The sequence below is a fragment of the Cervus elaphus genome, chromosome X (assembly GCF_910594005.1).
Source record: "Cervus elaphus chromosome X, mCerEla1.1, whole genome shotgun sequence".
In the NCBI taxonomy this organism is placed as follows: Eukaryota; Metazoa; Chordata; class Mammalia; order Artiodactyla; family Cervidae; genus Cervus; species Cervus elaphus.
Window position 1 is genome coordinate 152,355,573 of NC_057848.1, and position 144,179 is coordinate 152,499,751.

General features: G+C 41.9%; 1 protein-coding gene and 1 pseudogene across 1 annotated transcript; one reads left to right on the top strand and one right to left on the bottom strand.

Annotated features, from left to right (window-relative positions):
* Positions 1-27,967: 27,967 nt before the first annotated feature.
* PTCHD1 (patched domain containing 1) lies at positions 27,968-84,367 on the bottom strand. Its single transcript, XM_043896306.1, has 4 exons — positions 84,326-84,367; positions 83,555-83,906; positions 46,343-47,003; positions 27,968-34,874 (listed from the first exon to the last, which is right to left on the bottom strand). Exons 2-4 carry the CDS (start codon positions 83,903-83,905, stop codon positions 33,220-33,222), a joined length of 2,667 nt encoding a protein of 888 aa, XP_043752241.1. The 5' UTR covers position 83,906; positions 84,326-84,367; the 3' UTR covers positions 27,968-33,219.
* Positions 84,368-88,128: 3,761 nt separating this feature from the next.
* LOC122690924 lies at positions 88,129-88,305 on the top strand (annotated as a pseudogene).
* Positions 88,306-144,179: the final 55,874 nt, after the last annotated feature.

The window sequence follows — 144,179 nt, forward strand, 5'->3', positions numbered from 1 at the left end:
TGGGTGGCTCAGGTTCCCAAGGTATCTTGGAGCTGGTGTTGGCCTGCTGCTAGGTTTGGCTTAGGCCCAGTGAATCCTGGGGCTGGTGCTCATCCATTGGCAGGTGGTTCCTTGTCCTGGGACCTCTGTCTGCAGGATCCTGGGTGTTCCAGAACTTTGGCTGACTGGTGGGCAAGGTTTGTTTCTAATACTGCTCATTGTGGGGTCTATGATATCCCACAGCTAATTTTGGTCCACTAGTGAGTGGGGTTACAACCCAGGATGATTGGTTGAGTGTACTAAGGTGTCCCAGAGCTGGTTTAGACATGCTAGTGGGTGGAGCCAGGTCTCTGGGGGTTCCAGGGCTAGTGAGTGGACTGGGTACAAATATGGCAGGCTGTGGGGTGCAGTAGTTTTGGAGCTGGTATCCGCCCACTGGTGGGTGAGGCTGGGTTCTGGCACTAGTATTGGCCTAATGATAGGCAGAATCAGGTCCTGGGATCTCTGGCTGCAGGGTCTAGGTATTCTGGATATCCTATGTGTCCATCATTCCAATGGTGGTCACAGCCTGGGCCTAGGGAGTCCTCAGTCTAGTACCAGGCTCTGGTGGGTGGAACCAGGTCTTGAAGTCTCTGGTTATAGGGCCATCTGCCTCCTGGAGTCGATGTTGGTCTGCTTTTCAATGAGGCCAGGTCCTGGGGGGCAAACTAGGGGCTCAGAGAGTTCTAAGGCAGCTGGCCTTCTGGTGGGTAGGGTAGTGCCTCTGCTTGGCTAGGTGCTTGGCATGAGGCATCCTGGTATAGCTGCCAACAGGCGGGTGGGTGTGGCTGTGTCTGGTGTTAATAAGCTAGAGCAGGATTCCAAGATGGATTCTAGCACCAGTGTTCTCCCCAAAATGGCTGCTGCCAGTGTCTGTATCCCCAAGGTGAGCTCCAGTTGCCTCCTGTCTATAAAGATCAGTAGGTAGGTCTGACCCAGAGTCCTTTCAAATTACTGCTTCTGCTCTAGGACATGGAACACGTAAGAATTTTTTGTGTGCCCTTGAAGAATGAAGTCTCTATTTCCCAAGTGTCCTGGGAGCATGTCTTCCCAGCACAGGTGCCCTATGCTGGGAAGCCTCATGTTGGGATTGGACCACTCATTCCTTAGAGAGAAACTCTGTGATTGTAATTATTCTCCCTTTTGTGGATTGCCCACCTGGGATTATGGGTCTTGACCACACCACATTTCTGCCCCTCCTACCCATTTCCTTGTGGTTCCTTCTTTGTATCTTTTGCTGTAGAAGACCTTTTCTGCTAGACTTCAGGTCTTTCTCATCAATAGTTGCTCTTCAGATAGTTTAGTTTTGGTGTGCCTGTGGGAGGAGGTAAGCCCAGGGTTTTCCTACTCTGCCATCTTGGGCACAACCTATGAAATTTACTACAAAATTGATTCTACATATAAGTGATAACAAACAGTATTTACTCTTTCCTGCCTGGCCTATTTCACTTAGCATAATGTCCTCCATGTGCATCCATGTTGTGACAAATCCATGTTGTGACAATGCCAGAATTTTCTTCTTTTGTATGGCTGAATAATATTCCATTGTATCATTATATGCCACATTTTATTTCTCCATTCATCTATTGAAGGACATTTTATGTTGTTTCTCTATCTTGGCTATTGTGAATAATGCTGCAATGAACATGGAGTGCAGCTATCTCTTTGAGGTACTGATTTCATTTTCTTTGTATATATACTCAGGAGTGAGATTGCTGAGTCATATAATAGTTCTATTTTTAATTTTTTGAAGACTCTCTATACTGTTTTCCATAATCACTGTGCCTATTTACATCCCCACAACAGGGTATAATGGTTCTCCTTTCTCCACATTTTTGCCAACATTGGTTGTCTTTTGTCTTTTTGGTAATAATATTTCATTGTGGTTTTGACCTGCATTTCCCAGATGATTAGTGATGTGCATACATTTTCATGTACCTATTAGCCTATTTGTATGTTTTCTTTGAAAAAATATCTATTTGGGTCCTCCACTCACTTAAAAATTGGATTATTTGCTGTTTTGCTATTGAGTATGTATGATTTCTTTATGTATTTTGAGTATTAGACTTTTATTAGGTATATGGTTTGCAAATATGTTCTTCCATTTGATAGGTTGCTTTTCAGTTTATAGATCTTTTCCTTTTCTGTGTAGTTCTTTAGTTTGATGTACTCACACTTGTTTACTTTAGTTTTTGTTGCCTGTGCTTTTGATGTCTTATCCAAGAAATCATTTTCAAGACCAACGTCAGGAAGCTTTTTTCCTTATGGTTTCTAGGAGTTTTATGGTCTTATGTTTTATTTTATTTATTTATTTATTTTTTGGTCTTATGTTTTAGACTGCTAAATTTTGGGGTAATTTGATATACAGTCACAGATAGCCAAAACAGTGGATTGAAATAGCATGTTCCAGACTTAGAAAGGGTGAAACTCATTTTAAAGTGAAATTTGTTAACTCTTTTAACATTAAAAATATCTTAATCTGTTAATAGAAAAATACTTGATCTCCAAAGTTACTATAATTTCACATTTGCTTTAAAATGAATATGTGTTTTATTAACCAAACAATACCTACATATGTCTGAAAAATATCTTTATCCATGAGACATGTGAACGTGTTTAGATTTGTAAAGCTTCATACCTATTCCTCAGAACCCCAAAGTTCTCTGGCCCATTAGTCTTAGAGACCAAACTAATTCTTCATGTCTTTATAGATGTAAAAAAATTGGATATGATTTAGGAGCTAGTGGGCCAGCCCTCTGAAGCCCTTTGATAATTTATTTTTGAAAAATTTTTCTCTGTAGGTCTGAGTTCATATATTGACTGCAAAAAGATTGGTATCTAGGCAATGGGTAAAAATGTATATATATACATTTTTATATATGTATATACATATATATATATGAAAAGTGCAACTGAAAGCTGCTCAATTGTGTCAGACTCCTTGTGACCCTATGGATTATACAGTCCATGGAATTCTCCAAGCCAGAATACTGGAGTGGGGAGCCTTTCCCTTCTCCAGGGGGTCTTCCCAACCCAGGGATTGAACCCAGGTCTCCCACATTGCAGGCAGATTCTTTACCACCAGAAACCAGAAAGAAAGTGAAGTCACTCAGTCGTGTCTGACTCTTTGTGACCCCATGGACTGTTGCCTGCCAGGCTTCTCTGTCCATGGGATTGTCCAGGCAAGAATACTGGAGTGGGTTGCCATTTCCTTCTCCAGAGGATCTTCCCGACCCAGGGCTCGAACCTGGGTCTCCCACATTGCAAGCAGACTCTTTACCATCTGAGCAACCAGGGAAAACTCATATATACATATATATTTATATCTCACACATATATTTCATGATGTTCAGAAATGAGTGGTGGTGGTGGTTTAGTCGATTCTTAAAATGCTATGGACTATAGCCCGCCAGGCTCCTCTGTTCATGGGATTCTCCAGACAAGAATATGGAGTGAGTTGCCATTTCCTTCTCCAGGGACTCCCCCCCCCCACCCCCCGCCAGGGATCAGACCTGGCTCTCCTGCATTGCAGGTAGGTTCTTTACTGACTGAGCTACAAAATGAGTACTGTGATTGCTTTCTTCTTTATTATTTCCAGGAATTATTTTGTGAATACTCTAGTTGACCATGTAGCATCACTTGACCTTTGACACTTATTTTGATCAAATTCTGCTTTAAAATGTCTCATACTGGAGAATGGGAAGCCTATCTAGAAAGTCAGTTAACGAAAATATTAGGTTTTTCACTTAGAGTATCTGATTTTAAGCTAGTTTAGTGTTGCAATTGCATCTAGTATCAATGTAATTTCTTTTACATTACTTGGTATTATGTGTCTGGTATATTTTGAGCAGTTTGAAAAGCAATTGAGTAGCCTTTCTAAGTGTTCTTTCTACTGAGCATTACCTGGTGCAAATGGATTATGTAATAAGACCATTTACTTTGTAGAATTCAGTGTGTGATATGTAGGTTTACTAAATTTACTCCTGGCTCCCATAACCCAAAGGATATAAGCTTAAAACTAGAAAAAAAGCAATATCTGAGACTAAATCTACAAATGTTGAATCTCTACCTACACAATGAGTGTAGCTAGACATATGAACCTCTCTGAAAATAGAATGAGATTAGCTCATAAAATAGTATTGGGACATATGACTGTCCATTAGGGAGAAAAAGTTAGTTTTACCTCATACCATTAACAATAGTAAGGTCCAAAAGGATCCCATATTTAAATATGAAAAATAACAACATATAATTATTAGAGGAAAAATTAAGAAATTATTTAAGATTTTTGGAGAGGGTGAAGGATTTTCTTTGTTTGTCCCCAAGGTTTTATCATATTAAAGAAAAATTGAATCACTTTGACCATATAGTAGTAATCACAGTAATAGTAGTAGTAGTAATAAAATCATTGACATGACAACACTAAAACAAATTTTAAAAACCCATAACAAAGATGTCACAGGGTTAAGAACATATTATATAAAGATATTTTAGAAATTAATGAAACAGATAAACCCTTAAATAGCAAAGTGGACAGAAGATTTAAATACTCAATTTTGAAAAGAAGAAATTCATATAAAGACTGATAAACAAGAGAATATGCTTAATTTCACAATAATTAGAGATGAATTAAAATGACAATTTGGTGGTATTTTGTTCAGCTACCATACTGTCAAAATGGGAAAATTTTGACCATAGTCAGACTGGATGAAAGTCTGAGGAAACAGGCAGTCTCCCGCACTGTGTAGGCAATCTAAATTGACTAGCCTTTCTGGAAGGCAAGCTTGTATTAAAATATATTTTCCATTTTTGACTCAAGAGTTATCTTCTAGGTAATTAGTCTAAAGAGGTGATCATGTAAGTATCCCAAAGGTGTTTTATTTCAGTGTTGTATAGAATAGCAAGATTGGCATGAACCCCAATGTCCATCCTTACAATAGAAGAATAGGTATTTATTTTAAGCAAATAAACCAGGCTATACTTACAGGCATTGATATGGGAGTAATACTGCAGTCTACTTTGTACTTTTTAGAAAGGCTCCAGAATAGTGTGTATGGAATAAGCATATTTAGTTTACATGCAGATAAAAGTTAGGAAGAGGCAATAGATGGTGTTTTGCTTTCATTGTTTTTCATTTTTGTGTTGTATAATTTTTTTTACAATGAATTCATATCACTTTGAACTATGAAAACACACTGAAGCTTTTCATTTTGAGTAAAACTGAAAATTAAGAGTAACTTTTCCATAAAGTATCCACATTTTATATAGTCATCTTAGATCTCTTGGGCTTTGTTTTAATCACTGTAAATAACTTAGGTAGACCAGAAATCCTTGGCCTGAATAGTCTTCACTGAAATAAAAATGGAGAAGGACCAAAAATTGTCTGAGTTTAGCCCTTTTGAAGGACACTTGGCTTTGTCCAGATTGGATTGAAGTATTGTACACACACCTTGATAGTGGCACTTTTTCAGAAGAGGTGTAGCTGAATTCTTTCTTCCCTGCTCCCTCCCACTCCCCCATTTTTCCACTTCTTTTTTTGTATACTGTTAAACAGTAGCATTCTAACAAGAACAGATACTTGAGACCTTCCTCTTAAGGACCGTTGGACAACATCTTGTTTTGCATATTCAGAGAATCAAAATGAATAAATAATCCACTCCAACTTCAGTTGAAGGCAGCTATAATGACTGCAAGCCTCACCTAAAATATTGGTGAGCTGAGGCATTTAGCGGGTTAGCCTTGACTGCAGGGAATATCTGTGAATAGCTTCTGCTAGAGAAAGGAGGTCACCAAAAGCTTGGCCTTGCCAGGTCTTTCCATCTCCCTTCACTTCTCCTCTCAGTAAATAATCAAAATGCTGCTTTTTGCTTGGAGGTGTAAGGTCTATGCAGTGGTTCTAAATCAGGGATGCATGTCAGAACTTTGGGAAGATTTTTAGAAATAAAGATGCCTAGGAAATGCCTCTAAGAGATTTGGCTGGATTGCTGGAGTCTATTTCATTTTAAAAATGTTCCTTAGCTGATTCTTATGGTCAGCCAGCACCGACAAACATGGGAAACCATAGCTTATGGCATAAATCTGCAAAGCTTTGAAGACATGGAGGCTCATTAGGCCCTTAAAGATGTCTTTCAGGACTCACTTCTTTATAAATGTGCTTTTGGTCTTCTCTTCAATTAGCAGTGAGCTCTCCCTTCTCTGAATGCTTATAATAATTCTTGTGTGTACTACATGACTCAAATGGTACCCTAATCCAGCATTACATCAATAATTCATGCATTTAACAGACTTATTTAGCACCTACTCCCAGGCTCTATTATAGGGCTTATTTTGTATTTACTGTTCCTGATTATGTGTCGTATCCATCCCTGTAGGTACTGTGCTCATTTCAAAGCATTGTAATAAAGAATGTATGTGTCTGTCTGGCTATCCCATGATTACTGAGTTCTCAGATTGTGTTTTATTTATCGAACCCTGGTCTCCTGAATTGCATGCGGATTGTTTACTGATTGAGCTACCAGGGAAGCCCTAACCACTAGTGTTTAGCACCTCCCCTGGCATTCAGTGGGTGCTTAATAAATGTTAACTTATGTTAATATCCTTGAGGAAGAGGGGAGAACAGATGGTGTGTTTTAGGATTGACAGGCCAGTGATGACTGTTGAGCATGTTTAGTACATAGCAGGCATGGAAGAGGTACAGGAGCAGAGTTTGAACAGGCAGGTAGGACAAGACCATGAAAAGTCTTACATGCTCTGTTATGAAGTTTTGATTTATATACAGTGGTGCATATTATGATCTGAATGTTTGTCGTGCAAAATTCATACATTGAAAATGTCATGCCCAAGGTGGTGGCAATAGGAGGTGAAGCCTATGGGAGGCAAGTAGGAGGCAAGAAAGATTAGTTTCTTTATAAAAGAGACCTCATAGAAATGCCTTGCCCATTTTCATCACTTGAGGAAACAGTGAGAAGTCAGCAATCTGCAACCTGAACAGGGCCTTCAGCAGAACCCAACGTTCTGGCACTCTGCTTTCAGACTCCCAGATCCCAGGACCATGAGAAAGGAATTTCTATTGTTTATAAGCCACTCAGTCTCTGATATTCTGTTATAGCAGGTTAAACAGACCAAGACAGGAAGTCATTCAAGGTTTTATGCACAGAAGAGGCATGGTGAGAGTACAGCTGGGAGGAGGTTGGGAGGAAAGCCAAGAGTCAACCACGGTTGGGGTCAGTTCGGGTTTACTGCAGTAATCTAGATGAGGTATGATACAGGCCTGAACACAGGCTGGGTGGAGGGCTGAAGGAAGAGAAGATAAAATAATTCATGAGGCGTTTCCAGTGGTTTGCTGGAAGTAGCTTGTACTAGTTTGTGGTAGCTGATTCTGTACCTCTCTTCTCAATTTCATGATCCGTGACTTCACATTAATAGCTTAAAATTGACCATGGTGGGAGTATTTACACTATAGTAACTGGCAAACACTGCAAATCAGGGCTTTCCCCTGGAAAGCCATTTTACCAAGACATCACTGCATTTACCTTGGTTTAACGGACATTTCACCTAGAAAGCCTTACCTTATTGCTGTGCCTGGATAAGGTACATTATCTGTGTGCTCTCATGGCATCCTACTCCATCTATGTTAGAATACTCAACACCCTGTATTTTATTTATTTTAAAATTATTTTTTTATTTATTTGGCTGTGTTGTCTTGGTTGCAGCATTCAGGATCTTCGTTGCATCATGTGAGATCTTTCATTGCAGTGCATGGACTCTATAGTTGTGGCGCAGGCTCAGTAGTTGTGGCACATAGACTTAGTTGTTCCACAGTATGTGGGATCTTAGTTCCTGGACCAGGGATTGAACCTGCGTCTCCTGCATTGCAAGGCGGATTCTTAACCACTGGACCATCAGGGAAGTCCCAACACTGTACTTTCGTAACCTATTTATTTGCATATCACACCGGGCTGTAAGCTTTGTGATGGCAGCAATGTGTCTGCCACATTCACAACTGTACCCCTTTCTTATCATATAAATAAATGTTCAAAGATAATACTGTGTGAATAGGTAATGTTTTATCCCAGTAGTTAGTGTGGCAGATATGTTTCTATAGTAATTCTAGAACTGATGTATATACACGATTCATACTTATCCTTTTTTAGGATAAGTAGAATGAGTCAAAATTACAATGTAATCATATAAAAAAAGCTGTATATCTCCTCAGCTCTTGAAAGAGAATAGAAAGACTAGATCGTTTCTCTGATCATAATACAAAAGAAATATATTAAAAGAGAAATTATTTTTCATTTAGTTTTAATTTTGTCCTCCTTGCAGATATGAAGACTATAGTTTTCTTTGCATTTCTAAGTGTAGCATGGGAAGAAAGAGACTTTTGAAGATCTAGGTCAGCATTTTATAATATCTAGGAAATACCCTTCCAGTATTTTGAGTTGGAGAAGAAACAAAAGGTACTAAACTGAGACTTTCTTTTGCTTTTTCATATTGACATTACTCCTGTCAAAAGAAATAACTTCCTGTCAAAGTAGATATGTATACTTAAATGTATATATAAAACATACATGAAGAACAATTATTAAAATAGCATTTGTGAAAAATTTATAACATACATAGCTGTGTTTGTCATCTACTGTTGGCCCATCTACAAATGGCCCTAAAACTTAATGGCTTAAAATAGTGCATGTTGTGGGACTCAGTTTCTGTGGGTCAGATATCTGGCAGTAGCTTAACTGTGTGCTTCTGATTTAGGGTTCCTCTTGAGGTTCAAGTCAATATGTTGATCCCAGGCTACAGTCATCTGAAGCCTTGAAAGGAGCTGAGTAGAGGATGAACTTCCAAGGCAGCTGAGTGGAGGATGAATTTCCAAGGCAGCTCACTTGCGTGCATGGTGGGTTAGTACTGGTTCTGTCAAGAGACTTCTCTATTGGGCTGCTTGAGTAACCTCATGACATGACAGCTGACTTCTTCCAGAAAGAGTGATGTGAAAGAATGAGCAAAGAGGAAGCCACAGTGCCTTTTACTGACATAGTCTACACCTTTTGCTACCATATTCTTTTCCTTGGAAGCAAGTTACTTAATACAGCCTGCACTCTAGAGAGAGGAGGTAGTTAGGCTCTACTCTTTGAATGGAAAAGTATGAAAGAATTTGTGGATATATTTTAAAACCATCTTGATGGCAAAAATGCTTATATTGTAATTCTGAGTGAAAAAAGTAAAATTCATAACTACTTATGTAATATGATCAAAATTGAGTTAGAAAATGCCATAAAAAGTTAAAGAGAAGATGATTATTAATAGACCAGTAATCACATAAGAGGTGTTTGAAAAGAGAATAGAAAACTTATGACTAAGAAGGCAAAGTAATTGAAACACAGTACTTTAAATATAAAGGGTTCTTACAAAAAAGTAAAGAAAAATTTTAAATGGCTTAAGATAGCAATCAGGGCAGGGGGAATGGACAGGATGCCAAGATGAAGGCAAGGTGTGAAGACAGCAGTAGACTATGGTAAGGAGATCCTGGAACAAAGGTAAATTTTGCCCCAGTCGAAAATCTGTAAGTGCTTTTCTTCAGGGCATAGGCTTGTTTTAGAACAAGCCAAATGAGGTACTCAGGAGAAAACAAAGTGAGTTAATTAGTATGGGGCAAGAACTTGAGTGTGAGTGAGGCTGGAGGTAGGGCCTAATTCTGGTGTTAATGGTTTGTCATTGAACAAGCTATGTCCCCTGGTAGTTGACCTGCCGTTCCTGTCCCATCTTTATTCCATGTGTATGCATTACATAATGTCTGCATACTTTCTTCTGCCATATTGCGTATTGATTTTCTCTTCCAACCACTTGGAACTATGGTATTCAAGTCTCTGACTTCCAAAAGCTAGACATTCTAGGTGAGGGGTTGTAAATATTGCAGGTGAAGGGAAAAGATCATTGCCCCATGGGGACTCCAGTGAGATTAGAGACTGCATTCCTGAGGTATGTATTGGGACCTGATGGCAGACAATGGAGTAAAATGACTGAGAGAAATGAGAAATCAGTGCACATCAACAGTCAAAGCACAGGGCCCAAAGATAGATAGTGACACTTAGTGCTCTTTCTGGCAAATTGCTTTACAGCTTTTGAACATGATTCTGCTTTTTTTGAATCATGGCACAGAGCATAGCATATTCTTAACATATGCAGACTCAGCTAAGTGGCCTCTTAGGAAAAGAAAGAAAGAAAGAGTCTCTAGAAAGACAAGTTGAATGGTGTCTTTCCCAATTGTGAATCACACTTGCGTCTGCCTTTGACCCTTGCCCCAACCCACCATGTCCTTCAGTTATCTCAATCTGGCCGAAAACTTCCCCTTTCAGAAGGTCTTCTAAGATTAACTCCCTCTCTCTTCCATCACTGTCAAGCTTAGAGTCTAAAGTCTCACCTTTGTAGTTGATGGTGTATTATTGATAACTGGTTGTTTTTAATCATTTCCAAGTTGTGCCTTTTCTGTTGTCCAGTGTAGTAATATAGTAGTGGTTGAGACCCTGGGCCTAGATCCTAAGTCTGACTTCTACCGCTGGTTATTTGAATGACTTTGGGCAAGTTACTTAACTTCTCCACATCTCAGCTTTCTCATGTGTAAAATGCAAATACTATTAGTGCATATCTAATAGGGTTGTTGTGAGTATTAGCAAATGCTTAGAAAGCTATTAAATATTAGTGATTCACAGTAACAGAAGCTGCATCAGAAAGACTAGTATGTGTAGAGGAAAAGGCGTGATTTTGTTGAAACCCAGATCTGCAATTTGGTAGCATAATGACCTTGGGCATGTTACTTAAACATTCTGAACCTTCATTTCCTTGTAGTAAATGGGGAAAATAATCAATATACCAGCCTCTGGGCTGATCTGCTTATGGAATGAATGCAGGGCTGGTACTTAGAGATGCTAACAAATGTTTGTTTACTGCCTCGCTAACAACAACAAAAGCAAAAACATGACTGTTGCTTATTTTAATGAAGCTAAAATCTTATTTCCTCATCACCTCCTTACCCCTGCTAATCAGGTAATTTAGTGGAGCTTTGGTAAAGGAAAAAATTAATCAACCTGTGTATACAGCATCTCAGAGAGTGAACACACAGCTGCTTGAATTTTTTACTCTGCACCCGGCCGGATTCACATTGTGTGTATTATTGTCTAGATTTGTTTACTTCTTCCTAGGGAACATTCACATTTCCAGGCAATATTCTTGTGGCCACAGAATTTCCTGCCCTAAATGAAAGAATATGAATTTGTGAATTGGAGGCAGTAAAGTAGATAGTCAAACTTGACCTGACCAAATGGTCAGCTGTTCCTCTGGTATTAACCTAAATGGCTGATTCTGGAACCTGATTTTAGTTTTTCCCATTGTTTCCACATCCTGTGTTCATTGTCTCTAGAGGCATTCCTAATAGCTCTCGTGACAGTGACAGTGAGAGCAAATATTGCAGTTGCTTTTTTTGGTCCTTATTATACCTCATGGAAAAGGTAAGGGTTTTGGGGCTTGGTCTTAACACATAATATAGACTTCAGTTTTGTGAAGACTCCTTTAGAATATGTGATCCATGGGCTGGCAGCAACAGCATCAACTGGGAGTTACTAGATACACAAATTCTTGTCTGCACCCAAACCTACTGAAGAATCTCTGGGGATTAGGCATGCTCATCTGTGTTTTGACAAACCCTCAAGGTGATGTTTTTGCCAAAGTTTGAGAAGGCCAGTAATCCAGAATCTTGCCAAATTTGGGTGATCTGTAAGAAATGCTTTTAAAAAAGAGGCAAATTCTATTTTTAGCCATGAAAACCTAAAGAATGTTGGCCTAGTTTAAACTTGTATTGTTTAGTTCTTGAAACTCTGAATCACTGATTCTTCACTTTAGATTTTATTTCTGTCCTGGAGCTTTCAGTGACCTTGAAGATTGTTACGGAATTCTCAAAAAAGTAAGCCTCAAAACAAAATTAATTTTATTATAGTTAAATAATCCACCCTGGGGAAGAATATGGAGCTATTGGAAACTAAACAAACAAAAGGATGGCATAACTTTGTAAGTTTTAGAACCATCATCCTCAAAATTAGCCAGGAATATTTTATGGCTATATCACTAATTGTACAGGTAAACATGGCTTGCGCTGTTGTTACTGTAAACCCATGCTCAGTTGTAATCTGCAGAATTACAGTATTAATGTAAAAACATTTCCTCACAAACCAGACATGATAAATGTCTGAGTGGGACCACGTAAACACACAGCATGCTGGACTCCCCGGTGCAGATGTTTTTGAATTAGCTTGCACTCCTTCGGTGCAGTACATAAAGTCAGGCAGCCTGCTGTCATGCAGCCAAAATAAAAACAACCCATCAGCTGCCAAGCACACCTCTGTTGCCGAGGTGAGTGATTCAAGCAAACGTTGGCATTTAATGAAGCCCGTTGTTTCCTATAAATTAACTGAGTGCTATTAAATTTTGCTGATAGAAAATAACTGTTCTGACCATAAGCCCCGCCATTTATCAAGTTTGAAAGAAACAAGGATCTGGAGTGACACAGAGAAGAGAACATGGAGAAAAATCCCCCTAAAGGAAGGAATCTTTTATGGCCTTGTAACATGTCAGCTTCCATATAGAGAGATACTGTTGGTGAGCCTTGTCACTGCCCTAGGATATGGGTCATTTGAGTAGTTTTTCCAGTGCTAGGGCATAGAGTTACAGGCAGAAATTGTGGCTTGGACATTTACTACAGCTGGTTCAACTCCTTTCAGAGGGAAGTATGACATGGTACACATGATGGGCACTGGAGAAATGTCAGTCAGGAGCAGAAACCACTGGAGGGGCTGGCTTCCCTTAGTTGTGTCTGACTCTTTGCAACCCCATGGACTGTAGCCTGCCAGGCTCCTCTGCCCATGGGATTTCCCAGCAAGAATACTGGAGTGGGTTGCCATTTCCTTTTCCAGGGGATTTTCCTTGACCCAGGGATTGAACCTGGGTCTCTTGCATTGCAGGCAGATTGTTTACTGTCTGGCAAAGGGAAGAGAAGCCCCTTCTTGCCAGTGACATATTCCTATGACTGGTTTTATAGCTTCTTGCTCCTCAGTAACTTCATCTCTTGATGAAATGGGACACCTGTAGGTCCTCCAGTTTCTGCTTAAAAAGTAAGTGCAAGGATTAAAATATTGAAAGTGTGGCCATGACTGATGAAAGAGCAAAAGGGTGGTGCCCCCTCTATTGTTCTCCTCACTTCTGGAAGGTGTGTGGATAGCAGGGTGTGAAGAGCAGATGGTGCCATAGATGAAAGCAGTGGGTTCCCAGACAAGCAGTGCACTTTGGGAATTACTCTTCAAGGGTGCCTGCCTCCATCCTTTGCTATGATATAGAACTCTCCTATGTTCTTTTTTTAAAAACAATTTTATTTATTTATTTTTGATTGCATTGGGTCTTTGTTGCTGCATGTGGGCTTTCTCTAGTTGCAGTGAGCAGGAACTACTCTTCATTGGTGCGCAGGCTTCTCATTTTGGTGGCTTCTCTTGTTGAGCACAGATTCTAGAGCAGGGGCTCAGTAGTTGTGGTGCATGGGCTCAGTTGCCCCACGGCTTGTGGAATCTTCCCAGACTGGGGATCAAACCTGTGTCTCCTGCATTACCAGGTGAACTCTTAACCACCACCACCAGGAAAGCCCTAGAACTCTCCTACATGCTCTAGTTCTTTGACAACCATTCTACCAGGCAGCTCCTTTCTATGTGCTAATGGTCCCCAAATCACTGGTGTGTAGACCTGCCTGGTGTGCTAGATGTGACAGTCATAGGCTTGTAGTAGTCAGAGCCCCTACTGACACTGCCTGGCCTGGGACCCGCTGTTGGCTGAAATCATCTAGCTTAAAAAAGTGGCTCATTTTGTTCAACAGGAAAGGAATATTTTTGAACTCAGGCCTGCACATGCCATGCCCTCACCTATTTCTTATCTTTCAAAACACAAAACACCTCATCTGGGCTCCCTTGATGCTTAGGGTGTGAGAAGAACAATGAGGAAGGGTGGAGCATGGGTGGCGGCTTCTCCTTGTAGGGAAAGAGTGCTCCTCTGTGGGCTTCCTTCTTCATCCTGGTAACCTCAAGTGTATTTCTGCATAGCCGTTCCTCACCTGTGAGAGTTTTGGTTTCATTCTCCTAGTTGCTTTGGGGGAAACTGATCCTATCATTGGCACTAGGGGTGAGATCTGTCCCTTAGGCCTGTGTGTCTCAGAATAATCCCATTCCTTGGTCATAGATACTGGTTCATAGGTGGAATTGTGACACAGTATTAAGTATCCCTGGGTAGGAAGCTTTCAGGCCCTTTAGAGCTAGATTGACTCTCTCCCTATGTTGAAGGGGATGTAGCCCTGGGAGTCTCTAGAGTTATCTTGAGACCAGAAAGGGGAAACAGCCTGAGGATACAGATGGAGGAAAGAACCTAGGACTTCAATTTCACTGTTGAACTGTTGAACCAGACATGCCCTGAAATCTGCATGCTCTGACACTGGGCTTTCAAATTACACAAGCCCTTTATTGTTTAGAGTTGGCTTTTGGGTTACTGACAACCTAATTCATCCTAATAATATAGTGAGTGGAAATGGGATTTGAGGGTTATGGTTAAATTAAGACAAATCTCCACCATGCTTCCAAATAAGCAGAGGAGATGTCTTGGGAGTGGAAGAATTCAAGGTGAGGGCAGTGGATGGTAGAGGCCATTGCAGACATGGGTGCGGCTCTTAGATGCTGTTATTGATGTGCACATCCTCTTTTTCTGTCTAGGTGTAGGTTCCCCTGTAGGCTGCATTTCTCCCATGGCTGCCTATTATTGAGCAAATACTCAATGACTATCATTTACAATGAAATGAAACCAATGCTGTGCTACTGAGAAAGCATGTACACCTCCTCTATTCACTTCTTAGTTTATTTAGTAGTGTCACAAAGAGGTCATATTTCCACAGTCCACCAGATTGAGTCATTTGGGCTTTTTAGTGAAGAATAGTTCTTTGGGATTAAGGGTGATGACCCTTTATAGGATACTGAAAACAGATAGTGCCACAGAGCAGAGGAAGGGCAGGCAGCACAAATTAAGCCTTCATTCTTGCTGTAGTTGCCTCCAAAATGTTTTGTCACTCTTTTGCCCTCTTTAATTCTTTTCTGAGCTGTATTGACCCCTACATCTTTCAGTGTCACTTATACTATATACTCATTATTCCTGAATGTGTGTGTATCAGGGAACTTCCATTTTTTGTAAAACCAGTCAAGAACAAACAAAACACTCTTCACTCCTGTAAGATGCTGACAGTACATACTTGCTGCCAGTAAGATGACTGAAATGTGTTTCTGTTGGATGAGGGAGGTTCCATGTTACCTTTCACATCCTCTTTTCCTCACCATGAGTACCATCACAGCTCATCCCCACCACAACATAGGGCCAGCAGCTGATCCGAGTAGACTGACCTTTAAACATTATTTAGTATCTGTTTTTGAAACAAATGATATCATAGGCCTCCAAATTAATGCTGCAATGAATGTAATCTGTTTTATGGAACCACCATATTAGAGGCAAGCAACAATTTTAAGACTTCTAACAAATGAAGTATCCAAAAAATCACATTTGGTTTGAACTTTTCATAAATTTACTTCTATATAAGATAAACAATTTACAAAATATAAGAGAAAGCTTTTACACAAAATTTAGATAAAATTGTTAAAAATATTCAGTTGTTATAACATTTATTTTGATGTTATTTTCATAAATACACACAATTGTTTAAAAAATGATGGCAGGCATGAAAACTAACATTATTGCAATTAAATGAGCTTAAATTTGGAGTTTTCCAGCAATGGCAAAAGTTTACAAATATTCTTTTCCTTGAGATAAGAAAATTTTTTTGATTTCAGAGAATTATCTCTCACTTTTCATCATCTGAAGCAACTTATTATATTAGTAGTGAATTAGAAGCTACTATGGGCATGAGAAATATTTAAATAGCACTTAATTTCCCACAAGTCTCATAGATTCTGAGTATCCTCTGTGGTTTTTCTTTTTTTTTTGGATGGGTAATTTGAGGAAAATTTAGGGGACTTGTGGAGGAGATTGGAAGATTTGACGGGTGAGTGGATGCAAGGAGTTTAAGAGGAATTATTAATAGTAGCAGAAAATTATGATTTGTGTGCAGCAGCTAATAATCAAGTTCATTCCTTACAGAGGACCACTTTGCCAGAGATGATATTTTTCACATGAATCAATTAAGATATAAAGTTTGTAGTCAGATCAGCAAAGTGTTTTTTTTTTTTTTTTTTAAATCTTCCTGTCGGTTGGGGGAAATGACCTTACTCCATAGAACTTAACTTTTATAGTGATATATGTTGTAATTCCATTTAACCAAGGTGTTCTATGAAATAGGAGGCTCCCTAGTTCATTAAAACAACAATGATGTGTGCTCAGTTGAGTCTGACTCTTTGTGACCCCTTGGACTGTAGTCCACCATGCCTCTCTGTCCATTGGATTTCCCAGGCAAAAACACTGGAGTGGGTTGCCATTTTCTATTCCAGAGGATCTTCCCATCCCCAGGGATTGAACCAGTGTCTCCTGTGGCTCCTGCCTTTGTAGCTGGATTCTTTACCACTAGCACCACCTGGGAAGCCCTAGTTTATTAAGGAATTTAGTTGGCAATCATTAGTCAAAAGACTGGTGGGTAGAACAGTTTAAACCCAAGAGGATCTTAATTGAAAATTAATAAAAAACCTTCTGGAATGATAAATTAATCATTAGGGTTTCAGTAGAAAAAAATCCATTTAGATACTTTTCTATTAATGTGTAGTTGACTTACAATATTTTATTAGTTCCAATGAACAACATAGTATTTAATGTTTTTATAGATTATATTCCCTATAAGGTTACTATAAAATATTAACTATATTCCCTGTGCTGTGTATTACATCTTTGTAACTTATTTATTTTATACCTAGTAGTTTATGCCTCTCAATCCCCTTCACCTAAAAAATATTAGGTATCTTTTAATAATATTATGTATTTTCCACAAAGGTATTCTTCTACCAATTGATGAGTTCTAGGGTAGCTAGAAATGAGAGCTCCAAACAGTCAAACACATGATGAGAAAAAATACTGTAAAAATACTATGTTAAGAAAATAACAAAGTTCATTTAAATACAGATTAGGCACTCTTCTCTTCCCAACCCCCGTCTTATCTCCTTTTGCCCATTCAGATACTCCAGTCCTGGGGTGATTCCTAAGTGAAGGCTTTCTGACTTGAATCCTATCATGTAATTTGAGTTTAGTTCAGTTTTGAGATGAAGCTAAGGGTTTAGAAACATTACCTAAGATGCTGGGAAATGTTAAGCTGACACATTCTTGCTACCTGAAACCAAGAATGAGTACTAGGGGAAAATATATCAGGCAGTATTTCTCATTGTTCAAAGGCTAGTTGTTCTTATCTGATTATTTCTTTGACTAATAAGAACTATCTGGCTGCTGGGGACAGAAGGGCGGGGAAGATGTAGTAGAAAATGAAATGTTTTATAGGTCACAGTTTTTCCAAAGGCAAATCTGCCAGGTAATAGTAAAGAAACACTTCTCTTTGAATACATCTTGAGGAAATGTTGGAACTGAATTGAAAAGTCCTTGTGATTGACATTGCTATTTTCTGCTACTCAGCTTCAGATGAGAGTAGAAAATTATACAGAGGAGTTAAAAATCATACCCTTGGTCAAAATCAAGGGGCAGCTACCCTGTAGACAAGCCCTAAACAAATAAAGAATTGTGAACTGGATGGTTCCTTCCTTTCCAGGCCTTCCTTGAGATGCCTTCTGAATGCTAGAAATTGCAAAGCAGCAGTGTACAAATAATTGGAACTTTGTACTCTTTTATCATATAATACTCCAATAGACATAATTTAAAAGTTCTTTGTCATAAAACATGGGAACAGAAGAATTCAACTCCAGTCTGCCACCTTGCATGGTAGAGGTATAGGGAGAATTTACAGAGGTGCAAAGAAATCTGAAGAGTCTGTGAGAGGTGTCTTAGTAACTTGAAACTTCTATAAGACCGGGGACAGACAGAGGAAGGGGAATGTTTTACTTTGAAATAGATCTTTCATTGTAGGGAGAGACAACCAAGACTGTGGAACACAGTTCAGCATGAGTCCGGAGCAGAACTGCCATGGCTCTCAGGGAGTCTATAAAAATGTAGAACTTAATAGTTAAAGAAACATAGCTTTTTGGTGATATAAATTACTTGAGAGGCAATAATTATTTTAAAGTGTGAAAGCTATGGTCAATGCCAGTTAGTGGCATGTGGCTGTTCAAGCCATTGCTTGAAAAGTGGTCTTTTTTCTTTTTACCATTTAAAAAATTGAATTATAGTTAATTTACCATATTGTATTAGCTTCAGGTGTACAGCAAAGTGATTCAGTTATGCACACACACATATATATATATATATTTAGATTCTTTTCTGTTATAGGTTATTATACTGAATATTGTTCCCTGTGCTATACAGTAGGCCCTTGTTGTTTGTCTGTTTTATATATAGTGTTGTGTATCTATTAATCCCAAACATCTAATTTGTCTACCCCACACCCCTGCTATTCCCTTTGTTAGCCATAAGTTTTTTTTTGTCAGTCTGTGAGTCTTTTGTAAATAAGTTCACTCATGTCATTTTTTTTAAGATTTCACTTCTAAGGGATATCACATGATACGTGTCTTTGTCTGGCTTACTTCACTTAATATGGTAATATCTAGGTCCATCTATGTTGCTGCAAGTGGCATTATTTCATTCTTTTTTATGGCTCTGTGTGTGTGTGTGTGTGTGTGTGTGTATACACCTACCATATCTTCTTCATCCATTTATCTGTCAGTGAGCATTTAGGTTACTCCCATGTCTTGGCCATTGTAAATAGTGCTGCTATGAACATTGGGGTGCATGTATGCCTGGGAGTAGGATTGCTAGATCATATGGTAACTCTATTCTTAGTTTTTTAAGGAATCTCATACTGTTCTCCATAGTGGTTGCACCAGTTTACATTCCTACCAATAATGTAGGAGGGTTCCCTTTTCTCTACATCCTCTCCAGCATTTATTATTATTTTGATGTTGGCCATTCTGAATGGTATGAGGTGATACCCTCATTGTGGTTTTGCCTTGCATTTCTCTGATAATTACCACTATTGAGCATCTTTTCATGTGCCTGCTGGCCATTTGTATATCTTCTTTGGAGAAGTATCTATTAGGTATTCTACCCATTTGTTGATTGGGTTGTTTGTTTTTTTATATTAAGCTATATGAGCTGTTTGTATATTTTGGAAATTAATCCCTTGTTGGCACCATCGTTTCCAAATATTTTCTCCCAGTCTGTAGGTTGTCTTTTCATTTTGTTTATGGGTTCCTTTGCTGTGCAAAAGCATTTAAGTTGACAGTGACTGGTGATGGGGAGAGACAGGAGTCCTTGACCTCTATGTGAGGTAGAAGCTAGACGTTATGTGAACTGAACATGCCTCTCTGTTGAATTGCATGTGCAACATTTTGTTCATGGTTTGGGGCAGACAAAATCTGCATCAACTACAATATCCAGAAGAGGGCTGTGCACAAGGCTGTGGCAATAAGAGTTCATTAACTTAAGTACTCATGCCAGTCCCAGGTTCTTCTGCCTTTGGATATGAGTATAGATTGCTTTTCTTATAAATACATGGTGTAAGTGTTAGGGAAGAAGCTATGGGAATAGATGTGGAATGAAATAGATACAGTATATCAATAGATGCCCATGTGCAAATTGGAGTAAAGGACTGCCACAGTCTGACCCAGAGGCACTTCTGCCAGCATCTTAATTCCAGCCACAAAGGGTTTCAAAGGTTCTAAGGAAGATAACAATGAGGGGGAATCAGACAGTACCCCTCTCTGGGGTACCCCTCAGAGAAGAGTCTCCCCTGAGTAACCCCACGGCCCAAATCAGTAGTGTCATCTACCCACAATGGTACTGGGGTAGTTACAGGCATAACCTCTGACATTAGGATCTGGATCCACTATAGTGGTTAGCCCTTCAAATCTTAAACAGTGGCTCGATGTTGGGTGGAAAGCAGTAAGCAGTGGTGTCCTGGGGTGGGCTCATGCCAGCTTGTGAGACAATTACTGACTTTTTAAGAATTTTTGAGCTAGTTACTAAACTGTGACTAGCTTGAAAGTGACTATGCCTGCTCCACCGTCATCAACATACATTTCCCCAGAAAGCCAGTTGTTAAAGTTTGTCAGCATGCCCCTGGATATGAGGAGGCATCTTGTGTATACAAAGATAAAGGTAGATTTGGAGCTCTTCTTGGCCCTAACACTGAAGACCTGGTTTCTCTGAAGTCATCCAGTTTCTTAACTTTATACCTACCTCAGGATGACCCAGCTCCCATGGCACCTGCTGGGCCATGATCTTTATCTGCATTGACCATCGCTATGGCCTTTGTTCTTCCATATCCTTCACCAGTTTTTAGTTTGCTGTTGATGGTGTAACTGCTGGAGACCATAACTAGGTCTCATTTTGCCTAGAATCCTGCCTTATGGCTATAAAGCCCTAATACCCATGATGTCTCAGAGAATTAGACAAGATTCTGTTCATTATCTGTGTACATCTTGAAGAATATTCCTCCTCATAGCAGATGTTGCTGTTGCTCTGTTCATACCCTGTGACATGCACTAGTTTAGTATATGCCAATAGCATCTGCAGAACACCTGCAGTCCAGTGTTTGATGGCAGTTGTCAGTTAAATACTTCAACTTCCTCATTCCTCAAGTGTAACAAGTCTGGTACATTTCCCACAACCATATCCCAGAAGTCTCCAGGGGGATTGATCCCTGTTGCCTATAGTGGTGAGTGGTTCGTCTGCATATCCCCTATCACCTTCCTTCCCTGCATCACTTTCCCTCTTGCCCCCCTACGCTGTTGCTCCTGGTATCACCTCCTAAAGAAATGACTTGGACCCACATCCTTGTCTCTGTGACTGATTCTGGGGAGGAGCCAATCTAAGACACTCATCCCCCTCATTTTTATGCCACCAACAGAATGGAAGGAACTTTTGCCCCATATTCTGAAAAGTTACTGAGTTATCATACCTGAATAAGAAGATTCTTGGATGGCACATCACATATTAATAATGGTTCAGCTTGACATATCCTTATTTTAAATACTGTGTGAGGACCAAACCTTTTTGCAGTGTTGCTTGTTGTTTTCCCTTTGCTATCATCAAAATAAAGGAAAAGGCGCACACACATCCTTGGTTTTAGTCCTGTGCTTTATTTTTAATTCTGTATAAATAAATACAAAATGACAAAAAGATATACATTTACTGAACATTGCATTGATCGTGTGGCATTACACAGTGTGTCACAATATTTCAGCTTATAATTGTGTCCTTTAGCTGTTGATGCATAATTCTATAACTTTTAGGATACGATTCATCCAGAAGCTTTAGTGGAACCCCTGAGTGCTTACACTTGCAAAAGTTTGTTGGGGGAGTATTCGAGCCACACTGGCTCAAGTCTAGGGCTATTTCTGGAACATCTAAAACAGTAAAAGAGTTAGGAATGGGGAGAATTTTCTTTTTGCATTCATGAGAGGCATGCAGGGGTACAAATCTCAGACTACAACACTACAGTTATTTCAAGTTTAAGCATTGGATTCAGTATGTATATTTATAAAAATTATTCAAGAGTACTGATTCACTCTAAAATTCGCATCTTAACCATGGGAGGTCAATTGGCAAGGCCTGTTAGCAACATTCAGCACTACTTCCAGGGTTTCTTCTTCTGGTCATTTTTCTACAATACAAGGTCAACTGAAGTGAAAGAATAAGTGGGCCCATTTGCCAACAACTTCACATTTCTTAATTTTTAGAAATGCAGATAATATTACAGTCTGGGGTCTTTCATTTGATGACCTCCAGTTCATGGGACTCAACATTCTTACCGATTCCACACTTGTATCCTGTTCAAGCTGTTGTGATAAATAATTTATTACACATTCTTTTAGGGCTCCCTCTCATTGGATGCTCTTGATTTTGGTGACTGAAGTGCTATGACTCAAGGGAATTTTTGTTTTTATATTCTTGTGAATCAGTGATGCTCTCTGCAGAAATGAAGATTTTCATGTAGATGATGAAATGTCATCTCTACATAATAGCCTGGGGAAGATAACAGTGGTTCCCAAGCCGGGGGAGGGGCTGGCATCTTGAGTCTTGCCTTGGTGACAAGAAATTATAGTTTTCCACTTCCTTACTCCTGAGTATTTTTTTTATCCTACAAAAATGACTTTTCCATTTTAAAATCATTGCCCACTCTCCTCAGGTTTTGATTACAGATGGTCAGCACCCTCAGCCCTGTTTCAGACTACTCATTCAAGCATAAAGCACAAAGGAGAATATGGTGAGTGAGGTTGAAAGCAACAATCTCATGTTTAAGTGAAATTCTTTAAAAATAAAACCCATTTTATCTTTTCCTATGGAGAAAAAGACAGAGATGGAAAGTAAAATATCTCCCCGTATCAGACAATTGTCCATGTATAGAAGGCACCCGGTTTGCCTAATGACATCGTTGCAGGAGTGTGGAGAGCGCCAGTATTCATTCTTCTCCCAACCTTTCTGTAGATTTCAGCAGTGCCCTTTTATAGGCAGCAGCTTGAGTGTTGGCCTGTCTTCAAGGGAGATTTGGACTAAGATAGAATCGTTTACTAAATATCTCCATAAGCCTGGAATGTGCACATATTATTTGCATTAGGATGGAAACTTAACTTAGTATATGTTGAAATATTAAAATGAGCTCATTCATTTTCTCTTTTCTCTTGGTCCTTACTTTCTGGGCTATTTTAGGGAAATGTCGATACTTGAGAGTAAAAGCAAAGTGGGCAGAAATCCAAGGGATTAAATTTAGTTCTTATGTATGTCTTCCTAGCACAAAATATTTCCAAGTTACTTAACTAAATTAATTGAACATGCAGTTGTGAAATGGAATTCTTCAAGGATTTGCTAGTGAAGACCTGATGTGATATGCTTAGTTTTCTGACCTCAAGATTTTTATCTGTGCAGGTTGGTTTCTAAAGAAGGAAGCCATTCTGGCCTTTCTTCCATTGGTTGGAAAGTTAACACAGATGAGAGACTGATAAGAGAGTGTCCACACAGAAATTAGCCTATGAATGTTTACTTACACACACACACACACACACACACATACACACACACATGATACCCACCAAACTCTAGGTAGCTTTTCCTGTGTGTGTGTGTGTGTGTATTTGTGTGTGTGTGAGAGAGAGAGAGAGAGAGGAAAGAAGGGAAAGAAAGGGTGAGGGGCAGTGAGAGAGAACTGATTTCAGTTTCCATGGAAATGGGCTAAATAAGGACTTTAACAGACAGGAGTATGAGTGCAACTTCTTCGCTATTCCCAGCTCAGAACTACTGAGAGAAAATTTGAAATCAACCAAATCCGTTACATTTTTTACAAGGTCAGTATTGTAATTTGGTACCTGTGATATATAATTTTGCATTCAAACTTTCTTTGTGACAGTGAAATCATGCATCCATTGTTAGCCCTGTGAAATATACTAAAAGCCCCCTCACCTCCTCCAACAATTGATTGGACATCACATGCATATATACTGCTTTGTCACTCCCCTCTCAAGCTCTTCTACTCCCTCTCCATACAGGTTATTGACCTATAACTAACACACAGAGCATTTCCTCCTCCACTCTAAATGCCTGTGGAAGATCAAGATTCTATGGAATAAAGAAGCCAAAATTATAGTTTTCTTTGGCCTCTATTGAGTTCTTTTATGCCCAGACATGTAGGTGCATAGGAATCTTCCTGCTACAATTTTATATATAACTGAAGCCAGCAAATGGGTTTTTCTTTTCTTTCTCCAGAGACAGAAATGTAACATGGTGACCATTAAAGCCAAAGAAGGCACCATATGCAAGGTTTTCTAAAAAGACACCTGCTGCTAAACAAAAAACCCAAACCTGTATCTGTGAGACATTAAGTCATAGAAACTTTTTTGATTGCTCATATGGAAAAAACAAAATAACAAAAAAGAATGAATACTAACTGATGTTAAAAAGCTCAGAAATATCCAAATTAAAAAAAGAAAAGAAAGGCAAAAAAAAAAAATAAATAAAACTGAAGACATTTCTCTGGTCCATTGCCATTTCACTCTTTGGGGTGTGTCTGTCAGAGGATTAGAAATCTGAGTGAACGCAAGAAGTTTGAAGTCTGGGAATCTGATCACAGGATTGAAAGCAGGATGCTTTATGGAAAGATGGGGTTTTAATATGAAAGGGCAGTCAACTCAGAACTCAAAGTATTTGGCATGAGGCATTTCCCAGGGCTAGTGTGCTAAGTGTTCCCAGGGCTGCTTCAGCCTATAAATTCCATGTGGAAGCCTGAAGTATTGCCCTCTGGTGAAAGCTGGTCAGATGGAGAGGAACTGTGGGGTTGCCAATCATCAGTGGGATGGTTTGCCCTGCTGATTTTGTTTTTGTGTAGGTGTGGGATGACGTCAATACATATTTTAGGTGTCAGAGAAACTCAAGTGGTACAGAATATAGGACATCATTTTTTTTCCTGAAGGAGCTAGTCATTTTTTATTCCCAATTTTCTTTAAACATCTTTGAAATGTCTTGGCTTTAGGTAAACAGTGTAGTTGATTAAATCTCAGTAGACAAGTGTTTTAACTCTTTGTGGGAAATTTTTCTGGACAAGTTTTCAATTCATTCCACCTGAGCAGGTGTTGCCCGTCATAGGTCAAAGTGGTGTGACTCACACCCTGTCAAGTGCAGGGTGCAACTGTGCTATTTTTCTCTGTAGGGTCTGATGCTTATCTGTCTCAGATCTGACCAATATAAACTAATTATGTGCTTGAGGATTGGAACATTCCTTTTTAGTTTAAAAAATCTTATTACCTCCTGAATCACCTACTTTCCTATTGTGAAGAAACTCAGCTAAAAGAGTGGGAAACAATATAACACTGGGGTCTCTTGGAGAAATAGACAAGACTTCTGAATGCTGCACTGAATGATTAATCTGACTGACAAGATGTCATCTTTTGATCAGTTGCCATGGATCCAACTTTAAAAGTCATTGTGATTTAGCCCAAAACTTTACAGAATAACATATGCAGTTTCAGGAACTTCTTTCATTAGTGATGACAATAAGAGAGGGACCATCTTCTGTTGTCTAAACTATTGTATGTCTAGGGTGAGGATCTTTTCCAGCATCACTAAATGTTTGATACAGATTCTTCCCTCTTGTCACACACTGAAATTGGACTGCTAAAGGAACATTTAGCTGTTATGACTATTTCATTGTTAATAATTGTTGGCAGGAGTTATCTTTTAAGTTAAAAAAGCAAAATGCATTGGCTATCTAGACACACTTTTTATAGCTTTGAAACATTTGTGCGTTTAGAGGAATGAGATAAATTTGGCCAAGGAATTATTAAACTGAAGCTGAAATCTTCCTTGTTTGGGCCTAGCATTCAACAACTCTGCTCAGAGCAGCTAAGCTGGAGTGTGAATATGTAGCCGTGGGTGGTTGAATTATGGAATCATAGACAATAGAAATAGAACCTGAGTGTGTTCTCATCAAGTTACTAAGGAGGAATTATAAGTCAAAAATTCAAAAGAAAATGTGGGGCCCTTTTACTTTATTTAAAAAGCATAGATTCAGGCTCCATATCTTTATGTTATAGAGGTTCCTGAACAGCTCCATTATTCTCAGCTCATAATTTTATTCACTGCACACAGATTTGATTCATTTCTCTTTCCTATTACCTTTTTTCCTGCCACACTCTGTCCAAATCTTAGGAACTGTGCTAGGGCTCCTCTCCCCAATTTCTGTTAATATCCACTCCTGTGTTTGTGTTTGTGGGGGCTGGGGGGCGGTCTAAACGTTTCTGGTCTTGGATAGTTTGTTACTTGTATGACTTTTCTCCCAACTGAGGTTTCTTATCACTAGGTTTTCCTGGGTGACACCTGCTTTCCTTGAGGTGGATGAAAGGCACTGACATTCCCATTAAACTAATACTGTAGATAAATGGAAAATGTCCACGCCTCCTTAAAACTAGGAGTTGCCAAAACAGATTGACCACCCCATATGTCCTTCTCCCTTTCTCTCCACTCCTTTTGTCTTTATCTGAATTGCAAAGGAGAAATTCTAGATAGATTTCCACAATTCCAGGCTTTGGGAGAGAGCTCTATGGTTCTGGGTTACTGCTGTTCTCACCTGTGACTTAGAAAACTTCCATCAAATGCAGTTTTCTGCTAAAAAGTTGTTAGTTAGCACTCTGTAAATTCCAAGAAAAATTCACTTCCTTGGGTTTCTTTTTTTTAAAGCTGTATTATCTGGCTGGTCTCAGACATGCTCATGCACAGTAGCTCAGTCGGTAAACCATTTGCCTGCAATGCAGGAGACCTGGGTTCGATTCCTTGGTCGGGAAGATCCCCTGGAGAAGGAAATGGCAACCCACTCCAGTATTCTTGCCTGGAAAATCCCATGGACACTGGAGCCTGGCAGGTTACAGTCTATGGGGTCGCAAGAGTCGGACACGACTGAGCGACTAAGCACATAAGCACAAGATAGCTGGAGCCGTTGTCTTGCCAGACCCCACAGAACCACAGGACTGGGCCTGCTAAGGCATTTTAATGTGCCTCAAATGTGTCAGGTATGTTGTGAAAGGCAGTGTGCATATGAAAGGCAAAGTGCATTCATGTATGTATCTATGCATTTATGTTTGTACATGTGTTATAGTTGTGAGTGTACATGCACTGTGTGTGTGTCTAGTGGCGCTAATGAGTCATTACCAATTTTGACCAGTCACCTGTGGTCCTGGGAGGCAGGAGGAATCTGCCTTGGTGATTCTAGAAGGGGGCAAGGGCAATTTTGGCAGAATGTTAATTTGGAGACTAAAGATATGAAAGTCTGAGCCAAACATGTTGAAGTTTCACCCTGGAAATTCAATACATTGTTTTGCCAAAGAGAATCCTATGGGTTTTCCCCAGGATGAACCTGGAATAGGTAATGGAAATGGGCTGAATCTTTGCCATTTTGTAGGAATTAAACAAAGCATTTTATAGAGCTCAGTGAGCAAAGTCTTCAGGCTTCAAATCACATGCTACAAAGTGGGGCTCATATTCTTCCCCCTCATGAGAAGACTTCCCTTGTCATGGCTGGACAGAGGACTCTGTAAATACCGGTGCCACCTCTCTGCTTCAGGGAGGGCCAAGCAGTGTTCCCCCAGCCTGGCCCTTTGGACAACCCAGCTGCATTCTGCTGTGCCTAAAATTGTTCCAGAAGAAGCACAACAAACAGTACAAGTAGAGCCATTTATTCTTCAGCTTGCTCCATCAACGGCCACTACATCTAACTTATGGTTGACAGTCAAGAGAACTGAGCTTCAATTTGCACATGCACCTGTCCTTAAGTGGAACCATATGTCCACAGCCATGATTTCCTGTTTGTTCACTGCAAATATCCCCAAGATGAATGAGACACATTCTCTCCCTATCTTGAATAGGGATCACTTGGGAGCAGCCCTTCAAGGCTGTGGCATGCTGCTGCCACAAGCGTAGACCTAGAAAGCTTGGAAATAGGTTGCTCAGCTCTTTCTTCTACCATGTCCACATGTATTCTTTCTGCCAATGAGAGCATGATGCAGAGGGGTCCTTTACCTGTCTTGCCCTGGAGTGTGTTTAACTGGTGCTGGAACATGAATTGGACAATGAAAATGTATGCAGATTAAATGAATGAATGGATGAGGAAAAAAGGAGTAGTGATAGGCACTTTGCTGGGCATGAAGAGACCAATACCTAGAAGCAGTTTTGGCTCCCTGGAGAAAAGATGGTTGAGAAATTCTTGATTGCCCATGAGCCAAAATGAGGACACCAGATGACACCCCCAATGAGGTCTTTATTAATTTAGGACAGTGGTTCTTCACTCTTTTTGGGTCGTAGACCTCTTTTGAAATCTGATGACAACTATGAACTCTCTTTAGGAAAATGCACATAGGGAACATATACACACATTTTTGCATATAATTTAATTTTAGGGAGTGCAGAGTCTACCCTCCCACCAACTCACCCATGGCCCCAGGTGAAGACCCCATGATATAGACATACAGAATTTGGCAGTAAAGTGGCAGAGTGGAGAAAGGAGTGAGGCTAGGAACTAGGAGACTGCAGTCACAGCCCCGTATCTGCTTCTAACTAGCTCTGTGCATGTCATTTCACTTCTCCAGGTTTCCATTTTCTTAAGTGAAAAACAGGAGAGTAAGGTTGATTCTCTCCAAAGGTTCATCTCATGTCAACATTTTGGAGGGAGGAGAGGCTGGTGCATCCCACAGCAACAGCATTCCATCCACCAAGGGCCCTTCATTGGTTGCCTCCTTGGTGCACATTGCTTTCTTTGTACTTTGAAAAGAAGCCTTCTTTCTCCAGATCGGCTCCTCCAAACCTTTGCTGTGCTAATTTTAATCTAACCTGAAGATCCACACACAGGCCAGAGATCTCTGCTCCCTCACTTCGTCTTGCTTGCATGGCGCCCTCACAGATATCAAAGAGGACTTCAAACACATCACCTGGGCGTCAGTGGGGCAGGTGAGAAACAGGCTGGGGAGGACATCCTGACACTGCCTCTTCAGGTGAATGGATTTTAGCTCATTCACTTTCCTCTTTGCTTTCTCCTGGACTGGCATGAAACAGAAATAAACAGTTGTAACCACCACAGGGAGGAACTCTGCAATGTGTTGGCTGAAGCAATTCTCAGTCCTTTGCCAGAGAATCCAGTAGTACTAATTTACTGTTTTCCTTCCGTGTGGAAAATGGGAACTTTGTCTTCAAATACCTGATGCTTTTTATGTAGCTGAGACTCAAAAGCAAATTACCGTAAAGGAGTGTCTTCAGACAAGCCAGGCACAGTAATGAAATATGTGCCCCCCCCTCCATCCCCGACTGCCTGTACCTCTTTCTTTCAAGGATTACCATCCAAATCCACCATCTAGAGCCTGTGCCCCTTTCCCACTCACCCCACTAAGTGATGATCTAGCCAAATTTTGAATGTCTTAAAATGACCAGGACAATTCATTGCATTTTTATATAGCCCTAATCCTGGACTCAAGCCTACAGAAATCTACTTCTCTGTAGCTTTACATCCTGAGCTCAAGTGCTACTGTGTGGGATGGACAAATTACAAATAATAATGTCTTGAGTTCCTTCTTTACACCAGGCCTTGCCACAAGTGCTTTCTGACCACCTTCTCATTTAATCCTTTCAGTAAATCCGCAACATCACTCAAATGTACATTCTCGAGGGCAGATTTTTTAACAGTCTCATTAGTTCACTGCTGTCCACAGTCTCCAGAACAGTACCTGGGTGATATTAGGCACTCAGTAAGTATTTGATGCATTGAAAGATAGTTACTGTATTATCGCCATTTTACAAATGAGAAAACAGATTCACAGAAATCAAACACTACTATAAGCTGCAGGGCTGCTTTAATAGGATCCGAAGGAATAAAAAGCCATTTGGAGGAGGATATCATTTGTGTCCAAGAGGCTCTGCCTCACACCACACCCCCCAGGGCGGCTGCCCAGTCCACCCGTTCTTGAGATAGACACAGCCACGCTTCATTGCTGGGGCTGGAGGAAAGTGATGTCATGGTCCCAGAATGCCACTTAGAACAGTTGGGTGGTGGTTAGTTAAAATAAAAGAGTTATCAAGGGCCTTGCTCAGAGCAGCATATTGCATAAGTAACTGTAGCCATGGAGGATGGCATCAGATGGGATTATCTCACTTCTGCCTGAAAATTGAGGGAGTAAAAACGGTAGGATAGGCAGGAGGAAAACAAGCTAACACAAACATCACAACCAAAGCAAAACAACCCCCCCAAATCTTAAAATCCCCAAACTCCCAAACCCAAAACAAAACTTATGAGCTGGAACAGTGGAGAAGGAATTTCATTGACATTTATCTTTTTTTCCCCTGTGGAACAGATAAACTCTTTTTAGCCTGAGGAGCCCTCATGCTGTTTGCTGGGCCATTGCTATAGGACTAACAATAACGCCCTATTTCAAGTATCATTTTCTTTCTTGCAAACCCCAAGTTTCTTGTGAATTTACATCTTCTGCTGTTTCACTCATTGAAAGAATATCACCCCTTACCCTGATTTTTCTTTTTTTCCTTATGAATGGCCAAGAAAGCCCAGTATCACAGTTTTTTTCTTTTAGTTGAGCAGTAGAAATATTTCTGATGGATGGAATATTTTCTTTGGTAAACAAACAATAAATAGCAACTCAAAACCAACCAAATCAGTTTCTTTGGTAAAGTGAACATTAATGTCTTGGTTGGAATTAATTGAAAAAGAAAACTTTTGCAAGTGTTTGCTAGGATCGTTCCCTCCCTCTTGATAGCAATTGTAAAAGTAAAACTTCATGAAGTAAGGACTTAAATTTGCAGGAGATGTGATTCTGAGCTATTTCTAAAATGTCTTATCCATGGTGGGGCTAAACCAATGTTATTGGAGCAATTATTAATAATCAATATTAATAAATAAATAATAATGATCTCACAATAAATAATAAGTAGTAAATCTTGGCATGCAGAGTCCCCCAGTAAAAATAATTCATTCTTTCCACAGTCAGAATTCCATAAGCTTTGATTTCAAGTGCTGAAAAGAGAAGTTGACAAGTTTTAAAATGCCCTTCATTTAAAAATACAATATCCCACAGTATACAGAGACCCAGTCAAGTTGGAAAACTATCTGTCATAAAATAAAGTTCCACAGTAAGTCATTCTGGTTGACTCAATTAATGCTTAAATTCTCAACAAAATCCACTTAATTGGTGTGTGTGTTGTATCAATTTTATGGAGTCACTGTAACCCAAGGTACTCCACGTGGCCAACACTAAACCAATGGCTGATTTAGAACATGTTTTTCAGAAAATGATTTAGCAACATATGATTTAGGAATAAAACCAATCCCCTCTTCAGCTGTGTTTTATCAGTAACTGCCTAGTTGCAGGCCCCTTGGAGAGAGAATTGATCGCAGATCTATTATGAGAACTTGCCCTTTTTCGAGGATTGCATTTGTCCTTAGATTAAAGCTCATTATCTTCTAGTTGAGTGCATAACACGTTGGTATGATCACTTAGTGTGTTTGCAGGAGAGATTGAACAAGTGTGTAATGCACTAGCTATGATCCCCTGCACATATATTTAGAACTGTGTGAACAACAGTACATGAAATAGAAAGCACAGGTTTGCACTTGGTGTAGTTACATCTGAATCATTTGGGCATTTTTGCTGTCTGGAAAGACAATGGTAAACCTAAATCCCAAACATTACCCAGACACTAAAAAAAAAAAAAAAGTCTGCCTTGTGGCCAATAAGTCCTATGTTTCTTCCTTGGAAATGTACTTTGAAGGGAGTAATAGCCCTCTTATGAGAAGATCTAAAATTGGCCTGCCCTGTCTTAGGCATGCTGAAATGATGGAAACCCTCCAGTGGTGTGACCCTGGGTGAGTCGCTTTATTCTCCTAGGTCTCAGTTTCCTCCTCTGCAGGGATGGGGAAGTTGCACAGTACGTCCGCTAAGGTCCAGAAAGGCAAGGTGCTTTGGGGAAATGCTTATCACTACAGATGTCTAAATAAGCTACATCTCTAAAAGGGAAAAATACTGTAGACATTTGCCTCAAGTGTGACCAGGTTTTAGCTTCATTTTTATAGACTGAAAGAAATGCAGGGATCTGGGGTGACATACACAGCCTCTTCAGATCAAACCATTTCTGTTTAGATCCTGTAGATACTGCAAGCCCACAGTATAAACATCTAGGCTTGATAATATACAGAAAGGCCGTGCACGGAAGGAGAGGGGGCACCAACGAAGGTGTAGGGGGGCCAGGAGGATTAAAGTGCAGCCGGGTGAGCAGGAAAGCTTGACTGTCATCATTGATAGACTTATATTGGTGATTACATCTTCCCATCAGTTCCATTTATGTCATTTTCAGCCCTTTGTGTCTTTGCCTGAAGTTCTCAGTTTCAGGACTTACAAAGTTTCAGGACTTTTCTTCTCTGTGTCTCTGAGCAGGCAGGTCTCCTGAGCAAAGGTGGACTGGCACTACAAGTGGCAAGCTGTGGCCGATAACTTTTCCTTCCTCAGCTATGCGTGGGCAGATGTTGTTTCTGGGCATCCATGCAAAAAATGCATGTAGGGCCAAACCACAAACAGCTGTACCAGCTGGCCATTTTTTTGTTGTTAAAATGGAAATACTATCTCTGGGTTCAGTTAGACACCTGCTTTTTCTCCATCATGCCAGGTATTTGGGTTTGGCTCTGTGGTTCTGGGTACTCAGAGCCTCCTGCCAAAAGCTGCAATTACTATTGCAGACCCATTTGGTGACAAGCGACAAAATATTCCAAAATAGACTTGCCTTAACTTTGCATTACTGAAGCTGTCACTGGTTTAAAGGTATATTAACCAAATCATACAAACATTAAAAGTGTATTGATGGTGGGTGCGTGGGGGGGGGTATGATAAATTAACTCTTGACAAGAAAACTGCCTCACCCGGGTAACTTTAGAGGTGACTCAGTTTCAGCCCATGGGTGATGGCCATTCCACTGCATGCCAGTTTCTGAGGTTCTGGCTGCTTTAGCTGGCCAGAACTTTCACAAGCATCTCCTTGGGGTGTTGGGGAGCTAGATGATATGGCGAAGACCTTAAACCATAGACCCTGCTTGGAGCTACTGCTTTGCAAAAGTTCTGGAAGCCTTGTTGTTTGAACAGTGCTCAAAGCTATTTCTGCCTTGGCAGCTGACCTTTCAATCATAAGGTTTTTGTCACCATACCAGCAACATCTGCAGTGTGAATAAAATAGGATTCTGCTTGCTAATAAGCTTTCTCTTATTTGAACTTAGTTTAAGAGACTACGAGTCTCCTAGGATGTGTGTGTGTGTGTGTAAATTTTCTCTGATGACAACCTTTTATTTTAAAGGTTGACAATTTCCCCATTTCCCCTAGTCCTTTACTGTTTTTGGCAATGCCTATTTCTTATCCTTAAAAACCAAAAAACAACTTTAAATGTGTTGCCATGAACATCATCCCTTTGCTCTTGATAAGACCTAGGGTGAAACTGTAACAAGCAGATGCCCTCACACTGTTGTAATTTGGTCAACCACTCGGGTGCTATCGATATCCACCATTTCGACACACTCAATTTCCTCCCGGTTTTCAGGATTTTTCTTCTCTTTCCTTTTTTTCTTAGAGGGTGGCAGGAAAGTCAGTATCACAGGTAAAATGGCAAAGCAGTGAAAGAAGGTGACCAACGCTATTAAAAACAAGCACCTGAACAGTGTACAGGTCAGATTTGAAGGCACAGCTGCAAGAGGAATCAGACCAACAAGATAGCAGAGGTAACTCTGTAAAATTGCTACCCCATGCACTTCCAGGGCATTTTTTACCCACTTCGTTCTTGTGAAATCCTTGCCCAGAACAAAGGTGGATAAGAGTGGAGCACAGTTGTCAATTGTATAGTTAATTCCATATATTAAGCATAGCACAGAAATGCAGTCCAGTTGCACTCTCCATAATGTCATGAAACCTATAACTCCAAACTCCACGGACACAACCGTTAGAGTGAGCCAGACGTTAATCAGAGAGTCTGCCACCAGGAATGCCGAGAAGAAGAGCAGGAACAAAGCACTGATGCAGGAGTTGTGCAGGGGGGCTCCCAGGGAGGAGGCGTATCGATCCATGTACACGAAGGACGGGTTGAAGACAATGAACTTCACCTTGGAGGTGACAGAAAGTCTCCTCAGGGTCTCCAGGAGATCATAGAGTTCTTCTCTGTTTGTTTCCATGGTCTTGGCCACCAAGAACATTCTGGAGGCCACTACGTCAACCTCATCATTATACTTTTTAGAGAAGATTATGTCCTCTTGAAAATGGGAAAATTGGGGGGCTTTCAGGAAGGAATTTCTCAACATGTCTGTGAAGTTTTTCTTAGGCAAGCCAGTGGACACATTGAGTTTCCGAAGGTAATTTAAGTAGCTCTCAAACCAGGATATTCGCACAAACCCCTTGGTGTATTCTAGCACGTCTTCTTGGACACTAGTGTTCCAGTATTCTATAGACTCGTATATGTAAAACCCAATCACCGGACTGTAGTTGCTAAAGTACTTTTGCTGGGCAGTAGTGTACTCAATGGTTTGCGTCGCCGTCGCTACGATGTTACTAAGGTCTGACCCTTCACTGACCTGCAGATAGCCCATTAAGGCAAAGGAAATATAAATAAGGTAAAAGAGAACTACAAAAGGCTTGACATAGGTGTTGGTTATCCAGTCACAGTAATAGCGTTTGAGGAAACATACCAATAGGTGACTCTCGTAAGTGTTCGCTTCCTCACCGTCCGCAGTGTCCTCGCTGAACCTGGCCGTCAGGAGAAACCTGTACCATGCCGGCTTCTCCTGCAATGCCTCAGGCTTTGGGACTTTCCTACAGAAGATACTATGCTGGTAATTGTTTTCTATGTAGCCAGTGAATACCAGGCTGGAACCATAAAACGAGAGTACATAGAGGTAGTTGAAGAAAATTGCGATACAGGAATTGCAGCAGAAAATCCTGGCTGCCTCAATGTTCGTGAAAGGGCTGGCCCCTATGCCGAAGGTGACCAGGTACATGGCAGTGGTGAGAGAAAAGGAGAGCATGGAGTCTGCATAGACTGCTGCAGTTCTCTCTTTAACATGTTGGTCTTCTCTAGTTTTCCTCCAGGAGGATAACATTTCAAAAGTCCCATATAATCCATGACCTGAGGGGGCAGAAAAAGACCAGATCAAAAGTTTAAAAGACTAAGGTTTCTAAAGAGGGGAACCGACTTGGTCCTGGGGAACAACTGGGTCAAAGGAAATGTAACCCATCCTAGCAGTGACAGGTCAATGTCAGTGATTTCTCCTGTGGAGAGAGAGACTTGTGTTTTGGTGAGTCTGACATGTTAAGGGAAGGAGGGCGGATAGAGGAGCTAAGATCTTCATGCTTCCTTCTGGCTGAAGAAAGCTGGGTGGACATTTGCCTAAGAGATCTGAGTAGACTTGCACCTGTGTCTCTTGGGGCTTATGCACACTGATGGTTTAGGGCTGTGGTTGCAGTTTGCAGAGTATTTGGTTGGTGGAACACTCCAGAGAGGATGCCTGGCCACTCAGCATTTGGCTTGTCATCCCCACAAGGCTGGAGGTTAGCACAGCGGAAGGCAGTGGGCAGAGGGGTCTGAGTTAGTGTCTCATCACCTCATTTAAGTTTGGCCAAGTGGAAGGCTTTAGGGAGAAAGAAGCACTATATTTAATCTGAGCCTTGACAAGAACTAAATCACAGCCTCTTTTTTTTCCTTCTTCTCCAAGAATCAATGCAGGATGCAATAAATCTGAGAAACAGAGGGGAACAAAATAAGTAGGGACAAGTTTGTGTGAACAGGAAGGATGGAAGAAGGAACGAGATTCACAGAACTCTTCCTGCAGTGGATATGAATTCAGGTTGAAGGTTTATGGCTTGTCTCTGGTCTTCAGGGACCTGTTGGCCCCATTTGGGTTGGATGAAGTCTCCAGCTAGTGGTGACTGCTGGCTTCTTTACACTACTTGGCAACGGCCTCTGAGGGCCAGGGCCGGATCAGTAACCTCTCTCCTGAACTACTTAATGCCCTTCCTCCTTGGTTAGTATTCCAGTAACCCTGCAACAGCAGACTTACAGTAAGTGCTCCTGTTTGACTTTGCTGCCTGCAACTAGATCTAGTTTAACTTCTCTCACCTCTCTTGGTGGGAGCCAGACATTTCCCAGAGGGGCTTCCCTGGGTTTCTAGGCCACTGTAACATTGAAAAGCGCCCCCCCCCCCCCAAAAGTGACCTGTTGTGGCTTTCTCTCACTCCTGTCTTGGCACTAGGATCTGCAGATCTCATTTTCTGCTTCTCTGCCTTGGCATATTCAATCCCATTATTGAGGATAATAAAATCTTTACCCTGTGGTACAATCGTCTTGTTTTTAAAAAGGAATTTAAAATCTCCAGCCAAGCGTAATGCTGAGTGAAGTGAGTCACTGTGCTCTTGTGTGTACAATAACTGAGCGCTCGTCTGCCCTCCTGCCCAGGCTGGTATTTATATACTTATTGTGAAGTCTTGGCCTCAAACCCGCACACCCATTTCACAGTCATGATACAGGCCTGTTTCCTCAGAGGAATTTGGCATTTATCTTAATTTACTGGGCATCATTTTACAGCCACTTTTAGAGGTCAGGTTAAGACTGTCAATTTGATAACTAGCACCATGACCCCTATTAAATTGAAGACACCTAAACTCCCTAGACCAGAAGTAAAAAGTACACTTGTTGACTGGCATCCTGTTGTTAATTATGTTTTAGATGGTTAACATCTAGTCTTAAGAGGGAAAACTATTTATTAAGTTTGTTTCCACTGGGTTCTCTGGAAGGATCAGCCAACCTTTGATTATCAACTGATCCCTTGATATGAAGGTAAAAAAATTCCTCCGAGGCACCTGCCCCCTGGAGAAACAGTACTGATCATTTCATCTGGGGCCAGGGAGAATAAGTTCTGATAGGCAAGACACACTTTAGAGTTTCACTGAAAAGGCAAATGGAATTGTATAAGTGTTTTCTTTCTAGAAAGAAAAAGAATTTTTAAAACAAGGCTTTGGTGCTGAGTCATTAAATGTGGTGAGAAAATAAAGATGCATAAAGCAGGACTAGAATTACTGGTATAGTAGGATTTAAATTAAATCTGTTTTGCAGCCCTTTTTACAGTGGGTGTGATGTTTTATAATGACATTATCTGACCCTGACTCTTGTTGGAAAGTACAATAAGAATTCCCTTCTTACCTTGGTATTGAATAATCTTAGAAGCTAACTGAAAAAGGATTTTAAATTAACAGAGCTATTAGGTAAAAAGAGTAAGAACTTTGAGGGTCCTGAATGAAAATAATCAAACTCAAGGAATGTGAAAGTAGGCTATTAGCGTGTCTTGAGTTCTGTTGCTGCATTTTTTTGAATACTGCTACAAAATTTTAATATTATAGCAAAAAAATTCAATACAATATTAAAAGAATATCACATCATATCAAAGATGTTTATATCAGGAAATCTAATCAGCTGACTTTATTTTTTTTAACTTTTTGTTTCATATTGGAGTATAACTGATTAACAGTGTTGTGATAGTTTCAGGTGAACGGCAAAGGGACTCAGTCACATAGCTGCTGCATTTTAAATACCTTGTCCTTCTGAGTTTGATCACTTTCATTGCACATGACACATTCTTGGTTCTGGGGGCAGTTCCAGAAGATTCAGATTTTACTCATAGGGGCTTTTGGAAACTCTGCTTCTCCTTGATTCCTCTCAGGGGTGTGCCTGCATGACTTAGGCCAGAAGAGGAGGCCCTGAGAAAGAATCTGTTTTACCTGATCATTCAGCCTGTGTTGCTAGTTGTTGTTGGCCCAATGCCGAGGCCCCCACCATTATTTCTGATAGGCCAGACTCTGGTTTCTCAAGCCCACCTTCCCACCAGCACATGCCTACACCCTCAACTCCAAATTCCAGTTGTGCATTGTCTTTAGAGAACTCTTTGAATTTCAGGGACAACTGCTAACACTTTATCTGGGCCTCCTCACTGAAGCTCAGTCAGTCAAGGGGGGAAGGCATACCAACATGGCTACCGCTGCCTCCCAGGGAAGAATAGTCTGGAGTGCCTAGCTAGCACCAGACCTGATTCACAGCTGGGCACTTATGTGGAAGAGGTTGGCCTGTTACCGTAATGGAAAGCTCAACTGTGGGGCTCCTGTTCTCTGGCCTGGACTCCAGGGAGACATGTTCCATAAGCTGTAGGACCTGAAGAATGCCCTGTTCCCCAAGAAGGCCTGCTCCGTCCGTCACCACAGCTGAATTCCCTTTGGTTTGACCTTCACGGGATTCTTTTAAATGCAACCCCCTGTGTAATAGTTGTCTACTGAAGCCACTACCTTTCACTCCGGGGAGTGGGACAATGAAGGGAGATGGGGAGGGAGGGCAGAGAACATCACAGGTAAGAGGATCTCACAGAGACTTAACTCCTTCACAGTGTTTCCTGCAGCCAGCCCTGGGCTTCATTTTTATATCCATGTCAGAAACTGGGCCAGTGAAAACCAAGGAAAGGCAGGGAGGAAAGATTTAAAGAGATTCGGTTCCTCTCCACTTTCTTCTCTCAGCAGCTGCCTCCCAGCACCCAGGGACCCTCCTCTCTTTTGGTCACAGTACTTAAAGCTGAAGAGTTGCCAGAGGGAACTGTTAAACCACACATACTGATGCTATCAAATTCTGAAGGTAAAGAAGATTTTAAAGCATTCAGTTAGTCTTTGAAAAGCACATTCAAGATGTTTCTGTTTTGGTTCAGGGCATGTCGGTATAGTTAAATGCATATGAACACATGCCTATCAGTGTGCGTCAAGACACAAACACACCAGTCCAAGTTCTAATTATTCATGAGTGACTGCTTTGTGGCAGCACGGGCTTTTAGCCAGGCCCTGGGATAAGGACAGTAGAGCTCTTCACCGGTGTTCAGACACAGTTTGTACTAGGAATGCAATTTAAATTTTATTAGCAGTAGACTTTGGGATTTTCATCTAGTAAAATCAAATACTAAAGGGTTTAGGCTAATCAGTTTTCTTCCTTTCCAAAGAATTTTCTATCTTTTTGTGCAGTTACCTTTCAGATTTTGGAGGCAATGAAAAGACAGCACAGATGATAAATAATACTAATGGTGGAAAATCCTCCAATCATTTAGAGTGAGTCTCAGGAATACTCACAAATTAAATCAAATCTCACTCTTACCCAGACTCTTTTCTGGGACCTGACTGAAGCCTTCAGGATTGTTTACAATCCACTGACCCAGGAATTGACAAAGAACAGTGTAGAGTTAATCTAACTTTACCCAGTAGATACACTTCTGGAAAGTTATTAATAAAGTTAATGATATTTTTAATGTATTTAATGGTTTTGCTATCAGAGGCAATCTGGGTGATTTGTATTTTTATTTTTTGTCAATGAATATCATAGTCAAATCAATCTACTTGGTACACTAGGATTTTGTAAGGCAGATTTTTCTTGAGGCCCAGAACCTCCTGCCTTCTCCAGCACACAGAGCCACAGCACAGAGGCTAATGCCTTTGGGCTCTCCTCGCATTTTAATCCTTTAATCCTAGCAGGATTTCCTCATCCTGAGTTCCTACAAGTAAGGAATAACTGAGAAGATGGGGAGGGGAAATGAGATGGCTTTGAGTTTCAATGTGAAAACATTTAATATCAGGAGATAATAAAGCCATTTATAGCATGCCTGGGAAGTGCCAGATTTCCTATATGAAAATAAAATTACTACATTCTTCTAGAAAATCCATAGAGTATAATGAATGCATGAGCAAAATCTGCTTAAAACATATTTTATTCTTAGACAAGCTCCACTAAGTAGCTCATGTTTATAAAAAGCTTTTCCTTCCATGACATCCACATAAATTCATGGTTTTGTTTTTTTTTTTTTTTTTTTGAGAAGAAATTTAAAGTGTGTATGTGTCTGGCTTGAGTAACATTTGTTTTTAGAGAGAAGTTCATTAATTGGGTTACATTTACACTTTTCCTGTTATAAACATTTACTTTCTGTGCTGAGTTGTTTGGTTTATCACAGCCTGTTTTGTCTCACAGTTAAGAGTGAGAGTAAAGGTGTACTTTGCTTAAGCTAAGACAGATGCTCACATCAGGGTGAATACATACATCTAAACTCTTTCTACTAGAGGCTTGTCACATTTTGGTAATTCTAATCACAGCATTGGGTTTTAATCTGAGAAATGATTTTCCTTCACTCAAGAGCTGCAAATAAGAGTCCAGGAAATGAATAGCTGTTTTGTGTTTAAAGATAAAGTATTTACATACTTTGTGTGTGTGTGCGCGTTCACACGCACACACTATATAAAATCAGTGTGCACAACTGCAGCTCATAATATATGCTGTGGTCATTGTGTGATATTTCTTCATACAGAAGACGTATGTAATATTTATATACGTGGCATATCTTGTTCAAATACATTTTATATATTTACATATAAAATATGTGAGTATATACTGTATAACATAGAAATGTACTGTATTTCTCTTCAAACATGCAAACAATATGTATACATAATATGTTATAAATATATAAAAAATATATATACAACATGAACTTATTACGTAATATATCACATTACATATAATATAGGTAATGTGATATATAATATATATTATACACCCAGATTATACACACACATACACATACATACACACACACAGATATATACACAAAATGACTAATAGGTTGATGTGCAGTTTATTTTACTGGTGAGGAAGAGAAATGTTAGTGTTGCTACACCAGTCACTGCAGAGGAGGGGCTAGAATCCCTCCCTTAGGTTCCATCTACATTTTGGTTCATGGCTGGTGAAGCAGTCTAGGTGAAATGCAGGGTTTCCTTGACAATGACTGTGAATCTGCTTGCATCGTGAGCTACTGCAAACCCATCTGGTCAACACTACCTGGTCCCAGCAATGACTTTCGGAAATGTTAATCCAAATGCAACAACCAACTAGGTGTCCCTCCTTCTGTTTTTTTTTTTTTTCTTTCTTTTTTTTTTTTTTACCAGCTCAGTGTCCTTGATTTCAGCTGCCATACCTTCATGGAATCGGCTACCCCCTATTCCCTAGACTAGCTGGCTAGACCATCCAGAGGATGCCCAGGAGACCTGGGTCAGAGATGGATACCTTTGCATTCCTCTGCCTAATTGTTCTCTGCCCCTAGTCCCATTCTTGCCATCCTTTGTGGTTAGGGATAGATAAATAAAACACGTCTGATCCATCCACTCAGACCTATTTCTCCCCATTCACCCTGTACTGTAGTATGACTGGTGGAAGATAAGAATAAAAAGATGAGAACTAGACACAAAACTCAATAACACAATATCCTTTTAAATTAGTCCCACAGTGATCATAGAGCATTACAAAAAGGATATTCAGGGAAAAAAACACTTTGAAAATAGTATGTGGAATTACTCTGTTATTTCAAATCAGATGTAAGCAACAATGGGAACAACAAAACACCTATAAATCAGTTTTTTTTTCTAGATACCATGGAACCTGTTAGTAATTTATACCTAAGCAGAGTATTTCCACAGCATTCTTAACATACTTTTACTCCATCATGTAGACTGTCATATTGTTGCAAGTAATGAACTTATACCATAATGTAGGAGGTTGAATCATAAGAAATTACTGCTTTTGGAGATCAAAAATAGCCAGATATTGGCACTAATTTCATAGGTGAAGAATGGTTGAATATTGACAATTTTGTATTTGCTTTGAACTTTATTATTATCTGGCTGATTTATTCCCCTACATTTCTCATGACTTCAGAAATATGCCAGAATAGTCATCAGGCAAGCACAACTTTTCAGGTTTGCTTAAATTTAGAGCCAAGATAATTAAGAGTTCCGTTTCTCGGAACTAAATTTCTTGCACTGGACCTTTTACCTCTTTGTAAGCCTGAGTTCCGTATACTGCATCACATTCCAGTTGGCAGCAAATAAAAACAGTTTCTCAGAGAACTGAACCTTATCTTCTAGTTTCTGCTAAATACAGATAATCTTAGGATGTATACTTGGAGGAAGCCAAACATCCTTGCTATTAGCCTCTTCCTAGCATTTAATCACATCCTTGCTTCTTTCCTATCCTTGAATTTGAATGGCCTGGCTGGATAATTTAGAAGGAAGAGGGAACCTTGGATCTGACATTAGACCTTCTCAAAATCCCAAACATTTTAAAGGGCTTGAAGAACATTTTTCTTGAAGAATATTTTTTATCTCATCTGATCTCTGAGGCTCTTGTATCTTAATAAATGCAAAGCCACCCTTATAAATTAATTACCACATATAAACTAATATTCAAAATACCTTTCACCACGACTTCAATTTTCCCCTTTTAGCTGTACAGAATGTACATGAAACACCAAACCTATCAGATGAAGAAGGAAGAAAACCTTCCTTCTGTTCCTTTCTGTATTCCCCAACATTCCATTCCTTTCCTGATTTGTGTCTGATCAGCAAAGCTGTGGAAATATTAAGCCTGTAAGGAGAGCTGGCATGTACAAAACCTGTGCCAATTTCTTTATTTTTTTTTTTTCAATTTCTTAAATCATACCCAACTGCCGGGCAATGTTGTAAATCTTCATCCTTTAAAGGAAATTCCATAATGGATTAACATGATGAGTGTCAAATGTTTACAAATGGCAGTTCAAGTACCTCAATGCCTGGTGTTAATATAGTTTGGAAAGAGAGGATATTACTTTACACACAAAGGGTGTGGATGAAATAAGCTCCTCTCCAAAGTATAATAACTAAAAAATGTCAATGAGCATTTATGATACTGTAGACCTTTAAGAACTTCAGCTCTAAATAAACTGATCTGACTCATGGACAGGGGTTTTGGCAGAAGTAGGGCTGTCTAATATGCCTGACACTGATTAAAAACATTCTAAATCCTGATGTATCTATGCTTACATCATTGCCAAAATGATTCATCTGTGTAGGATATATTCTTATTGCCAGCGATGTCACGTATCGTCTTGGCTACAAACACACAGTCACATCCCATTATGGTGAACTCTCAGAGTTTATCCAAATCCTTTCCTATTCTGGAATTTTGTCAGGTTAATACGGTTTGACACACGTGGTCTTAAAATTTTCCATTCTAAATCTGCTGCCATTTTGGCATTTGGCTGGGTCTGGCCTTAAGTGACCTGCATCACACTGAGAATGTTTAGTTTGTTGAATTTTAAATCTATAATTGTGTATCACATTATAGACCTATTGTCAGCCAAGGAAATTTCGTCTGGAAAGGACAAAGAGATTTTTTCTAAGATACCTTTCCTTCTAAAAGAAGCCATATATTTTTTAAAGTTTTATTTGACTGTATATTAATATCACAGAAAATCAAGAAGTTTTGCTTAAATCTGGTTAGTTTAAGCATAACCATTTGATGCTATAGACGGGCAAATTTAGAAACTGGACAAGTTTACTGAGTCACACTGCAAAACCCTTAGCACCACATTTCTTCTTGGTCATTTGAAACATTTATTGGCATTTTAGGACTGGTCATCAAAAAAACAGAATTAAACATTGGTCTTGAACACAACATTTATGAATGTGCTCTTGCTTAGATTTCATTTTACAATCAAATCTGAGAACGATGAGTTTATCTGAGAAATACAGAAGGGCAGCCATCCTAAAGCCAGGTGCTGCTGGCTTTACGAGTGTATTAAGCACCCATTACATGGTGCAAAGTATTTATTGCAAATAGGCCTCAGCTACTAAAACACGTCGCTTCCTTTCATGTTGTGACTAAGTAATTTGAGATCTCTTTGAGCTGAAAATGTACAGAAAGGTTGTCTACTGACTGTCAGCAGGGAAAACTGCCATCAAATCAATGCATGTGACATTCCTCACAAATTACAAACAGGGTTTTTTGGGCACTGCAGCTCTTGGTCTCTTTCGCTACAGATGATAGGTTTTTCTGAGTTGAATTCATGTAAAATTCACTGATACTATGTCTTGGTGGAGTTGTGGTACTACTCTTTCTGAATTTGTCTTTTAAAGATGCTCCCTGGCTAACAGCATCTTTCCATCTCTTCCATCCCTCCCCATACCAGTACTGTCTGGTGTATTCCTTTTCGCATTGAGTTTTGCTTACAATATTTAAAACTTCTTTAAAAAGTACAAAAATCAATTTTAAGAGATTTGAAATACTGTGATTTCTTTTACTTAATAAAATTCAAGACGTTTTGATTATTTCATTTTTACTTACAATGAAATTGATTTTTAGTGAAATTAATGGGAAGAAGTTTTGAATGTTACTGTTGTGTTTTGCTTAAAAATTATTTTTAAGAAGCTCTAAATTTTGTGGTTTTACTGAATGCAATTAGTTTTTAGGAAGTTTTAAATATTGTACCCTTCTTTGAGCTCACGACAACTACTTAAGAGTGTCAAAAACCAGGAATGATACTTCTTTTTCTAGCCCTAACATCTTTTTTCCTCACTTAAGAACCTATCTCCCTTCAGTTTCCTGTGAACCCTTATCCCTGTTTATCTTCCTCCCACAGAAACAATCACAGCAAAAAACACCGTATTTTTAAAATGAAAAGCTAAAAAAAAAAAAACACCCCAAGCATGTGACTAATCATGAGCAAAACATCTTAATTTAAATCTTGACTCAACCCTCCGTGGAAGCTCCTCACAGCCACTCCTTACTCAGGCTGCAAGGAACCGCCCTGTATTCCACCATCGACCCACATCATCTTGAGGTTATTTTAGAGAGGCTGGTTATGCTGCCATCTTAGCAGACTGAATTCAGGAGGAAGTATAGCAGCCTCCTCCTCTGCTGTGTTCGGCAGAGATGAGTAAACTGATCTGGTAAATTCACAGCTCTCTCAGTCTCTGCACAGTGCCCCACTTTTCCACAAAAGCTACTAGTATATGTTTATTGCTTGGGTCTCAGTTCCTGCAGAGCATGGAGTAAAAGTGAAAGTGAAAGTCTCTCAGTTATGTCCAACTCTTTGTGACCCCATGAACTGTAGCCTGCCAGGCTTTTCCATCCATGGAATTCTCCAGGCCAGAATATTGGAATGGGTAGCCATTCCCTTCTCGAGGGAATCTTCCCAACCCAGGGATCAAACCCAGGTTTCCCGCATTGCAGGTTGATTCTTTACTGGCTGAGCCACCAGGGAAGCCCAAGAATACTGCAGTGGGTAGCCTATCCCTTCTCCAGCAGATCTTCCCGACCCAGGGATTGAACCGAGGTCTCCTGCATTGCAGGCGAATTTTTTACCAGCTAAGCTACCAAAGCAGAGCATGGAGGGCAGCACATAATTCTGTGGCCCCACCAGCCCCTGTGTATTATCATTTAACCATCATGCAGCTAAGATGGCCTGAGTAAATTCCTTTTTTTCCTACTACCCCTAAACAGGGCATCAGGCATACTAATGAACTCAATCAGGGTTATTTCTCAGCCAGTGAGAAATGCCACTTCATTCTTCATGTCAGTAATCTGATTCCAAATGACATTTTAATTTTGCTAAAGGAACTGATGAGAAGTTGCCAAAGAAGAGGGAGAAGCTAAGTGTTTGGATCCTTGGCCCATGAGAAACTCGGTATCAGGCTTGCTGGACCTCTGCCATCATCAGTATCAGATGGACAGAGCAACTGACATATTATGAGCACTATGGCTTTACGTATACCAGAATCTCCATGAGGAAATTTCTGCAGCCCCCAAGAGACTACATAATAGGATTCATTTAAAAATATTCTCCTGAGTTCATAGCAAAGACAAGAAAAAGTTACCTTCCTATTTATGTCTCGCTTGTTGCCTTCAGAGTTCTTGTCCACTGAACATATCCTTCTGTGTGATGTTCGCATCCACCCTGCCCATCGGGTAGGGAAACCAAGGGCTGGTGGACACTGTTGGTGCCCCACTCGTGGCCCTCCCAGTCCTCATTCTTGAGCTCAAAGAAGCCTTCTTACTCCAAATACTGGTAACCTGAGAGATTTCTCCAGCTTCAGGAATGTGATCAGTCTTCCCCGGGAAGTGCTGGGGAATTAATGACCCAGGGGAGAACCCTCAATGAATCATATATAGGGTTTCTGGGTCCATACTGCAGCTTTCAGACTCCTCACTCCTCAAGGACACCTCTGAGGTCTCTCCAAGGTCCCCAGTGGGACTGAACCACAGATGTTCACAGTGGTAGCCTGCTGATTAACATACCCCAGATTGTCTTCCTTCCCCGTCTCATGTCCCTGTTTCCAGGTTGGGGTCTCCCGGGCTAACCTCCCCAATAAACTATTTGTATCCAGATCCTTGTCTCAGGGTCTGCTCCTGGGGAAGCCTGACCTAAAACACTGGTGCACAGAGATTAATATCTGCTGAATTTAAATTAATATCTACAGCTACTTCATGGAGGGCCAGGGCTGGAAGCCAGGGCTTTGGGTTTCCGGCACATCAACCGTAAAAGGTTGCTTCTTGAGACCCAGCACCACCTTACAGAATTGGTCCCAGGGCTTCTGGACTAAAGGAAGATGCTATAAATGAAACAAAGTTGTTAGACAACTGCTCCTGGCCTTTCAGGAACCCTGTCACCACCATAAGAAGGAGGAAATAGAAGGAAAAAAAAGGACAGTAATTACCTAGCATGATGAAAGGGACTCCCAGGAAGGTGGAATTGTATTTCCCACCAGTCAGATTGATGATCCCAGCCGCGGTGAGGGTGGCGAGGCTTATGGTCACCAGCCCGAGCAGGCCCAACCAGGGTTTGCTGCGGACGCAGTCCTGCATGGAGCAGCAGAGGATGGCCATGGTGACCACCAGGATCAGGCTGGTGACCAGGTAGCGTTCCGATACACGGCTGGTCTTCTGGAAGTCTTCCCTCAGCGAGGAGGATGTGTAAGGGTACATTTTGACTTTGCTGTTAGATTTCTGGAACAGTCGGACGGTGTCACAGAAGCTGGACTCCCACCTCTCTGCCACCATGTCGTTGAGACTGTTGATGGACTGCAGGTAGTAGGTGAGCTGGACGGCCTCTGCAGATTTCACGCGATCCTTGCTGTGCACAGTGACGCCTCCCAGCTGGTGCCCGTTATAAACTGCCCTCCCATCTTTTAAGTGAGTGATCGGGTACGTGATAGCAAAATTGGTCCGGTTGGTCGCCCGAGCATTCTTTAGCTCCTCTAGGACATGCACGATGTCGTCCACAATGCAAGTCTTATCGTTATTCAGGATACAGATGTGAGCAAATGTGTAATTAAATCCAGGCCTTGGAACCTGGATCCTGGTCACAGCAGCATGCAACTATGGGGAAAAAAATGAAAGTCAGTTTTGATGACCAAAAGTAAGACATTCCTAACTGACAGCTCTGTGGACCCAAAGGTCTCTATTTTTTTGTAGGGGAAGGGAAAGGGAGTCACTCATACCATCTCCAAGCTAAAGAGTTCAAATGGTATGTGAGGACCTTACATCAGAAGTGAGCAGTAAGGATGTAAGACATCCATCTGACTCGAGGGCCTCCTAGCGTGGTCCCTGGACCAGCAGCATCAGCACCACCTGGGGACTTGTCAGAAATTCAAATTCTCAGGCCCCATCTCAGACCTGGTAAGTCACACTCTCTGGGGGTGGGGCCTAGGAATGTGGGTTTTCACAAGCCCTCCAAGGGAGGCTGATACAGCTAAAGTTGGAGAAGCACCAGCATTATTTCTCCATGTTGTGTTCTTTATGTGTGATTCAGTGGGTCTGTAACTATCTGAGAATCTTAACAGGTCCACCATTCAGTCTCCTCCTTGAAAATGTAATGACAAAAGTGAACTAAAGCACAAGTCCAAGCACAGAGGTCCTGTGTAGGCCCATCCTTTGTGACTGATTTGGAGGGCAGTGAAGTGATTTCCCCATTCAGTGCAATCACTCTGAGGCATACAAGACAAGCAGTTCACCTTGAGGATCCTCATAGTCCTGCTTCTACAGGAAGGGGACTGTAGCTGCAGATCTTGGCTCGGGTACAGGGCAGTCGTGGTAAGGAAGTGCAGCAGGATTTATTCTGTGAAGCTTGTCCTAAGTCATACTTGCCATGCCCTGATTCTGTATGCCTGTGATCCAAGTGCCCGTGGGAATACCGACACTCATGTAACATCACCTACTACATACCAGGCACAGTTCCATGCCCTTCATACAGATTATGTCATTTAATCCTTACAAGAAACACTGAAGTAGGTACAAGTACCCGTCTCGTGTTACAAATGAGGAAACTGAGGCACAGAGAAGCCAAGTCACCTGCCCAAAGTCCCACAGAGCTGGGCTGTCCCAGGCAGTCTGGCTCCAGAACTTGTCCTCCTAGCTCCTCGCCAGACACCTCCAGGTTGGCAATGCCAGCAGCTGGATAAATCCTGATTTGGGGCTTTCACCACCCCACCCCCTAAGAAATTACAAGTGCTCCATCAAGTTCAGATATGTAGGAATATGTGTATTCTGTGGTCTAAGGTGAGAAAGTAAGGCCTTCTCCCTGTGAAATGAGGCCAGTTTCCAAAATGAGGCCAGTGGTGGCCATGTGAACTACGTGAGCACACCTAGGACCGTGCCCAGCTCGGAGCACTCTCCTGAGCAGAGCTGGCCATTGTTCCACACCTGGTGAGTGGAGAACACTCCCCACAGAAAGGGAATGAAAGCCTCACACCCAGAGTTGCCATACTGTTGCTGCACCATTGTGATTCATAACCTTCTGAGTGTCTCCATGATCCCGATAAATTTGCTCTGAAATCTGCTGTAGCTGGTTTATTTGCTTAGACATTTTGCTGTGTATGCCTGTGCCAGGGTGAATGGGATATTGATTATGTTTTTAGAAAATGTCTGAGGGGCATCAGCTGTCAAAGTCCTTTAGTTGGTGCAGAGCATGAGTTGTTAATCCTAATTCTCAGTGCCTCCTCCCTCACATCTCCTCATAGGCCACAACCCTGAGGTTCAGGAAACACTTCACTGTATTACATTTGGCTGAAATATTCTGAGTCCTTTCCTATACACACACACTCACACACACATGCCGAGTTGATGTCCCAGAGATACCTAGGAGACTGTTTTCACAAAACTCTAACCATATGCTAAATTTTTGTTTTGATGCTTTGGGACTAATGAGGAGCAGAATAACTTGAATGGTTTTAAACACTGAGAGTGTGTTTAGACACACCAAGAGTGTGTTCTAAGCTTGGTCCAGTGAGTTTTGATTAAAAGAACTCCTAAATAAAAAAGAAAATTCCCAAATATGAAAGATTACTGTGGAGGAGGGAAGAACCAAGAGGAATTCAGTGACAAGAGAGAGTTAAAAGAAAGACTTTGGGGGAAAGATTCAGAATAGGCTAGAAAAGGAGTGGTATTGAAAGCATGCATATGTGTAATATTTAGTGCATTGTTTGTTCCCATGAACGGTCTAATAAATCTCCCTTGGAGTGATTACTAAATATGTCAAGAGAAAAAGATTGCCAAATAAGATGGTGTTAAGCCACAGGGCTGAACCCAATTATAGCAAGGGGATATTTTCCATCCATTCTCTGAGGCGACCATGCCACGCTGGGTGGGGAGTTGTAAACCATTTAGTGATCTGGCAGCTCTGCAGATCTACTGCTGGGACCCCTGGGACCACAGACCAAAGAAAGCAGACACACTGTTAACCCCTGTACCACCAGCACATCGGAGGGAGGCTTGGAAAGCGAGAATCTCAGTGAAGTCAGAGAGGGGAGGTGTCTTAAGTCTAAGTACCAGAGCTGCTGTGGGATTCACCTGCTTGGAATTTCTGAAGGGCGGGTGGGTAGAACATGTGTCATTCTCGCTTCTCAGTGGCAGGGAGATGCTGGGTGACAAAGCAGCCAGAGAGGGGGTGTTGGCTGAAGCCACCCACCTGGCAGGGGGAGTCTGCGTGATTCTCCTGGGGGTAAGAGGGGAGTGGATAGTGAGAGGCTTGGGAAAGGAGAGTGGAGATTCCCTCCTGGAACTTCTGGAGTGTGTGTGGCTCTTCCGGGAGCCATGGGCAGACACACTGCACATGCTACTTGGACTTCTTCCTGTATAGTGTTTTAGAATGCCCAGATTTACTTTCCTAAAGGTGCCCCACTCAGGACAGCAGACATATTAGTAGATGATCTTAGTCCATTCATAGGGGAAAATGGAAACCAGAGATCACAGCTATGTGTTGTCATCGTTGGTCTATACTTACTTTAAATTTCTGTACTGGAAAAGAAAAGCAAGATGAAAATGATGACAAGTTAGTTTTCAGTGATTTCATCTTAGCCTTTAAATAAATTTTTGCTCTTAGGGGCAGGAGGGGGAAAGAAAGATAGGAAAACATCAAAGCGTAATAGTGAAATGGTTACCAACACACCTCAGTCTACAGAATGGACAGTCTCAATTGCTGCAAGCTTATTATTAGTTACAGACCCTTGGAAAAGAAAAGGAGAGGGAAACAACATGAAGTAATAGTCCTGACCCTTAATATAGTCTAGATCTGTCATGTGGCTCAACATAGAATCAATGTTTCTATAACTCTGTATAGATTTTTAGATTATTCACTCAACACATGTTCAGTAAGTACTCATCAAATCTACTGTGTTGTCAATAATAGGATAAATTCCCTGAATTTAGGGTGCTCACACTTACATATGGAAAATCACATAAAAGATCTGATGTCCAAAACAAAGGAATGATCCTAACAATAGATAATGCCGAGCATTCTAGCAAAGCATAATCCAGTGTCAGTCTTGATCACAATATGTTTATTGTATTTGCTGCCAAAGAGGCCAGTGTTTGTACATGTGTGTGCTCAGTTGCATCTGACTCTTGTGATCCTATGAACTGTATGTAGCCCACTGGGCTCCTCTGTCCATGGGATTTCCCAGGGAAGAATAGTGGAGTGGTTTGCCATTTTCTTCTTCAGGAGATCTTCCCGACCCAGGGATCAACCCATATATACTGCATTGGCAGGCGGATTCTTTAGCACTGAGCCACCTGGGAAGCCCCTCAAAGAGGCCAGACTGAATGTTAAATTGAGATTCATTCTAAGGCTCTGTTTAAATTGTTATATTCTTTGCTCTCATTACCCTTCAGGTTAAGAATGATGATAGTAATAGTAACTAGTCTGCTTAGTACTCTCTATACAGTTTTCAAATTTTATTCAATACAAGACTCTATGGAAATGGTTAAATCATTATTTCCATCTTATAACTGGAACAATTGAGGCCTAGAGAATCTAGACCAGGACAGCTTTAGACCTTTAGTGAGGATGAAGAGGACGTGGGGAAGAATGAAGAATTGTCTGCCCACTTGGTTCACATGACCAGCCTTGATGTGACTGAGCTGCAGGGCAGCTGCACCTGGGTTTATGGGGTCCATTGAGAGAGACCAGAAATAATCCAAAGAGCCAACTTTATGTTTAGGCAGTAATGGAACGTGGTGATGTGAACAAGTAATGAAGGATGGGTTTGAACTTACTGACTTTGCTTATTCTCCATCCAGCCTCTTCAGTTGCCAAAGAAAACTTTTAAAACAGACTTACCAAGCACAGAGACCGTGGGGCATAATGGAATTCAGTAATAAGTTTTGAGTTGAAATCTGGCTTTTGCTGCTGAGATAGGAATGTCAGAGACCCTAGGAATGTCACTCTACTTCATATCTCAGATTTTTCAGTAAAAAAAGGAGGTTGGTCCCACTAATCTCTGCGGACAGACCGTTTGGTTCTAACATGACATAATTCTAAGATGAGTGACATCCACAAAGTATACAATCAGATCCTCAGCAAGAGAAAGTTAACTCCATAAATATCAATTTGAGATTTATTACAGCTGCTTGAAGTATGCTTTTTCAACACACTGAAGTACTTTTTAGGTCAATGACAGATCTGATAGTAGATGAAACCCAGAAAGAAAACCACATGGTAGGGAAAAATAGGTTTACTGGAGAAAAAAAAAAAAGATTCCCTCCTTTGAGTGATTTCCCGTGCTGGGGAGGCACTGACTCTTATAATCCCCTTCTGCCAGAGCCTGGGACAAAGCCAGTGTGGGCTGCTGGGCACGACAGGCCAGAGTCTCATTTCCTCTCTGCCTCTCCTTGGCACAGGCAGATCTTCCTCAGAAGACAGCAGGGGCACCTTGTCGAGGAGAGTACAGAGGGATCCGGGAGGAAGTGTCTGCTCCTGAGTGGTAATTAACATAGGAAAAATACCTGTGGGTTCAGAAGAGCTCTTCTTCCAGCTTTTTTTGTATTTCTTTCATGTTGAAAAGGGGGGGACAGATAAAGGTGGAAGGCCATCCTGCCAGGCAGGGCAATTAACACCCTCAGCTGTCCCCCAGAAAGCTCAGCTGCACCGAGGTGGTGAGGAGGGTGCAGGTCCCCAGGGGTATCAGTCTGATGACACCATCTTTATGGGCTGCCTTCCTTTCCCTATCTCACCTTGCCGCTCCCTCCTTTTGCTACTCCCAAATAAGCTGCTCACAGGAAAACAGTTGAAAAGGGGAAATTGTTGGTTTGCTTGTCTAACCTAACCTACATTATTTGCCCCCAAATATTTCCTTCGAAGTGACAAGAGATCAAAATTGCTTCAGAATGCTTTCAAGGAATATCAGGATTTCACCCCCAAGTGAAGCGTTTTATTCACTGAACCCCTCCAGATTCCATGCCTTGATCAGGGTTGATATTCTGCCCCTGTTAAGGGGGTAGGAACAGACTGGCAAGGTGTTCTCCCCCAGGACACAAGAAAACACCTTGAAGTGGATGGGTCTGGTCGCTGCAGTTCATCAATTACGCTAGTTCCCTCTGTGTTCTGTTCTGTAGCTGCATGATCTCACTCTCACCCACTCTCTTTCCTCTTCTTTTAATAGAAATGCATTACATCAGAACATCAGTCGCAAGTTGGGGATTGTTACTGTGATTCATTTGTAGTGCAGCCAAAAGCAAGTTAGTCATCCCTTAATAAGTGAACAGAAATATCATTCTGCCTTTGAAACATAACATGTTCAGAGGATGCCGAATTTAAGCTGTGGATATAGCTAAACAAATGACTGTCTATCTACACGCTTCCTCTACCCATGCGTGCCCGCTGTTATGCTGACCTGCTCCAGTGACAGGAGACAAATGGTCACCTTTGTCAGTACTGCAGAGCCAGTGCAGGTCTGAGAGAGTGGAATGTTTCTGTTTTTCTCCTTGTTTTACCAGGGGGTAAACACTGTACTGTGGGTGCTGACACTTTTAAAAGCCCCACATTATAATTCCCTGAACAGGTTGTTTTGTCTTTGCAGCTCTGACTGGAAAGACACTGTAGCTCTGGATCTGAAGCAAATAAATCTGAGATTTTCAAAACAAAATATAGTCATGACGAAGGAAAAGACAACTGCAATATCTCATTGCAACTTTTGCCTGACTCCACGTTGCTCTGGATGAGAAAGAATGCGATGAACCACAGGTTCAATACTCTCTTTTTTCCCCATAGTCTGGGAGGAAATTTGATTTGTTCTTGACTATTAAAAAAAATTCCTTGATAGGAAGACTCCTAGAAATCTGTAAAGTTAAACTTTCTGATTAGAGTGGTTATTTTTGAATCCTGCTGTTCTCACTTGACTTTCATGGTCAAGCTTAAACTCTGCTTGAGCAAGTTTGTGGGTCAAGAGTTTTGCTAGGTAACTCTAAGAGAACAGGACGCTCTCAGAAATGGGAGAATGTTAAAGCTGATTGGCTAAGAGGCAAAGAGAAGTCCCAAGGAGCCAAATGCCTGGGGAACTGGCAACAACAGTTTTAGGATTTGGTCAGGAGATCACAAATAACTATGCAAGGGACAGGAAAACAAAAAGAACACCAACGATGTCTAGGTATGGACAACAACTGTGAACCTAAGTGGTAAAACCACTGGATTGGGAGTCAGAAGAATTCCATTTGGGTCCCGGTTCTGGGTCTTGTTGGCCACATGAGTTAGAGATAAATAAAAAACGAACTTTTGAAAATATATACCATGCCACCTCACTGCCCTCAATTCTCCAGTGATTCCTCATCATGCTGAGAGCAAAAATCCAAGTCCCGACTGTAGCCAGCAAGATGAGACATTGCCCTGGGTGATTTCTCTGGATTCGTATCTCATGATGCCCTAGTTATATGTATGGTCTTTGTCATGACTCTGCCTGGAACATCTTTCTTTCACTTCCCTCCTCAAATTTAATCATCTTCTCTGACCTCAAACTGAATTAAAAAAAACAGTGTCCCTGGCCATCACCATCTTGGCTTAAGTTTTTCATGACACCTGTTATGATATGGCATTCCATGATGCACCTCTTTGTTTCTTTTTTCTGCTGGCCCCACTAGAATCGGTGTTTTACCATGCTGGAGTGTTTATCTCTTTGGTCCACTTCTACCTCTCTATTACCTAGGATAGTTCCTGGAATGTATACCTAATATTTATATACTATACATGTGACTCACGTGACTATAATAATCTTGTGAGTGAGTAGATTTTAGTCTGTCTCACGGGCATGAGGAGGGTCCATGAGGTGATAGATCTGCATGCATTTGTAAACTCTGGAGGGCCGCACACATATAGTTACTCTTCAGCAGGGAAGCATGGAGTGGTGAGTGTCTTCTAGCTGTCCAGATACAACCCTAAAATCAATTCCCAGTTTTCCTGGAGCTTGTGATATTTCCTGTGATTTGACATCTTGTGCATTAGTGGGAAGGACATGAGGTCAGAAAACCACCAGTTCAAACCCTGTCTCTTGTTCTAGCTATGAGACCATAGCAAACACAGATAGCTGCCCTGTCTCCTTACCACTTCAGTGCACACCAGCCCTCTTTCCAGCCTGATGTGGAAATAACGAGGTATTAATATACTGTCCCAATCCCAAGAGGCCTGGATTGATGACTAAAAACAGGTTGTGTATAAATAGCCCAGCTTCCTTGTCCCCAAGGTGGGTTGACTCTGTGGCATATGTTCCTCATTGGCTCCTGGAGCTTCCCAGTGGGATTGGGCTCCAGTTGCCCACAGAGCCACCAGCTGGACAGTGTCCCCATAACTCACCTCTTCCCTTCCCTGTCTTACGTGACCATTCTCTGACCAGAGCTTCACAAAGTTGTCTTCCAAGATACTACTTGCATCAATTTCTTGACTCTGTGACAACTTTAGGGGTAACCCAAACTAAGACAGCTACTTCAGGCATTTAATTCAGTTTCATTATCTGTAAAGGGGGGATAAACCTGATCTCATAGGATCATTGTGAAGGTCAAATGTGATAACATATAAAAGGTGTCTGATCTAGCATTCAATATTGGGTTAAACCATATGAAGTTGCCACTTCTATAGGTAAAAGAGTGGGTCAGTGTTGGCAATTTTATGTGGCTCACCTAAGTAACCTTCAGTGAGGGTCTGTTCTTTCCCCGTTCTAGCCCGTCCTCCTTTCCAAAAGTCCTGTCAGAACAAGAGCTCCCTGTGGGGCGGGGCTAGAATATCAACTCATTTCCTTTTCTATGAGGAGAAGTAAGGTTTGCAGATACTGTGGCCATGAGTCCCTGCATGCAACTGCAATGCATGCTTTTAGCAGATTTATCTTAAGAGAAAAAAATGCCATATAACCCACACCCTTGAAATATTTGAAACTGCAGATAATTAATAACAACATTAAATCTACAAAATGATGAACAAGTGTCTCCATCAGATGAGATCTTTGACAATTGTTTTTCTCCTTCAAAGGATTCACTGTTTCTAAGGGGCACTGAGCAAGGAAGAAGTTCCACCTTATGACATGGTGATGGCACTCCTGAATGGTGGACCAGAGTGAGTATTTGATTTAGTTCATAAAAGAGTGTGCTACTTGATAGCAGTTTTTCTCCCTGAAATGTTTTTTTCTCTGTCTCCCAATCTGCTGACCTTACAAAGCTACTGACCTTAAAAGTCACAGAGGTGTTTCAGCTGCTGCCTTCCTTTTTGGGATCTGCAAAGAGGTCCTACAGAGCAAATGGTTGATGCCATGACAGTTTCTGTGATTCAGCTTGCCAGGGCGTTGACCTTTCTGGGAGATGTGAATGCTGGTGGCCTAGTGTGGGTGCAGCTGCCAGCCGTGTCTTAGTAGATGCGGGATCCTGAACACTAAGCTGTTAGTAGCTCTTTCTGTGCCTCAGCTTCCTCATCAGTAAAATGGGGTCAGTCATAGGACCCATCTCCTTATGGTTGCTAGAAGATAAGTGAGAAACTGAATATAAACTACTCAATATGGTCTCTGACCCACAAGTGGTACCTAGTAGAGGTTTGTTAGCAAAAATGAAAATGAACCAGCGAAAAACCCCTTTTCTATCCTCTGGTTTGACTTGTCCCCCTTAATATTTTTCTTTAACCCATAGAACTTCTTCAGTTCTTGAAAAGTTGGCCAAAACGTTCATTCAGTTACTGAATATATTGTTCAATGAAGTTCGTGGTGAGCACAAAAAATGTCTTTCATTTTTACTTAAAACCGAAGGAACTTTTTGGCCAACCCAATATAGTCAATGAAATGTACAGGTGACAGATATTTTGCTCACATCTGTCCTGAGAGACTAACGAGTAAACAGGGTTAATAGCATGCATCAGTACAAATGTCTGAACAGAAGAGCTGGATGGTACATGTTTATAAGTTAGCACTCCCTAATTCCAGATAAGCTCCCAGCCTAAAACCACTCCACCTTTTCCATGTTAGCTCCCAATTAGATTACCATGAGCATCCTACTAGGCTGGGAACTATGGCAGGTGGGCAAAAGAAGGAAACTAAAAGGTGTTAATTGCCTGCAAAGGGTTGGGCTTTGTGAGAGGTCACGGTTATATTGCATTTACAGGGGAGGAAACTGAGCCTCAAGGAACTTCTGTAACTTGCCCACAGTCACACGTTTAGTAAGGCTTCCCAGGTGGCTCAGTGGTAAAGAATCTGTCTGCCAATGCAGGAGACACAGGATCGGGAAGATCCTCTGATGAAGGGAATGGCAACCCACTCCAGTATTGTTGCCTGGAAAATGCCATAGACAGAGGACCCATGGATTGGCAGGCTACAATCCATGGAGTCGTGAAGAGTTGGACATGATTGAGCACACATGCACACATTTAGTAAGAGGATCAGCCCAGACTGAAATCCTGGGCTCAGAAGATTGTCCCCTCGTGGGAGTTCTTTTGACAGTGTCAAGACTTTACCCCTCTTCTCTCTGCTTTGACCATCTGAATATTGATAAACCTGTTTGGTGGTATTAGGCCTAAGCACAGTCAAGCCACGGGATGACATGGTTAGCAGCAGCTCTGAATTAAAAGTGGTGATGATGTAACAAAGTCAAGGGGTCAAACGTGACTGAACAGCAGGACCCCAACACGTACTGACCAGTGAGGCCCAGTGAATGCCAGGTATCTGTGACAGAGGCCTCAGAGGGAAGCCGCATTCTCGGTACCAGTTACAGGCACATTGCTCCGAGCTGGAGATGAGCACCACAGGTGTATGACGAAACAAGCGTCTCATCAGTCCAGATAGCATCCTTTGCATCCTGTATGTTTTCTGTGTCACCCCACCCCTACTCCCCTCCCCCCACACACAGGGAAAAAGAAAAAAATATATTACAGAACATATTTGTGGAAAGAGCTGGCAATTTGGGACTTTACTGCAAAACATCAGGTTGCAGCTGGGGGTTCCTACAGGATTTGGGTGTCATCCCTCCCCAAAGGCAGTTTAACATCAGAATATAAATGCTCTGTGAGGGCAGGGACTCTGTTTCGCTCCATCCCGTCTCCCTGGCACATAGAGGAAGCCCAGCAAAGCCATGCCACCTGAGCCTTCAATGTTTGTTCCTTCTTGCTGATTTATATTTTCTCTGGTGACATTGAATGATACTTCATTTGTACCCAAAGGCTACTGTGCTACATGCATATCATTTCCATCTTAAATAAACAGATGACATTGAATTTAATCCTGTCACTTACACACTGCAGACAAATGGCTGACCTCATTAGACAAATGGATATGGTTAGACTATAATCTACAAAATATAAACGCAGAGAAACAATTTAGGTAGGAGATTGGGTTCTGAAATAATTATGTGTTATGCTTAATTATAGAGTAGTTTGAAGTTTTTCTAGTGTTTTTGTTTGTTGGGTTTCTTTTTTTGGAGAGGGAAAAGTTTTTTTAAAACACAGAAAAGTTTAGAGACTAATATAAAAAACTTCCATGTACCTATATCCAGTGTCATGTCTGTTTGAAGATTCTGGCCCTGCTGTTAATACTGTCCATGGGTAGGGTGACCATATAACTTATCAAGCAAACTGGAACACTTTTGAGAGTGCAAGAGAGGAACACCTGGTGTTGCTTTCACAGGAACACCAGGCACAGAGTGGGATCATCGTAAGCGAAGCAGAATGTTCTCCCTACCTGTGCAGTCTCAGAGGATGTGAGCATTGATGTTACTTGATCCATTTATGCCTCACAGTGGCTGTAAAACGGCAGTCCTTTGTTTTTTTGTTTTGGCTGTGTTGGGTCTTTATTGTGGTGCATGAGCTTTTTGTCGAAGCATCTGGCTTCTCATTGCAGTGGCTTTTCTTGTTGCAGAGCACAGGCTCTAGAGTGCATGGGTTCAGTAGGTGTAGCATGCAGGTAGAGTTGCCCTGTGGCATGTGGGATTTTAGTTCCCTGACGAGGGATTGAACTCATTTTCCCTGCATTGGAAGGCAGATTCTTAACCACTGGACCACATGGGAAGTACTAAGATGGCAGTCCTTTGGTTTGCAGACCCATCACTGCTGATGGAACCTAGACTATTGCATGTGATGCTATCTTTTCATCAGACAGGCCTTTGGGAATATGGAGAAACTCCTTCTGTCTCTTAGCTACTTCCTACCACACCTCCCTTCCCAGCATTGCGACTTCCTTCCATCCATGTCAAGGCTCTGATGTTTTACAAGATTCAGCTCTCATGTAGCCCAGTTCTTTTCACTATTGCAGAGGCAGAGTGCATCCATAGCACCCTTAGAACATTCCATCCACCTGCCCTGAGCACACTGGCCTTGCTGGAATCCAGAGTACGTCCCCTTGGTTGTCTCAGTGACATGTGGCTTCATCCAGCCAGGAGCAGAGGTTGCTTTTATGTCCAAAGGTGTCACTCTGGGTTATTCTATCTTAATGTAATATGCCAACAGTGGCTCACAGACTTGGCTGATAAAGTTTCTAAAAGGCTCCCAGAGGTGAAGTCTGTGATGAGTCTCAGGCAGGTGGCAGGTGGGAGGCCAGAGAATTTTTGCTTTGTTGGGAGTTAGAGGTCATAGAGAGAAAGTCTTAGACATTTGATCACCAATTAGAGCAACGGGCCATCTACTCAACAGGTACTAAGTCTCTACACTATGCTGGACATTAATATAAGCCCTGGGGAAGTAAAGAATATTATGATGTAGTTTTACCCTCAATAAACTTAGATTCTAGTGGAGGGACTTTAGACAGATTCTCAGAATTGGTTAGCAGAATGAAGTGTTACAATTCTGTGATAGGAGTAGCCAAAGGATGTAACAGGGGTACAGGGAGTCTAACATGTTAGGGTGTGTGTGTGTCTTTGTGTGTAGCCATGGTGGGGGATGCAGTGAAATACAAATATGGAGAGGAGATGGGCCAGATGATGAAGGATCTTCCCATTCAACCATTTAATGCATATGTTTTAGTCACTGTTAGTAAATCTTACATCAAGTTATGTGAACAAGATAGTTATGTGAACAAGATTCATCCATGCCTGCCAATGCAGGAGACACAAGAGACATGGGTTCAATCCCTGGTTTGTGAAGATCCCTTTGAGAAAGATATGGCAACCTACTCCAGTATTCTTGCCTGGAGAATCCCCATGGACAGAGGAACCTGGTGAGCTACAGTCCATGGGGTTGAAGAGTCAGACATGACTGAATGACTAAATAACAACCACCACCTATATGAACCTTGCTGGCACCAGATAGATTTGGCTTTCCCCTCATAGAACATCCACCCTATGGGAGATACAGACAAGCAGTGAGGCAATAACAAAATCTGCATGGAGTTCTAGGATGTGGGAAATACTGGATCTTAAGGGAAGGGCACCTCTCCCAGGTGGCTCAGTGGTAAAGAACCTGCCATGATCTGCTGGATCACATGCCCTTTGAATCTCCTTCTCCTTTGTCTCACTACCCTGCATCCCTTCTGGTTGCACTGTAACTCCCAAATAAACTACCTTTACTTGATTACTTGATTTCCAATACTTTGAACACCTAATGTGAAGAGCTGACTCACTGGAAAAGACTCTGATTCTGGGAAAGATTGAAGGCAGGAGGAGAAGGGGATGACAGAGGATGAGATGGTTAGATAGCATCACCAACTCAATGGACATGAGATTGAGCAAACTCCGGGAGATAGTGAAGGACAGGGAAGCCTGGTGTGCTACAGTCCATGGGGTCGCAAAGAGCTGGACACGACTGAGTGACTGAACAAGAACAACAACAAAAACAACTTGACTTATTTTAAGGTCTGCTTCTGGGGGACCCCAAACCAAGATGTCTAATAATGCTCAAAGTGACTTCCCTGGTGGTCAAGTGGTTAAAATTCTACACTTCCAATGTAGGGGGCATGGGTTTGATCCCTGGTTGGGGGGAGGGAGTCCCAGATGCCACACTGCACTGCCAAAAACAAAACAAAATCCTTCAAGAAGACAGAACAATCCTAATAATGCTCAAAGCCTCTGGAATTAACGTCTTCTAATATCCTCAAAACACCGCACCATTCTAAAACCACCCATCCCCCCAGTTTCTTGTGTATTCAAGAATTGGTTATGTCAAAACTCAACCCTTAGGGAGTAAATGTATGATCTTTCGAACTTCTCTTCATATTGTCTTTTGATGGTGGAAACATTTCTTTGATGTTGCCAACTTGTGTGCAGTAGGTATGCAGCAAACATTTCTCAAGGGGCTCTGCTGTGTTCATAAATGTAAATGTCTGGATGCCGCCAACAGCACTTCTCCCTTGTCTGGGGCATAGTCCAGTCTTTTCATAAAGGTTGAGTCCAGGGTATATTGATGACAAGAATGCACCATAACTCCTCAAGAAAGGACGAGGCCTGCATCCTGCCAGGAATAGAGAGCTATGAGATGACATGCTCTCCCATCTTTCTTCTTGCTGATGATAAAGGAAGCAGGCATTTCTTTATTTGAAAAAAAAAAAAGACCACTCAGAGACACAGTTAACAGCCTCTTTGCATCCTTCTAGAACATCTTAGCAGGTAAGGTCTTGGACTTCAGTGTTCTCTGTTGACAGCAAGTGCTGGAATATTGCCCAAGTTGGATGAGAGTCCCTATCTTTACATTTCTGGATTTCTGCTCTCACGGAGGTAGGTGTGTGGGAGAGACAGCTGATGTGTTCACTGGATTCCTTCCCAGGCAGTGATGTGCCTGGGGAGGATGTGCTGGTGGAGGCAAATTCTTCATGCATCGGCAACACTGCCAGGACAGGTGTTGAAAGCCTCCATGATGGCGGCATGTTGGATGTCAGTAAAACTGAGCTGATTGGTCTGCCAAGATTCAGACAGCTTTCCTTCATGTTGCTCCTCACCACTGGGGAACACTCTGTACTGCTGGGATGGTGGTAACGTCTGCCTTAATTAACAGGGTCACTGAATAAAATGTGTATGTGTGTTCACTGTTCATTATTGAGGTGTAACCTGTATACAGGGATGGGCACAAATCATAAGTGTACAGCTCAATGGTTTTGTATGTGCCTACCTATATAAACATTGCTTGGATCAAGACACTGAACATCCATAGAACCCAGAAGGCCCCCTTGTGCCCCTTCTGGTCAGTACCTGCACAAACCCCTGGAGGAAAGTTATTCTGACTTCTATCAACATTGATTACCTTTGTTTATTCTTGAGTTTCCAATAAATGGAATCAGGCATTATGTACAGCTGACCCCTGAATAACATAGGTTTGAACTTCATGGATCCACATACATTCAGGTTTTTCTCAGGAAATATCAATACATTCTATAGTACTGCATGACCTGTGGTTGGCCGAATCTGTGGATGCAGAACCACGACTTTGGGAGGTCAAACTGTAAAGTTATATATGGATTTTCAATCATGCCGAGGGTTGGTGTCCCTAATCCCCGTGTTGTTCAAAGGTCAACTGTACTCTTTTGTGTCTGCCTTCTCTGACTCAGACCGTGGCCTAAGATTCATCCATATTGTGTTTATCTATAGCTTACAGTTTAATTTTTACTGCAGAGTATTTTATTGCATGAAACAATGCATTTGTTTCATTCTCTCATTAGTGGACCTTTAGGGTTGTTATCAATACAACTGTAATGGCCATTCTTGTAAAGTCCTTTTGTGGACATCTGCACTCATTTCTCTCAGGTACACACAATGGCGTGTTAGTAAATGTGCAAAAGTAAGTTCTCCAACAAAAATAGCTCTGACTTGTACTGCTAGTAAACAACCCCCACCATGGCCAATGTCAGGGGGATGTAGGAAGAGAAGTGCCCAGTTAGCTTTTAGGAGCCAGCCTCAGCATACCACTGGGTATAAAGACCCAGGAGTGGAAGTTCAGAATGGGAAAGTAGGCATATATTTAGTTGAAGTCTTCCAAAGTGACTATACAATTTTACATTCCCACCATCAATGTATACAGGTTCCAGTTGCCCTATATCCTCAGCAACACTTGGATTCCCAGTCTTTAAAAGTTGTATCATTCTGGTGGGTATGTGTAGTGGTATCTCACTTTGGTTTAAGGTGCATTTCCATGATGTCTGAAGCTGAGCACCTCTGCATATGCTCACTAGCCATGTGGCTATACTCTTTCCCAAAGTGTCCCTTCAAGCTGTTTGTCCCTTTGGTTATTGGGTTGCTGCGGCTTTATTGATTTGTAAGAGAATATCTAAGTTCAAGACAGGTGGGGCTGGCTGTAAAGAAAGCCAAAAAGAAATGCTCCAGGGGCAGCCTGGCATGCTAAAAAGAGCCTGACACTGGGGTCACACAGACATGTGTTCATACCCAGCCAAATTGGTGACCACCTGACACTGTTGAGCATATCTCCTTCTTGAGCCTCAGTTTCCACATCATCAAAATGGGCTTCCTATCTAGAGTGTTGTTGATTTCTGAATGAGACAATGAAGACAGAGTACCTGGCAGAGAGACATATCACAGGTTCTTAGTGTTGGAACCTCTAAGAGTACAACACATCTCAATCAGAATGTGAATCTGGCATCTTAACATGTGAGCTTCTATTCATGAGGCATGTGATGGTTTTAATGCCTAGAAATCCCATGTTCTTCCGGGCTGTCTAGCAGTGCTCCTGTCATAGAGCTACCACCTGTCTCCTGATGTAGGGTTTGCTTCTTTGTGAGAAGTAGCATTTCTCCTTTTGTGGAAGGCACAATGGCAAGGTTTACTAAACACAATATTCTACAGTGCTTTATTTGATGTGAGGCAGGAAGCATCTGCAGGGCACTTTTTAGAGCAATACTCTGTCTAGGGAGAGAAGTTGCTGCGGAGCAGGAATAATAAATAAGCAAGTGAGGCTGATTCGGAAAGGGCTGCAGAGTGAGCAAGCAGCCTGGTCGTGGTCCCCAGTCCTCCCTTCTCAGAGGAGTGATGGACTCAGCTCCTGCATCATCTCCTCCAGGAAGCCTGCCCTGGAAATGCAGACGAGGTCCTCTCTGGTCCCCCTGCATGTGGACACATCTGTCTTCTTTCTGCTCTTTGAGTTTTATTCTTTGTTGCAGCCCCATGCCCCACACAGTGCAGGCTCACAGTACTCAAGACAGAAATGTTCTGGACAAACCAACACACTGTGTCCAATCGCCTTGGCATCACTAGCATGCATTAAACAGCTTCCATTTGCATGGCCTGAAACCTAGTTAAATATTGAGAAGTGATCAAGCAGAAGAACTACCTAGTTCTCAAACAGTCAGGGGGAAAAAAGAAAACTAACAGAAAGGCATACACACAACAAGAGGAACAAGAACATGTGGGGAGAGATGATGACTGTTAGAATGAGTATAGGTACTTTTATGTCTAAAAGTAAAGATGCTGTGACAATTTAAACACAAAACAAAACAGCACTGTAATGCCTTTCCAGCCCGGCTCTCAAGGGAATACCCAGGCGGTTATTAATAAAGGCAGTTCTAGAAAGAATAAGATGTTGGAATTAGGAATAAAGAGATTTAAAATTCTCAGTCTATCATTTCTTCTCTCTTTTTTCAAGCTGAAGTGGCTGCATCAGAATCAATATAAAATAGACTTCAGATCTCAAACTAAGTTTGGGTTCATTTAAAAAATGCATAAACTTAGGCATTACTCTGTTACCTTGTAAATAACATAGCTAGTAGAAAGCTGAGACATAAACACAGTAGTAGCCCTGTAAATGCCACCTTAGTGTTTTCTATCTTACAGTAACCATTTAAATAACTATTATACTCCACAGTGTGTGTCTTATATGTTACGAGGTGCTTCTGCATTATTATTGAATAATAGTGAACTTTGGATAGTAGTGAGTTTTGTAACTTTTTAAGTTAAAAAAAGGGGCAGAAATATCTTAATGGGGAAAGTAGAAATGCTTAAAAAAAAAACCAGACTGTTTTGAGATGGAAACATATTCATGGTGTTTTGCACACAAGTTTATGAAGACAGAGAGCTCCCAGTAGGGAGCAAGGGACTCTCAGTGGGGAAACCCCAGATTGTTTATGTGAGGTGGGGACTGGTGGCTTTGGGGGGTCACCCTGAAAAAGACAAACCGTTAGCCATTGGCTGCTTCTGACTCAAAGCTCTGAGGGCATAGTGAGTGCACCTCGAAGCCCGTCCCTGGAATCCGGGGTTTATTAGCAGTGAGTGCTGACCACAGAGGCTTCAATGCACCTGCTGTCCTGTTGGCCCAGGAGATTGGGGCGGAGGAGGAGTGAGTGTTTGGGTGAATTCCAAAAAACAGCCGCACCAACCCCAAAGGAGAGACTCGTTCAGAAGAAAATGGGAGCAGTACCTGCAAAGATTTGGGAGAAAGGTGGGGAGGGGCATTCCAGAATATGTAGACAGGCCACCAGCAGTCAAGACAAGGCCTCTCACCTTGTTCTCAAAGCATTGAGCCTAGCTTCCTGAAGATTTGTTTGTATAAATCCTTCAGAATTGGGGGTTAACAGAATGTTGCTGTTGTCGTTGGTTTTTCTTTTTAACTGAAGTATAATTGATGTACAACACTATGTTAATTTCTGCTGTTGTCGTTTTTAAATAAGACGAAGTTCTGTTTGGATGGCAGAAACGACTGAACTAAGGTTTTATTTTCATTTAAAAGCATATGCTTAGATAAGCCATGGGAAGACAGCTAGGTTGCAAGGATAATGGCTTTACACATTTTAACTCAAAGAGTTTTACAAATTTTACTCAAAACAAACGGGAGAGGACGGACTACCTCCCTAATTTATCCTGGCTGTCTCTCTGCTGCCTCCTCCTCATCCTCTGTTGGTTCCAGCACGACTGGATTGAAAACCTGTGAGGTTTACCCTGCACTTCCCGCCTCCTCAGTCGGAGCCAGCTGCTCTCAGCCCTGCCCATCTGAACCACCTGTGGAGTCCACAAACTCACATGCCTGGGCTCCCCTCACACCTTTCCATCAGCACCCCTTGGCAAAGGCTCAGGTATCTCTATCTAAAAAAGCTTCCCAGGGGCGGGTACACGCAGCCAAGGTTGACAATCCTGGAACCATTCATCAAATCCTGTTGATCTTCCCTCCCCGTCTCTCCAGTCCATCCTCTGGTGCTCTATTTCCATTGCTCCTGATTTGGTTCTAGCCCTTATCATCTATCTGAATGACAGAAACAGGTTCCTAACTCATCTTTTTTGCTTTTAGTCAATCCTCCAAACTGCCACCAGATTTATTTTTCTAGAACACAAATCCCAACCTGTCATCCCTCCGCTTTAAATCCTCCAATGGCTCCGCTCCGAGTGAATGATGGAGCCTGTTTATTTCTTAGATGATGATGGAGAACAGCTGCTTCTTATCCTAGGCAGGCTTTCTCTTAGCTTAAAATGCTTTCTTTTTAACTTTTTATTTTAAAGTCATTTAAGACTCACAAGAAGTTGTAGCTACAGTTCAGAGTTCCTATGTACCCATCACTCAGCTTCCCCCTAATGAAAACATTTTACATAACCAGAGTACACGATAAAAAGCATGAAACAGATTTGGTACAAGCCTGTTAACTACAGATGTTTGGATTTCACCAGTTTTTACATACACTCTGTGTGTGTGTGTGTAATACTATGCCATTTTATCATGTGAGCTTAATTAAGACAGTGGCAAAAGAATCTCATTTTGTATGTAGCAGTGGTGCTCAAGTCTGGTTGCATGTTAGAAATTCCTAGGGGAATTTAAAAAGGACCCATGACTAGCCCTACTCTATACCATGCTTCAATCCAGCGTTTCTCAGAGTTTAATATGTACACAACTCAGCTGGGGTCTTATAACAACACAGATTCAGGTCTTGTAGGTTGGGTGGAGCCTTAGTGGCGTCGGCAGACCTAACAGAGTCCCAGATGCTGCTGCTGTTGCCATCAGTGTGTAGACCACGTTTCGAGTAGGCCACCCTGTTTTCAGACCAGTGGAATGAGAATCCCTGGGTGTGAGACCTAGGCATGGTATGTCTGAATTCCTCCAGGATTCTACTATGTAGTCAGTGCTGAAAACCACTGAGATACGTGATGGAATTCTAAGACTGTATCACCCTTGGAGATCACACCATCCCAATCTCTGTTTGAACCATTCAAGGTCATTTCAGTCTCCTCTGATGAGCCATTCAAATGCAAGACAACTCTTGGAGTTAAGAAATCCTTGCTTTTATACGATTCATATTCTTCTGAAATTTAAGTGTACTCAGTGTGAATTCTAACCTACCTGGTGGCTCAATCAGTAGAGAAGCTGCCTGCAATGCAGGAGATGCAGGTTTGATCCCTGGGTCAGGAAGATCCCCTGGAGAAGGGAATGGCTACCCACTCCAGTATTGTTGCTTGGGAAATCCCATGGACAGAGGAGCCTGGAAGGCTACAGTCCATGGGGTCACAGAGTCTGACACGACTAAGCAACTAACACCACCATCAGTGCGAGCTCTCTCAACTTGCCTACAACTTGCACTTTTAATTTCTTCTTTATATTGGCCTGCCCAAAAATTTCGTGTGAGTTTTTCCATGAGATGTTACAGAAAAACCTGAACAAACTTTTCTGCCAACCCAATACTTTTGCCCATCTCAAGAAAAAGGGAGGAAGAGATCGTCCCTTTACTTTCATACCCAAATTCCAGAGAGACTGCCTCCAGTTTACCACTTGGTCTCTTCATTCCCTTGTCAACTGGCCTCCAAGCCCATAGTTATTATGGCAGAGGCTCACTTTCTTCAGCACTTGACAAGACTTTCAGCTGCTGACCTTGAGTATCTTGTAGAGAAAAATCCCAAGCCATCAAACGGAAATTATCCACAACTGGCTGCCACTGTATCTCTAAAAATACCCAAACCCATCCGTTTCTCTCCTCCCGTCATGTGAAAATCAAGGCCATGACCCTCCCTCTAAGAGCAATTGCTTCCATTGGGTTCTGGCTTTCCTTTCCTTCTTCCTAGTATTGTTCATCCCTTCTTCTCTTGTGTCCTCAAGCTTTTCCTACTAGTTCTTTCCCATGAGCTCTGAAATGTGCTTATGTCTTTTCCCATATTAAAAAAGCCTCATTGACCCCACTCCCCTTCCAACTCTTGCCATAGCTCTCCTTTAAGAAGCTCTTTACACTTGCTGTCTCTTACTGCTCTTGAAAGAGTGATTCATGCTCGCTAACTTCATTTCCTCACCTCCCACTCGCTTCTCAAACCACTCCATTCTGGACTCTGTCCCAGCACTCAACCAAAGTCCACGATGACTTCAAAGCAGGTAAATCCAATGACAACTTTTCAGTCCTCATTTTCCTAAACTCTCAGCAGATATACACAGTTAAGTCAATCATGCAGAGTCTAAATAGTGTTTTCAACATACTTAAGGTGGTTAAGCATTTTGAAGTTTTCCTGTGAATCCAGTAGGCCCCATTAAAGGATGGGCTTGGTTTCCTCACTGCTATATCCTTGACTACGTACCTGGCAGACAAAGGGTGCTCAATATGTGTGGTTTGACCAAAACCCTCCCTCTCTCCTATGATGAATTCCATGGTACAACTTTATCCTCTCCTCCTACCTCTCAACCTGGCTTTCCAGTATCTACCTAACTGAAAATATACCTTGTAAATTTAATATTACTCAAGATTCTATCTCTAGCACTTCTGATCTTGTCACCTTCATAAACTCTTCTTGGGCAGTGAGTTCCATCTCAGTTTGGCTTGTCATCTTTATGCTGACCAATCCCCAGTTCACATCAATACTTCCCCTCTCTTCCAAACTCCAAATCTGAACTTCCAGCTGCCTTCTAAAGATTTGCAAATACATATTATGGCAATATTTCAACTGGCATATATCCAACAGCTGAATCTTTTCCTGCAAATTTTTTCTTCTGTTTCCTGTTATGGTTAACATCCTTCTCCTCTTTCTCCTTAGCCAGGTGTGAAACTTCTAAGCCGACATTATCCTTTCCCCTTTGTTTATACACCCTGATGCTGGGAAAGATTGAGGGCAGGAGGAGAAGGGGATGACAGAGGATGAGATGGTTGGATGGCATCATTAACTCAATGGACATGAGTTTGAGCAGACTCTAGGAGATAGTGCAGGACAGGGAAGCCTGGCATGCTACAGTCTATGGGGTTGCAAAGAGTTGGACACGACTTAGTGACTGAACAACAACAATAATACACAGATCCAGTGAATGTCAAATCCTATTGATTCCATCTCCCTATTTTGGGGATGGTATTTTCAGTCTATATTCAGAAGCACATTAGTTCCTTGGGATATTAATAAGGGTCACCCAAAAAGCAAAAAGTATCCACGATCAAAACAAATTTCAGAAATGCTGAACTGGGTAGAGTTAAATAGATTTCTTTACAAAGGAACTTTTAAAAGCTTTTGATATGCTAATGCGCATTCAATATGGCCATCTGATATAGGCTACTACATGCATTGTCTCCCAAAGTTATTTGGTCACAGAACCCAATTTTTTTTTTTTTGCAGTATCACAGAAAATTTTACTAAACACATTTTGGAAAATGGTGGTCTAATCTAGCCCCATTTTTCTCCTTCCGTAGCTATTCTACTCAAAGCCTTTTACTTACAAACTTACATTAAGTCTCATGGGTGGAGGAGCAGATTGCCCCCTCTCTAACATCTTGCCTCTCCAACTTAACCTCTATACTTCTGTAAGAACTATCTTTATAAAATTTGGGTCATGACTCTCCCCAGAGTATTAGACATACTGGTCCTTACTCCTGTCACAGTCATCCATATCCTTACTGATTTTCTGCCTGCTTGCTCTATCAGTTACTAACAGAGGAATGTTGAAGTCTCTAGCTATAACAGTGAGTTTGTCTGTTTCTCCTTTTAGTTCTTGCCTCATGTATTTTAATACTGTTTGTTAAGTGTATATATGTTTAGGATTGTTATGTCTTCTTGGAGAATTAATCTCTTTATCATTATGTAATGCCCCTCTTTATTCCTGACCATTTTCCTCGTTCTGAAGTCAGCTGTACCTGAAATTAATACAGCTACCCTAGCTTTCTTTTGATTAGTGTTAGCAAGATACATACAATTTTCTCTATCCCTTCATTTTTAACCTGAGTCTTTATATTTAAAGTAGGTTCCTTGTAGACGGCACTGAATTGGGTCTTGTTTTCTCTTGATCCACTCTGATAATCACTGCCTTTTAATTGGTATATTTATACCATTCATGTTTAAAATAATTATTGATATGGTTGGATTAGTATCTACCATAGTTGTAACTATTCTCTATTTGTTGCATTTATTCATTATTTTTTCCCCTTTACTTTTTTGCCTTGTTTGGTTTTAATATATGATTAAAATAGAATGATTCTTTTTTGGGCTGTATTGAGTGTACTGATGATAGCCAATCAAAGCCGTTCTTCATTTTTGTTACAGTTTTGATTTCTAGCATTTCCTTTTGACTCATCTGGAGAGTTTCCATCTCTCTGCTTACAGCATCTATCTGTTCTTGATGCTGTCTCCTTTTTCCATTAAAGTTCATGATATAGTAATCATAGTTAAATTTCTTGTCTGATAATGCTAACATCTGTATTATATCTGAGTATAGTTCTGATGCTTCCTTTGTCTCTTCAGACTATATTTTTTCTTTTTTGCATGCCTTGTAATTTTTTTCCCAAAGCTGGACATGTTGTATCTGTTAGTGGGAACTGAGGTAAATAGAGTTTTATAGTAAAGACTTATGTTAATCGAGGAGGTTGGATGTATTTAATGTTTCTTGTGGCTCTAGGTGCCAGGAGCTTCAAATTTCTCTATTGTTATTCTTTTTGTCTCTCCTCTTAACTCTGGCTTCCCTAAGGACTCCTCCTCAGAGAGAATCTGTGTCTTGCAGCTCTTCACCTGTAACTCACTGTTACTATACTGGAGCCCTGTTGCTGTGGTGATAAGGTGTTGGGAAGGGAAATGCTTTGTAATCTTTTGAAGAAATCTTGGTCTTTAAGTGGGCCTTGCCCTGGAGCTATGGCCTTCACAGATATTTCTCCAGTGGTATAGCTTTCTGCCCCTGCCTTCTACTCCTTTTCCTGGCTGCAGCATCCTAATCTATTTCCTTAAATTCCTGACACCTGTGAACTCCCCATCTCCAACTTATCTGAGACAGAAAAGCTACAGGGGCTTCTGTGGGAAGGAGAAACTTAGGATAAAGTTTTAGAATTGTGCTCTGGCAAAGTCCTCTTCCCTAGAGTGTAACCCTTTGTTATGGAGAAGACTGGGTGAATTTCAGGAGGATGACTTCTCTTCCACTTCTTGCCAGATCTTTTATTTCGGTATCTGGTGGGGTTTCTGGAGGGGAAGTTTAAGAAAGTGTAAGCTCACTTATCCCTCAGAGACTGCAACCCACTCTCCTGTTACTCCACCCTAAGGTTCATGCACTTTGTCAAAATTACCATTTAAGTGTTTGTATCAGAGACATCTGTTCCAGGTAAGCAGATTGTTTCTTTATCTCTATGGAAGTGACTGCCTCTGCGAATTTTGGGATGTCAGTTTGCCCCGTGACCTCAGTTCTCTGATGTGCTCAAAAAATCATTTATTTTCAGTTTGTCTAGAGTTTTCCTTTTGTAAGGATGGGGATGGCAACTTCCAAGCTCTTTACATGTTGAAACTGAAAGCTTCAGCTTCCTCTGCTACTAACTGAAATACTATTTCAAGGCCATCCAACACAAGCAGCCATGCCTTACTTGTCTGTTTCTCTATTTCATGGGGGCAGTGTGGGGTAGTTATTTTTTAATGATGCTTTAGAAGTCTGCTGGATTCCTCTGCTTGTTTGTTAGACTATGTGATGTATCAGTTTTTCATTGGTGAAAAGCAGCACTGTCGAGTAGAACTTTCCTGGTGATGAAAATATTACCTGTTCTATTACAGAAACATGGGGCTATTGAGCATTTGAAAAGTGGCTAGTGCAAGTGAGGAAATGAATTTCTCATTTTAGCTAATTTAAATTTAAATCAGCTCCACGTGGCTAGTGGCTTCTGAATCGGACAGTGTAGGTCTAAGGCTTTAGAAGTGTAGATGATGGATGACCAGATATGCTATTTTAAAATTCTCCTTGGGTAATTCAAAGTAAAAACACAGACTAATGTAATATTACATCATCTGGGAGCATGAGGCCATGTCAACAAAGCTTCTGGTTAGTAAAAGGCAGTCACTGATGGCACAGGCACTTTTTATAAAAGGAGATGGTGATGTGGAATGTGTCAGCTGAGTGACTAAGGTGGTTAGTCGTCTCCCCTGGGAATCCCCAGGAGCTTGTATTCTTGCCCCAGACAAACACATGTGCATTCAGTGCAGCTACTGGGAGATTTGTGTGGCTTTAGGCCTGCTGCACTTTACAGAGTTTGTTTACACACATTGTGTCTCCTTCTCTCTTTCAACACCTTGATGATGATATTGCCGATCTAGCTTTATGGGTGAGGAAATTAAGACCCCAGGGAGGATAAATGACTTTATCACGGACACTTTGATGGTTCGTAGTGTCAAACACAGAACTTCAGGGCTCTGAAACAATGCTAATTCCACTGTTCCAAAATCAGTACTCACTAACCTTCGCTCCAGCTCGACTTCACCTCTCTTTAACTGCACCTGACATCAGTCAGTAGTCGAAACTGAACAGTAGCTTCCAGGGCCCTCCCCATGGACCCTTCACCTCTAGCAACCAGAGAGCTGGGTCCATATTGTAAAGTAATTAGCCTCCAACTAATAAAAATAAATGAAAAAAAAATCTCTATTGTGAGAAAAAAAAAAGAAACACAACATGTAGCTCCTATTTGTACCTGCTATGCCTTTTGGTCTGATGTAAATTATGTTTCTGCAACAGCAAATGGCAGGTGGCCCTGTGTGGGAAGCTTCTGGAAGGAAGGAAGCTTTGGGAATCATACAGTGATGGTAGCAACACCATCCACACTGTATATGTGTGGAGTGGGGGCTCTCTCTCCCCCTCATCTCTGAGCATCTTTTCTTCTACTCAGCCCTTTTCTCCTAAACTCCAGCTCCTGGAGACAGACAGCAGGGGCAGGTCCCTCTGTTCATTACGCATGTGTTAAACTGCCAACTTCAAGATTCAGGCTTAAACAGTATCCTTTGCATAATAGCTATGACAACATCACCCAGAATTAACAGCTGAACAAATAACTCTTTCACCCTGCTGTATCTGTTGTCCAGGTTTCAATTGAGAGAGAAATGGCATTTTTAGGTTTAGTCCTGGCAGCTAATTACTAGGATGATTTATAGCAATGGTTCTCAAATTGTGGTCCTTGGACCAGCAGGTACAGCATCACCTTGGGAACCTGTTTGAAATGCACACTCTCAGGCCCCAACCCAGACCCAAAGAATTGGAAACTCTGGGGTGAGGTCTGAAATCTCTGTTAGGACAAGCCCTCCATGGGATATCCGCTCAAGGTGGGGAACCACTGCTTCAGAGTATGGAGGCAGTTAAATGGTACTAGTTATTCAGGATACACAAAGGCTCTTCAGGTCCACCAATTCACTGATCTATCTAGTCAGCATGGCTCTCAGACCAGCAGCAGCAGCAGTGCTGGGAGCGTGTTCAAAATGCAGAAGCTCAGGCCTATTGTCTCAGACCTATTGAATCAGAATATGAACATTAATAAAATTCCCAGGGAATCTGAAAGCATATTCAAATTTGAGAATAACTGCTCATTTTCCCTTAACCTGAGGTTAGTTTCATTTGAAGAGTTTAGGTGTAGAGAATCAGGAAGGCTGAGACATTTTCTTTGGTGGATTTGATTTTGATCCTAAATAAATGTAGATTTCTTTCCTAACCCTTTGAAAAGAAATTGTACAAAAGGGAAGATGGGGAAATGCACTGACGTAAATGGCTAAAACCCGTAGTCAGCAAAATTTTCCATTTCACAGGTCTTCACAATTATCACTTTGCCTGGTTCTTCTGGTCTCTGGCCATTCTATAACACACTCCTCCCTTTGAAGTGCTTGCAGATCTACTTATGTGAGCAAGATTTCCCAGGGAAGCCCTGTAGTCATGTAAATTAAGTGAGAGGGGAGAGTTACTGACTCATCTATGTTTCGGGAGAATCCCTTTCTAGCATGCGGCCTGTGAAAAACAGTGAAGAGAACCTTGACACAGGACCCCTCAGCCTCCTAGAGCTTTTAATTCCCAAGATACTTCCAGACAGGAAGTGAATGCTGCCTTTTTGTGCAAAGCCCTGGCAAGCATGAAGAAGAGGTTCTGAGCCCTGAGAAATCACCTCGATGAGCTGAGATGCAATCTGCCCATCTCCACTGACAGGCTGTGCCCACCGATGAACTTAGGAGCTGTATGCTCAGCATACGATGGATCCAATCATGTGTAATGACTCAGATGGAGTCATTAAAGACCAACAAATTGTCAATCTGAGTATTGAGAATGTAGATTGAGCACCCATTATCGCCTCTTGGATCAAAAGAAAAAAAATGCCTATGTGTATTTACTCAACAGGCAATAATAATGGCTCTGAAAGAGCTGGCATATATGCAGAAATAACAGCCATTTTCAAAGCAAATACGAACGATGGTAACACACTTACAGAAGGAAATGGTTACGCAGTGCCTTCACATACGTTATCGCGCTGCACCCTTCACCTTGAGTGGGTGTGCAGGATGCTGTGAACCTGCTTCTCGGGGAGGTTAGGCTACTTCTGCAAAGTCACAGTCCTTAGGAGAAATGGGATTTGAGCTTGGCTTTCCAGCTCCAGCGCTGTGTTCACAACAGCCAGATCTGAGCCCTGCTCCTCAATGTTGTGCTCCACTGACCCGCAGCATCATCAGAGAGCTTGTCAGAAATGCCGGACTGCAGCTCCTACCCCAGGCTGAATCAGAATCTGTATTTTCACGAGATGCCCAGGTGATGTGTGGGCATAAAGCATCTAAGAGCAGCCAGTCTTTACTCAATATGACCATTTGCCTACATGCTGTATCAAAACTAGAATAAAAACAGGAGACAACAATGCAGAACTCGAAAAGTTAAGGTACTGAGCATCTGAAGAAAGTTTTTTGAGCATTTATGCTTGTTGTTTAGTAGAGATGCATTTTTATTGAGACAGTTATAAGAAACTGACAAAGCCATGGTATTTAACAAATTTGTGGAGCCCATGGAAGAATGGGCAAAGGAATCTCACCTTGAATGCTGAGAAATGAACAGTTCTAGTGAGATGGTTGGATAGTATCACTGACTCAGTGGCTCTGATTTGAGCAAACTCTGGGAGATAGTGAAGGACAGGGAAGTCTGGTGTGCTACAGTCCGTGGTGTTGCAAAGAGTCAGACATGCCTTAGCAACTGAACAACAAGTGTGTCTGTTAAATTCACCAGAGATACACTGATTTTGTACCAGCATCATTTTTTAAGTTTATCTCTAAGAACAAGTCTTTCTGTTACCCTGGGCTCCCTCTTGAAAAATGAAAGGCTGAATGATATCACAACAGTGATCTCTTGAACTCTGATGCTAACAGCTATGAAAACTACTTGTCCTTGATTTTTTTTTTTTAAATGTGTTTCATGTTTACATTTGAGTATGGGTTTGGCCAGTGGTTTTTGAGACTTCACTTTATGCAAGTAAGGATGTGTGTAGTGGAGAGCTGACTTTGAGGGGGTTTGCTGGGAACTGCAGAGTGCTCTGCCCTCCCAGATGGGAATGGACCCCTGGAGACCAAGGTCAAGTTTACACCTTGCCAAACTACTTGAACCAAAAGAGGTGTTCAGGGTTTGGACTTGGTTTTTCTTTATATGAGTTTCTCCTCATATAAAGTAAGTGTCAGCAGATCCTGAGGCAGAATGGATGCTTTTTGCTTATCATCAAGTTTGAAACCAAAATTTATCAAGGATGAGAAATAAAGACAGATCTGAAAAAATCACATGGTCATGTTATCTGGCAAAATTATATTTGAGCAAAATAAATGAATAGGGAAGGCATAGCACATTCTATACCCTATGAGCCGTCAAGCAGCAACATTAAGCACCTGCTGCACACTCCATGTTATACTGGTTTCTAGGAGAGATTTGGGTGTATAAGACATGGTGCTACCCTTGAAGAGCTTTATGATGTTGCTTAAGAGAAAGTATCACATGACATTACAGCAAATTATATGAAACAAACTGAAAGTCACTCAGTCATGTCTGGCTCTTTGCAACCCCATGGACTATACAGTCCATGGAATTCTCCAGGCCAGAATACTAGAGTGGGTAGCCTTTCCCTTCTCCAGGGGATCTTCCCAACCCAGGGATCGAACCCAGGTCTCCCACATTGCAGGCAGATTCTTTACCAGCTGAGCCACAAAGGAAGCCCAAGAATACTAGAGTGGGTAGCCTGTCCCTTCTCCAGGGGATCTTCCCCACCCAGGAATTGAACCAGGGTCTCCTGCATTGCAGACAGATTCTTTACTAACTGAGTTATCAGGGAAGCAAATTATAAAATACTATCTAAGCATTAAAGAATGTGGATACAACTGAAAGACAGATGGATTTAAGGGAGGGAGGGAGGGAGCCCTGAATTTGGGAAGGCCTCATAAAATAGGAGGCATGTAAGTCTGACCTCATGATAAGGAGTGAATGCATTTCTATGGGAGAAAACAAGGCAGGTATGTGTGTGAAGAAGGGGGCTGTGGGAGGGGAAGAGGGGCTGGACACCGGCCACTCAAGTGTGGGGGCCTGCCTTATAAAACCACACATCCAGGTGGTGTCCAGGTCCAGCCTGGAATCCTCTTTATCACCATCCAGTGGCAAAACTGAAAATGGCAGTTACCTATCAAAATTCAGGAATAACTGAACAGCTATGCTGGATGATTCTTGCCTAGAAGTGAGGAACACCCCTTAGCCGTGCAGGCCCTACACCCCTAGCTGTCTGTCTCTAGATGGGTGGAGATGCTCTCGGAGTCCCACCCACATTCTCTCCTCTCACTCACCTCTACAGGTCAAGGCCACTCACTGGGAACGCCTGCAGCTCTCTGCCTGTGCCTTTCATAAAAGAGCAACCACAAAAACAATTCTGATTACAGGGACATGTGGCATCTGGGATTGCTAGAGACTATTTCATGTCCCAGATCAACTAATGGCAGCTGGAGACGCGGCAGGGGATGGGGGGCAGGTGAACAGCTGGGTCCTTTACCCACAGCTGAGATAAGTTAGACAGAAGTTATCCAGCATCTCCCAGAGTTCCCCAGTGAGGCTGGGCGCCAGGTGCTCACAGTGGATGCTTGTTTGAGAACACTCCCTTGACTGGCTTCCTGCTACTCTCTACTTCATGTCCTCGCTTCTTTGCCAGTGTTTTGGGATATCACATCCCAAGGCGGCACTCCAGGCCTCACCTTGACCGTATCTGAAGCCCACAAGGTAAACCTAAAGTAAAGACCTAACAAAGAGGATCTTTCAAAACACCCAAAACAATATTCTCAGGAGGACTTCTTAGAGAGCACGAAGATAAAAATAGCTTCCCTGCTCCCTCACTGCCTTTCTTTTGTTCAAAATGTGACTTCTGGAGTCGAAGGTATGACATATTATTCAGGGCTTCCCATATGAAATAACAACTGGTGTTGATTTCCTTTTTTTTTTTTTTTTTTGTCTTTTAAAGGTTAGAGATTACTCACCTCCCCTGCTGGTCATTAAATCAGTCTGGCAGGATTCCTCGGAAGTTCTGTGGCCTTCCGGGCATGTGGCGGCAGCACAGGCAGGGCTGCAGACAGGCCTGCTTGCTGTGATGTGCTAGCAAGCAGGTGACTTCAAAGGTCTGCTTCAAGCCTATCTCAGGTATCACTTGGGGCTCACACTGAGCCCCAAAGTCAGGTACCAGATGGCGTATACCACAGAGTCACAGCTGATTAGATCCCCGAGCTCGTGTGCCAGGGAAGCTGCAACCTCTCAGGCAGGAAGCAAATAACTTCTGTTAGCTTTCTTCTCCTTCTCTTAGTTATTATCACAGGAAGTTACCAGCTAAATGCTCAGCTGCTGTAGTAGGGTTGTAAGTCTGGTGAATCCTGAGAGTTTCAGTCTTTGTGTTCGTAAAAAAAAAAAAAAAAAAAAAAAGCTTCTTTCTCTAACTCTAATGTGGCATCTGTCAAGATACTCTGAGCCATTAAAAAGGTGGGCTTCCTCTCACACGACAGCTTTATATTTAAATTCCAGTTTAAATTAGCAGTTTACCCAAAGTTTGTCCCCAGTGCTTATCTACAACAGGAGAGTAAAAGATGGCAACCTCAAATCTAAATGAGACAAACAGCGTGGGCACTGGAGGATGCGATTCACACACATGACATGTGCTTAGAAGTCAGACAACCCTAGAACAATACTGAACTTGGACTTTTCGGATGCACATTCTATGAAATGCAAGGAGAATGAAACGAGATCTCACCTTCCCCTTACTTTGCTCCTGGTGCAGCAGACACATACACACGCCACTCTTTCAGGCCTGGCCTCAGTCTCCTCTAAGAATACCTGCCACTTGGGTCACTCATTGAAGGGACTTGGGCTACCCAAAGCATCGAAGTATCTGTCACCAGACAAAGCACCCTGAGATTCCAAGAGCACATTCCAGCGTCAGTGGAGGTGACCTTTAAGGTGCCTTCCAAACCCAAGGGTCTTCCATCTCTGTCCTCTGGATACAAGCCCTTCCTTTGTCACTTCATGTTCAGCAAAGCAAAGCAGCTAGGCCAGGCAATAAAGCGCTGCTTTCTGCCTCCTCGGCAGGTCACTGCTCACAGTGGGAGCTTACGTACCATCAGGAGAAGCCGGGCCTAGTGGGTGACGGCCAGGACTGGGGGCCAGGCCTGCCAGTAATAGACACTCTGACCAGTCTCAAGGCCAGCTTTACCATTCAGGCAGTTACACTGTACTCAGTTTCCTGGGTTCCTCTGGAGTGGGATTTGGACCATAAAGGACAGAGCTGTATGAGAGCAAGATAGCTGTCTCTTGGGGAATGTTACGCTGGCAAATCTGGTCTTTGCCTCACCACCCATATGAGCATGTCCTCAGAGGTTGTACTATTTGTCCCCAGTCAAACTTCTATAAAATTTTTGGATGTGAACTTCTCTTTGGCATTTTTTCATTTTACATAATCAATGCAGATGAAAAAATCCTGACAGAACAAAAGAAATATACAAATGAACCCTTTCAGGCAGGACTTGGGACCAAATGATTCTTTGCTGTGGGAAGTGGCAGGGGGCTATTCTACACTCAGAGGATGTTTAACAGCATCCATGACCTCCACCCACTAAACTCTGGGAGCAAGTCACCCCCAGATGTGAGCTAAAATGTCTCCAACCATTGTTAAATGTCCCCTGCAGGGCACAGTCCCCCCTGGTTCAGAACTACTGCCTTAGAGATGATTTAACAGCATTAACTTCTGAAATTGTTCCAGTCAGGGAGGTTTGGAATACAGTATAGAAGGTTTGGAATACAGTAGAGGAACTTCTTTATGTAAATATCATGAGTCAATATTTCAGGCTTTGAGAGGCATGGGCCATCTCCGTCTCATATTCTTCTTTGTTTTTGTTTTGTTACAATTTTTTAAAAATGTAAAAATGCTTTAGCTCAAAAAAAGGCTGGCATTTGCCGATCCTTAGACTGGAGAGAAAGAAATGATGGTGCTTCCTGTAATGATTGAAAGTGCTGAGACAGTATTTGGAAAAACTGGGATCTTGATTCAGCTACCAGGTCTTTGTGACACTGAGCTAGCAGTTGTGCTGCCCTTCGTGGAAAGCTTGAGTTAAAGAGCTCCAAGTTAAATTCTATTAATCTCATTTTGCAACTTTTTTTTTTCTCCTTAGTATATTTAAACATAAAAAGTTTACATAAAATAGACACTCAATAGTTGAACAAAATGAGATTTCCCAGTAAAAGAAAGAATGTCTGCAGAGTGAGTACGTGACCTCCCCTTGGTTTGGAGTCAAACAGCCTGTGAGGTTCTTCTGAAGAAGAGGACAAGATGTGAGGGAGATGCCCCTACCCAATCTCAAAACTGAGATGGGTTTTGATATGACTACAGAGGTGATCTTGGAAAAAGAGAAAGGAAGGATGGTATCTTGAAAGAAGAGAAGCCTTAGAAGCTGCCCGTCAAGTTGTAAACATAAAAATGTCACTTTGAAAATACCTTTCAGAGTAGTTCTGGTGGCATTTTCTTTGCCCATCACGTAAACATCTGAGCAGATGGGGGCAGATCCCTTAGACAGTTACTGAAGGTCCGCCATGTGCTGGGGACTGTGTTAGTGAGTCCTGGGGTGCAAGCCACCCCAACCTGGCCCGTGAACAGCACTCAAACAGGAAGTCGCTGTGTTCAATCGTCCAGAGATTTTTCCCCTAAAATATTCTCTCTTTGTATATTGCTAATGATAAATGTATTACTTTGGGCACGTGGACTTTCTATTAGTGGATTTCCATTGACACGGGGCAGCGTCAGTCAAGAGAATGTCCTTATGATTCTACTGTCGCTGTTAGATGGGGATGAGATTTCGATCGAATATATTTGGATACCAGAAACGTACATTTCAAATCACTCAAGGAGTTTATTATATGATAGTGAGAAGAGCAGTGGGCTGGGAGTCAAAACCCTGGGTCACAGTCCTGGTTCTGTCCTTTTTTTTTTTTTTCTTATAAGTAAGTCAGTTAATTTCTAAGGAGCAGTTTTCTCAACTGTAAAATGGAAGCACACCATTTTTCCTGCCTGCCTACCCTTCGGTGTTTGCTGTATTTAAATGTATTACAGGCTTATAACTAAGCTGTTATAAAGGTGATATCATTATTAGAAGGAGTAAGCTGAACTGGTTCTTTACACAAATGATCCTGGAAGAAATCAAGTACTGTCGTAGTCACAGCCAGATCAGTTATCAACTAGGACTTGCTCACACTTCACTTCAGGTGATCAGAAAGAAGCATGTCCATATAAGCCCGTGAGGCACTACTCTGAAATTTGCTGTGAAATGAACATTCTGGATTTTCTGTTAAGATATCATAATGAGCTAAATTTAATCTTCTAGCAAAAATGGAGACTTTTGAAGATCAACATATATTTAAAAGGGTTGAGAAATTAATGGCTGGCCTCTTACCAGCATCATCAGGCCCCACCTACTTTCACCCCAAATTATATCTTTGCTTTGTAGCCTTCAGATGAAACCACTGCTAGGGAGAAGCCCTCTTCTTGCAGTTCGTGGTCAGATTATACACTGCAGAGGTCAGTGTATGGCAGTCATGTCACTTGCATGAATTTGAGAAAGCTCCTCCAAGGCAGATGAGCTGAGTTTGCAAATGTGGATTATTTTCTTTTTCTGTGATGCTCCCAATTATATTGGGTTGGCCAAAAAGTTCACTTGGATTTTCCTGTAGCAGCATACTGAAAACCCAAATGAACTTTTGGGCCAACCTAATATTGTAAAAAACATCAAACTGGGTGTTCACTTTTTGTCATCATCCCTTCCTCAGTCTGTTTTAGATCAGAAAGTAGCTGGACTAATATTCCAAGCAGGCTCACCTTTCATTGCATAGGTACACCCCCAGAGCAAGATAGCTGTCTCTTGGGGAATGTTACGCTGGCAAATCTGGTCTTTGCCTCACCACCCATACGAGCATGTCCTCAGAGGCTGTACTATTTGTCCCCAGTCAAACTTCTATAAAATTTTTGGATGTGAAAAAAATTTTTGGAGGAATAAATGACACAACCCTGGGAGCTACTTCTTCAGTTTTGTCATGGGACCTAAGAAAGCCTCAAAGCCTGGTTCTGCGTTGTCCACATTACTTCCACAGTGATGTGATAAAACAGGCAGGGGACAACTGGTGTTGTGTACAATGTTAAGTGTCAGGTCTCCTTGATGCCAGCAACAAAGCATCAGAGTAACACCAGGAAGGGGAGAAAACAGTGCCTCTCACTCCTAACACCTTTTGTAAAGGACTAATCTTTCGGGTCTCTTATAGAAAAAGAGAGCGAGAAAGTCAGTGCTTGTTCCTACACTTTACATTACCATGACTACCAAGGGTCCATTTTTCTGGCCCCCGGCTCCACACCTACCACATAGAGAGGTTGGATATAAGAAGAAAACAATGGATGTATAAAATTGAAGGCAATTCCCTCAGTTGCCCGAGTCTGGGTTTTCATAAGCTCTGTGAATTCATTTTTACCAGACAGCCATCAGCTAGAAATGAGTTCTCACCACTATTCTACTTGGATTGATCTTCCCCAGAAACCTAGAGCATGAAGAAACACCCCATTTCTTAAAACAATTCACTCACAAGACCGCAGTCCTTTAAAGTTGCCCTTTAGGTATGAAGAAAAGCCAGCCTCCCTGTCTCTCCACTCCCAACTTTCCCTTCTAATATGGTTTTCTGTCCTGAACAGATCAAAATCAAATCCGAGAGAAACAATCCAGTTGAAAAGAGATCTGACATGCCTGTTGATGTCTCATTAACCTTGAGAGTGAACGTAACTGGTGACTGCCCATCACAGTTGCATGACGGATTGTTAGGGGAAGTAAAAAGCCAGTGGAACCATCACCTCAAAAAATAAAAACAAAGAGAAATATCATTTAAATAGATCATCTATCAAAAAATGGAGCAGTTTTCTAACTGTCAGGACTGGCTAAAGTATAGTTTCCTTAAGCCTATGGTGAAATTATTACATATTTTCTGGGAAAAGCATTTGTAGCAGTATTTATGTGTATGTCAAAATACATTAACTGAAGCATGAGGGGGGGGGGAACACTTTGATGTTGGGAGTGTAATCATCAGAAAAGCAAACAACTCAGGATTGATGTTACTAAGGTTCTGTGATGAGTATGTGTGATGATGTGTGTCGTTAAAAATATCACGAGCCACCCAATGTGGGAAGGTCCTAATTCCATTGAGTTTCTACTCAGATTCCCCTCATTACTAATTACTGATTGATGTCAACAAATAGATGGTGGAAAATTATAGAGGAAAAAGAGCTTGTCTCTAGGGGGTTACCTGCAGAGGGAAAGAGAAGGAAAGAGTTCCCTGGGCTCACTGGCTGACTCCCAGTGGGAGAGGTAGATTAGAAATCTACCCAGCCTCCAATCCTAGATCTGGACCCACACAAGACCGGCACCTTCCACCCTTCCACGCCAGGGCTCCAGCCGGGACTGGTTCCTGTGTGCCCTCCCCAGAGGAGGACCTTCAGTAAACAAGACCCAGAATCCCCACCAAGACTGGGATGGAACATTCTAACCAATCTTGACTTTTCTTTCTTAAGGTCTTCACTTTTCCATCTCTAGTCCTCACTCTTCGGCTTTTCTTGGGAACTTCCTGAAAGTTATCACCATTGACCTCACTTTTTACACCAAATTCTCACCTAGGGCTGAGGCACAACCTGTTTCTCCCAGTGTCACCCTTTAAGCAGCTGCTCGGTTTACTGTGCTCTTGTCATGGCCACGCAGCCTGGCTTCTGTCCTCACTCTCTTGCTCTGACCCTCACCCCCAAACGCACCCACATACAAATGGATCAGTGAACCCCCTCCTCCCCTTTCCCAGAGAACTTTTTGCATCTTGAAGGAGGAGAGCTACTGTGAAATATGAACCGACTGCAAATTACAAACATCATTTCCCACTCGGGAAGACAGAGATGGCCACCTCGCCCGGGGAAGAGGGGAAGAGGGCAGCCCCTGCTTTCCGGGAGCACACTTCTTCTTTACCATCCCGCTTCACATTCCTCGGCCCACTCACAGCCCCTCGGAGCAGCCTTTTCCAAAACACTCCACTCCCTGACTGGAGCAAGGAAGAAGAAACGAGGACAGGGGAGCAGGCTCTCTGAATCCGTCCCCCCGCCCCTCTCCCAGAGAGTATTTTGTTTTCAAGTAGCAGGACTTTCTAGAATGTCTTCTCTAGTTGGGCTCCTTCTGGCCCAGTTACCCCACAGCCTCCCCGCCCCCAAGACCACTGCATCCAAAACAAGCGCACCGATCACAGCACGGTGGCCGCCGCCGCCCCAACTGTTGCAGCGACTGCCGGGGTGGCGGCGACGGCGGCCAGGGCCGGGCCGGGCCCGGACACTACCCGTCCGGGAGGCTGGGAGGCTCCGGGCGGCCTTCGAGGGGCGCGCGGTGCAGCAGAGCCCCTGCGGCAGTCGCCTGGGATGGGAGAGGCGGCGCTCTCAGCCCGGACCCCTGCGCACAGCCAGCCCCACCGCGGCAGCGGCGCCGGCAGAGGCTGCCCGCGCCCGCCCCCCTCTCACCTTTAAGATCAGGTCGGTGTGATGCTGGTCCAGCATGTTGGCTTTCTGGAAGGAGGTGACGATGACCCGGCCGTAGCGCCCAGGGGTCTGCAGGTCCGAGTACAGCCGGTGCTTGGAGCGGTTGACCGGGAAGAGGCTGTTGACGAGGTTGCGCTCGATCTTGGCGAGGCTGTGCTGGGGCGCCAGCAGGTGCTCCACGCTCTCCTCGACCTGGTAGCGGCTGAAGCTGGCGCCGAGCAGGATGGAGATGAGCACCGGCGCCGAGGCGAAGAAGACAGGGTGACTGGCTATGAAGTGGCCGAGCCGGGAGAAAGACGTCCTCAAGCCCCTGTGTAGGACCTGCCGCAGCATCCTAGAGCAGAGCGGGCGCGGGAGGAGGGCGAGGCGCACGCTCGGCGCGGGCTCGGGCGGCGGCGGCGGCGGCGGCGGCGGTGGTGGCGCCCGCGGCGGCGGCGGCGGCGGCGGCGGCGGCGACGGAGGCGAGACCCGGTGCTCTCCCGGAGCCGCGGCACCACCATCGGGGAGTCCCGCGCCGCGCCTCGGGAGGGTCCCCTCGGGCCGGAGACACGCCCTCCTGCCCGCGGCCGCGCCCGCCCGGAGAGCCCCCCAGCTTGGCGGCCTCCGCGCCGCCCCCACCCCGCCCTACCCCGTGCGCCCTCCCCACCCCCCGCCGCCTCCCCGCCCGAGGGGCTCCGCGCGGCGGGGCAGCGTCCCGGCTCAGCGCGGGAGGGGCCCGGGGCGGCCCCCGCGGCGCGTCATGACCCCACTCACCCGACCCCCGAGGCCAACGACGGGGTGGCGCGGGGAGCGGCGGCGGCGCTATCGCGGGGAGACTCTGCGCGCCAGCCTAGGAACACGAGGACGGAGAATTCCAGGCTACACCCAGTCCCCTCCCCTCCCCTGGCCCGGCCCGCCGCGCGCGCCCTCCCCTCCCCTGTCCTCCTCGGGGAGACCCAGAGACGAATAAAGAAATGGCCCCGATTTTCCAAACAAAAAGTAAAGAGTTGTCCCGGGGGGCGTCGGGCGGACGGGCTCAGAGCCGAATCCCCCCCAGAGATGGAAAGGAAGAGGCTGAAGACTGCGTGCGCCCCGGCTCTCGCCAGGCTCAGGTGGTGGCGCGCACTGGCTGGTGCGGAGAGGGGGGTGGGGAGCGAAGACGCTCGAACGTGGAAATCACGCCTCCTCTCAAGTAAGAGCCATTTAAAATATCCCCAACACTGCAGCTTCCGCGGGACCAGAGTCCGCTTGTGCGTCTGGGACACGTCCACTCCGAAGGCGCCTGTAGAGAGTCTCCTCGTTCTCCATGAGGGTCTCTCCAGAGTGGGTTAGACAGTTCTGCGGTGCGCCCCTCAACCTCCCCACCGCGACCCCAGTAATAAAAGTGGCCGATAACGGTGCTCAGTCCGTGGAGCCGCCGGTCGCCAGGGCTCTGGTGCTGCCGGACTCCCGCCTCTCCGCACTGCCTCCTCCTCCTCTCTCTGTCGTCACTGGCGGGTCTGGGGGACCTGGCGGGGCTGGAGCGGGCGCCCCTGCGGGCGTAGAGTGTTTGTGAACAGCTGGTCAGGGAGTCGGTAGCGTTACTCCCCTTCTCTCCTCCACCCTGCCCTCTCCTCCTCAAACGCGGGAGTGTGGGAGTGGGGGACACCTTAGCTCAGACCTGGAGAGCTGTGGTCTCAGAGAGTGCCGAGCCGCAGGGGGCGCGGGGGAACCCGGCGGGGGGGCGGGCGCCGACAGCTCGGCAAAGTTGGGCGTGTGCTTGTGCGCGCCAGGCGTGAGCTAGCAGGCGGCCACGGTGGTTCCCCTCGCACACCCCCTCCAGAGAATTCCCCGAGAAGGCGGGCGCCGGCTTCGGGCCCGGGATAGACCTGCGGCGGCGGCGGGAACGGCCACGCACAGGTACAATTTAGCGCGGTTTGTTGCGCGCTCCAAGCCGCGGGATCCATCCATTGCCACGCAGACCGAGCGGAACCTCGGAGTCGGGGCCACTGAGGCGCTCTGTCCAGCTAGGGGGGTGGGGACCGGGGCGCGGAGAGGGGTCCCCGGGCTTCGCGCTCTGAGCGCTCGGTCTTCTCATCCCACGCCTCCAGTCTTTCCCGCTTGGCCTCTTGGTGCCAAGGGTCTAGCGAAAGGCGGCGGTGACAGGAGGCGCGGTCCCTGGAGTGTGGCCCGCACTCCTGAGCATGGACATGCATATTAATCAAAGCTGAAGGAAGGCGGGATAGGGAGAGGAGGACGAGGAAGAGGAAGAAGCCGGAGAGAGAGAGAGAGAGAGAAAGAGGAGAAAGAAGAGAGGGACAGGGGAACGGATGGGAGAACGCGACTGAGGGAGGTATTTCCCTAACGTTCCCATCGCAGATTCCCCAATGCCTAGCGGCCCTCCACTTCTCCAACTCAACTTGGGAACTTGCACGTTAGAAACAGGAAGTCGTGGGCCGGGAAATCCTCTTTTTTTTGGTTCCTCTTCTCCCTTCCCCCACTCCAGACCCTCCATCCTATATTCCCTCAGCAACACCTGCAGCGGCCGGGCTGCCTACCCCCGGGGCGCACCGGCTCAGCTCAGCCTGCGCTCCCGGGGTCCTCCTGCCTAGCCAGACTCCCGTCCACTTTCTCAGCTTAGCCTCACTCTTCCCCACATCGCTGTTTCCAAAGGCTCCCTCCGGTTCACCGCTCTCAATTTCCAAAGGTTCCCTCAGGCAGCTTCCAGCTGACATCGCCCCCCCCCCCCAACCCCGAACTGCCATTCCCGGGAGGGGCTAGAAATTCCCCTGCAACACTCCACTTGTGCCCTTCCCCCATCGTCTTAATTTCTGCCCGCGGAGACGCCGCGGCTCTGCAGTGCTTTGCTGATTCACGATGATCGCGGAGGGAAAAGCCTCATTGACTTGTGCCCCTGCAAGCGGCGACTCGAGCGCTAGCGGCTGCGAGGGCACACGTTTTGGGAAACCACCCACCACTGCGCAGCCGAGGTGCTAAATGGCAGGGAGGCTGCCTGTCGTGGCTCTCGGCCGGGGCAGACGGAAAGAAGGAAAGGGCCGGGGGAGTAGGGGGCGGGGGGTGCGATGGCAGCGGGAATGACTGCGAGCCCAGTTTTCTGCGGCCGAGCCAGCGGCAGCTGGTGGGTGGGCACCTCTCAGGAGGCCTAAAGTCGGTCTCTGCCCGGGGAGCAAACAAAGATGTTTCGTGTGCTCTGCTGCCAGCGCAGTGAGAGAAGGGAAAGCAGCCGACAGGTCTGATCGGGAGCCTTTAACATTTCCGCAAAGCTCTTTTCATTCTGAAGTCTTTGTCCCTCCCAATGGTTCCCGCCTAACCTCGGTTCACTGCCCTCCCTAGAATTTTCAGCCCTTTCACGTAAGCCCTCGCGCGGGCCGCAGTGCCTGGGCTGCCTCCTAGAGCGGGACAAACTCAGCAGAGCTCTGGCGAGTGGGAGTGTTGTTCTCCCACCAGGAAAGGGTCTTTCCTTGGAGACCAAGGTTTTTGGTTCTCCTCCTCCCAATTCAATTCCTAATTGTTCTTCTGTATATGAGGCATGTTGGGGGACTTCCACCCTCCCGGCTTTAATTCAGAGACACGGAATGGCCCCAGAGTGGGTCTTCCTGCCACTTTTTAATGCGGGAAATCCAGTTAATATGATCTAAATTGAGTTGGAGTAATTGAGTTGGAGTAAGAGAGAGAGAGAAAGCGCGTGTGCAGAGAGGGCGTTGCCTCCTCCCCATTTGATGTCTTCTCTTTTGATTCAGACATTCGGGGGAGCTTTGACAGCACCCAAGACTTGGGTTTGCATTAGGGCGGTGACTTTGGCTTGGGTACAGAGCTTCCATAAGTACATTCGTAAATTATTCCTTTTTCTGATTGAAAATGAATACATATTAATTGTAGATAATTTAGAAAATAAGGACAAGAAAGAGAAGAGAAAAAGGCACCTGTATCCCTGTACTCCCATCGTCTTTGAAAGGTAATCTCTTCTCATAATTTATTGTGCACATAGACAATTAACCTCTAGGTAGAGGTTAAGGCTGTTGGTCTATAGCCACTAAGTTGAATTCTTGCTCTATTGCTTATGTTTGGTAGTAACTTAACCTCTTTATGCCACACTTTTCACTTCTGGAAAATGGGAATATTGGTTGTACTTACTCCATAGAGTTGCTGTGAAGATTAAATAGGTCAAAGATGTAGGGCACTTAACTCTGTGCTGGAGTATCACAAACAGTAAATGATATTTGTTACATTCTAGTCTTTTCTGACTGAATATATGTCTGTGGGAAAAAGAAAATCAGTCCCTGCCATCCACAAGTTGGCCTGGTATAACCTGCTGGGACTTGGGGTTACTAGGACCTGTCCTGGTACTCACAGCTAAGCTTTGGTGTTCTGTGGAACAATATCCATTCCCCCAAACACTAATGGAAGATAAGGTCATTTTGTAACTGTGATGGATCTAGGCAAAATTAGAAACACTCCATAATCATGACTGAACATGGACAAAACAGGAACTTTATCCAAGCCACAAAAACTATCAAACATGTTTCTACCCTGGCTAATATGAGAGACTACTGTGGCATGTTGAAAAATACATTATAAGCTTTGCTCAGTGGCGGTATCGTAGCCAATGAGGTTTATCCGAGGCGCGATTATTGCTAATTGGAAAAAAAAAACACATTATAGCTTTAGCCTTGCTTTAGTCTTCTGTCCCTCCAGATAAAGATTCAGTAAGATACCCAGTGATAAAACTATGCAATTTTCCAAGAGCACTGAAACCAGAACAAGCCCCACAGCCTTAAACTTCATCTCAAATCTTTAACATGAGCTCAAATCCTCGAACAAGTCCTTTCTAACAACTACTTCTTGAGACGCCCTTCAGTTCTCCATGGTGCAAGTTCTCCATGGCTGCAAAGAAAAATAAAACCAACTTGTGCAATTACTGGCATGATCCTGGTGGTCTTTGGCAAGAGGGCTTTGGCAAGGCACATGCAATGTTTGTTGTTTGGTCACTCAGTCGTGTTTGACTCTTTGCAACCCCATGGACTGTAGCACGCCAGGCTTCCCTGTCCTTCATCATCTCCTGGAGCTTGCTCAAACTCATATCCATTGAGTCCGTGATGCCGTCCAACCATCTCATCCTCTGTCGTCCCCTTCTCCTCCTGTCTTCAATCTTTCCCAGCATCAGAGTCTTTTCTAATAAGTGGGCTCTTCACATCAGGTAGCCAGAGTATCGGAGCTTCAACTTCAGCATCAGTCCTTCCAATGAATATTCAGGATTTATTTCCTTTAGGATTGACTGGTTTGATCTCCTTGCAGTCCAAGTGACTTTCAAGAGTGTTCTTCCACATCACAGTTTGAAAGCATCAATTTTTTGGTGCTCAGCTTTCTTTGTCGTCCAACTCTCACATCCATACATGACTACTGGAAACACCATGTTGTTTAGTTGTGTCTGACTCTTTGTGACCCCATGGACTGTAGCCTGCCAGGCCTCTCTGTCCATGGGATTTCCCAGGCAAGAATACTGGAGTGGGTTGCCATTTCCTTCTTCAGGGAATCTTCTTGACCCAGGGATTGAACCCGAGTCTCCTGCTTTGCAGGTGGATTCTTTACCATGAACCACCTGGGAAGCTAAATTCCTTGGTCAAATAAGTGAAGAATTCCCGCTTGGAGGGCAAGGTGGGGAATTTCTGTCATCCATTACATTTGGAATCAGTCTGTTGGCTCACTATTGCTCAGAGATGCTAGAGGGATCGATCATGGTGTGGAGGGAATGTGGACCCAAAACAAAAGTTTTTTTGGTTTGAAAAGGTTAGAAACAAGTATGTCAAGCACTAGCTTTCAATAATCACACCACCATTTTCTGCCTGAGAAACAACAAAATATTTTCATGTTTTAATATATACCTTAAACCTAAACTGATCTCTGTCAACCATGAAGTCATTGTGCACAGCAGGGTCATGCAAAGGATATTTGGGTGGCTGCAGTTTAGGGTGGTTCTTAGCATACTGTGTTTATCATCACTTTATGCTATCCTAATCTCAATAACCCTGATAGATTTCTAAGTGGTGGGTGCTTCTGCCATCCTAAAAGATGCCATCCACGTAAGATTTCTGGAGAATGGGAACACATGCAGGGAAGGAAAAAGTGTAACTTTTTTTTTTCAGAATGGGGAAGGTCCCCTGGCAAACATCAGTTTGTGTGTGTGTGTGTGTGTGTGTGTGTGTGTGTGTGTATGCCTGTATAAAATATCTACTGGCACTCAGCCCTGTTTTGACCAAAAAACAATTTTATGTAAAGCAACACTGTATTCACAGAAAGTTTACACAAAGGGGAACTTCTAAAGAGAGTTTAAACTTGCAGTTGAAGAGAGAACATGTGTGTGGCATGTCCTAATAGGTTGCTTAAGATAAAGAGGTACACAGCTGTGTGTAAATGATCCCCTCTCAAAAGTGTGCTGATTGGATATCTGAGTCTTTCAGGATATCCTGCCAACTCAGTAGGCTCTCAGTATCATCATGGGTCTTTTAGAAAAATGACCAATCATGACGTAAGAAAAAAAGTCATGCAAAATTATTTTCTTGAATAAACATAGGAGTCATGGCTAAGGGAATAAATGATATTTCATGCACTGATTCAGGAAGAAAGAAGACACTATTTGGGTGTCTGGGCTCACTATGTCATTGGTAGCTTCCAGATCTTTGCTTCGCTTTTTTTCCTCCTAAAAAGCTGAAAGCATGGCCTTAACATTTTTCTCTATCTTTCAAAATTCTTCCGTCCTTCAGGGTTCTCTTAAAATCCTAGCTTGTATATCTGATAAGCTTTTTCTGACTGCCAAAACAACATTGATTAATTTAACTCAATGAACAATGTTATTTGAATTATTTCAGTGAGAAAGTTTCTACTGTGGTCAACAACTAGGAGAAACTGAGCAAGGGATTCCCTGCTGTCATGAAATTTTTAGTCTAATGGGTTGAATAAATATACTGAGTATTAAAAGAGGAACCAGAGTAAGGGAAATGTTTAGAGGAGAGGTCACAACCAAAAAGACGTAAATGATATCTGGTTGGTCTCCAGTCTTAGAATACTTTTAGCCTAGAGTTAACATCTTGCTGTTTTGAGCTTCTTTGTTATCTAGTGTTATAGATATTTACATGTTAATGAGATGTAAATATTATGTCAGTTTTTGATAGGCTTTTGATTGCTGGGCTAGGCTGATAGATGTCCCCTTCTCTCTTCCCTTGGAATGGTCCTAAAGTTTTGAGCTTGGTCAAAGAAGATGGCCACTTCTCATTCTGGGAATTCCTGAGTAATGCCACTTTGTTGAAATCTAAGTGCAACTCAGGTTTTTCTTTAAGTTAAACTAGCTTTCCTTCCACTGTATCTAAATGAGGAGAGTTTATGTACTTTATTCACTTCCAGCACCATGGACAGATCCATTCAAACCGAGTTATTCCTCCCTTTTCCAGCCTCCATCACTTCTATATTGGTTTTAAGGAAATTATAGAGCTAAAGAGTTTCTTTGAACTAACATAATCAGGGAGTTGATAACTTTTTTCTAAACCAGGTTAATTAAAATGGAAATAAATTTAAACAGACTGCTAAATTCAATATGATCATATTTAAAATTGTGCCTAATAATTTTATTCATTTGTGATATGTTTGTATCGGGGGCAACATTCAAAGGAAAACATTAGAACTAATTCTAAAATACAATCTTTTGAAGTTTAGGAGTGATTATTCTGAAAACTCACAGGAATGATAGAAAATGGGGAAAAGAACATTTTCATGTGTTTTATGTGCAAAGTTTAACCCTAGGCGCTTTCCCCTATCTTAGCCTAAGTAATTTGCAAAAATCGCTCTGTGAGCTATTAAGTATTGTCAAACCCATTTTAAAGAGAGGAAATTGAGGATTAAGGAGAATTAACTGTCTTGTGCAGTATTGTACTGTAATGGAAGTATAAATAGAACCCAGGCCTACCTGATGTAAAAATCCATGTTTTTCTGTTGAATCATTCTTTTAAGCAGAAAATCACTTAATTCCTTTTCTAAAATACCTTGACTTGATATCATACTGTCAGTCAGAAACATTGTAATCAGATAATATAATGTGCCTTGAATATTATAAATAATTTGATGCTATTTCTGTATTTGCCATTCATTTAATAGTGTTGTAAAGTGGCAATATCAGCAGCTGATCCATTAATCAGTTTTTCAGTGTTTGTATTCATTTCTGATGTTGATACTCCTTAGAGGAGTTCTGTGAACCAACAAAAATATTGTTATGGAACCCAAAGTGTTTGCTGATCTAATCCAACCCACTCTTTTTGCAGATGGCAAAACTTCTGCAGTCCTTGTCTGGATTCTACCAAGAAAAATCCCTCAAAATATTAAAATGGAAAACTGTCAAGTGGTTTCCAAAATACATAGCAGAAAAGCAACCAAATAGACTTTGATCTTATGCCTGTTGAAATTCTTCCATTTTTTAGTGGTTCACCACTAGTCATTAGACTGCAAAGGGAAAGATTCTTTAGTTCTCTTCCTTTGCTTTGCTGTATAAAGTGAACAGAGACCATTATAATCACCAGATGCATTGTCTTATGTATCGGCATAGGGGACATAAGAAAGCAGGGGGTTTCCTGATACAGTTCTTAGCTTCAGGGCAGTCTTTCTTTGATGTTTATATACTTAATCCCTTTAAAAATTGGACTCCAGAGCATAACCTAAGAACAAAGCACTTCATCCCTTCTGTTATTAGAGCTGTGTACTTCTTGCTTTGACTTTTAAAAATACAGAGCTACAAGGCATTCTGTTCCCCATGGCTGATCACTTCCTTCTAGTGAATGGCATGATGCTGGTGAATTAATTAATAGTAAAATCTGATTTACATATTCACAAATATTAGAATTGTAGAAAAGTTACATCAGGAGGCAGCTCCTAGGAGAGTGTAAATGAGAGAAGAAAAAAAAATCAAAGAATCCTTTTTCAGACAAAGCACACGACTTAGCATTTCTAGGGCTGCTTTGCTTCCACCTTCAGGCATCTTCTGAATATTGTAAAGGGGATTATTCTAGATGTGAAAAGCCTTTTCTACCATGAGTTGAAAGGTTTAGCCTCGGGTGAATGCCATTACCTCCTGTGGTCCACCTTCAGCAGAAACTGAAGTTGTTTGGCTACTGGCCTGGCCATCAGCAAATATGGTCTTCCATCTAGTTCTGTCTCATCACTGGATTTCAGATTTCTGTCCATAAAAATCAAAATAATAAAGATGATGATGATGTCTCTAGGGCAGGAAGATTTTTGGCTATAAAACCTGATAATGAATATGAAGTGCTTTGAAACAATCATACCACATTATTGAGCTTGATAAGTCCAAGGTATCTTGCTAAATGTGGAGAATGAAGACGTGTAAAGACCTTGCTTTTGAGGTGTCTACATTACAGTGGCCAGAGGCCAACTAGTGAAACAAGAAAATTGTGTAGTGTGGCAAGGATACTGGTGCTATGGGAGCAGTGAGGAGGTTCCTCTAACCCAATCTGAAAAGCAGAGATAGGATTCGGAAAGGCTGCAAGGAGTGTGTGTGGAGCTGCTACCTGGTGCTCCATTCTTACCCTCTTGGCATGCTCTAGAAGTTCACTCTAGGTAGTTCCTATATATGCTGATGGCTTCCTCTCTCTGGCTGAGATATTCTCTGACCACAGCAGGCACACTGGAAGTGCCAGAGAGCCAACACCTCTAGGAGTGAACCTCAATTAATGAGGGACAGGAAAAAAAATACCCCAATGTCTGGCTCTGTAGGACAACTCAGAGAGGTGTTTCACACAGGCTCTCAAAGACGCTGCAGTGAATTGACCCCCTCCCTTAGTTGCCCACAGTAAGAACACACCCTTTTCACAATTGTGAACACACCCTTTACTGACTTTTCTCTCTTCTCTATCTCCCTTTTCCACTCCCTCACTCTGTTTTCTGAAAATCCCATCCAAAATAAACCACCCACCCCCACATCTTGGTTTCAGGATCTGTCTTTGAGGGAACCCATCTGAAAACAGGAGATGACATCCAAATGGAATCTGAAAGGTTAGCAGTTAGTCAAGCCTAGTGAATTTTGTGGTATGTAAATTATACTTTAGTAAATCTGTTTGGAAAAAAAGAGGAATTGGCCAACCTACCATGGAGGGAAAGAATATTTCCTGAAGAGAGAATAACATTTGAAATGATAAGGGTGGCCATAGAGAGTTTAGCTTCTGCAGGCAGTGAATTGTCATTTTTTTGGTCTAAGAAAGTTTTTATATCTCCTTCACCTTGAAGCATAGTCTATTGTGGGAACTACAGATAGTTCAAGATGGATGGGCAGTAGTTTGCAACAGTAGAGAGGAGCTGGGTTAAAAAAGGACTTATAAGCCTAGATGAAGAGCTTTGTGTTGATTCTGAAGGTCTTTGGGAGTCATTTCAGGGCTTTAAACAGGAGAGTTTATGGCCAGGTTTATGCTTTATGAAGTTATACCAGTGGCCACGTGGAAGGTGGAAAAAGGGACAGCAAGATTGGAGGTCATGATAATAATTAGGACAAGAAGAGATTAATGCCTGAAGCAAGGTGGAGGTCAGTGGGATGGAGAGCAAGAGAAGGACTGATACCTTTTTAGGGAGATAGAATTGATAGGACTGATGTGATTGCAGAATGGAGCTAAGTCACTGCATCATGAGTTTTGAAGACAGTTTCATTCCAAAGGGCTAGTCTAAACTATATCCAACCTTAGAACTTTTAGTTTATTTTGCCAAATTCTATTGGAGAACAGAGCTTCTTGCCAGGGTAAAGGAAGAAGGGAAAAATGGACTGTGCTAAACTCTAAGCTACACCAAGTAGGGATTGAATGTAATGGTTTGGACATAAGAGTTGGACAAGGGAGGTCAGTAACCTGGAGGAGACAACAGTGTGGAGGCTAAAGTCAATTAGGTCAAATCCATAATATGGTGATTCATGTGGATTGAATTATATCCTAAGGCCAGTTTGCTTAAATGAGACAACTTCATTGTGGGGAGAAAGAAAAGGAGATAAAATAAGGAGGAGGTGCTGGGGATGGGGAGGAAAGTGAAATGTATGGCTTTCATGAGTGAAATTTCCCAGAAAACTCCCTCTTTGGTTCATCTAGTTCTCTTCTTCTTTGTAGTGCACCCCTGAGGATTTCCCCTCTGATAACCTTTTAGAACTCATCCCTGAAGATGACCAAAGACCATAACCTAAATATAAGGCCCCATTCCTTGATGGAAACTTATATTTTTGTTAGGAAACGCACATGCAGGCAACATGTGGGTACTTTAATTTATACAATTAGCAATCACATTGAAGAGAATAGACACCAACATTTTATAGTATTAGACCTTCATTCTTTCACTGATGTCTGTATGGGGGCACTGTAAATATTAGACCATTTTAATGAAATATTTTTAATTCTATTATGAGTTATGCTGCTGTCAACATTTGTGTACAAGTTTTTGTATGGATGTGTGTTCTTTCTTCTTTTGGTTACATATAGAAATGTAATAGCTGGGTCATGTAGTAACTCCATGCTTAACACTTTGAGGGACTACTGAACTGTTTTCCAAAGGGCTTGAACCATTTTACATTAGCACCAGCAGTGTTTTTTTTTGTTTCTTTGCTTGTTTGTTTTAATCATTATTTATGCTAGTTTTTTCTCTACTTATTATTAGATGGTGAGTGAGTGTGAGTGAAGTCGCTCAGTTGTGTCCGACTCTTTGTGACCCTATGGACTATAGCCTACCAGGATCCTCTGTCCATGGTATTTTCCAGGCAAGAGTACTGGAATGGGTTGCCATTTTCTTCTCCAGGGAATCTTCCCGACCCAGGGATCGAAACAAGGTCTCCCGCGCTGTAGGCAGACGCTTTACCATATGAGCCACAAGGGAAGACCATTGTTAGATAGTTTCATAAAACCTTTGCAGTTTCCTTCTGAATTTGTCTGTCTTTTAAATTATCCCTTTTTGGTGAAAGAGTTTTTTTTTTTAACATCTCAAAATGTTACGTGAGAATCCCCATGATATAAGAAAAATTCAAATAATGAGATTGTCTAGAAAATACACTAGATTGGACTACTGTATTACTTAGATACATGTGGAAGCTCATTGTTTGGGGATTTTGAATTTCAGATTGTGAGGGCCACGTCTTACCAGGGATGCCCAAACCTCCACAGAATCTCCAATCTGAGGGCATCCCTTTAAGTCATGGAACAGCAAAGATGGCAGTTGGGGCCATTGGGGCCACTATCTTTGCTCTCTCATTTTACAATCAGAAGGGAAAAGAAAAGAGGGGGAGAACAAAAGAAGATGAAAAACTCAGAGAGAGCTGTGGGAAGATTATAAAGACTTAATGTGCCAACTATCCTTTATAGCTCTGAAGGTAGCCAGAGGCGTTAGTGCCTGAGGTACCATAGTGGGTCTGGTTTGAACCTACTTGGAGACTTGTCAAGTTCACGTCTTAACCTTTCTCCAGGTGAAACTGCTTACCCCAATTTACTCCTTCCAGTTCTACCCTACATTTATCCATCCAGTCCCCATCAATCTTGCCCGTGGGTGGTGAGGAAAATTAAGGAGTGGGAAAAAGAGAATAATAAGAACATATGTGTTCATGACCCTTCCTCTACTTCTGCACCTCCCTGTTTATTATCATCCCAGTGGGCATTCTGTTTCATTTGCCTCACCTGAAGCGATAACACTTTGGTTTCCATAAAGCAGTTGTATTACCTAAGTCATGGTAATGAACTCCCCTATAGAACAATAAAGGTGAAATAAGGTGATGACAGAATCCCACAGGAAGGACTATTAACCCATGTTATTAAGTGATGCTTTCTTGGTGAAAATTCCCTCCACTGTAATATTTCATTATTAATAGTCCTTGGGAGTTTAAAGGAAAGAAATACCTTTTTATATCTCTGGCTTGGTCTCCAGGTACTCATAAAAGAATCTGGGCTATGCTTTATGATGCCAAAACCCACCAGTCAATCCAGTCAATATGGTAATAGAACAACAACCAACCACATTTACTTGGCATTATACAGACAAAACAGCTAGTTGTTTGAGTGAAATATTCACATGCAAATCAGTTATTTTGATATCATATGGGCACAGTCCAAGTCAATATTTAAATGGTAATTTAAAAATCATTAATTGGAACCATATTTGTTGATTATCTCATATATACAGAAATTTTTCTCGTTTAACAGATGGCTTTGCATCAGTCCCATCTTAAAAATTAGTAAACACAGATTTTTCTAACCATGGCAAGGAAGTAAATATATAAGGGACCAGAGGCAGAAGGCAACTTAAAGATAACTGAAAACTGTGTTGGTGTTAGTTCTTTAGTGGTGGTTAAGATAGTATGTGGCGGAGCTGACCCTTGGGAAGTCATCCATTGGAGCCTGCAGTGATGAATCTGTTGTGTTAAATTCCTGGGGTCACTGTAACAAAACACCCAAAACTGCATGGCTTAAACCCATGGTCCCCAACTGTTTTGGCAGCAGGGAGTGGTTTCATGAAAGACGATTTTTCCACAGACCAGGGAGAGGGACCATGGTTTCAGGATGATTCAAGCGCATTACATTGATTGTGCACATTATTTCTATTATTATTACATCAGCTCCATCTCAGCTCATCAGGCATTAGATCCCAGAGGTGGGGACCCCTGGTAACAGCAGAGATTTACTCTCTCAGAGTTCTGGAGGCTGCCAGTCTGAGGTCAAGGCATCTCGGGCAGGGTTTGGTTCCTTTTGAGAGCTGTGCGGCAGAATCTATTCCCTGCTCTTTTCCTTCTGATGGCGTGATGGTGACCTTTGGCACCTGCTGGCTGTGTGTGTCTCTAGATTCCACCCTTTTTATAAGGACAGCAGTTATGTTGAATTTGAGGCCTGTTCTACTCTGTATGCCTTTATCTTAACTAATGACATCTGCCGTGACCCTACTTCCAAATAAGGTACTGAGGGTTAGGCCTTTAATATATGGAGGGAGGTGGACTGGTCAGCCTATCACATGTGGTATAGATTACTGTTAGGGTATAGAGATTAATACCATCCCCACAGAGGCCCAGATGTCTCTATGAGCTCTTTGATAGGATGGTTCGGGGTGAAGATCAGGGCAAAGTAGAAATCTGCTGTCAACTAGACACTAAGGACATAAAATACTCATTTTGCATTTCATGCCCTCTTGATGCCTCCTCTCCACATATGAGAGAACTGGGACTAAAAGTTACTGTAATATTTGGAGTCCAAGAAAATCTTTGGTGACTCTCCCATGTTTTTTAGAAGTGCTTTAGGTCTCCCCTTGACTTGAAAATTATAACACGAGAAAATTCCTACTTTGTATATTTTATATATTTTCCAGTCCAACTTGAAGTTTTGTGTCAGATGACTCATGGATATTTTCTTTTTTTATTTTTGTAAAATTATCTCTCCCACAAGAGGTATTCCCCCTGTGAATTTTTCATATCTTTAACAAATATGCTTTCAGAGTCTTCCCTTCTACTTTATTTGACAACATGTGCCTTAGTTGCCTGTTTACCTGCCAATGTCCCCATTCCTCATGTAGCACCATGGCCATCGTCTACCCCATCCTCACCCTTGGGTGGCTTTCTGTTTGGATTTGGGAGAATCACTTGGCTACCATTTCCCATATGGAAGAAAGGAGTTGGAGGTCATCCTTTTAAATATCTTAAACGCCTAGGTTAGAACCATCAAGTGGAAAGCCCTTGATGTGAGTGTTGGATTATGCTTTGTAAGGTTATTTCTTTCCTGAGAACATCACTAGCAGTGCTCTGGTAGACTTTTTCTAAGCAATGTCACAGGATATTTGTGTCAATGTACAACTGGCCTTAGAGGGCAACTTGCTCTTGTTGTTGTTCAGTAGTCCAGTTGTGTCTGACTCTTTATGACCCCTGGACTACAGCACGCCAGGCTTCCCTGTCCCTCACCATTTCCCATAATTTGCTCTTACCTATGATAAACTCTTTTTTCTTGCTCTGCTTCTTTTGAGAACCTCTTCATTTGAGAACCTCTGGCTTGGTCTCCTGGTACTCATAAAAGAGTCTGGGCTATGCCTTATGATGCCAAAACCCACCTGTCAATCCAGTCAATATGGTAATAGAACAATAACCAACCACATTTACAGACAAAACAGCTCCTTTTAATTGGTGATTGTTTTTGTTGCAAAGTTTTTAGTAAGAAAATAATAGAGGCAATGTATACGTGATAGAGGACCATTTGGAGGGTTGAGTCAAGCCAATTTGATAGAAAAAAGTTGTCAGGCCAAGCTTTCATTAAACACCTCTTAGCTATACACCTCTTGTGTATATTTGTGTAGATACATGTTCATAATTACTTGTTTATATATGTGCATATACAAACGAAATCATGTTCCTTGGTTGTCAAGTAGAAGTTATTGAAGTAAAACATGGTTGTCTCTCTATACAAATTTGTGACCAAATATCTGTTATAAGTCCACCATGTGTATTACTAGGGGGATGGAAGGAGGCACAAATCCAGATTCAGTGAACTTGCTATCTTGGTGGGGAGATGAGATTCTTCATTTATTCAGCATCAATTTATTAAGCACCTAATATGTCCTATGTCCAACTGGAGAACTAATAAATGTTGTGAGTAAGATACCATCCCTATCTAAAGAAGATCATAGTGTACTGGAGGATGTAGAGAAGGTGACAGAAGGTGACAAAAGCCTGGTGAGGACTTTAGTAAAGGAATGCATAGGGCATTGCAAGAGTTGGTATTAGAGGTGACTCAGACTGAGAAGGTTAGGGAGGATTCCTGGATGTGGAAGATAGTTAAGACCAATGTGTAGCAGTGTTATAACTATTCAGCACAAAATGAGTGGTGCGAGTGTAAGTGGCATTCAAAGATGGGGAGGCTACTCATGCTGGGATGATGAGGAAGGACTTCATGAAGGAGTGGGGTTTAAGCGAAAGTTGATGTCAAGAACCACGTATGCCTCACCTGTCTGCAGCTATGCATAGGGCATTGGGTGATAAGACAAGCCCGAGATCTAGTTTAAGTAGGAGTTGGACATGGTTAACCAGAAGAGAAGGATTTGACCTTGAATCTGAACCCAGTTAGTGTTATCCAAGGGTTCTCATCTGTGGCTTAAGTATTTGGGTAGTCTCAGGGCTTTCCAGGGAGGAGTAGGCCTTACAGCAGATGAGTTGCAGAATTGAGCAGGGCTGTTACTTTGAGTTGGTGGGTAGATATTGGAAGGAGGAGGCTTTTCTGCCTTATGAGTTAGGAATGCTTTTGTTTACAAGTTACAAAACCCAACTAAAAGTGGCTTTCACACAAAAGGACTGATTTTGTCTGCATAATCCAATATCTGGAGGCAGCTGCTAGGCGTTGGTTCAGTGGTTTAAGAACATTAGCGATAGCATCTCTGCCCTTCTCCTGGCCTTCCCTTCGTATTTGTTGCCTTGTGATTGAAATGCGACTATCCCAATTCTGGATATGAGATATGCATTTTGGACAGAAAAAAGGGGCAAAGTTATGTCTGTTCCTTTAATAAAGAAAGTAATGTTTTCTCCAGAAGCACCCCAGTAAATTTCCTCTTATGTCTGGTCAGACCTGTAGCACATGACTATTCCTAAAATCAAGAGAGGTTGGGAAAGCGGTTAGGGTTTTAAGTCTGTCAGAAAATGGAGGATATAGGAAATATGTGTTGGGAAGACCAAGCAGGAACTAGGGTTTGTGTGTGTGTATGTGTGTGTGTGCAAGTGCATGCCTGCAGGCCTGTGCAGGGCTTTCTGTGCCCTGGCTGGGGTGCAAGATTAGGTGTAGTACCAGTAGTAGCCTCAAGGGGGAACCAAAGAGAAGGACACTTTGCTGGGCCCCACACTGCTCATTTCTTGACTCGTTGGGGTGGCTCCTCTCCACCATTGTTGCTTCTGTACTGCTCCCCTGAATCCAGATCCCCACCCTGCCCCTCAAATGCTGGCTTTCTTTTCTATTCTGTCATTGGCCCCCTTCTTTTCTCACTCTGCCCACACCTGGCGACAAGTCAGGAAGCTGACATTGGCAGGGCCTGACTCCTACCAGGCCTGGTAGCTGTGCCAACCATGAGCTCCCTCTGAGTAGGGTTCAGAGTTGCCAAGTCTCACATCCCAGCCAGATAGAAAGGAGGAAAATAACAGGGGCTTGAGTGCCCAATGGTCGATGCCAGGACAGTCAGTGTGAAGCCAGACTGCAGTCACCCTGGGATAAGAAATCTGTTCTCTGAAGACGTTTCTGAACTTCTGCATTTTCTACATGGTTCCTGCCCTTCCCTTTAGTGTCTTAGTAAACATTTCCAGAAACCCTACCCTTATCACCTCAAAACAAAAGGAAAAGAGGAGTTGCCCACATCACACCATTGAGATCCTGTCCATAATGTCCTGGGCCCCAAGTGGGAGAAGCCAACCTGTCTGAGCCTGCGATTCTAGTAGGGGAAGGGTGCTTAGTGAGGCAGATACCTTGGAGAGGGGAGCCAAGGATGAGGGCGACTACTTAGTGTGTGTCCGCTCACAAGGGTATCCGCTTACACAGTTGTTGCGATTGGGAAATCTGGATCTCTGGCGAAGTAGACATGTGATGATTGAAAACAAAGCAGCACTTTGGCCCACTGAGTGGTTTCTAAGCACAGTGTTTAATTTGTCCTGCACTTCAGAGGACATTAAAGGTGGACATGAATGTTTATGAAAAGGTGGCATGGCCTACAGAAACTAAGAAACACTGCTAGGGACAGTGACACAGGACAGAGTGGGGCGTATTGTGGAGGCAAGGAAGACAAACTTATCTACATTGCAGAGTTGCCTCAGGCAAAAACTTCTCTAAGGATCAGTGCAAGGATTTGGCTACTTTAATATAGGATCTAAGGTGGGAGCTAGGCTTTGGAAGACTGGTGAAGCTTGTAACCTTCCTCTCAGAAAATATTTTTGAATACGTGAAATATATAGGATAACAAAGGAAATCAATTATATTGAAATACTGCTATAAAAATACTAAAAATAACCCCAGATTTTTGCTAGAGTAATACATGTGCTTCTTTATTAATGTAGGAAATAACAAGATCTAGTGTTAGGTCTAATAACTGCTGTAATTTTGAAGTAGTGATGAACGTTCACAGTATTTCGAGCTCTTCTACAACCGAAATGTAACATGACAGTTAAGAGGTTGAAAACAAAAAGATCAAAATGTTCCCATTCAAATCATGGACCCCCTGAAATCTACCCATACACCTCATTGGGGCCCACAGGTTTAGAACTTCTGACCACAAAGAGGAGAAAAGCAGGTTGATGTTGCCATAAGGGAGAGTAAGCAGGAGCCCAGACACTCAAAATGGGGCCAGCTTTGTTACTGCTTCAGACACTATCCATCCTTTCGTGAACGGCCTGGAGTAGAAGCCACACTCCATTTTCTAGGTCTGTGTGGACTCTTAGATAATGCCAAGTCCAGGAAATGGTGTTGTTAATTCTTTATTGGCAGTGGACTTGGTTATCTTGCAGGAGATTAATGGATTTAGAGTCTGGTCCAAGCCCGTGAGGGTTTCTGGGGACGGTTTGCACCCAGCCTTCCGGCCATGACTGAATGTGCTGTGTGTTCACACAGTGTCAGCCAATGGAAAGTTTATTCGTCTCCTCCCTAAATGTGCTAAATGCAAACAAAAAGCCAACATCAGCCACAAAGGGAAGTAGGAGATAAAGATTGGCTGTGGGTTGTCCCTCTTTTTGGAACACAGCACCGGGAATCTAATTGCTGACACATGTTGAATCCTCAGTTGGAAGGTCGCCTCAAGACTCACGTTCACCATTATTCTCATTTTGCAAATAGAGAACGAGACTAGGCGATGAGTTCAAGGCTGATGAGCTCATCAAACAGAGTGTGATGAATGGAATTTCTGATCAGAAAGAATTGCAATCCTTCTGGCCCTGGACACAGTTAGTTACACTTTTGAAAGCATGGCCGCCAGTGAGCCAGTGGTTGTTGAACTCCTGGCCCGTGAGCAGCAAGGTGGGGATGGAGCACTCCTTTGCTCCGGTGGCCCAGACAAGGCTTCTCTGAAGAGCTAGACAAGGAGAAGCAGGCAGCCCTGCAGAGGTCTGGGTAACAGGCTCTCAGAGGGAAGAAATGGCATGTAGGGCTGCTGCAAGGGGCAGCAGTCCTTGCGGGACAGGTGGGAGGCTGGGGCGAGGGCCAGGGGGCCCTGCAGGAGGTGGACCCAGAAATGACATAGGCAGGCCCAAAGCTTGGAGGGCCCCCTGAGGAGTCAGGATTGTGGTCTGGTGGAAATAGGAAGGCCCTGGAGGGTTTGAAGGGAAGCCACCTGCTTGATCAGCACACTCTGCTTTCCTTTCTCTTTCTGACCATAGCTCACAGGGGCTCCTAGTCATGCCCACTGTGTCCAGGGTTGCAGCGGTGTGGAGAGTGAGAAATGGCTGGATTCCTGGAGCTCTTTTTAAAGTGTAGCCAGTAGGACTGAACTGATGAGTTAGTTGAGGGTGTGAGAGAAAGTGTGGCTTCAGGGATGACTCCTCAGTAGCCCAGGGAGAAGTTTCTGAGAGAGCGGAGACTGCAGAGAGGACTGCCAGGTCCAGGGGTAGCCCAATTTAAAAGTATTTTAATGAAGTCCATAGTGTCCTTTCTCCTGCCTGTTACCAATTTACATTACCCAAAACAGGGTAGGAGCCTTCTGTCTTCTTCAAACCTTCTCCCACTTTTCACTGTCTGTAGTCCTTTGGGAAAAAGAGTGACTTATGGGAAGTCTGTCTTTTGTCCTCTGCTTCTTCCCTCTGTGACCCTTCTCAATGCCACCCCTTCCTCAGACTCCTTTTTGGCTTCTCAAGGGTTGCAACCATCCACCTCTGTCTTGGAAAGCAGGTAGGGGTAGTAGACAGATGGTAGGGTGTGGAACATGAAGGGGCTAGAGCTTGAATCCTACAGCCCTCCCCCCATTTACGTGTTGTGTGACCTGTGCAACTTGCTTCTCTGAGTATCAGTTCTTTTTCATCTAGGAAATGGGATGAAAAGAGTTATCTCACTGAATTTGAAAAAAGTTTTTTTTTTTTTTTTTTTTTTTGACCACACCGTACAGCTTACAGGATTTTAGTTCCCTGACCTGGGATTTAACCCAGGTCCTGGTGGTGAAAGAGTGCAGTTCTAACCACTGGACTGTCAGGGAATTCCCTTAAATTTTTTTGTGTGTGAAAGTTTTTGATACTGAATAGCACAGTGTATGAAAAATGCCCATCTCAAAGCAGGCTTTCTGCAAACCCATCCTGACTTCAAGTTCAGTCTAACTCTCTTGTAACCCATTTGGGCTGGGAACAGACTGGCTGACTGTTCAGTAATAAACTAAGTCACATTGAAATGTTGGCCTGGTTCTTCAAGCTGGCCACACATAAAAGCAACTGGGGAGCTTTAAAACATACTCAGGCTCACATTCTACCTCCTAAGCATTTTGATTTGATTGATTGGAGGATGTGAAAGAATCATTATTTATAATGAGCAGCTAGGTTTGAGATCCCTAGTTAAATTGGTTGTTCAGTCATTAAGTCGTGTCTGACTCTTTGTGATCCCATGAACTGCAGCATGCCAGGCTTCCCTGTCCTTTACCAAATTCCCTTTCTGTTCCTCTCTCTCCCTCCCTCTCTCTCTCTCCCTCCACCCTGTCTCTCCCTCACCTTAGCTGCATTGACATTCTTTCTGTTCCTTGAGAGTCTCACCTTCTCTGCTGCCTCAGGACCTTGACAAATGCTATTTCCTCCAGCCTGCTCCCTTCACCCTGAAATTCTGATTTCTGATATTGTTAAAATACACTTTCTATAGGTGTCTGTCTGTTTTCCTGCTCACTGAGTATCTGTCTTCTGCTCTCTACTATAAACTCTACAAAGGTAGGGACATGTCTCTTTTGCTTGCCTTTGAATCTGCAGTGCCTTGCCAAGCACAAGAGTAGTTGTTGATGCAATGGTGAATGTGTCTTTCCCAGGGTTAGACTCAAGCAGGAATGGACTATGGGTGGAGTTAAATTTCAGTGCCAGCCTCTGAGAGGACTCTAAAGGACCATCAGCTTCAATCGTGAGTCCTTGCTGCTAAATCCAGTCGAGTTGTCACTCTCAGCCATCCTCATGGCCTCATTACACTTTTCTGTTATCTGGTCATGGTCAGGGTCATAAAGTGGCTTTAATAACGCTGAAACACACACCTAATGGGTTGGAATCTTACATTGTTCTTTCCAAGAGACTCCTCTGCTTATGTGTTAATTCCTGGCTGTAAATTGATCCATGGGCTGAGGAGCAGGAACCATTTGTCCACCAGTATTACCAGTGCCTTGGCTCAATTCTACTGGCCCAGGCCCTGATTTAGTCAAGGTGTTTCATTATCAAAGGCTTCACTATGATACTGAGAGTATTATACAGTATGATTTTGGTGTCTGTCCATACCTCCTATGGGGGAACGAGTATTGTATTTAGAAAAAAAGCTCTAAAGTCATTTTTATTCCTCCATTCCCAAATATGAGACCTTTGATTTTTCAAGTTTGTGGGGGAAGAAAGACCCATACATATCACTGAAAACATCTGCTGAGTGGTTTTAACATGGGGTCCCTCATAAGCAGACCTCAAGACAAGATATGGATACAAGTAGTTTATTTGGGAGCCATCCCAGAAAGCACTGATAGAAAAGGGGCAAAATGAGACAGGGAAGGGAAGGAAGTCAATAAAGAGACGAGCTTATAAGAGCCTTACTGTTGTAGGTGACTGACTGTCAGTTCTGCAAGATTGTGTGCAACATGCCTCAGAGTCATTCCACTAGAGAGACAAGGAAGCTGGGGTGTGAATCTGTCCACTCTCATCCTTCATTGGTTGACAGCCCCTGGGGGCGGTGTTAACTCCTGGACCTTCAGGCCTTCCCCACGCATGGACAGAGCCTGCTTCCTGGTTAGAGGGGCCTTTCAGGCAGCGGGCAGCAGGGGTTTGCCTTGAAAGCAAAGAATAATGGATGGCAAGAGGATGTGGGCAGGGTGCCAACCAGCTTCTGCCATATCTGCTATGCCACGTTGCTAGGAGTGGCAAAAAGAACGTAATGTTTTGTTGGAGGCTCATAGGTTCCAATAGATGATAATTCAGGCAGATATGAAGTAAAAGGGAAAGTCGCTCAGTCGTGTCCAACTCTTTGTGACCCCATGGACTATACAGTCTATGGAATTCTGCAGGCTAGAATACTGGAGTGGGTAGCCTTTCCCTTCTCCAGGGGATCTTCCCAACCCAGGGATTGAACCCAGGTCTCCTGTATTGCAAGTGGATTCTTTACCAGCTGAGCCACCAGGGAAGCCCAAGAATACTGGAGTGGGTAGCCTATCCCTTCTCCAGCGGATCTTTCTGACCTAGGAATCAAACTGGGGTCTCCTGCATTGTAGGCGGATTCTTTACCAACTGAGCTATCAGGGAAGGCAGATATAAGGGATATATCATATGCAGTAAATGTTCAGGGCATAGGCACATCTTCAACAACTACAAACAAGTAGATACATTAAGAAGCACTGTACTCTGAATGCAAACTGGTATATTTTGCCATTTAGATAAACTTGCAGGATTTGGGGGCAGGGAGCAAATTTAAGAAATACCAAAGACATTATGAAACAGTTGTCAGAAAAATGTGCATCCTTATCTTGACATATTTTACCTACAACTTCCCAGCAATGAATAGGGAAAAGATGAGTGGATTTAAACTGATAGACTTATCAAAAATATTTTTTATGCTGTTTGACACAAGTTTAAGAGCTGTTACACTGAATGTACACAAGGGTTTATGATACCAGCCCTACTTAAGAGGCGTATAATGAAGTGTTGAGAAGAATACTAGTAAATAATGGAGAAAATATTGATGTGTGAAGGAGCTGTGTGTCCTGTGTGGTGGAGGCTAGGTGGGGGTAAAGACCAAAATTTAAGATGAGCTAGCAGCTAGTCTAAGAGTTTGGTAAATATAGTAGAACTGTTGTGAAACACCCATATTATCCTGTTTCCTTCCAATGATTTCCTGTGTTTTTACCCCAATGAGAGGTAAACTGAAGCAGGGGCTGTTAACTCAAAAAATTATTTATCAGGGTAAGGCCTTATCCTGCCACACAAATGGCAGCTGACAGCATAAGAAAAAAATATTTACTTTGGCTGGCTTGTATTTTGCTTTGGGTTTGACTGAAAACCATTAGCAGTTATTCCCAACTCCCCCCACTGCTTCTAAATCACTCAGCCAAAGACTGGTTTCATTTTCTTGAGGTCATATTAGCTTTGGGCATGAGGGGCTCAGTGATGCTCAGAAAGGGAAGCTGAATGCTGCAGTCAACATCTGCCTGAACTTGGTTTTAAAGCAAGCACCTTGATTCATTGTGTTAATTTCTAGAAGTGATCTTTTTGAGAACCAAAGTTATTTATTTAGGGAATCCTCCTCCTCCATTTCTTGAAGTATTTGTTGGTTAATATTTAATCAAAATACAATGCAACCAAAACACTAGAGAAATAAAGATACCCTACAGATATAAGAACATAACTATAGCATTCATGTGTAAAAGCCAATACTAAAGAGTTTCCGGTTTTCAAAATTATTTTTTTTAGCTTGACTTTATTTCTGGAAGATGTTTAGTCTGGTTTTGAAAGTGCCGTCACTGGTGAAGTTGTTCAATGTCAAGGACTGGGAACCTTTTTCTAAGCTCTGGGCTGAGGTTCTGTTTACTTGACTCTTCTGTGGGGTTGACTGTGTCCTCGGGCTGGAGCATAGGCACAATTACATATGTGACCTCTAATTCTTGTGAAGGTTGGTGACTTGTGTGCCCCTCCCATGACTGGCTAGGAAGGGCAGCCTTTGAAAGGAATCGTGATAGAGGTATGGTGGTACATGGTCTAGCATCATTACAAATCACCACTGTTGACACCTGTGTGGTAGGTGGATTTACTGATGGGGTTAATAGATAAAGAAACTCCATGAAGACTCCCACAGATCTCTTCCACTGCAACTACCTTTATATGTACACAGTATGCCCTTGTAAGATGGCTCAGAAATCACATTACAGTTAAAAGAGGAAGAAAGGCAGCAAGAATAATGGTGGGGAATGGTGATATTATCAGAATCACCTCTACAACTTCTAAAAATAACGTATCGATCCTTTCCCCAATCCCTCGCCAGTGATGGAAAAATCCACTTTCTTTCTTCGTTGACAGTTGCTGCCTTGGTGAGAATATCAATTAGGATCTAGTCAAGAAAAGAGGTGGAGAAGGAAATGGCAACCCACTTCAGTATTCTTGCCTAGAGAATCCTGTGGACAGGGGAGCCTGGTGGGTCGTACAGAGTTGGACACGACTGAAGCGACTTAGCATGCATGCATGCATTGGAGAAGGAAATGGCAACCCACTCCAGTGTTCTTGCCTGGAGAATCCCAGGGACGGCGGAGCCTGGTGGGCTGCCGTCTATGGGGTCGCACAGAGTCAGACACGACTGAAGCGACTTAGCAGCAGCAGCAGCAAGAAAAGAGAAACTTCACTAGGAATTTAACTGGAAGGGATTTAATACAGGAATTGGTTACATGGGGGTTGGAAGGCTACTGAGCAAAAGAAGAAGCCTAGGAAGGCTTGAGATGAGCAGCTTCAGGAGCAGTTCGTGGGTGGGAGGTCAAGAGGGGGAAGGGGTGGCTTAGAGCCAGGGGCATGGAAAAGGAGCAGGTCGGGACTGGTGCCTGGACCTCTGTGGAGCAGGTGCCCCGCTGCCTCTGGTACTTGGCCAAGGAGGGGATGGTCCGCTGGGTGCTCTGATAGCCTAGAGTATCATGGCCCAGGGGGTGACGAAGCACAGACCACTGATCCTCCAGCTGTTCCTGCCACCTCTGAAGGTGCAGAGTGAGGCTGCTGTTAGAGTGATGCTGATAGACACTGGGGAAGAAGCAGGAAGTCCTCTTTCTCCTCCTCCCATGTTCTATATTTCTCCAGAAGCTCTTGCCCTGTCAGTCTCCCACTGGCAGAACTGGACAGGAAGCCAGCTAGCAAGGGAGCTGGGAAACTGTGGTTTTCAGAGCTCCAGGTTCACAGAAAGGTGATCTTAGAGCTGAGAGACAATAGGTAGGGGAAAGTCCCAGTGTCCCTCTATCATCCGTAGAAATGGGCCCTTGTCCTTGGCCCTGGTCTCCGCTTTCCATTCCCTCCCTCTATCCTGGCCGTGAAGAACTCCTCAGCCTGGCCTGTCCCTTGCTTGGTCCCCGTGGAAGGATGTTGTGCAACATGAAGATGTGAGGTGCTTCGGTTTCTACTTTATGTCAACAATATTTTTTCTACTCCTGCACTGCTGGAGGACCAGCCCAAGCTTTGGATGTTTAATTGAATAGAATAATACAAATTTGATTTGACTTTAAATACATCATGAATGTGAAACAAGATTCAAGAATACTGAGGCTTGAGAGAGACCAGGAATGAAAATGAACACATCAGAAAAGTTCAACTCAAACAATACATGAGTGCATCTCCTTTATAATCCCTCATAAAATACTTTGCTGTTTACAAGTCAAAACATTCTTATTTTGATTAATTTGAGGGATTTAATAAGGTCTTAAAATTGTCCTGGTTCACTTTTAAATGAACCACAAGCTGTAAGATTCCCTTTGATCTATGTATGCAAATTGGTCTTTGAGGCTGATGCAGGTGACAATGGAATTTTCCAACTGCACAGCAATATATACTTAATTATATATGATATTGTTAGAGACACCCATTTTTCATGGAATTACAAAGGTTTCATAACTTTGGCAAAAGCATTTAATGAAAGCAGTACTGAGATTGAAGTCCTGATATTCTAAGTACAATAATATCTCTAGTCATCAGTGATTGGGCTTTATGGGGCTTTTAAATTTGTGATAAATAACTGCTTTTATGTCTGAGGGTACGTGTTTTATTAAAATTATTTTATATTTGTCAGTGAAAGTTTTTGGTAAGATAAGCCAACTCAGTGGCTGATGTCATCATGTACCTTCCAGAAATTAGCATGCTTTACTTTAGGAAATGGACTTCCCTGGTAGCTAAGCTGGTAAAGAATCCAGCTGCAATGCAGGAGACCTGGGTTCGATCCCTGGGTTGGGAAGATCCCCTGGAGAAGGGAAAGGCTACCCTCTCCAGTATTCTGGCCTGGACAATTCCATGGACTGCAAAGAGTCAGACACAACTGAGCTACTTGCACTTCCACTTTAGGAAATATTTGGGGAAGGAAGGAAGTAGAGAAAAAGTTTATAGGGAGACGGATACATATTTAGGTTAATTATCTATTTAAACAAGTTTTTGTGAAGTACTGGAGCTGATAAACTCTTTTTGTGTCTGGAACTCATGGACATTGATTTCATATCAAGGCAGTTGGAACCAATGCCTAAATAAGATCACTCCACACTCTCAGTATTTACGTTTATGCCCTGAGTTCCCTCTATCTATATGATTTTTGAAGTGTTTACTCCTGTCCTGGGCACATATATTTCTTCAGTATTCTTTTGGATCTGCAAAGAGTTACTTTTCTGCTGGGCTGGCAAACATCATGCTTTTTTCCCCCCTTTAATTGGATTTTCTCAGAAAGATGGAAACAGTGGTGGCACATGGGGTCAGGATATTCCTCCATTCGCTTTAAATCATCTCAGTACCACAGATTTCCCTGTTTATAAATCAGGCACTTCTGAAGACGGGATGTGGTCTTTGAGACCTACAGCTATGCTTAATTATAATACAGTATATTTGCATAATGTTTTAAAGTGCATTGTCTCCTGTAAAGGCTCTTACCTTGTTATATTTTAATTGTATTGTTTACAGGTCTGTCTCTCTGAAGGCCAGAAATATATGTGTTTCTCATGTGGCAGGCTGGGTGCCTGGCATATAATTGGTGCTTTAATAACCATTTGTTGAATATAGGGAGCGTTTTCTACTAGTTTTACTCACAGCATTATCTTGGGGATTAGATGAATCATTAAATGGAACAACCCTGATCACTGAGCCTGATACATAGATGGCTCTCAGTAAACGTTTTGGAATTAAGTCACAACTTTGTGATGTCAATATGATGCTTGTAAGGGATGAAGCCCAGGAATGCAGGTCTTCAACTTCTTTTTTTAAAAAAAATATTTATTTATTTGGCTACACAAAGTCTTAATTGCAGCATGCAGTATCTTTTATCTTCATTGTGGCATGCAGGATCTTTCTTAGTTGCAGCATGTGGGATCTAGTTCCCTGACCAGGGACTGAACCCAGACCCTCTGCATTGGGAATGCAGAGTCTTGGCCACTGGACCACCAGGGAAGTCTCCTTTCAGCTTCTTAAACTGAGAGTTTTTCATCATCCTACCTACAGATTCTCATACAGGCCCATAGCTAGAAGAACATAGAAAGGCTATTCCATTGGTTCTCTAAATCAATTCAATGATTTTCTTGAATGAATATATCATGTAATATATGCATGACAGTAGAAGGGGAGCAATGGTGAAAAGATTTCAGGATAATGGATAATCTCTCAAAGCACTTAATCCTCCTAGAAGTCTAAGATATGAGAAGGGTAACAGATTTATCTGCCCTGTTAAATTTTGATTATAGTTGTAGCCAACTGCAGTGAAGTCTGTGGGTGGATGTTTAATCATGAATTTTTGACTGCAAGCTTCAGGAGGCCAGCTTCCCATCATGATCAGCACTGTTTCCTCGGTGCCTAGCTCAGTGCCTGGACTATAGCAGGTTGACGGTAAACTTTCCTATGACATTCATGGGCTCAGTTCTTCCCTTCCATAGCCATATCCTTTTCCATCTGACTTTGCAGTGTGTCCCATTAAAGAGAAAGAATACTTTTTTCCTGCCTTTTGGCTTTGACTTTGGTTATGTGACTTGCTTTGGTCAATGGAATATTTGTGGGTCAAAGGCTTGGAGGGCAGACCAAAAGCTTGGGAAGAACTTGGAAATGAGGCTTATCTTCCTGTACCTCTACTGTTGCCACGAGAGATACATGCCTGGGGTTGCTCTCCAGCCCCAAAAGGAGGATGAGAGACTTATGGAGGAGAGCTGTATCAACCACTACCACAGCCAAGCCCTGGCTAGGTCAGTTAGTCCATACCCGAGACCAGCAGAACTGCCCAGCAGAACCCGTCCTAAATTATCAATCCCTAAACCAGCACATAAATTTGTGGCAGTATAATGACTGTGGTTTAAAGCCACTTAGTTTGGGGTGTTTTTTTCTAGTATTTTTGTAGCAATGGCTAATTGATTTGTTGAAAAAATAAGTATATAAATGATATTACATAGCCACCTGTTCTTAGGTACTTATTTTTTCTAGCATATCTCCTCAGAAGCTTGCAGGCAACGAAACACGGAAGAAAGTGCCCAGGACTGTGAATTAGGAAGTTCCAGGTTTTAATAGTGGCTTTGCCAACCTTAAATGGCTTCACTGAGACAAATCTGTAAAGTGAGGATAATTGTACCAAATACTTATCTTGACAATTTCATAGGGAGGATATGAAGATGAAAAGAGATGGTAAACCAAGAAAAACTGAATGTCCTCCACTAATATTATTACTAGGTTTTATCATAATGACAAATATATCTGACCTCATCAGAGAATAAGATATTTCACAAAAGAACATTTTTTGAAAATAGAAAAAGAACTAAAGAGCCTCTTGATGAAAGTGAAAGAGGAGAGTGAAAAATTTGGCTTAAAGCTCAACATTCAGAAAACTAAGATCATGGCGTCTAGTCCCATCACTTCATGGCAAATAGATGGGGAAACAGTGGCTGACTTTATTTTTTGGGGGCTCCAAAATCACTGCAGATGGTGATTGCAGCCATGAAATTAAAAGACGCTTACTCCTTGGAAGGAAAGTTATGACCAACCTAGACAGTATATTAAAAAGCAGAGATCACTTTGCCAACAAAGGTCCGTCTAGTCAAGGCTATGGTTTTTCCAGTGGTCATGTATGGATGTGAGAGTTGGACTATAAAGAGAGCTGAGCGCAGAAGAATTGACACTTTTGAACTGTGGTGTTGGAGAAGACTCTTGAGAGTCCTTTGGACTGCAAGGAGATCCAACCAATCCATCCTAAAGGAGATCAGTCCTGAGTGTTCATTAAAAGGACTGACGTTGAAGCTGAAACTCCAATACTTTGGCCACCTGATGCGAAGACCTGACTCATTGGAAAAGACCCTGATGCTGGGAAAGATTGAGGGCAGGAGGAGAAGGGGCCAACAGAGGATGAGATGGTTGGATGGCATCACTGACTCAATGGACATGAGTTTGGGTAGGCTCTGGGAGTTGGTGGTAGACAGGGAGGCCTGGCATGCTGTGGTTCATGGGGTCACAAAGAGTCGGACATGACTGAGTGACTGAACTGAACTGAACTGAATTGGGTAAATGGCATTACATCTATTTTTGCTTTTTGTAGCCTTCTTTAAAAATTTTTTTATTATTTTTTTTTCATTTATTTTTATTAGTTGGAGGCTAATTACTTTACAATATTGTAGTGGTTTTTGTCATACATTGACAAGAATCAGCCATGGATTTACATGTATTCCCCATCCTGATCCCCCCTCCCACCTCCCTCTCTACCCGATCCCTCTGGGTCTTCCCAGTGCACCAGGCCCGAGCACTTGTCTCATGCATCCAACCTGGGCTGGTGATCTGTTTCACCATAGATAATATACATGTGTCGATGCTGTTCTCTCGAAACATCCCACCCTTGCCTTCTCCCACAGAGTCCAAAAGTCTGTTCTGTACATCTGTGTCTCTTTTTCTGTTTTGCATATAAGGTTATCATTACCATCTTTCTAAATTCCATATATATGTGTTAGTATGCTGTAATGTTCTTTATCTTTCTGGCTTACTTCACTCTGTATAATGGGCTCCAGTTTCATCCATCTCATTAGAACTGATTCAAATGAATTCTTTTTAATGGCTGAGTAATATTCCATGGTGTATATGTACCACAGCTTCCTTATCCATTCGTCTGCTGATGGGCATCTAGGTTGCTTCCATGTCCTGGCTATTATAAACAGTGCTGCGATGAACATTGGGGTGCACGTGTCTCTTTCATATCTGGTTTCCTCGGTGTGTATGCCCAGAAGTGGGATTGCTGGGTCATATGGCAGTTCTATTTCCAGTTTTTTAAGAAATCTCCACACTGTTCTCCATAGCAACTGTACTAGTTTGCATTCCCACCAACAGTGTAAGAGGGTTCCCTTTTCTCTAAGGGGAAAGTTCATAGCATTACAGGCTTACCTCAAGAAACAAGAAAAAAGTCAAATAAATAATCTAACTCTACACCTAAAGCAATTAGAGAAGGAAGAAATGAAGAACCCCAGGGTTAGTAGAAGGAAAGAAATCTTAAAAATTAGGGCAGAAATAAATGCAAAAGAAACTAAAGAGACCATAGCAAAAATCAACAATGCTAAAAGCTGGTTTTTTGAAAAAATAAACAACGTTGACAAACCATTAGTAAGACTCATTAAGAAACAAAGGGAGAAGAACCAAATTAACAAAATTAGAAATGAAAATGGAGAGATCACAACAGACAACACTGAAATACAAAGGATCATAAGAGACTACTACCAGCAGCTCTATGCCAATAAAATGGACAACTTGGAAGAAATGGACAAATTCTTAGAAAAGTATAACTTTCCAAAACTGAACCAGGAAGAAATAGAAGATCTTAACAGACCCATCACAAGCAAGGAAATCGAAACTGTGATCAGAAATCTTCCAGCAAACAAAAATTTTTTTAAAAAACTTTTTTATTTGGCTTCATTGCGTCTTTGTTGCAGCACTCAGGATCCAGTTTCCTGACCAGGGATCAAACCTGGGCCCTCTGCATTGGGAGTGGGGAGTCTTAGCCACTGGACCACCAGGGAAGTCTCACATAGCCTTCTTATACATAGTATTTTGACATGATCCTTACTTCTTCCTAATGATCTTAGGTTATAATTTTTAGCAGCAGTAGTTTTGTCACTTTATCAACTCCATTGTCAAATAAACGGGGGTGGGGCAGTGTCCTAAGGTGACTGCCAATAACCTCCAGTGTCCTTTCTTACCTAATATTACAGTATCTTTAGGGGCTACTGAAGCTTGGAGGACTCAGATGGTCCCTCTACCAAATGTCCACCTTTACCCAACTGCTCTGCTTGGATACTCCTGCTTGTTCTGTCTCTGCTAATCTCTTATTCCTTGCCACTGGTAGACTTTCTTTAGCTCTCCATGTGTTCTGTATCCAGTCCATTGTTGTTTTCACATATATGCTTATCTAGAGGAGACCGGTAGTATCTGTACATATTTCTAATATTATTGCCTTCATAGCTCTTTGAGGTATCGGTGAAACACAAATGTCCCTTAATTTTGGGGTCCCCTTGGTTACAGCCGGTTGAAGCTGCTGCAAGGTGGACTTCTGGGTTGGTGAGGTTTTCTTGAATTGTTGGCCTCCCATTCATAACTGTGTGTGTATAGTCTTGAGTGTGGACTGAATTCATCTCTCCCTTTAGTCCACATTGCTTTATATGCTTGCTAGGGGAAACACCCCTTCTGCCTGTCTGCTGCTCTGTCTTCAGATGGAGAGCAACATTTTACAACCCAACTCATGAAAATCAGCATGGACATGTTGATCACAGTGAGGCACTTCTGATGTGTGGTCCAGTGAAGGTTCTCCCACATCAGTTAAATCACATGGTGTGGCAGGAACGCACGTGTAGATTCAGATAGTCGTGGATTCATATACAGACTTTGCCCCCTCTTAGTTGTTCCATCTTTTCAGGTGTGCAGTGAAAAACCTCCAAGTTGTAGCTTTCCCATCACTAAAGTAAGATGAATCTTTTTTTCTACTTTTTGTTCTGTTTTGAGGTTTAAACAAGATATATGTAAAGAAGTGCATCACAGTGATGGACAGATAAAAGAATTTAATAAATGTTACCAACATTAATCTCATTATTAATATATATTAATTGTATAAATCCATAAGATTTGAAATGCTATAAAGAAAACTTAAAATAACAGAATTCTACTACTCAGAGAACTATTGTTAATCTATAAATGCATGTATTAGGTTGACCAAAAAATTCATTCAGATTTTTCTGTAACATTATACAGAAAAATACATATGAACTTTTCAGACAACCCAATATATTGTGTGTGTATGTGGGAGGGATGTATTTATCTGTCCCATTCCATGTTATTCTATAAAATGGGCATTTCCCAAAGAAATTCTGACTAGAACCTCAGATTTTGGACCCCACTTGGGGTTTCCTAGACCCTGTTTTGGAGCAAAGTATTAACACATTTTTAAAGCAAGTATCTTCCCAAAGGACTGGCAGTGGGGGGTGGGGGAGAGGTGATAGTAAAATTCTATACAGCAATTAAAAGCCTCATTTCTTCAAAATAATTTAGCTCAATTCAATGACATTTTCTTTTTTTTAAGTTTTAAAACAGATTACTACATTTACTTGCTGTGTAAATTTAAACAAATAAATTTCCTTAAGCATTTTCTTTATCTATAAAATGAGACTCATTTGTTTTTTAAAAATTTATTTACTTTCATGTCCTGGCTACTATAAACAGTGCTGTGATGAACATTGGGGGTGCACGTGTCTCTTTCAGATCTGGTTTCCTCGGTGTGTATGCCCAGAAGTTTTAATTGTGGGCTAATTACTTTACAGTATTGTGGTGGTTTTCACCATCAACATGAATCAGCTACGAGTGTACAGGTGTCCCCCCATCCTGAACCCCCCTCCCACCTCCCTCCCCACCCCATCCCTCTGGGTTGTCCCAGAGCACCAGCTTTGAGTGCCCTGCTTCATGCATCAAACTTCCACTGGTCATCTATTTTACATATGGTAATATACATGTTTCAATACTATTCTTTCATATCATTTTATAAGCACATGCTAAGCACATGGAATATACATAGCCATTTCTACATTTATTCCAGATAAGACTTCAAGAGTAAAGATGCTCTAAATTTTGCTTTTTGCTGTGATTTTCCTGGATGGGATGGTAGAAATGATATGTCCAGAATAGTTAATGTTTTTGATAAGGGAATGTTATCTTTTCTTCAGAGATACCCCACCGATTAGGCAGCCAGAAATCAAGTTAAAATGCTCCAAAATGTCAAAGCTTCAGTTGACAAAGAAATCCTTTTAGAGTCATGGTGTGAAGTGCAAAGTAGGCTTTCCATGAAATTTTGACTAGAACTCACATCTGAGAACAAAAGTCACCAAGTCCCCTGCGTTTCAAGTTCAGAGAATTGCCAATCTGTAGGCTCAGGCACATCCCTCCTGAGTCTGCCTGCTGAGAGGTACCATTTCAGCATAACGGGTACCACCATTCCTCCCCATGTGCTTGCCTCCCCCTCCATCAAGTACAGTGCGACTATAGAATGTGAAGCCATCCTGTGGGGGAGGATTAGAGATTCACGGAGTGACAGCCATCCCCTCCCCCTCCTCTTCCTGTGGGGGATTTAACTTGTCTATTCCTTCTACAAGATTGAAGGTCGCAGAGCTTCCATCGAATCTGACTATAAGATTATCTGCTGTACCGAGATTGCCGAGCCACCCAGCTGGCAGGCTGCATGATGTGCTGGGCTGCTGTTTCTGGCACAGGGTAATGGCAAGGGTGAAAAGTCAGAACTGAGAGGCAGAGTGTCAAGTGCAGCCAGCATTCCCACCCTCTGGCATGACAAGAGTGTGGGCCTTTCCCTGTGCCTGAGTGGGTACCACGGAAGATGGCTAGAACATAAACTTTCTTGTTGGTATCCTCCAAGAGGGCCGCCAGCTTAGTGAGGAAGTCTCAACAGCAAGGTACTGGTGGGGGGTGAGAAAGATTGCAACTTCAGCTGGATCTCTTCTCCTTGATAATAAAATGAATGGAAACAAAGTAGATGAGAATTTTTAGGTTGGAGAATTGATAGTTTTTCAAAATAGGAACTTTAAAATTGAATCATTACATGCTGAGAGGTGTGTAGGTATATATATGTGTGTGTGGGTAAATTTTATACATTTTATCATTGCTTGACCTCTTAATTTCAAAGTCACCTTGGATGATATTCAACATAGAATTTTTCAAGAAATACCTGCTAGGAAAATTTGTCCTAGGCTAAAATACACTTCATGATGGAGGTCCTCAATAGGAAATTGCAAAAAAAAAAAAAAATTAGAATAAGCAAAGTCTTTAAGAGAAAGGAAATGTCATAAATAGAGATAGCGTAAAATCTTTTCCTCTTGACTCGGACCTAGTTCTGACTGGCATTTCCTTTTTCTTTACTGCTCTGTCAGTGATTTATTTGAGGCTGAGGGCAGATGCTTGGGTGATTTGTGAGGCCTACCTAATGCCATGGTGATAGGGATCAATGATTTGCTCTAAGAAGTAGTAAAATACATCATCTGTATTGAACAAACAATATTTCTAAAAATATTTTGCTAAGCATAGGAGTAAAACTGGAGATTTACTGTCACGAAAGAAACATTAGAAAGTTAATCCATCTGCCTCATAACACAATTGGCATTTCTCTCAATCAAACTTTATCTGTCATCCCTGTTGAAAGGGAACAGGTGCCTCAAAAAGATGTTCATTTCTAAACAGTCTTCTTTAGAGGGGAAGAATTCCACTTGATATAGTGCATTTTGCTGTATCACTGTTTCAATATAAAGTTGAGGACAAGAGACTCCTAAAAGCACTATGAACCAAAACCCATGTTTACATATAATTAGGTATCAAAAGCTAAGTGGCTAAAAGAAGTACTTTATGTCTGTTAATTTTTTACTTTTTCTCTAATTGCAAAATGAATTATATGCTCCATGCCAAAAACTTAGAAAGCCCAGATGAACACATATCAGAAAGCCATCACACTACCCAAAGACAGTCTTCTCATCTGTATCCATTTAGTATATTTTTCTATAGTTCTGCTTTAGTTAAAACATTTACAGGCTGTGGATTTCAAACCAGAAGCTGGAAACCTGGAAACTTAAGACTATTGCATGAGAGAATGGGGCTTAATGAAAATGATAAGAGAAACAAAAGATTTAAAGAAATGGATCTGTAGGATTGTGACGAGTGTATTTAGAAAATAGTCCAACTTCAGTTTTGTTAGAGATAATTGATCCTTTTGTTTTTCTGGTAAAACACATCCATATTTTACAAATAAAATACATTATAATGCATCTAACTACTGTATATAATTAGTAGGACTGTGGTAGTTCAGGGAACATTAGGAAGTGGGAAATTACACTTTTATAAACACCACATGTAGACTATAGAAAGAAATGGATTATTTTGAGAATTGCCAAGTATTATAAGTTGATAATGGATGTGAAAGGTTTCTGTCAAGTATAATGTACACTGCAGATACCATTAGTATTACTGTTAATTACTATTATTCTTAATATATAGAGAGGAATTCAAAGTAGGAAAAAGTAAAATTACACAGGAAAAAATGTCTCTGATTATTAGGAAGATGTAATGGCCTGAATACACAGTGTTAGCAAGAAATAGCTGAAGGGTGGTCGTGTAGAAGAGTGATTCAGTTTCATCCTATGAATCCCCAGGAGGTCACGATAGAGACTTTGGAGAGTTCCCTTAATTAAAAAAATCACTTTAGAAAAATAAATATTAAATTAAATGATAACTAATAACATCATACCCTCATGAGAAAATTTCCCTTAAATTTCAGCTATTTTACTTTACTTTGGATGCCCCTCTATTAAAGCCCGGGCAGGGCTTTGGGACCATATTGAGTTGTTTCCCTTTTTAGAAAACATTTTGGTCTCTTCATGTTGAACATTTTCCCCAAGTCAGCCTGTTAAGATATTTCTTTCATGTTTTAGTTAGAAACATTTCCAGCACTTGAAAAGCAAATACAGTATGTTTATGTCATCTAAGAAGCCGCTAGCTTTTTGCTCATCACCCACTGATGTTAAAACTACATAATTTGTAACAGCCCAAAATGGCTGAGATTGCTGAAAGTTGAATTGTCTGTCTTTGAAAATTTAACAGTATTAGTATCACAAGGTCTTTATTTTATTCTCTGTATAAATCAAGATAGGATAAGTGTCAAAACAAACCATTTAGAAAATCTCAGTGGCTTACTGCGAGAGTTTATTTCTCACTCATGTCTCATTCTAACTCAGGTAGGGAGTGTTGGAGACTCTGCTCCACTCAGTCATTCAGGGATCTAGTCCCCTTCTGTCTTGTGGTATAGATCACTTCCACTAACATTTCATTAGCAAGAACTTAATGATCAGTCCCTCCTAATGGTAATCCAGCTATATACCAGGAGGAAAAGAAATGATGTTTTTTGAATGCTTTTTGGAGGTTGGGTGTTATTAGAGAAAGAGGAATCCAGATTACTCCTAGGTTTTTAGTGTGAACTCCTGAATGGAAATCTTTCTGGAATGTTGATTGGAGATTCAGGTGTTGGATGGGGAACTTTAGGGTTCCTTAAAAATTCAGAGTCAGTGATGTGATGAAAGACAAAATAGGAACTGGGTGGGGCATTGATCCAAGTGATGAGGAGAAGGTGACCTTGCTCTTGGAGGCACTGTCCTATAAAGCTTTAACCATAGGCTCCCATAGGTACCAGGTGCTCCACAGTTGTGCTACTGGTCTATGATTTGCCTTATTTAAACAGAAAGTGCCCATTTAGTAGACTGGAACACTCCTTCCACCTTACCCTCCTTCTTTCCTGAGCCATATGGCTAATTGCCATTCTTTCAAGTTGGTTAAAAAAAGCTTAGTCTTATTATGAGAAGTCACATTCTGGCTAAAATACATTGGCAGCTTTGCTTATAGCTAGGGGTGGCCAATGAGGTGTAGGCAAGGCATGTTGGGTGGGACCTATGAGAAGACTGTAAGAGGGAGGCTTTTGCTTGCAACACAGAATGATGGCTGGAGATAAGCAACTGTCTTGGTCTGCAGCAAGACTGAAGATGGAAACCAGGAATCCAGGGACTCAGGAGAATAGAACAGAAAACTGAAAAGGAGCCCAAGTCCCTGATGATGGCATGGAGGCATCCTGTATTTCTGAATGGTCTATCCTCATACTTCTTTTATGCAATGAGAAAGAAACATCTATAATATTAAGACCACTTATATTTTAATTACTAGTGACCAAATGCAGTTCCTAATTGATACACTCCTCCTCCTTAGCTGAAACTACCTTTTTTAAAAAAAATGGAGTATAATTTCTTTACAATGTTGTGTTGGTTTCTGATGTATAGCAACATGAATCAGCTGTAAGTATACATATGTCTCCACCCTGTTGAGCCTCCCTCCCACCCGCCCTGAATCCCACCCTTCTGGGTCCTCACAGAGTACAGAACTGAGCTCCCTGTGTAATATAGCAGCTTCCCACTAGCTATCTATTTTACACTTGGTAGTGTATATATGTCATTGCTACTCTTCTCATTTGTCCCATTCTCTACCTTTTAAAACAACCTCTTATAGCTTCCTTGAGCTGCTCTATGACAGTTTCCTTGGGTCAGTGAATTTGCTTCTTGCTGGGTTTTACATCCCCACTTGGGCCTCCCTTACCCACCCTATTTTAAAATGCAGCCTCCTGAAGCTACTCTTTAGCCTCACTTCCTGCTTCATTTTTCTCCACTTGACTTATCATTACCTCACAGGTCATATGATCTATGTTTCTGATTTACTGCCTGTCTCTTGCACCTCTCCCCACAATTTAAAAGTAAGCTCTGTGAGGACTTTTCTCTGTTTCATTCACTGCTATATCCTCTGATCTTCTGATTCCTCCCAAACGGTCCAGTTTGTAGAGAAATGAGCAGAGAGCAACAGTGACTGTGATGCTTGCACTCCTCTTTGAGCCTATATTCTCTCTGTCATTGTTATATGTATATGTACAGATACATATTACACGTGTGCATTGTCTTAGGCCAACTTCTGTTCTGTTCGGCCGATGTCTTACTGGATTAAAATGCATCTTAGTGATCAAGTTAAACAAACCAACTGGCAAGGAGGAGAGAGGACAGAGTTTCAGATATGCCCCTGTGTCTTGTTGGGCTGGAACTCCTTGTGTAATGTGAACTTGTCTGGAAATGGTCCCTGTGTTCCTGCCCTTGGCACTGACGAGCTAGTGGCTTGTCCTGGTAGAAGTCAAATGGTGAGGGTAGATAGGCTCCATCTGGCATTCTTTCTCTGAGGAGAGCTGGCAGCCGGTGATATTGAGATTTGGGGCTGAGATAATTGGAGGAACTCTCAAGGAGCTTGTTGTTCATGGTGCCTGCAACCAACCCAAGGTTATCTGGTCTTGATGCGTATTCACTGCTCACACTCACTCTCTATTGCTTTCTTGCCTCTGAAGGGTGTGAATTAACAAGAAACAAGGTTTGCTTGAGAAGACAGGGGTTGTTACACAGATCACAGATGACCCAAGCTCCAGGGAAGGGGAGAGATTTCATGGTCTGGACACAGCATGTTCGAAGGGGTGCAGTGCTGTCTGCATCAGGTCACTTTGGAACCACTACTGTTTCTTAACCAGGCACGATCGTGGGAGGCAGGATTGTGGGGAGGCAGGATGGTGGGGATGCTAGGCCTGGGTCTCATCTGGGATGCTGAGGCCTTCATTCCAGTTCTTTAGTCTTCATACTTCATCCTCAGGGGAAATCCACTGGCCTGCCCTTGCCAATCTCCCTCCTGTTCCTTCTTAGGACTCAATTTTTGCAGTTGTAAAAGGGAGATGAAAAGGTCTGAGATCTGCCTGCTCCACGGCAGTTGGGGGAAATGAATCAAACAAAAAACTCAAATTAACCTATTTCAATGATATATTGCTTGCTTAACACTATTCTGAGATGTAGTGGCTTAAAAGAAAGCAACTTATTCTTTCCCATGATTTGATGAGAGTATAAAATGAGTTAACGTATGCAAAGCCCCGAGCCCAAATCCAGGCACACAGTTGGCATTCACTAAGTGTTAGCCCTTAGAATGTGGAAGATGACCTTGCCCATGAGAATGTTCTGAGGCTGTGTGCCATTTCCAGGTTACACAGTGGAGCAACACAGGAGAATTTCAAGACCACCTGGCACTAGGGTCCCCCATAAAGTGTGTGGGGCCCTGACAGATATTTTGTGGGGGGCCTCTATTTATGTAAGTGATTCAGTATAAAATGTATTACAAAAATTCACAGACCCAGATCCCTGGTGGTCCAGCTGGTGAGAATCTACCTGCCGATGCAGAGGACTCAGGTTCAATCCTTGGTCCGGGAAGATTCCACATGCTGTGAGGCAGCTAAGTCCATGCACCACAACTGCTGAGCACCGTAGAGCCCGTGCTCCTCAGCAAGAGAATGCGCAGCAATGAGAAGCCCGTTCACTGCAACTGAAGAGTAGCCCCCGCTTGCCACAACTAGAGAAAGCTTGCGTGTACCAACAAAGTGCAGCCATAAATAAATAAATCATTTTAAAAAGAGTAAAGCCTTTAAAAAGTTCATAGGCCCATGTGAACTATAGCAGTTTATTGATGAAGACCTAGGATAATGAGTAGAAATGGAGTATATACATATTTGCTTATTGTCAAATCAATACACATGAAGATTCTTTCTCATGTCCAGCTATAATTTTCACTTGCTCAGGTCTCAGTTCAGTTCAGTCGCTCAGTCATGTCGGACTCTGTGACCCCATGAATTGCAGCACACCAGGCCTTCCTGTCCATCACCAACTTCCGAAGTTTACTCAAACTCATGTCCATCGAGTTGGTGATGCCATCCAGCCATCTCATCCTCTGTTGTCCCCTTCACCTCCTGCCCCCAATCCCTCCCAGCATCAGAGTCTTTTCCAATGAGTCAACTCTTCGCATGAGGTGGCCAAAGTATTGGAGTTTCAGCTTCAGCACCAGTCCTTCCAATGAATACCCAGGACTGATCTCATTTAGGATGGACTGGTTGGATCTCTTGCAGTCCAAGGGACTCTCAAGAGTCTTTTCACCACCACAGTTCAAAAGCATCAATTTTTCGGTACTCAGCTTTCTTCAGGTCTAGGTACCATCTATTAGTGTTTTTTTATTGTCAGATACACCATGCCCGGATAATATCACCTTTCCATCCTCCTCCTCCCTTCACGAGAAAGAGAAACTCCGAGTGCCATGACTCTTTGGAAGCTGTTTATACTGGAACAACTTAGATCTTATTGGCCTGTAGTTCCCTCCCTAGAACCCTTTACTTGATGCTGGCTATTTTCTTACCCATGATGCTGCATCAGCTGTCATGCTTCCATAAATATTGGCTTCCAGTGACTCTTTCAGATGTTGTGTACCATCTTTGTTGATGCTGAACAGACTTATTCAAACTATGCAGGAAAGTATGAATAAGTCACTTTCTGCTCATGTCAAATTTACTTTTCAGAATTTTATAGTATAGGGGCACAAAGACACATTGTCCAACCATGTGTTCTCTTTAACTCTCCAGGCCATAATCACTGCGTTCCTAGAGTGATCTCTATCAATGTTGATAACGCCTTGGATGTCAGTGGTGGGGGTGGAGAGGACAGAGTGTGCCTGCTGCTACCCTTGTAAGCCAGATGTAGGTCAGGGATCAGGGAGGACACATGTACCCTCACATGTGGCTCAAGCTTCTGTGATACCACTGACCTGGGATTTTATTAAAGTATAGTGAAGGGACTGGGAAGGGAGTAGTTTTAGAAACTTAAATGAAAGGAGGGTGTGTTTTTCTTATTGGCACTTGGCTGTATTAGCTATTTGAGGAAGGTAACTGGTTTGTTCTGGTGGTATTGCTTCTTAGAAGTGGTGTCCATTGCTAGAACTCCTATTTCTATTTACTTTTGGTAAAAAAGAAAAAAAGAAGGAACAAATTAAGCTTTCCTAGTATTTAGGGTTTCCAGATGGGCTTCGTTGGTGGCTCTGATGGTAAATAATCTGATTGCAATGGAGGAGACCCGAGTTCAATCCCTGGGTCAGGAAGATCCCCTGGAGAAAGGAATGACTATCCACTCCAGTATCAGGCCTGGAGAATTCCATGGACAGAGGAGCCTGGCGGGCTATAGTCCATTCCATGAGATTGCAAAGAGTTGGACACAACTGAGCAACTAACACACACACACACATGCACACACACAGGGTTGCCAGGTAAAACAAAGGATGCTCAGTTAAATTTGCATTTCAGATAAACAATAATTCCTTAGTATAAATAAGTCCCAATCGGGTAAAATAGTTGTGTTGCTTATCCGAAATTCAACTTTAGCTAGGCACCTGACAATTTTATTTTCAAAATATGACAACTCTACTAGTATTTAATATCTAGATGGACATAGATGCCCACACTCTGCCTATATTTTACTTGGTCACTTATCATATATCCTGAAGGGAAAGAGGAGTTGAGAGTGGTCCCATGATTCATGTATGTTTTTTTTAGGAGTTGTCACTTACTGACATTTATATGTACCTTGTTAAGGGACTTACAGATATTATCTGTTTTCTAAATGTATTATTGTTATACATATTTAATTATAAAGTTATTAGATTTTTACAGCATATATTATCAAGTTTTATTATACAGTTACTCTTACTTCTTCCCTTTGGATCTATGTATCTCTTTTGGATCTTTCTCTTTCTGTCTTCTTTTTTAGCTGCCATAGCTTTAAAATCCAAGTATCAAAATCAACTGAACTCAACACAAGACTTTTGAACTAAGCTAAATTTAAAAAAATGTTTAAAAGCATGCTTGATCATATTGCTCCCCAAATTTTCATATTTTCCCAGTAATAGCAAAAGCAACTTTTGTGCTTTTAATAAATGAAACAAAATTGAGCTTAATTTTAAAATAACATTGCATTTTCATTTTTAATGCTTTTAAGATTTAAATTTTGGGAGTCTGCTTTGTAATGTGATAATATATTAGTGTAAGTATTTTATAAATAAAGGTACATATACTTGAACACGACTTAGTAACTAAACCACCACCATACTTGAAAGTGAAAGTGTTAGTTGCTCAGTCATGTCTGACTCTTTGTGACCCTATAGACTATAGCCCGCCAGGCTCCTCTGTCCATGGGATTCTCCAGGCAAGAATACTGGAGTGGGTTGCCATTCCCTTCTCCCAGGAATCTTCCTGACCCGGAGATCGAACCCAGGTCTTCTCCATTGCAGGCGAATTCTTAACCAGATGAGCCACTAGGGAAGCCCACACTGTGTGAACAATTTTTGTATGCTGGATCCAAGTAGTTTGGAGGCCCCTGGCTTAAAGTACTATTTTAGAAAGGGGTGGTGGTAGTGTGGGTTTGTCTTAGTGGAAATAACTACTAGTCTTAGTGGAAATAGCTACTAGCCTTAGGAAAACTTGCTTGTTTTTATTTAAAGCAAATGTTTATTTATTTATTTGGATGTGCCAGGTCTTTGTTTCAGTACATGGGATCTTCAATTTTCATTGAGGCATGAGAACTCTTAGTTGCAGCATGTGGGATCTAGTTCCCTGATCAGGGATGGAATCTAGGCCCCCTACATTGGAAGTGTGGGGTCTTAGCTCCTGGACCACCAGGAAAGTCTCAAACTTGCATATTTTTAATTTGCAATCAATAACACTCTTGTGGTTGGACCAACTAAAAAATTTCACCAGATTTATACTTGGATGCCCAAAGGAGAGAAATTTGGAAGCCCTTTAATATCTATGTAAAATCTCCAAAAGAGAAGCCAGACTGCTTGGAAGAGAAACTCAGAACCCTTTGTTGCAAAAACCCGGAGATTTGCAAGAAGACCTCATTCCTTAGTTCCTGGTTGCATCAGATTCATAGGGAATTTACTAAATGCATTGTGCCTCTATCCACATAAAGAGTTGGTCACAGGATATAAATTTACAGTCATAAGATAAATAAGCTCTGGGGACCTCAGGTATAGCATGATGATTATAGTTAACAATATTGTATTATATACTTGGAATTTACTCAGAGAATAAATCTTACATGTTTTCACGCCCTCCTCTCCCCAAAAGGTTACCTATCTGAGGTGATGGAGTTGTTAACTAATCTTTTTGCAGTAATCATTTCACAATATGTACATGTTATACATATTGTTGTATGTGTACATCATCACATTGCACACCTTAAACTTACCCAATGTTATATGTCAATTACATCTCAATAAACTTAGGGGAAAATGTGGGTGGGGAAGGGCAAATGTCAATAGAGGGTAAAAACCAAGTACTTTTCTATAAAACCCCTCATGAGGGCATAAGCTTCCTGGGCTCCTTGTGGAATTCTGCTGTGGCATGGGAGGTTCTGGAGGTCACAACCTGGCAGTTAAGAGGAGAAGTGGCCTCAGCTGCTTTATGCACTGATTACTCTGGAAATCAGATCTGTGGGTGGATGACATGATTGAGTCCAGTGCCAAGAGTGACAGACAGACACTTGTGACAACCAGCTCCCCTCCACACTTCTGGACCAGAGCTGCATTGCTCTTGTAACTGCAGCAAGACAGGAGCCTCACAGCATGGGTGGCCGGAGCCTTGGCAGCCTCACGGGACGTCGGCAGATACCTCTCACTTCTACAGTTTGGCAGTGCAGTGGTGCGTGGAGACACCGTCCTGGGTTTGCTGGGGAAATATTGGCTTTGGAAGCCGACTTCTCAGGTTGGAATCTTGAGACCCAGGCTTAAAACAGTGTGGAAAGGGCCATAGCATTTCCAGAAACCCTTCTCTTTGGCTACCAACAGATGGTGACTCTAAATCTGCAGTGCAGTCAGGTTAGAAAAGAGGAAAGTATTTAGAGCACTAGTAAAGCCATTATTTGAATAGTATGGAACATAATGGTTTCTTTGGTAACCAAGCCAGAGAGACACCCACACAAAGTTAGAATGCATTGGGCTCATTTCTGTTCCCCACCCCACCCCCACCACCCAATCCAACAAGATTAAAATAGTATACCAAGAAAAATGAAAGGCAGCCACATTTCATGCAAGAGGAGAATTGTTCCTTATGAGGACATATTAGTGACCTGTATTTTAGCTTATGGATAACCAAACATAGCAGGTTCTAGCTATGAAACTCTGTTTTCATGGTCACTCAGATTGTTGACTCACTGCCTAGACTTCAGCACTTATATGTCCTCTCTGGACACTGAGAAATATGAAAGGGGAAAATGAGCAACATTTAACTCATTTTACTCTGCTGATAGTCTTAGCACTAACCAGGCAACGGCAGCACAAAAAAGGTAAAACAAATGATTTTGAAAGGAAACCATTTGTCTTTCAAGAATGATCTCTCTTCAGCTTTAGAGAGATCTCTAAAGCCAGAGATCTCTTCTGGCTGATAAAGTTCTAAATCACTACTCCGGGTGAAGGGTTAAAAAAGTGTGAATAACAGGAGTCCCATGCAAGAGTTGAAAGGAAACAACCATCCTAGATTCATGACTCTGTCCAACAGAATTTTCTTCAGTGATGGGAATGTTCTAAATCTGTACTAGCCAACGAGGAAACTGCACACAAGGTTATTGCCATTTAAATAAATTAAAATTAATTTAAAATGTATTTTCTTGGTTTAAATGAAATGGCCATAGGTAGCTAGTGGCTATTGGATTACAGAGTGCTAATAGGAATTCAGAAAGAAGCAATGATTTTCATTACTGAAAAATCACCAAAAAGAAATTTTGCCTTTAATGTTTCACTTTACTATTGTTTTTTTCTGGTGTCAGCCTTGCTCATCTGGAAGTCACCCCATGGATTATCAGAGGCAATGTTTTGCTTAACAGTTCTAATAATAGTGTATCTAAGGGGCTCTGAGCACTTCACAAACATCATCTCATTAATTCCACCAAACTCCCAATGGGACAGGTGAAGAGTACAGATAATTATGTTTAATTTTATAAAAGAGGAAAACAAACACTAGTCTAAAATGTAAATTATTAGCAGCAAAGGCCCTTCTGGAATCCCACTGTTGTCTTCTTTACTTTCTTTGTCCTTTATAGCAAGAACTTAGTATTTTCTCATGTCAGAAAAAAGATTCCTCAGACATGTTATGATTAAATGAAAAACCTGTCACATCCAGTTTTAGGTAAAGTATTGTTTGATTAAGATTAGGTTAAAACAACTAAATAAGCATTTTCTTCTTTTTCCCACTGTAAGACTTTGGACTGTACTTGTGAGTAACCAAGATAATTAGAATATGCTAATTGACTAGAGTACCAAACCTTCCTCAACTTTTGTTTGCCTTCCTTCCTGCCTCTTACAGGGATATAATGTACTGGTATTTAAAAAATATATTTACTTTATACATGGTTCTTATGAGAGTGATCTGGAAGCATAGTGGTATGCTAACCAAAGATCCATAGGCACTGACAAATTCCATGAAACTTCTTTATTCATACCATGGATATTTGTGAAACCCTTAATATGTGTCAAAAGTATGCTTTGGACCGTGTATACACAGTCAGCAAGACCATATAAAATTTCTGCACTTATGTTTAAGGAGCTGACAGATATTAATCAAATAATTAAGAATCTGCCTGCCAATGCAGGAGACATAAGAGACACAGGTTCGATCTCTGGATTGTGAAGATCCCCTGAAGGAGGGCATGGCAACCTACTTCAGTATTCTTGCCTGGAGAATCCCCATCGACAGAGGAGCCTAGCAGGCTACAGTCCGTAGCGTTGCACAGAGTTGGACGTAACTGAAGCAACTTAGCATGCACACATATACAATTTCATCTATAGCAGGTGCCATGGGGGAAGAGCTACCTGGGCTTGTAATAGGGAAAGCTGATGCAGTCAAGGAGACCAGGGATGGTTTGTCTTGAATAGGGGCCAAGAGCTAAGAGCTAAAGGTTGAGTAGGAACTGAGTAGGTGAAAGACAAAATGAAGAGAACATTCTAGTTAGAAGGAACAGCGTGTGCAAAGTCTGTGAGTTAACATTGAGCAGAGTGAGTAGGAGGGACTGAAAGAAGACTGCTATTGGAGAAGCACAAAGAGAAAGTGAGTTGGGTGCAAGATAGGGTTGGAGAGGTTGGCAGGAGCTAGACCAGGCCGCTCCTGCAGGCTAATTTAAGGACATATATTTTCACCTTGTGAGCAGTGGATGTCATTGAAAGGTTCTTGGTTGGGGTTGCAACCCAGGACAGAATTACATTTTCAAAAGAGCACATTGGTTGACTGTGGTGAGTAGAGAGACGTTTGAAAGGTGGTCATATCAGGAGGTGGTGTGGAGCTGGTTTGATATTTATTTTTTGTACCTGGATTTAGTCTGAGGCAGTTGGGCAATCTGAGAACTTGCCCTTAACCATATTTTTCATATATTGCATGAAGTCTTTTGGCCTAATGGGATGCTGTTAGTTTTTTGATAGAACTAAGGACAGCAGTAGTGGGTGGGGGAATGAGGGGGTTCTGGCCTACAGTGTAGCAGTAATACTTTCTGTGAGTGATGATTTTAGTATCTTAGGGTCTTTTCTTTTTCCTTCTTTGTTGCTAGTTTTCTCCAGAAATAGTAAACACCATTATTTTCTTTTTCACTTTGATATCTTGAATCCTTCCAACATATGCTGATTTGAAAGTACTATTTCAAATTCCTGTCCTGCAGATTTTTTGTCTTATTGTGTTCCAGGCTTTGAGAGCAACTCCAAATCTAATACAAGGGTTTCTGGGTTCATGCTTGAAATACGATAATTCCAGGTGATTTATATAATAAAAAGGAAAAAGATCCAAAGGTTCTATTGTGCTTTTTCTGTGTGTCTATTACCATGCTTGTTCACTCTCATTTGCATTACAGTTATTTATACACTCACATTAAGCTCTTTCTGCAGCTCCACTCACCTTCCCTTTCACCTCCTACTCATCCTTCAGATTTCATGTTATCATCACTTCTTCAGGGAAGGCTTCCCTGACCTCTCTGACTAGGATGCTTTTGTGGCGCTGTGATCACTTATACTGACTCCTCTGCTATGTGAGCAGTGTGCCTGCTGGATGGGGAGGTTGTTGGAGGCATGAGTCTTGCCCTTGACTGTGCTCACTGTTGGGTCCACTGCCCCCCAGCACAATGCCTGGAACAGAGGCGCTCAGTATTTGCTAATGAATGAATAACGACACCTACATGAATGTTCTTGAGGTCAGGGAATTTTCACTTCATGGTTGACCTGCTTGTTTCTCTCAACGGCTGAAGAATTGCTGTAAGCTTCCAGCAGGCTTCTGGGGAACCAGCCCCCACCCCACCTTGGTGCATGTTGGCTCTGGCAGCTACTGCAGCTCCTGTAGTCCCAGGTAGCATCCCTGCTCCAGGCTCCTGGTGGTTACAGAGTTCTTGAAAACTCAGGTTCCTGTATAACCCCTGTGTTACCAGGCTCCCAGCTGGGTTCTGGCACTGGATGGTTGCCAAGGCCTCACTCATGCCACTAGGCTTCTGGAATATCCCAGGACTACCCAGCTCCTGTGGCCCCGGGAAGTCCCCCAGGTTCCCAATCAGGCCCTGTGAGTCCAGGCTCCTGTGCAAGCCTAGCACTAAGCCTATTCCATGGACCCAGTCAGCAGGCTGGTCCCTGTACCCATGTGCCAGGCCTGCCCACCTACTGACTCAGGCACCAAGAATGCCCATCCAGACCACCAGATGGCCCACCCAGAATCTCTGGATAGGCTGATGGGTTAGGGCTTTGCCTGCCAAGCCAGTTCGTAAAAACTGAGAGCCATTTACCCTCTCAAACATGGAGACACCAGTGTAAGGCCACATGGATCATGAAAAATCAAGGAACCATGACACCACCAAAGGGAATTCTTTATTTTAAGGAAATGAAAAGTCACTCCACAGAATAGGGGAAAATACTTGCAATCCATCTATTTGATAAGGGGTTAATATCCAAATTATAGAAGGAACTCATAGAACTCAATAGCAAAAAACAAACAAACAAACAAAAAACAAACAAAAAAAACAAACCACCCCACAAACACACAATCTGACTAAAAAATGGGCAAAGGATTTGAATAAACTTTTTTCCAAAAAAGATATACAAATGGCCAACAGGTAAATCAGAAGATTGCTCAACATCATTAATCATCAGGGAAATGCCAATCAAAAACATAATGAAATGTCACCTTACATCTGTTAAAATGGCTGTTATCAAAAAGTCAAGAGACAACAAGTGTTGATGAGAATGTGGAGAAGAGTAAACCCTTGTGCACTGTTGGTGGGACTATAAGTTTGTGCAGCCACTGTGAAACCAGATTGGAGGCTCCTCAAAAAATTAAAAATACAACTACCATATGATCCATCAGTCCCATCTCTGGATATATAGTTGAATGAAAAGAAATCACTATTGTGAAGATTTATCTGTATCCCTGTGTTCATTGCAACATTAGTCACAGTTGTGAAGACATGGAAATAACCTAAGTGTGCATCAATAGTGGAGAAGGCAATGGCAACCCACTCCAGTACTCTTACCTGGAAAATCCCATGGAGGGAGGAGCCTGGTAGGCTGCAGTCCATGGGGTCATGAAGAGTCAGACACGATTGAGCAACTTCACTTTCATGCATTGGAGAAGGAAATAGCAACCCACTCCAGTGTTCTTGCCTGGATAATCCCAGGGATGGAGGAGCCTGGTGGGCTGCCGTCTATGGGATCGCACAGAGTTGGACACGACTGAAGTGACTTAGCCACCGTGCATCAATAGATGAATGGACACAGAAAATGTAGTATATATTTACAATGGAATATTATTCAGCCATAAAAGGAAGGAAATCCTATCTTTTGGGACACTATGGATGGACCTTGAGGGCATTATGCTAAGTGAAATGTCAGACGGAGAAACACAAACACTGTATGTTCTCACCTATACATGGAACCTAAAAAAGCTGAATTCATAAAAACAGAGTACCGTAATGATTGCCAGGGACTTAGGGATTGGGGAAATATTGGTCGAAGAGAACAAATTGCAACTTTAAGTTGAATAAGTTTTGGGGATCTAAAGTACAGTATATAGTAATTATAACTAATAATACTATATTATTTATATTCTTAAAAGCTCTTATGGGAGTAGACCTTAAATGTTATCACCACAATAAAATGGTAATTATGTGAGGTAAAGGAGGTGCTAACTAACCTTAATGTGGTAAATGTTTCATGTTATATATGTGTATCAAATCATCATACAGTATACCTTCAACGACATATGTTATATGTAACATCTCAGTGAAACTGCAAAAAAAGAATTGATGGAAAACCTCTATTATTTCTCTCTCCTTTTTTATTGAAGTATAGTTGCTTTAAACACTATGCTTTACTACCACAAGTATAGTGTTGTGGTAGTTTCTGCTGTACAGGAAAGTGAATCAACTATACGTATACATATATCCCCTCTTTTTTAGATCTCCTTCCCATTTAGGTTGCTACAAAGCACTGAGTAGAATTTCCTGTGCTATACAGTTGCTTCTCATTAATTATCTCTTTTATGCATAATAGTATATATATGTCAATCCCAGTCTCTCAATCCATCCCACCCACCGCCTTCCTCCTTTGGTATTCATATGTTTGTTCTCCATGTCTGTGTCTCTATTTCTGCTTTGCAAAATAGATTCAATTATACCATTTTCCTGGATTCCACATATATGCATTAATATATGATATTCGTTTTTATCTTTCTGACTTACTTCATTCTGTGTGACACTCTCTAGGTCCATCCACGTCTCTACAAATGTCACTATTTCATTCATTTTTATGGCTGAGTAATATTCCATTGTAAATACACCCCACATCTTCTTTATGCATTCATCTGTCGGTGTACATTTAGGTTGCCTTCATGTCCTGGCTATTGTAAATAGTGCTACAGTGAACATTGGGGTGCATGTACCTTTTGGAATTATGGTAAATTCTGTATTATTGATTTCTATCTCACATGTAATTTTCAGCAAAGATGCCAATATCCAAGTGGACATAGTTTTCCACTTATAATAAATATATTAAATATTGCACGTTTAAAATGGGAACAAGATACTAAACAACATAAAATATACAGGAATATAGTAAACTGGTTAAAAGCATGGATTCTGAAGCCAAACTATTTGGATTCGAATTATGGTACTGGAGCTTACTTACTGTTAAGGCCATATGGAAATTATTTAGCCTCTCTGTGCCTGGTTACTCATTTTTAAAATGAGGATAATGATTCCTGCCTCAAATAATGCTATGAGTTGTAAATAAGTAAATTTATATAAATAGGTAAACTCATTTTATAGTAATGCCTTGTATAAGTGTTAGCTGTCATTATTATGTGACTGTTATTAAGAAAAAGGAGAGGCTATGAACAAAAACGTTCAAGTTCCTCCATAGTTCCTTTCTTGTTAACTTGAAAATAAACCTCACAATGTTCTCAGCTTATACTTTTTCTCAATACATTGATTTGATTTTTTTTCAGTTCCCACATTTTAATATCATGCAGATGACAATGGAATTATGTTGTTTTCCCACCAAAATTTACTGCAAATGCTGAAAAGTCAGTGAAAGCTAGGGATACTGTGATGACATTGATAGTATCAAATTATCTGGGAAACTTTAAGAAGAAGATGTGAGTGGGCCCCAAGGCTGCTGGATTAGGTTCCCCAGGGGAAATGAGTGGTTGTGTATGTGTGTTTTGCGGGGTGTGGAAGCTACTGAGCTGGGAGTAATAGGTTTATGTGTATATATTTTAAACTTTGTACTGGAGGGTAATATATACACAGAAAGGCACATACACATCATAAGTTTACAAGTTGAATTTTCAAGAGTGAACACACCCAAGTAACCAACACCTAGGTCAAGAAATAGAACATAACCAGCAGTCCAGAAACCCTTTCCCGTCAGAAATCCCCCATCTTGAATCACCATCTTGACTTCTAACACCATAGATTAGTTTTGCCTGTTTTTGCTGTTTAGTCAGATAAAGTGATGCAGTATATACTCCTTTCTATCTGGCTTTTATCCTCAATATTAGGTATGTGAGATTATATTGTTGTGTGTAGTTGTATATTATTCATTCACATGCTCTATATTATTTTTGTGTGTGTGAAAAGATATTTTCCCTTCTATTGTTAATGGGCATTTGGGTGAATTCCAATTTGGAGCTACAATGTACTTCTCTGAGCATTCTAATCCATATTCTAGTGCACACATGTGTGTATTTTTGTTGGGCATATGCCTAAGAGTAGAATCGCTGGGTCATAAGGTATGCAGATGTTCAGCTTTAGTAGATTTTATGTGCATTTTTTAAGCTCTAGAGGTGATTCTGATTCCTGGCCAAGGCTGAAAACCACTGATCTATCACATCTACCCAAAAGGAAGGTTTAAAGCCACACTATCAAAGCATGGATGAGCTCATTAAACATGTAATGTTAAGAAGATGAACTGCACGCATCATCCAAATGGCCTCCCAGATAATGCAAATATCTGTGGCTTCAATAGTTAGCTTGCCATTTCCATGGGAGTCAGGGTGGGTAGGTTAATGCTGGATGCTGGCTCTCTCATTTTCTTTTCTACCTTGGTTCGACCCTGATTTCTCTCAGGTTCAGCAAAGTGGAATGCCGAGCGAGAACTGAGACTGAGAGAAAGCGTTGCCAAGTACCGTTAATTATTAATGAAATGAATTTGCATCAAACCAGAGGGGATTAAAATGGCTTAAAATGAATAGCAAGTTCTTGATAAGGCTTTTCCTATTCTCAGGTGACTGGAATGATGCACTCGTGTTGGAGCACATTAATTTAATAGAAGCACTGCTCCCTCCCAGTGCAGCTCAGAGCTGGATATAAGCCCAGCCTGGGGACAGCAGGTTCTGGAGCAATTTCTGCTTACGTGGCTTTGGTGAAACCAAGTAATATGAGCAGAACACAGCTGGCTGAAAAAGTGCTTTAAACATAACTCAAAGGAAAACATCCTTTCCCAAACCCACCAGAAGCACTGGGGAGAGAAAAGGATCTTGCTACTGTGTCAGACAGATCTCAGTTCAAATCCCATCTCAGCTTTACCAGGTCTGATGATCTTGCAAATTTCCTGACCTCTCAGAGCCTTTGATTTCTTCATCTGTTAAATGGGATATATATCCAGACCTCAAGAGATTGCATGTAAAGTGCCTGGCTTCCAGTAGGCACCCAGAAAGTAGCAGTTATTATTTCCCATGGTGCTGTGGAAAACACTGTTGAGAATATACCTGTGTGGTAAAAAGAAATAGCAATGGAGAGAAGGTGGTGCTCTGGACGCTGGTATTTGGACAGATGGCAGGCCCATATTGAAAACAGAGGGGACTTCCCTTGTAATCTAGTGGCTAAGACTCCATGCTTCCAATGCAGGGGTCCTGGGTTCAATCCCTGGTCAGGAAACTAAATCCTGCATGCTGCAATGAAGACCCGGTGCAGCCAAACAAATAAATAAAATAAGTCTTTTAAAAAAGAAACAAAAATGGAAATGTTTCCTGCTGCTACAGATCCAAGGAAAGTCTTTAAGTCTGTGTAAAACATAAAAGGATCGGCTACCAGAATTTTTTTTTCAGTTCATTACACACATAGGCACACCAGTGTGCCAAGGATGTGCAGAAAGCTAACTAAGCTTAAAGACTGGTAAGAATGTCAGGCTGCCTGAACTGGGCATTCTGGACAGGTCAGGGTTACAACTAAATTATCCTATGAGGGACACTGGTCCCACTCAAAGGAAACTCTACTAGGTGGCCACATTCTGCCCCATGCGTCCCCAGTTTTCCTTGGCTACAGCTGACTAGACCATGGATAAGCATGAAAGCTGGGGCCCTTTAGTCTGTCTTGCTTATCTTTTAAGATCTAATTCAAGTGTTGCTGCTGCTGCTGCTGCTAAGTCACTTCATTGTGTCTGACTCTGTGCGACCCCATAGATGGCAGTTCACCAAGCTCCGCTATCCCTGGGATTCTCCAGGCAAGAACACTGGAGTGGGTTGCCATTTCCTCCTCCAATGCTTGTAAGTGAAAAGTGAAAGTGAAGTCACTCAGTCGTGTCTGACTTTATGACCCCATGGACTGCAGCCTACCAGGCTCCTCCATCCATGGGATTTTCCAGGCAAGAGTACTGGAGTGGGTTGCCGTTGCCTTCTCTGAATTCAAGTGTTACCATTTACAGAAAACTTTCCCTAAGTGTCTAGGTCGGTAGGATAGAACTGACTTAGGGTTGTGACAGAATAGGAAGGAATGAACAGGCAGAGAGATAGATTATTATCCAAGCCCTAGACAAAAATTGACATGGAAATAGTAACGGTGACAACAGGGCAACATTTATCAAACACTTATTTGGTGCAAGGCATTAAGCTCAACACTTTTCATGCATCATCTCTTCTGATAACCCATTAAAGAAGATACAATTACTTCCCCCATTTTAGAGATGAAGAAATCGAAGTTGCAATTTAGTTCAGTGACTTTCCAAGCTTGAAGCAAGCTCAGATCTCATTGTTTCTAATCCCATGCCCTTAAACCACCCCTCCACAGCCTCACCATTGGTGGACCACAATGCCAGTGTGGCAGGAGAGCTGGGAACTGATCTGTTGTTCAGTAGAAACCATGTTCAGAGCAAGTGTGATAGTATTTTTTGTATGCATTCCTTGTATTTGGTTATTTAGACTGGCTTATATCAAGTTGTGAAAAAAATCACTCCTGTTCAATAGATGGTGATTTGTTTGTTTCATGATTAAAAAGTCATTCTTTTATATTTAAGCAACACATAATTAAATGCAAGAAATTCTCAGAGCAGCATTATTCGGCCCAGGACCATATAATAAACATTTGAAAAGCACTCAGTATTTTAAAAAAAATGGCTAAACCATTAATTGATTAGTTCAAATACTCTTTATGTGGTGAGGGAGTAATAGAATAACCTGTTTCAGGGAGAAGTTAAGGAAACCCTAGGAGGTTAATATATACCCAGGTTCCCCACTGAAAGAAATAATGCAGGCTTTGAATTCAGTATCACTAACTAGTTATGCAACCAGTTCCTTGGGACTGAACAGGAATAACCCCTGGAGTAGCTGTACACATTACAAAACTGTTCAAATACTTGAATTTTATGCTTTTTGGAGTTGGTTGACAGACAATTCAATACTGTTCTCAGTACTCCCATTCTGTAATTTTAATGCTGGTAAGTTTCCATCAGTTGATTCTCTGCACACTTATTTCTTTTGTAATTATTATGTGTAGACAGTGGATTCCGTTCTGGAGATACAACCCTGGGCAAGACAGCTGACATTGGGAGGGGAAGACAGAAAAACTGTAATTCTGTGGGGCTGATGAGAGCCATGGCGAACACGTACACTGGAGAGGTGGTGGGGAGCTATGTCGCATGAAAGTTGTGTCTGCTAAAAGAGCACTTTTCCTGTCTTGGAATCTTTTCTACTGGTTACCAGACCAGTGATTCTCAAACGGTGGTGGGTGTAAGAATTACCTGGAAACTTAGTCACATACCAAGGCTCAGGCCCTGTTCACTTTAACAAGAATGGGCTTCTGTGTCCTTCATCATCTCTGTATGCGATTCTGACACAAATCTACGTTTGAGAACCATTCCTGTGGGCCAACAGTACACCATTTCACTGGATGTAGTACAGCTGTCCCTGTAGGGGATTGGGGCCACAGACACCACCACCCCTTCCTGCGGATGCCAAAATCCACAGATGCTCAAGTCCTTCTAGAAAATGGTGGAGACCAGAGCTCTCTGTAGCTGCATGCAGAATCTGTGGATGCACAGCGCCAGCTGTATGACACGTATGGCGGTTCAGCTATTTTCTCTGTTTTCTTTCTGGAGTGTGGAATAGGACCTGCTAGAGGATATCTGATTTCAGGAGACTTTGCCTTGTTTGAAGCTGAATGATTCAAAGTGGGAAAATACAATTTTATGTCTCCTTTCATGTTGGTTACCTTGCCCCTGACCTATATTTTTGGCTTATTGCACTCATTTTTCTTTGAAGTTGTTTTCTGAGCAGAAAGCATTTTATTGAAAAGTGCTTTCGTGAATTCAAAACATGGGATTAAGTAGGAAATACCAGCACTAGAACAGAGACAAATACTTGATTGAAGTCCATATTCCTTTGGGAGAGAACCGCCCTTTCCTAGTTCTTTGCTGCAATTCTATTTCCATTGAGATGGGATTTGAATTAAAACTTTCCCTTCTTGGTTACGTGACTTAGGGAAGTTACTTAACCTTTCTGTGTTTCCACTTGCCTCATCTGTAAAATGGGGATGGTGATAATAATAGTACCTCCCTCACAGTGTTGTTATGATGATTAACAAAGTTGACACATGAAAACACTTAGAACTGGGAACCTAGAAAGTGCTAAATGAATGTTCCTGCTATTGTTTTTCCATCATACTTTTAAAATCTCTTATTCCTCTTCGTACGTCTGTTGCCTTTCTGTTTGATGTTCAGGCTAAAGACCAGTAGATTCTGTCAAGATTAATTAAAAAAGAATCAGGGCCTCATAAAGGTCTAATATGAAATTAAACCAGTCTCATAACATATGATGTTTAGAAACTAGGGATTGAAGTTTAGGAACAGAACCTTTATTCAACCAAGGGCAATTTGAAACTGAGTCAGAATGGTGGGCCAGACCACCTGTATTGATTCTCCAGAACTTTCCCAGAGGAGACCAATGCCTTACCCCGCCTCCTCTTCCCATGTCTTGGAAGAAGGGCCTAGGTGAGAACTACCTGGAGACTGTGTATAGAGTTGGGATAGGGACTGCTTCTGAGGAACCTGAATTTCAATAAGATGTTGGTATTTCCATTTTGCTTTAACGCAGACTATATGCAGATTCTCCCTCCAAAGCCTTGTTGCCTGTCTGATTCCTTCAGGGTCCCATTGTGGTCGCACAGAAACCGCCTGAGCATCTAGCAGGCAGGGCTCGAAGCCTGCCTCTACTCCCCCCTTCCCAGATGCTGCCAGAGGGTTCAGGTCTCTGCCTTCAGCTTATGTGTCCTCAGGTTCACAATGAAGCCCCCCACTCCTGCTCTGCCATCCACTCCCCCCCCAGTGGATATGGTTTTTAATTTACCATATATAGCAAAAGGTAAATATTAACATTATTCTGCTATATGGTTTAAGGAAATTGCTTTTATTTTTCTATTTTTTATTTAAATACTAAAAAAAAATTTTACGGTGCTGTGTTGGTTTCTGCCGCACAACAATGCCAATCAACCATAATTATACATACATCCCCTCCCTCCCTTGTCTCCCCCATCTCATACTTCCAGGTCATCACAGAGCACTTTTGACATATGCTCATGAATGCTTATATATCCTTTTAATTTCTCTACACTGGGTATTATGGACATAACACTATAGTGTGCATTATCTATCCTCCTATCAGTGGACCTTTATGTTGTTTCCAGGTTTTCACTGTTATGAACAGTGTTGAAGAGGACATCCTTTCACGTCTCCTTTTGCCTGGGTGTTTACTTTACCTGATACTTTTAGTTGATTTGGGCTTCTCTGTTTCAGTATTAAACACTTAAAAACATGTCATCCTCTTTAACTGTGTTCTCTTTGCAATCTCAAGTTTCCTTTTTAAAAGATGTATATTTATTACCCACTCTCTGCTAGGAAGAGTGATATATATATATATATATGTCTGTTTCTGAACACAGAAACAAAACCACGGATTTGAAGTATGGACTATGTGGGAAATAGGATTGGTATACTATATAAATTTTTAATTAATTTAATTTTTATTGAAGGATAATTGCTTTACAGAATTTTGACGTTTTCTGTCAAACCTCAACACAAATCAGCCATAGGTATACATATATGCCCTCCATTTTGAACTTCCCTCCCATCTCCTTCCCCATCCTCCCTCTCTGGGTTGATACAGAGCCCTGTTTGAGTTTCCTGAGCCATGCAGCAAATTCCCGTTGGCTATCTATTTTACATATGGTGATGTAAGTTTCCATGTTACTGTTTCCATACATCTCAACGTCTCCTCCCCTCTCCCCATGTCCATAAGTCTATTCTCTATGTCTGTTTCTCCATTGCTGCCCTGTAAGTAATTTCTACAGTACCATTTTTCTAGATTCCGTATATATGCATTAAAATACGATATTTATCCTTCTCTTTCTGACTTAATTCACTCTGTAAATAGGTTCTAGGTTCATCCACCTCATTAGAACTGACTCAAAGGCGTTCCTTTTTATGGCTGAGTAATATTCCATTGGGTATATGTCCCATAACTTCTTTATCCATTCATCTTCATGGACATTTAGGTTGCTTCCATGTTCTAGCTATTGTAAATAGTGCTGCAATGAACAATGGGCTACATGTGTCTTTTTCAACCCTGGTTTCCTCAGGATATATGCCTAAGAGTGGGATTGCTGGTGGTTTCATTCCTAGTTCTTTAAGGAATCTCCATACTGTCTTCCATAGTGGTTGTATCAATTTACATTCCCACCAACAGTGCAAGAGCATTCCCTTTTCTCCACACCCTCTCCAGCATTTATTGTTTGTAGATTTTTTGATGATGGCCATTCTGACTGGTATGAGGGGATATCTTATTGTGGTTTTGATTTGCATTTCTTTAATAATGAGTGATGTTGAGTGTCTTTTTATGTGTTTGTTAGCCATCTGTATGTCTTCTTTGGAGAAATGTCTATTTAGGTCTTTTCCCCACTTTTTGATTGGGTTGTTTGTTTTCCTGGCATTGAGTTGTATGAGCTGCTTGTATATTTTGGAAATTAATCCTTTGTCAGTTTCATTTGCTATTATTTTCTCCCATTCTGAGGGTTGTCTTTCCCCCTTGCTTATAGTTTCCTTTGCTGTGCAGAAGCTTTTAAGTTTAATCAGGTCCCACTTGTTTACTTTTGTTTTTATTTCTGTTCCTCTAGAAGGTGGGTCATAGAGAATCTTGCTTTGATTTATGTCATCAAGTGTTCTGCCTATGTTTTCTTCTAAGGGTTTTATAGTTTCTGGTCTTATATTTAGGGCTTAATTTATTTTGGGTTTATCTTTGTGTATGGTGTTAGGAAGTATTTTAATTTCATTCTTTTCCATGTAGCTGTCCAGTTTTCCCAGCACCATTTACTGAAGAGGCTGTCTTTGCCTCATTGTATATTCTTGCCTCTGTTGTAAAAACTAAGGTACCCATAGGTGCATGGGTTTACTTCTGGGCTTTCTGTCTTGTTCCATTGGTCTATATTTCTGTTTTTGTGCCAGTACCATATGGTCTTGATGACTGTAGCTTTGTAGTATAACCTGAAGTCAGGAAGGTTGATTCCTCCAGCTCCATTCTTATTTCTCAAGACTGCTTTGACTATTTGGGGTCTTTTGTTTTTCCATATGAACTGTGAAATTTTTTGTTCTAGTTTTGTGAAAAATGTCATTGGTAATTTGATAGGGATTGCATTGAATCTGTAGATTGTGTTTGGTAGTATAGTCATTTTCACAATATTGAGTCTTCCTACCCAGGGACATGGAATATCTTTCCATCTGTTTATGTCATCTTTGATTCTTTCATTAGTGTCTTATAATCTTCTGTGTACAGTTCTTCTGTCTCCTTAGGTAAGTTTATTCCTAGATATTTAATTATTTTTGTTGCAATGGTAAGTGGGATTGATTCCTTAATTTCTCTGATTTTTCATTGTTAGTATATGGGAGTGCAAGTGATTTCTGTATATTGATTTTTTAACCTGAAACTTTGCTAAATTCACTGATTAGCTTTAGTAATTTTTTGATACTATCTTTAGGGTTTCCTATATACAGTATCATGTCATCTACAAACAGGAAGAGCTTTAAATATTTTCCAATCTGGATTCCTTTTATTTCTTTTTCATCTCTGATTTCTGTAGCTAGGACTTCCAGAACTTTGTTGAATAATAGTGGGGAAGGTGGACACCCTTGTCTTGTTCGTGATCTTAGGGGGAATGCTTTCAGGTTTTCACCACTGAGAATAATGCTTGCCATAGGCTTTTCATATATGGCCTTCATTATGTTGAGGTAGGTTCCTTCTGTGCCCATTTTTTGAACAGTTTTAATTATAAGTGGGTGCTGAATTTTGTCAAAGGCTTTTTCTGCATCAGTTGAGCTTATCATATGGTTTTTATCTTTCAATTTGTTAATATGGTGTATCACATTGATTGATTTGCATATATTGAAGAATCCTTGAATTCCTGGGATAAACCCAACTTGATCATGGTGTATGAGCTTTTGGATGTGTTGCTGAATTCTGTTTGCTAAAATTTTGTTGAGGATTTTTGCATCTATGTTCATCAGTGATATTGGCCTATAGTTTTCTTTTTTGTGTTGTCTTTGCCTGGTTTTGGTATCAGGGTGATGGTGGCCTCATAGAATGAGATTGGAGGTGTTCCTTCCTCTGCAATTTTTTGGAAGAGTTTTAGAAGGATAGGCATTAGCTCTTCTCTAAATGTTTGATAGAATTCTCCTGTGAAGCCATCTGGTCCTGGACTTTTGTCTTTTGGGAGATTTTTGATCACAGCTTCGATTTCAGTGCTTGTAATTGGGTTGTTCATAACTTCTATTTCTTCCTGGTTCAGTTGTGGATGATTGAGCTTTTCTAAGTATCTGTCCATTTCTTCCACGTTATCCATTTTATTGTCATATAGTTCTTCATAACAATCTCTTGTACTCCTTTTTATACCTGCATTGTCTATTGTAACATCTCCTTTTACATTTCTAATTTTGGTGATTTGATTCTTCTCTCTTCCTTTCTTTATGAGTCTGCCTAAAGGTTTGTCAATTTTGTTTATCTCCTCAAAGAACCATATTGTAGTTTTATTAATTTTTACTTTTGCTTCTTTCATTCCTTTTTCATTTATTCTTGCTCAGATCTTTATGATTTCTACCCTTCTAGTAATTTTTTGTTGTTGTTCTTCTTTTTCCAGTTGTTCTAGGTGTAAAGTTAGGTTGTCTATTCGATGTTTTTCTTATTTCTTGAGGTAGGATTGTATTGCTATAAACTTCCCTCTTAGAACTGCTTTTGCAGCATCCCATAGGTTTTGAGTTGTTGTGTTTTCATTGTCATTTGTTTCTAGAAATTTTTTTAATTTCCTTTTTGATTTATTCAGTAACCTGTTGGTTATTTAGAAATGTATTGTTTAATCTCCCTGTGTTTGTATTTTTACAGTTTTTTTTCTTGTAATTAATATCTAATCTCATAGTGTTGTGGTTGGAGAAGATGCTTGATATGATTTCAATTTTCTTAAATTTACTGAGGTTTGATTTGTGACCCAAGATGTGGTCTATCCTGGAGAATGTTCCATGTGCACTCTAGAAGAAGATGTATTCTTCTGCGTTTTGATGGAATGTCCTGAAGATATCAATGAGATCCATCTCATCTGATGTGTCATTTAAGACTTGTGTTTCCTTATTAATTTTCTGTTTTGATGATCTGTCCATTGGTGTGAGTGGGCTGTTAAAGTCTCCTACTATTATTGTGTTACTCTCAATTTCTCCTTTTGTGTCTGTTAGTGTTTGTCTTACATATTGAGGTGCTCCTATGTTGGGTGCATAGATATTTACAATTGTTATTATTTCCTCTTGGGTTGAATCCTTGATGATTATGTAGTGTCCTTCCTTATCTCTTATAATCTTTATTTTAAGGTCTATTTTGTCTGACATGAGGATTGCTAGTCCAGCTTTCTTTTGCTTCCCATTTGCATCGAATATATTTTTCCATCCTCTCACTTTCAG

What these genes read in the sequence shown, in the direction of transcription:
- PTCHD1 (XM_043896306.1), bottom strand. Translation starts at nt 83,905, where the DNA reads ATGCTGCGGCAGGTCCTACACAGGGGCTTGAGGACGTCTTTCTCCCGG. An exon ending in ACACCGACCTGATCTTAAAG is followed by an intron (nt 47,004 to 83,554) that starts GTGAGAGGGGGG and finishes TTTTCCCCATAG; the next exon opens with TTGCATGCTGCTGTGACCAG. An exon ending in AGTCCCTTTCATCATGCTAG is followed by an intron (nt 34,875 to 46,342) that starts GTAATTACTGTC and finishes CTGCCCCCTCAG; the next exon opens with GTCATGGATTATATGGGACT.